Source organism: Malurus melanocephalus, unplaced genomic scaffold (assembly GCF_030028575.1).
Source record: "Malurus melanocephalus ecotype Western Australia unplaced genomic scaffold, MMel_1.1 scaffold_17, whole genome shotgun sequence".
NCBI lineage: Eukaryota > Metazoa > Chordata > Aves > Passeriformes > Maluridae > Malurus > Malurus melanocephalus.
In genome coordinates this window covers 3,737,010-3,881,188 of record NW_026623249.1, presented here as the reverse complement: position 1 = coordinate 3,881,188, position 144,179 = coordinate 3,737,010, and the positions used below count along the sequence as shown (strand labels likewise).

Genomic DNA, 144,179 nt, shown 5'->3' with positions numbered 1-144,179 from the left:
CTCCCCTTTCGCCTCGGCAAGGGTGGGGAAGGGAGCGAAGAGGTTGGTAGTCGGGATGGGAGGAGAGGCCGCTCAGCGACCCCTCCGAGAAGAAAAGCGAGAGGTAAAATCAAAATAATAAAATAGGAGAAAAATCACGGCGGGGGAGGCCGGGGGACTCGCCCCGGAATGGCCGGGCGGGGAAAGGGGTCCCCGGCGCTGCCCGGCGGGGGGGGCTGGGGCGGGACGGCGGCAGCGCGGGGGCCGAGCGCAGGCTCCCTACTGCCCCTGCCTGGCGCTCCGGGGGCGTGTGTGCGGAGCGGGCAAAGCAGGGGCGGAGGGCAGCGCGGGGAGAGAGAATTCCGGGAAAAGGATAAGAGAGAAAAGGAAACAGAAAGAGAGAGGATAGCGAGGGGACGGGCAGGCTGGGATTGGGGGGGGGGGCGTCTAGGCTCCTCGCTTCTCTCCCCGTTCCCTGTCCGAGCCCCTGGGTCTCTGTGCGCGGCCCTCCCCCTGGCTCGCCCCGTCCGGCTCGGCCTCTCGCTCCCTCCTCCTCCCTCCGTCGCTCACACACAAACAAAATGGCGGCTGTTGTTCCTTCACTCTCCCGAGCCCTCGGAGGGAAGCGGCGGCGGCGGCGGCGGCCGGAAATGAGCCAAGAGACCACGGKGGGCGGGGCCGCCATCGGAGGCGTGGTCACCCCTGCGGGCGGGGACATGGCGGGGGCGGGGCCCGGCGGCGCTCGCGCACACAATGGAACGTGGGGCGCCGGCGGGGTGGGGGGTGTGGGATYGTCCACAGCCGCCGTCACGAGACTGCGGTCATCCAATCAGCGCCCGCCTCTCGCCGGGCTCTTCCGCAAACTCCGCTGGCCGCGCCCCTTAAGGGCGAATTTTTTTTCCTTTAAAAAAAAAGAAAGAAAAAAATGGTTCCTTTTTCCTGCCCCGCCCCACACGCCCTTATCGGTCGCCGCGAAAGTGCGCGGTGGCGGCCCGGGGCAGCCAGGCCGGACCCTCGGCCGCCCAGCGCTGCTGCGTCGACCGGTGCCTGCTACCCGGCCCGGTGGGCTGCGGCGCCGGGGGAGGAGCGCGCTTTTTTCGCCGCCCCGCCCCCTTCTTCCTTCTCGGCCGGTTCCCCGCGGCACCGGCGGGCGGGGCGCTACAGCCGCCGGTCCCGGGCCCTGCTGCGCCACAGACATGGCAGACCGGGCCSGCAGCTCCCGGCCTGCGACAAGAGGGGCTGGGGAGCGGGACCTGCACCCCGAGGCCCCCCAGGCGGGCGGGTGGATGTGCGAGGTCACAGAATCGCAGAATAAATTAGATTAGAAAAGCCCATTGGGTCTTGGAGTCSAACCTGTGACCGAACACTACCGTGCCAACGAGACCAGGGCACTGAGTGCCACTTCCAGTCTTTCCTYAAGCACCTTCAGGGACGATGACTCCACCACCTCCCTGGGCAGCCCATCCCTATGTTCAATGATCATTTCTGCGAAGGAATTCCTCCTAAACTGGGGGCACTCTGTACTGCTCAGCCCGGGGGTGCCCAGAGCTGTCTCAGGCTCCCGTCGGCGTTACAAAACATAAACAAAACCCCCAGAACCCCCACACTTTCATGCCAAAGGATAAATAAACCCACAAACGCTGCGCTCTCTGCCAGACCCCCACGTGTGCCGGGGATGGCGCAGGACACGGTACGAGATCGTAGTGCCCTGACAATGCACCCGCCCCTCCGAGGGGCTGTCGCAGGGACAGGTGACACTGGCGCGGTCCTTCGCTAGCTCTTTCGGCCCCGAGCCATCCCAGAGGTTGCGGACCCGCCACGAGTTTTCCTCAGATCCCAGAGGGCTCATCCGTGAGGAAATGCCCCATCCCGGCATTTCCCTTCCCTCCGTCGGGCCGCGCACCATTACAGGACAGGAGTGGAAGGGAAATGCAGGCACGCGCATGTTTTTAATGGAAAATCAGGGGATATTGATCCAAAACCAGACATTAGCCAGGATGACTTCCCTTGCCACTCACCCTCAGGGCTGAGCTCTCTACAATCCACGTAAGACCCGAAGCACGTATTTGGGAAGAGCCTAGACCAAATACAGAATCAATACTGCAGCCTGCAAGAGGAGCCTAGAGGCAGGAGGAGATTCACAGCCCTGTAAGTTATCCACCAGCTCCCTCACACACTCCCACTCTTCAACTTCCCTTTTTTGGGCTTCATTTCAGGCAAGATTGTTGTAGTCTCCCGCAGCACAAAAACGAAAACACAAACCACTCCAAAAATGCTTAAAGATTGGATTAGCCTTTCTAAAAAGTATTGAAGCCATCGGCAGTGCACTAAGAGAGGTGGAGGAAGCCTTGCAAGGACAAATAAGCCTCGTGAAAATAATAAGAAAGCAGAAAGTCTCACTAAAGCTATCAGGGCTAACAGCATTAAACTTAACAGYGATACCTTAGAAACTGACTTAGTGGTTCTTACAGGTTGTTTTGCCTTTTGTCGTTTCTAACTTTTGCAAAATATTCCAGTTATAGAAGTTTTATATTACTTTTTTATTATTATTATTTTTTTTTTAGATTGACTGTTTTCAGACTATCTGGAACCCCTTAGTCCACAGTTCAACAAGGAATTAGTGCTGGCTTTATAAAGACACTGAGGTGCACATACACACCAAAATGCTTTTACAAAGATGTTTCAAATAAGAGTTTTGCAATACTTGTTCCTATCTAGAGGCTAGATCCTAMCACAGTTCAACCAAAATTGTGCTGACAAACCAAATACAGTCCTTTATTATTATTTTTTGGTGCAGCTTAGCCTCTGATCTAGTTACATGTCTATTTACTCTTGAAAAAGGTTGAGGGAAGCATACCTGAACTGTGGGACACTTAGACTCTAGGTAAATGCTACCAAATCAACATATATCTTCTGAATATTAATTATAGATATAACTGATTAACTGATATTTTAGTAAAGCCATAGTTTTTCCTTGCAAGCTTCCTACACAGTAGAATGTCTTAGTTCTTCAGACATTAGAAAGTCATGTTCAGTTTGCTCTTCATTTTATAGATTTAAATGCAAGCTGAAGTATACGGAAAATAGAAAAAAAATGCCATTTGTGGTTTTTTTCTCAGAGAAGGCTTCAAAAATAAGAGAAAGTGGAAGAAAAGGAAAATTCAGGAAAACAAATATTTGATAAATCAAATATATATATAAAAAGAACCAAAAAATCYTCAACAGCTGTTAAGTTTTCTGAAATCACTGCAGTTTTCTTTAATGAACCTTAGTGCATGCACACAACCCATGACAGATAACATTATTGGAAAGTAGCAATAGAACACCAAGCATACTAAGAAGGGCATACGTAAAACTATACAAATAAAAGCAGGAGGTTATTATACTGTTAAAACACATATTTGTCCAATGACTGCTCCTCTTTGCCACAGTTGCCCCATTCTTACAGCAAGGATAGTAATATATATCACTTGAAAATAATACCTAGAAGAATTGATTAGCTCATTATTGTCAGTAATTACAGTAGTCAYTATGTACTTTGAGATAAATGTATGAAGGTACCATAAGTCTGGTTAAAATGAGAATCTGCTCAGGAAAACAATAAGGGAGGAATGCAGAGCCTTGAACTTTTATCATRGGATCTTGTTTGGCCTTAGCTGGTAGTTACTGAAATTTGTAAGCATGCCCAGCTGCTTTGAGGGCTACAAAGAACAAGATAAAATCCCTTTGTGCTGCAAAGGTCAACATGATGCTCAGAGCTCGGCAGCCCAGTTACAGTGAGATGAGCAGTGAGCAGGCCGAGGAGTAATCATCTCAGTGCAGAGAGAGCTGAGACTGTGGCTTTCCCCTTCCAGCTCCTGGATGGAAAAGTGGTCTAAGACCTCAAAGTCACTCAACCAGCCTCCCCTCCTCCCTAATGCTGCTTGGGAAATCACTTACATCACATATAATTTTCCCACTCCCCTTCAACAGGATTTGTCTCACAGCCTTGTGGCTCTTCAAGTGTGTCTGGAAGACATGGACTCATGGACTCATGGACTCATGGAATCAGTCAGAGATGGGGCACTCCCATCCTCTCAGTCCTGTTTCTGCCTGCAGTTTACAGCTCTATTAGCTTTGTTCCCTGAGCTTTCCAGGGCTGCTGTTCATGTCTGACAGGTAACTTCTGTTCCCCAGTTACCTCCTGCCACAACACACTGTTCACACAGCACCCAGGGAGGGAAGAAGGAATGACCCCCTTCTCTGAATCAGTGAGGAGATCTGCATGTGGAAGGTCCTTCCTGGCACAGGTCAGAGGGATGAGGAAATGATTTAYGGCTGCAATTTTTGCAAGTAATGCCAGGGTGCAACTATATTTCTGGAAAGCAACAGCCAGCTGTGCCAGAGCAGAGAACATTGCTCAGCGCAGCCTTAACATTAAAACCCAGCAGCATTTTGATTAGAGACAAATTTTATTAAAACCATAAGAAGCCACCATCCAATAGCTTTCTTGCATCTAGTACATACATAAAAGAAAGGACTGGCATTCTGACAGCAAGCAAAATGCTTTCAGTCCTCAGCCTCAGAAACACAGGCTTCCTCGGTCACACAGTTTTCAATAGCTGCAAACGCAGGGTTATGTTGCTAAATGTTAAGGGCTCAGCTGTTTACCAGAAGAATGTTTCCTCCCTGGAACACATGGTTTTGCTTAAAAAAGAGTTCTCCCAAAAAAAAAAAACCCCACTTTATTTAATTAGTAAATGCAACATTATAGTTCTAAAAAGCATGCCATGCAATCTCCCTTTACAAGAGCAAAATAGAAAAAGAAGATAAAAATTGATGTCTCAATTTAAGAGAGGAATAGAAATATACCCTGCCTAGGAAATATTGCAGCTTTGAGGTCTGATGATCTAGAGCCAAATCTTGTGCTTGAAATGTATATATCTTTGTGCATAGTTTCTATGTCCTGATTCATGCTGAAAGCAYAAATGTGGAATCAGAGTGAGAGGCTTGCATGCTCTGCTAGCGTTTACCAGGGGTTGGTCAAATCTCTGCCTCTCACTTCCCAGGCTTAGCTCTCCCTCTGTAAGAGAGAGGTGCTCCCACTCTCCCTTACAGAAAGCACCTTCAAATCATTAAATAAAAATGTAGCACTCTTGTAGCTTCTAAATGAAATTACACTGAAATTAATGCATTTACATCAGCAGTTGATTTATCCCAGAGTATTACCAGGATGCAAGCAAGAGCTTCTAGAGTGAAAGTGTTATATTTTTAATTAAGGGTCCTTGAACTTGCCACGTGCTCTGAGCTTGTGGAGAGTGAAATTATGGCAAATTTCTGAACAACTCAGTCAGCTCAGCAAGATATTTACAATTATCTGCTTAAAATCATCGTTGTGAGACAGAGCTTTAGCTAACATGGGAAATGTGTGCTGAAAGAATTACAGATATTGTAGCTACCCAAAGGAAGCATACTGTTCACATTCCTTTTTTTTTTTTTTTTTTTTTTTTTTTTTTTTTTTTTTTTTTTTTTTTTTTTTTTTTTTTTTTTTTTTTGACTCTTGTATCCAGTGGAAAAGTTCTTGATAAGCTTTATTGCCCTGCAGAGGGTATAAACAATGCACTTTGAAATCTGCTGAGCTTAAACCCAAAACTTATCTTTTCATTTGTTTCCTGAATTGTTCCACCGACACAAATCCACACCATTCATGTGTTTATAAAGAGCAGCATACATTTATTACTGTCATGCAATCCTTTCCTTTCTTCTTGTTTTTTTTTTTTTTTATTCTCAGTGTTTCTTAATTTTTTTTTCACTTGGTACAACATTCTTCTATATGCTGAGCTGCAATGTGTTGTTTGACGGGTGCAATCAAAATGTAAAGAGAGGGGGAAAGTAACTTTTTTTTTCCTGCTTTAATTGTTTTTATGTTTCAAGATTTAAAGTTGTTCCTTCAGTGGGGTCAAACAGAAATTTAATCTGTACCAGGGAAATGTACTGAATCAAGACGTTTTCAGTACAGAGGGTATTGGCCTTCTGATGGAGCTAATGGGACCCTGTTCACAGGATAATACACTCAGTTAACACAATCTGAGCTGGTTTTACAGCTGCTATGGAAGAAAAAAATCCACAGGAAATATAGATCTGGTTGGGTTTTTTCTTTTTTTTCTTTTTCTGCTTTGGTCTAAAAAGATCTCGTGTTTCCTTGRCTTTTTGGAACAAGTTCTTTCCTTCTGCATGCAAATAGAAGTCAATAATTAACCACAAACACCAAAAGACAATTTATTTTAATGCAACCACTCTGTGTAAAAYGATAGGGTTAATCCTCAGTTAGCCTTATCACTTGTCTTCCCAGAAGTTTCCTTKCGAACTCTCTCATTTCAATTGCCTGTGAGGTTTCTTCCTTCTGGTCTCTTGTAGCAAGGGATGCTGACATCAGGCGATACCAGGCATCCTGTTCTCATTCTCTGTCCCGTGTGCAAGGCCTGGGAGCCTTGGAGGAGGGAGCTTCAGCCCCTGATGCTGCTAYGCCTTTAAAAGGCACCAAGAGAGCAGCCAGAAGGCAGAAGCTGAGGCAGCCTCCTGGTAGCACATTTTTCCTCCTCCTGCTCCTACGTTGCCTGAAGCCCTGGAAAGATCATTTTTGCAGAGCAGAGCTGGTTTATGGGCCAGTTAGTGGTACTTACTCCAACGTCTTTTGCCATCTCAGATGTCTTCCCTTTGATCTCAGGATAGACATGGCAGATGGGTGCCACAGCATGCACATCCAGTGCATGGAAGTGGTCACAAACCACAGCAGTGGGATGTCAGCGAAAGACCAGGCCAGTCCAGCACAGGCACTGCAATAAAGGTGGAACCACCTGGAAGTAAAACTAAAACCTTTTGAGGTAGCTGGACTGGTCATTAAAGATCTTTCATACACCAGTAGGCACCAGTGAGAAGGGAAAGTCATGGTTGGCACGGTTTTGTCATCAAGGAYTTGTTATCGTTCTTTGGAACTGAAGAAACATTTAAGTAACTTTAGAGGAAGGTAGAGAGCTCTAGTGGTCAGAAAAGTAACAATGTCAAGGTTAATGTTACTCCTTTGTCCTCAGTGTTTCTGTGACTGCAACTTTGTTGCTAAATAAGAATCAGTTTCAAGACAGCAAAACCCAAACCATRAGGTACACAATCAGCATCACAAAAGGACAGAAACTTTGGTTCTTTCAAGGTTATATGCRTGATAAATAAACATTTTTTGCTGATGTTTGGGCCCGTGTGAAGGAGCTTGGCTGTGGGCATTCAGCCTGGTGCTGCCAGGCCTAGCACCAAGTCCTGGAGAAGCTTCTCTGGGTGACCAGGGCACTGAGCTCCTCTGGATAGAGAAAATTCATTTGTCTCAGCAGGAGAAAAAAAGAGTTGTAACATCAATCCCACAAAAAAATCCCATTTTCTGCTGCTGCTGCCCTGCAGGGTGAACGTTGGCCCCATGTTTGGGAATGGACAGGGGCAGCTTTTCCTGGCCATGCTGGGTGTGCTTCTAGCATGCCTGCTGCCTGCCTCCCCGAGGACATCCCAGGGGCGATGTCCCAAACAGCTGCTCTGACTAAAAAGACAGTGCTGCTGGACAAGGAGAGATGCAAAACTTAGAATACCGGAGTGAGAAGCATAGTGAAATGTCTGGCAGTTGGATGTGCCAGTTGTCTTGGCGGCTACACAGTATTTTTATCTTGTTTGCTCAGCTAGATGTAGGCATCTGAATTCCTGCTGAAAAGAAACATGGATGTTCAAAGCCTCTTGTGATTTTACAGTTTGTTGGTTCATGTCTTCCTACCTGTGGCACTCACATATATGTATGTATATTTATATATACCTCAGAGGTATCAGACTAAAATGTGTTTTGTTTCGAATATTTAAGCCATCCTAGCATGTTTACCTTCTGCAAGAAAAATGTTTAAAAATTATTTCACCACAGTGAGCATCTTCCACAGAGGAGCGCATCAGCTTTCAGAAGGTGAGATGTGTGAAGAATCCCATACAAAGGAACCGAGCCAAGGACTAACAGCAGTGGTCTGACACTACAATACGAAGGGTGAGCATGCCTGTGCTTGCACAGAAGTATCCCACATCAGTGCAAAATGGGCCTGTGGATTCCTCTATCCCTCCTGGGTATTTCAATTAAAAGCTGAGAAGGAAGTCCAAGAAAATGCCTAAAATGGCTTGAGTCCTTCCTCACGATCTGGAAATGGAAGTCTGCRGTGACTAACTCCAGCCCAGCCACCAAACTCCTCCCTCCTCGAGTCTGCATTGCTCTGTTCATTCCCAGCTCCTCTCCTGCGTTTGCAAACAGTCGGCAGTGGAAACAGTGAAGCAGCCTGGCTTCGAACGCCAGCAACACACGAGTGCTATGTGACTGCAGCAGGGACTGTCACCAGCTCATCCCGGTGTCTAACCCAGGAAGAAGTGATTAAAATCTGATGGGGGAAGTCTTGATTATAAGCAGAGGAATGACTTTAAAAGAGGCTGCCGCCATGCCTGCAAACAAAGCCCAATTAAATCCTTCCATTGACTTAAATTGGCTTCAAAAAGGGCCTCTAACAGCTTCCTCTCTTTAAATAAAGATTAAAATGCTTGTTTATAATTTTTAAGCCAGTTCAGTTGATGTTTTCTGACTTCCTCACAAAGCTAATAGCAATATCCATAAAAAAACCAAAACCAGCTAACTGAGTGGTCAGGAAAGCTGCATCCCTTTCCCACTCAGAGTGGATAATATGAGGGTTTTTTTTTTTTTTCCTGCTCATTCTGTTGTGGTTATGCATTTGACCCGAATTTGAAATTTTAAAGCATTAATCCTGAAAGAAGAGTTGTCTGGGCTCATGTTCTCATGGGGGACTACTCCATGAGCACCAGCCCAGTTCTTTCTCTGTTCACCCACATCTTGCGACAAGCATGAACTCAGCCCTTCTGCTCAAATTTTAACCATCTAGGTGGAAATACCCAGTGAAGAGCCTCTTTGTGTGATTTCAGCTGTTCATTTCCTTCCACTACCTATCCAATCTTACACAAAAGTACATTGAGACTTGTCATCAAGTGTGGTATCTCTGTGACCAAATGTGGCATAATTTGTGTGGCACTTATCCCACAGGAGTGCATGATCTCTCCTGATATCTGGAACTATGATGATGCAAAAAATAAAGTAAACAATGGGATGCTTGTCTCCCCACTAATGTGTTATTCAAAATCTTACGGTTCAAAATCTCRCCTTCTCTTTCAGATTGATTCAGTCACGACTTTTCCCCTAGGACTTTAAGGGTCAGAGCTTTCTGTGCTCACGAGTGAAGGCTGTGGGAGGATAAATCACCCAGTGTGGGGGCCAGGATGCCCTGTCTGCTCCKCTTTGGTTGTGCACCATGGAGAAAAACATCCTTGAAATGTTTGGCTGCTTCAGAAAAGAAGCTCTCTGTGCTGTTCACTCAGCAACACAGCAAGATCTTTGGGAGATGCTGGAGACCAAGCGTGGCTGGAGATGAGTTTATTCACAGGGTATATGAGGTGTTGGCTGGAGAGATGCAGAGCTGAGCTGCTGGCATTTGCCCTACCCAAATTYACTCCTGCCCTCAGATGTGTGACCTCAGTGACTATTTGATAGTGTAAACCTACCTCGTATATTCCCTGCAGAGGTGATTAAAAAGGATGAACACATGAAGGAGCACCTGAGCAAGGATATCACTAGATTAATTCATTATTTCTACTAAGCTAATTGAAGGCAGATCAATTAAATGATCACATCAAGATCATGATTAAGATCAAATCAATAAATCAATAGATTCAAATGGTTGATAATCAGATTGTATAGCTATCAAAGTGACTTGTGAGGTTGCCACTGAAGGAATTACCTTCATTTTAATCTTGTCTGGGAAGATTTCAAGGAGAAGGCAGTCTCTCTTCAGGATAAAACCCCAGCAAATATTCTAGAAGGTGCAGTGACCTCTCAGAGGAAGAACATCGGCTTTCAAAAGATATAAAAATGTTGAAGAAGGTATCCCTCCTGCTTTGAAGGGAGATGTCCAGTCTTCTTTGGGGTTTTTTTTGCCAAGCTGTATGACCCAGGCCATACAGTAATCTTGTTTTTGCTGTGTTTGGGCATGTAACATGACAGGCATCACCATGGTAACTTTMTTTTAACACATCTTCCTTAAACTTTAATTTTACTTTTAAATGAATTAACATTTATTGTCTGTATATGACCTGTTTCACAAGTGGCCCAGTTTTTCTCCACTGCCAAAGCAGAAGGGGTGGTTAGGTAAGCCAGGCTACTTCTGAATAATCTTGTTTTCAGCTCCAAAGACTGCCACCTTAACTAATTTACTACTTTATTTTAGTAGCCTTCCAAGGGTATTTTTCCCACCAGCACACCTGGTCACTCATTCATACCAACAGAAAACCAAGAAGAGATGGAATCGATCCATTAAAACAAGGGTAAAAACAAACAATGTAATTTCATCATTCCTTGGAGGGTTTAATTCACGTCCGTATTTCTTCATTACGCCAAGCACAGCACAGAAGGCTTCCTCTGGGCACACAGCCTGGAGTCTGACGTGGTCCCAGAGCAGGCTGCAGCCTGCCCAGCCCAGTGAGAGCTTTCACTCAAGTCTAGCTCATTTTCCTCTGTATGCATTATCTAGTGCAAGGTAGAGAGGTGACGTTGGTGTTTTTATTTTGAGCAATGCATGATACAAAAGGACTGTGTTCTCKTCATCATTATCTTTTGTAAAGGTGTAACTTCTACTTAAACCAGCCTCAGGTTCACACTGTAGGGCTGTTGTCAGGCCAGTTGTGAACCCTGGTGGTTTGGATTGTATCTGTCATGCAGGTCCCTCACAAGCTGTGTCAGGACATCACACCAGCAAGTGACCTTCAATTTTGCCTGATCAGTTTTGATCATACCTTCATCTGTAATATAAAATATGGATGTATAAGAGGAAGACTTGCCAGCAAGGTGGAAATTTGTCTTGCAGCAGAGGTAAAGGGAGTATAACATGCTGTCAGTGGAAATCTCCCAGCTTTTAGAAAAATACCTGAWATCCTGCTCAGCACACTTTGTCCTTGGTACATTTTCCTTGTGCTAGCTCCTCCTACAGTTAAAATATTACAAATTTCTTAATGGCAAAGAATTTGGGTGCTAATTGGGGGTAAATTTTCCTCTTGCTCTCATGGCGTCTGTTGTAAACCTACAAAGCATTAATCACTAAAAAACATTAATCACCATTTTACCGTTAAAGTTGTTTCAGTATTGACTCTTCTTTGTGTCTGCTCTTATCCCACAGAGTCCAGTCCAAGCAAGGGTCAAAATGTATTTGAATTCCCAGTTCATGGAGGCCCCAGACTTACTGCTAATATGGTGACAACGTTTCACATTTCTTTGTCACCAGTGTCAATTTCAGAGTGCCTGAAGCAATATGTGGGCCTTAAAAATAAAAATTAAAATGTAAAATATAAGATGCTCTGGCTCTCCTTTTGCAGAGACAGCACAAATCAGGGGGTGAGCTCTGCATAGTGCTCTGGTAGAAAGTAATTGCCTGATTTAGGATGATATGTAACTAAGGATTTTGACTGATCTCATCTCTATGTATACTCAGACTTTCTGAGATGCTATTAGTAAKCATATCTGAAATATGAATATCTTGGTTTATTTTTTAAGGTCTCTTTTGTGTTTTTTTTAGGGAGAGTTTTCTGTGTTACCTGCAACATAACACAGTTTTGGGTCATCCACAGGTTTTAACCAACCTAATCTTTCAGGTAAATAATTTACATAAAAACTAAGTATAGGCCTGTGCCTAGGACAGATCCCTACTCACCCTTACTCGGTGCAATCTTTTATTTGGAAAATACATCACCTGTAAATACCAGAACAGCACAAGTCTTTGCCACTAGCCCTCTACTAATTTTATCAAGTGTGTTTCTCTGCCTGGTTTAGCAGAACATTGCATGAGACTAGGCCACAACCTGTCTGGAGCTGAGCTGCTGCACCTCTGGAGTTTCTTCTGTTAGTTTGCTTTGGGAGGAAAGCTGGTTGGTGTGGTACAGCTTGGTYTTGACTAATCCAAGTTGGCTGCTTCTCACCTCATTGTCATCTCTTGGATGTTTACAAATAAATTAATTATTTGCTATAAAGAGTTAAAACTAGACTAACTGGTCTGATTCCCTTGGCTTCTCTTGTCTTCCCTTTTCTGTTCATAGGAACTCCTTTGCCCTTTTTAAACTTCGGTGATCTTGGCATATCCATCACAAATTCCCCAAATTAACCACTACTGTCAGTGCTGGGTGAAATTGCTCCTGCACCTGACATCAAAAACATTTACCTCATCCGTGTGCTCTCTAACCACTGCTTTCTTTAAGGCTTGTATCTCATTCTCTTTCTTGGCTGCAGGTTTGGCGGCAATATATTCACTGTAGACTGATAATAAAAGACGTATTAAGGACTTTGACTTTATTGAAAGCATTTACCAATAGCTTTTGCTATTTATTGGGTGGCAGAGTAACCCTTTTCCTTACTCATCTTGTTTTTACTGTATGAGATTAAGTCCTCTGTGAACTGTGCCCCATGCTGGAGTTAGGAGTGTCCATTGCTCTTTTTTTAATCAGTGCATGACAGGGAAGATTGTGTGGAGCCAAGCTGGTTGATGTCTGGCCCCTGTTGGTTTTTACTTAATTTATTTGTATAAGTTCTTCAGGACTCAGTCTCAAATAGAAATTTGGGCTGCCAAAGACACTGAGCTCACCTCTCACCCCCACTGCTCGTTGTAAGCCCAGACAACTCAATAGCTCAGGCTACGTTTCTGAAGGTCTCTTCCTGGGATCCAAAAATCTCCACATCTGCTCAGCGATTCTTTTGGCAAGGGGGCCAGCAGGAAGGTCTCTGTCTGCACAACCTCTCATCTGTCTCCCTGAAGGGACATCCTCCCTGTGAAGGACAATTCCCAATGTCCCTTATGGGATGCTCCTGCTTCTCCTGGTATGGTGGATGTTGGTGATGCTCCCAAAGGCTGAGGCTCCCCTGCATCCCTTTGGAAGCCTGGTACTATGGCGACTGCGTGCAGCTTTATGGTCCGTTTGTTGTCCACCTCTCTCAATCACAAATTCTTCTGGAGCTTTTACATTTTCAGTGATTTTAATTCAAATCACTAGTGGATGGTTTTGAATTCAAGAGGGAAATGGTACACTGTGAGGATAACTTCCAGAAACATTTGTGGTCCACTGTTGCACTTTTTAATTTTTTTAATCATTAAAATAGACTTTTTCTCGATTTTATATTCATTTTGTGTCATTGTCACACTGCTCTGAGAACATCAGAAGAGAAAAATTTTTACTTCACACCCTATTTTGAATGCAAAACTCACCAAATTGCTCCCCATGATCCAGCCAGGGTGTTTTCGGCAGTGAGAGGAGCAGCAGAGCTGCCCACATGCTCCCGTGCCCCAATTCTGCAGGAGCCAGGCAGGATGGACCAGAACCTTTAGGGTCTAAAGGCAATTTTACCCTGGAGCAGACCTGTGGGTAGCCTGGGGAGATCTCCTTGGTGCTCCAAACTGAKCTAGGGGATGAATGGAAGGGAGAAGCAATGATGGTGAAACCGCTGAGTGTACATGTGTTAACTGCACCCAGCTTTGCTCACCTTCTTGTTCATAACCAAGGGACATTTCAAACCTTGCTGGTTGCTCCTTCCAGCTTACATGCTAAARCTTTTACCTGCCAGGTCATAGTGCTGCTTTTGGCTGCAAAAATCATCAGGCATCATTTGAACTTCTGATTTGATGACTATTTTAACGAATGATCACAACTTGCACTTGTATCTTTCTTGGCCTATCTCTCTTCAGGGCTTCTGCCTCTGTCAGAGAGAGTTTTTATTCCATGCCTTCTGCATATTATTCCACCTGCTCTGACCCCTCTGCCACAGCAGTTCTAGGAGGTGAAGATCTATTCAACTTTGACAAGCATTAGTACTTCTGCATTTGATGGTAATATTTTAGGRAGGTATTTGCTTTCAAAAACATTTAAATATCTCTCTCTACCTTTGTTGCATTTCAGAATTTTGCATCTTGTGCTGACATGGGAAGAGTTGGTACAAATGTTGAAAACCTGCCTGAATGCCCGGGATAACTGTGRATGGTCTGAGGAGCTTGGGCTGATYACCTCCTATATGTCAGTGCTTGCACCCCAGTGTGCATCAGCAAGTCAAAGGGTGATGATGGGTGCTTTGAAAACCTGCAAGTGCAGTCCAGTGTTTGGCCTGAGGTTTGCAGGGAGCAGTGTGTGGAATTGCCCTGTCTGAACGAGGTGGTGATGACAATTTGCCTCCCTGTTCTGGTAGCAATGTGTTGACTTTTGGGAGGCTGCTCCTACCAGTGACCAGCGCACTCAGTTTGGCCCAGACTTTATTAAAAAGCTGTTCCAAGTGATCTGGCTGGCTGTTTCCATTAGTGACAAGGTTATTAGCATCAGAAGAAATCCCAGCTTTTGTTAGGAAGAATGTAAACAACTGCTGTTCACAAAAGAGATGCTTCATTCAGGAAAGAAAAGAAAAAAACGGGGGAAAAAGCCCTCTCAGGCTGTTGCTGCATGGCTGGCCTTCTCAGTGTTGTCCTGCTCCTGAGCGAAGGGCCTGAAGGCTGTTTAGGGACAAATAAGAGGGAAAAAACATAAGCTTGTATACATAAATTCACATGAAAAATGYCTGCATACAGGCTTAGGTGTCACCTCACCCCAAAGGCAAGTCCCTGTTGCCTATTACTTGGGTTTGGAGCATTATTTCCATATGTACATATATACTTACAGCAAAAGTTTTAAGTGGATGCAGCATTTTTTGAGCTCCCAGAGATGTGGGCTCTCTGAAGTGCTGTAAATATGAAAAGYATTGAATTCATTGCAGTCCAGGGTCCCATACTGGAATTATCCCCCTGGTCAGAATCTCACGGCAGAGCCCGGTACAGTGGCTCAATATTGATCTTACCTTTTGCTATAAAGAAAAGGAGGTTAAAGAAACCTGTTTTACTGTATTCTGTCTTAGAGAATTGAAAGAACACGGAATAAATTCAGGACAAAACAATCAATTATCACATCACTGGGTTTTTTCTTTCTTCTTCTAAATAACCCATCTCCAACTATAAAACCAACCATCTTCATGTCACACAACTTTGCTGAAGGACCCAGTTTCAAACTGTTTCCAGCTAAATGACAAACCACCGTTTAACTGGAATGAGTCATAAACTTACCCTGCTGCAGCCCCTTAGGTGTCTGWTTTGTGGAGCTACTGGTAGGTCCCAGAGTGGTATGAGCAAGATACCCAGGAGTGGATGGTGATGGCTCTGGGTGTGACAGACTCTGCAGCTGATACTAATCTCAGTTTTCATGGCAGAATGAGGCAAGGAACAGCCCTAGGGACCCAGAAGGTGCTGTGCCAAGCAGAGGAGGACACATCTCCCTCCCAAGCAGGGAAATCATCTTCAGAATACTGCCAGTGGCAGACCCTAACAAAGAGCATGTGCAGCCCTTACTGCCCAAAGATATGAATTGTTTTGGGGTAATTTATGCAATCAGGACAAAGCAGTGATGAGCTGGGATGCTGAGTTCCTCAGAAGAACCCTATGGACATCTGAAACGCCAGCACCAGCCAGCAGCCAGCGATGTTAGTGACATGTGAACAGATTGCAGAACTCACTGGATTTTTCAGCTACTTCTCAAGCTCAGCCCTACCCTGTGGTCCTGATTTCTGTGCTTCTCTGAATGAGGCTGACCCTACAGCCCTTTTTACTTCAGCTGGGAGTTTATTGTTGTTAGCGTGGTTGAATCCCTCTGCCTCTCCAAAGAATGGAGTATCCAGCAGCAGCAGAYTCTGCTCTCAGGAAATTGAACAGGCTCAGGGCAACCCATAATTTGTTGAGAGACCCTAACACTTCCYAGCTAGAGATTCCCTTTCCTGCTTTGCTGGTGTCTAGTAACTCCAGGGTGATGTCCCACCATGCCAAGACAAACCAGTCATCATACTGGAGCTGCAGGGAGAGCAGAGTGCTTCTGGCTACCCATGCTGCTGCTGCTCCTGGATAAAACTTTGCAAGGATATGGGATTGCTGTGGGGAAGGTGGTGGGAGGGCTCTGGTGGTGGCACCTTCCTGAGGTTGCAGCAGTTCCAGGGTGATTCATCCTGGACCAGGAGTAATCGGCTGCTGAAACACCAAGCCCTGAAACTGTTTCATCATATTTAGCATTTCCCACTATATAACATGCAACTTTGCAAACGGCTCTCTGCTCGGTGTTTGGCTGCAGCAAAGCTCTTAGTCACCTCCTGGTCCCAGCAGCCATGTGTCAGTCCTGGGAAAGGGAACGGGCTAAACAGATCTTGCAAAAACAGTCAAATTACTTTCACTTTCTGAAGGGAAAAACCACAAACACAGAAAAAAAAAAGAAATTAGTAAAAGGAAGTGAATACTTTAAATCCAAAGTGAGTTCCTTTACTATAGAAAAGCCAGGAAATCTACAGGTATACTAAGGGGTTTGCAAGCACCTGAGTGATGGCTGGGAAACATTTCTGTGCAAGAAGGTGCACACACTGATGGCAAAACAAGTGATCAGAATTTTGCTAACTGCTTGCTGCATTTTTCTGACAAGGCTCCTGAGCTGAGCTCAGAACTGAGAAAATAACTGCCCTCTCAGTGAAGCTCCATGGATTGGGGGACTGACACATCAAGGCTCCAACATGCTCTGAGAGCAGGATAATCCTATAGAGAATGTCTAAAGAGAACATTAGGCATCACATGTTTTAAGACATGTGTTTGCATAAAGTGTTGGTGGGTCTATTTTCCAAGACAGGCATTTTGTTCACAGACATCTGAAGAGCTTTACCAGAGCATTTTGCTCCCTGCACCACCACCTCAGCCACCAAACTGGAARAATTCACCCCCAGAAACAAACAGGTAGAGATTGCAGTGATCGTAAACTCCTGATGGCAGGCATGAAGCAGGTGCTCTCGGAGATTGTCAGGTCCTCCTATCCTGTAACCAGCTCCCCAAAAAAGGCTGCAGCAAGAGCCCCCCCAAGCACAATAAGGCACATTCATAAGGCTCACTGCCCCATGCTGGCAGCCAGATGCACTCTGCAATCTGTGGTACCTTCAAATCACCTCTAAAGGCAATCCAAAATACCCGCTACTGGCAATTCAGCAGTGGGATGTCTCCCATCCTCAATGTGATATCAAATGTCCCCTGTCTTTGTTATGATGCCACTGGGCAGCGAGATTCCCTCACCTTTGGAAGTAAGAGAGCAGCCAGATTTATGGGCCAGTGAAAGGCCACCTGACCCATAAACCAGGGAGAAGCCCTTGTAGAAATAACCCTTGTCATTCAGTCTTGGTTGAGATGCATGACAGAGAGCATTTCTTGCTTGAGCTACAGCTCCAGTGTCTCCACAGACTTCAGCCAACATCTTGTAGGTGATGTTTTCAAWTTTTCTCTCAATATGARGATGGAAAGTTCAATTTATTAAAAGAAATAATCTCAGCTCCTGAAGCTGAGATTTCAATTTCATCACCTCACCCAGGAGCTGGGACCTTGGCACAGATGGATGGTGTCTATCTGTAAATCCAGTCCCAGAGAGAGAAAAGGAAGAAAAAGGTTGTTGTTATACAGTGGACCAATGAAAGAAATAATTTTGGAGGTCTGCTTATACCAGAGACCCAAAAAGTACTGATGCATTGAAGCCTTAAAGTGTATTTTTGCAAAGGTCAAGTGCACATCCCCAGCATGGAATGAGCAGAATAAAATTYGGCATTAAATTCTGTGTGACGGAAACCTTGATTCAGAGTCGCTGAAAGTGAAAACCCCAGMGAACAAGAAATGCTGTTAGAGTTGTACTACAAGGCTTTGGATTTTTTTTCTCTACCCCTCTGGTTCCTCATTTTCCTACAATTAATTTAGTCTATATTTCTAACACTGTGTGTGTGGAAGGAGGTGAAGCAAATTGATTTTTCGTTTTTTTCCTTGTAACAAAACAGTATGGCTTTTTCAAGGAAGAGCTTACACTTCAGCCCAAACATATATTTCTCTTACATTCTGGATAATCCTTGACAAGATACCCCGAAGAGTACATTGGGGAGGAAAACGATGACCACACAGAGGAGTGCAGGATGACCTGTGCACTGATACTCACAGAAGACAGGTGCAGACCAGAGCCACGTGTAGGGATTTTGGATGCTGGCACCAGCAGCACACGACTGCCTGGAGGCCACCTAGTGGGATGGGAAATTACTTGAACAGCTGAGGATGAGGATGGGAAGTCACTGACAAATTATTTGTGATCTTGCCGTGACTCACTACAGAAACTTCCCTACCTCAGCTCATCTTCTTGAGACATCTTTACTGGTGACTGACTCGTGGCAGTTTGGTTTTTTTTAAACCAAACTTAGAAAGCCACCCAAACATATGAGCACTGAGTAATCACTGTAGATGTCTAGCACCTAAATAATAAAAGTGCTTGCGCTGCATTTTCTGATCCAAACTGCTGTAGACTCTGAGTAATCACTTCTAAACCTGTGTTACAGATGTTTGTGTTGCTTTCCTAGGCCTGCCAATGAGAAAGCAGAGGTGGAGGATGAGCCTGATGTCCTGGAAAAGCTGCAGTCAGACTGAGAGAGTGCGGGTGTGGCAGAGCTTTTCAGCTCTTCTTGCTGCACACAGCCTTTTCAARAAGACAGAGCCGGGACTCATCTGTATTTCTCTTCCTGCTGGCCTTTTGAACACCATTCTGCATGCAAATGTGCCCATGGACTAAATACCTTGAAGCTCATACTTTGCTGGAGATGTACATTGTCTTCTTCAAGCCTCTGAATGGTTTATGCTGCAGCTGAATCCAAAGCACGAGTGAGGGAAAAAACAATGGTGGAAATTCAAAGAAAGAAGGAAGCCAAAACAGCTCTGAYAGCTTTTGTGTCTCCTCCCAAAGCTGGCATGAATATACATGGACTGGGRGAAGCACATGTAGCCACGTCTCTTGCTCGCAGCAGTTTGGAATGGGGTAAGAGGACCTATCACCCCAAATCCAAGCCATTTTCCTGGATCTTTGTTGTCTCCTCCCAGAGCCACGTCCTGGCTCAGTAGAGCTGGTGGTGCAGGGTGTCCTCTGACAGTGCCTGCAAATATATGGGAAGGAGGCAGAGGCATGGCTGGGGAAATGGAGGGGTGAGRAGCAAGGTGGATGGACCAAGTGTACAGAGAAGAGAAAGAAAATTTAAATCCCAGAGGGATTTTACAAGAGAGAACCCTTCCTTCACCTAGAAGGCACTTTGAAGGGCTTTTAAAAAAGATTTCTCCAGTGGACTGAGGAAGAAGAAGACATTTTACATACTTGAGGTATGAGCACATGTTGCTTTCAGGTATGTTCGTGGGGTATTTAGGGACAGCTTGATATACAAAAAGTGCAAAAGATAGTCCAAGAGAGACTGAAAATTTGGAACAAAACTGAAGGACATTATGTTGTTACAACCAGATAAACAGTCTGTTCCTCTTTCAAAGTTAAGCAGATTTTACTGTCGTTATTTCCATGTGTTATCCCGTTTTTAACTTCATCTGAAGTGCCCTCTCAAGAATGAAACCCTCCCGTATCCACATGGCTGGAGGAAGCTGCTCTGGGTCCAGCTGGGGAATGAAACTTGCCCCTGGAAAGAAGTTAGCCATAATCAATGAAAAGACTTGTCAAAATTGTACAGAGAGACTTTTAGTTAAAAAAAAAAAAAAAAAAAAAAAGGAAAGAAAAACAAACCAAAACCCAATCTCATTGTTAGTCTCATGATAAGGAATTCAGCTTACTTTTACTTTACCTGTAGCTCTCCTTTTTCAGTGGCTGGGAATGGAAGCACATATTCAATGCTTGTCCTGGTTCCAGAACTGTTTTCAGTTCAAGTAAAATCCCTTTGGTTAAAAGCTCTGTCCTTTAGTCTCCAGCCTTTAAGCATTCACTCATCAGTGTAGTGCCARTGTTCAGACCCTGGCTTTCGTCTGGAGGTAGGAGTGTCAGTGTTTCATCTTCARGGTGTCAGAGATTTGTAGTCAGATGTCTCTGTTTCCCAAGGAGATTCTCACAAGCCATTGGAGCTTTCTGAGCCTGTTTTGTCCACAAAAAAAATATTTTAGGTTCATAATAAGGAGTTTATTCCAAGTCTTTTTCTATTTTGTATGCAATATTTTTGTTATGGCCTCTACCCATGCCAACACCCTGGGCTGYTATTTTGTTTTTGTTCCTGTGAATGAAGTAAATAGCTCTGCAATTCCAGCTCACGATAGTAACACAGCTATATTCCTAGCTGGCCTTGGCCAAGACAAGCTATTAAAAAATATTTTGTTTTGTCACATTTCATGTTCTGAATCATCTTCAGGAGGTGTGCAGCTGGTAGAAAGGTACTGAACAAGCAGGAAAAACACCAAGATGAACTTCTCATGACAGGACAAAAGCAATAATGTTCCTTGTCTCCTAATGCTGTGCAAAGATGTGGATGAAAAAAAGACTAATTTTTTAATGTGCTCAAAATACAGCTCTTTTTTTTGCCACTTGTAACTCACATTAAAATGCCTGTGCTGACTGTCCTCTGGCTTCTGCTGCAGRGAGGTGGATATGGAAAATGCAGCATGGGCTTTGTCAAATGCTTCCCTGTCACTGGTGTAATTTTGTTCACTGGCTGTTCTGATAGGGTGAAAAAAAGGTTATTTCATATGAATTGAACTGTGCAGCCTGATACAATCATTAGGAAGCTTTGACTGTGTTATAAATAACTCGTGATGCTAGCCCAGCTTTGAGCAGGCGCCTYTCTAAAGCTCCTACATTGGCAGCTGTCAACACCTGCCCTACMGTGGAGGCAGTCCATGATGGCAGTCACTGTTGGGCATGGTGGGCTTAAGAGACCATCCTCATGTTCACTGTGTGACGCTGCTGCCTTCTGCTTTGCTGCAGATGAGGAAGGATTGAGCTCTTTCCTCTCCCCACACTCACCACCCCATGTGCTCCTTGAAACAGGCTCATTACTTTATTTGTGTAGGGTTGCATCCATGCCTGAATCCCATAGGACCTCAGTATGGATCCAACATCACTCATTGCATGGGAAAACCTTTTTTTGAAAGGGACCAGAAAATTTTAGGGCAGTCTGGAGAGAAGCCTTYTCCTCAGGAAAATAAGCCTCTGAGCAGCTGCCAATTAGCTGCTGCAACAGCTCATGATGTCAGGTAGTTTTTGAAAGCCAGAGATTTATAACCCAGAGTCACAAAAACTCTATGGCAAATCAAATCTGTGATTAAAAAAAAAAACAAAAAAACCTGTAATAAAAAGATTCATCACAGGAAGTCTGATAAACTGTTAATTTTACTTAGTATAATTATGGTATTTACATCTAGGTAGCACTGACAGTTGAAGGCTTTGATGTACTCTAATGTGATTTATGGGCAGTGGAAAGGAGCTGGGTTGAGTTCATCATCCTCACCTCATCCTCTGCTCTGTGTGCAAAGCTCTGATGAGCACACACTGCCACAATAGATGCAACCATCCACAGGTGCCTCCTGTCAGAAGCACAATGACGTCGTGGACTTGGAGATGACCAGCCATTATTAAACAGTCATGAAGATAAAACATTTATAGACAGCTCAAAGAGCTTGACAACATGCTCAAGAGAAAGAGCCAAAACTGGAGTTCTGATCCCAGAAGGGAAGTGGGAAAGGGAAAAGTAAATAGGGCTACCTCATCTTCCAGAAGCTGCTTTTACTGCTTCAGTAGATGGTTGATCAACAGTGGCCTCAAATCCAGGGTCACCATCATCACCGATAGCTCCATTCTGCCAATGCAACCTACAGCATAGATGAGGAAACAGCCACAAAGCAAGCAATGGCTGGGGTTCTGACAGTGATTTGCAGCACAAATGCTGAAGCTGCTTGTGATTTTGAGGATTTGTTGTGTCCTTCTCCCATGGATGACATCCTGCCCCTTAGAGGTCTCCAGCTGTAAGCAGGATGAGCAATGTCAATGAGGTGGTGGAGGCGGTCATAACCCAGGACAGAAATATTGCATGAGCACAGCGGTTGCAGAAACAGTAAAAACAATTTTTGTGAGAGATCTCACATGTAACATGGGAGCAGAAGGAGCATCTCTGGGTGCTAGYCTCAGGTTTTTAAAGGCGAGTAGCAGCTGAACCAAAAAGAGACTGTTGTTTGGGTTTATCATCATCTGACAACTGTCTCAAAAGAAGCTGAGCCTCACGGGTGACATCAGGGGGCACAGAAACAAGGTCTGGGAAATAGGTAAAAATCCCCTGAAGCAAATCCAGCATGGGCCTTTCTGCKTTCTGAGTTTTACCCTCCTGAAAGTTGTGTCCAATAGACTCATTGAGATTCATGTTTACCTCAAACATCTTGGGAAGATTCCACACAGATAAAATGAAATCTGCCCTAAAATGGCTCAAAAAGGATGAGGTATCTCATTCTGCCTCCTACAGGGGAGCAACACTTCCTTGCCATCTTACCACCCCACTGGAAAGGCACACGGTGTCACAAGTGACACCCAAAATATCAGCTTTGACGACAAGTTTGTGTTGCTTCTCATGCAAGTCCCTTTAAGGAATCTTGGAAGGTTTCTGTAGAAACCAGAGGCTTAGGACAATCCTCACAGAGCTGTTGTCTTTCTTTGTAGACTTTCATCTCTGAACATTACATAAATCAGTGATTTATGAGTATTTAAGTGTTTGGTCTCCACTTAGCTAAGCAGGGAGATGGATGGCTGCTCACTCTGCGTGCAGCAGCAGAACAAAAGAGCCTTGGCACCTGAAGCCATCTCTCATTCCCAAAACCGAACATGAGAAAAGGTTTTTTTGTGACAAACATAATGACTTGCACACTGAAACCATGCAAAACTAAACTCGTGTTTTACAGAAAAGGCTGCAGCTCTGGGATGAATTTTGGCAAACACATGCCCTTCAAAAATCCACTATACTGACATTTGGTGAAGGGTGGGAGGGAGGGGAGTGCACGAAACATTCAAGCCCATGTTCTTCATTAAAAAATCATGTTTCATGTCTAAAATATCAAAATGAATCATTTCAATGCATCCAATACAACTATGATTGAAAGACTGCTCCAACAGCACACCACTTGTCTCGTGAGTGCATGGGAGATGAATGCCCTTTTTGAACTTGTCCTGGTTTTGCTTGGTCCAGTTATTCGGTGTTGGGGGGATGGGACCAGGAAACCACAAAGATGGCTCCTGTAAGAAGTTCTAGAAGCTTTCTCCTTCTTGTCYAGCAAAAGGAGCCTTGCCCCCTGTGTTTTAGGGCCAATCTGTTATGGCTCTCAGGTTGATGGAMAGGCTGCTGGTCAGGCCTGCGCCAATTGCACAGGTTGGTTACACCTCTGTGCTGACGTATGGTCTTGTACTTAAGAATWCAAAACAAGATAGAGCACAGCTGCCATTTAGTTTTTAGGTTGTTAGTATCATGCACCAGGGAAAGACAGAAGAGGAGGGTGAGGAGATGTAAGAAAAAAAATGGAGACCCAAGATCACAGTAAGGAGAAGATAGGTACTGTTGCTGTGGTGCTTGAACATGGAGAAAACAAGCTGTTCTCGAAAGGACTATTTCTTCAGTGGGAGACCTGTATAGAAAAGAGAGCGACCTTGCTCTGAGAAAAAAAACGGCCTTTGAGGATTGGACTGATAATAAGCCAAAAAGGGGGAAGAGGCTTGGTCCCCCTCACGTCTGAAGCGAGTTGATGTTTAGAAGAAATTGTGTTCTGCGGAAGAAAAGGTGCCTCCCCCCCACCCGCCTGAAGCAAGTGAATGCTTAGAAGAAGCCACTGTGTTCTACCAGGAGATTTGAGAGAATGGCCTTGGAGGACTGTTTTCCTTTCTCCCACGAGGTAAAGAAAAGAATCCCTTGCCATCAGCAGTTATACACTGACTGTATCTTGGGAAAAGAACTTCCACAGCTTGGAGAAAACTCCTCTCCTATGAGTTTGATCTACGTTAAACTTTGATCCCCTGCCTCTCTTGTGCGTGGGAAGGCATGGAGGGGTGGGGAGGGACAACCTGGGAGAGAGCCAGGTTTCCAGAAAAAGTAACAGGTGTCTTAAAATGTCCAGTTTTTTTCATCTCCTTGTAAATTTTTCCCTTTCTCTGTCACCCTCCCCAGTGCGGTAGTATTCTTCGTAGTTTTTAGTAATAAACTGTTTTGCAACTTACGTTATTCAGCCTGTCTGACCATTTTCTGGAGCATATATATATATCTTTCTCTCAATTATKTTATCTTATCTAAAAGCCATACATTTTAGTATCAGTTGGGCTTTTGCTCTTCCTTCTGCCTCTCCGGTGGCGGGGGGACTATGTCATTGGGTGCTTTAGCTTTTGGCCAAGTTCAAACCACGACAGAACTGCATTGAAAATCGTGTCTTCTAGAACATGGGAGAGGAAGAGGGATGAAAAAGATATTAAGTAGGCTACATCTTGAGAGAAGAAAACCCCCTTTAATCCTCTTCCCAGCTCATAAGCATCCATTTGAGATCCAGCACAGGAAGATGAAGAGGAAATGAAACTAAGAACAGCACAACCAGAAGAAAAGGACACATTCTCAAGGGCATCATCAGCACACTGGCATTTTGCATTCCCATCTTGACTTTTGATACCTACCATGCTGGTACCTCYGGTTCCTTTCTAGAGGAAACTGCTGGGCTGTCTTCCTGGTTTGTGTGTTGGAGCAGTGAGGTCAGGACTCATCTTTCATGCAAGGACCAAGAAATCTGGTGACAGCTATATTCACAGTCATATATAAAGAAAAGGAACAAATACGCAAACTCCAGGCTGCTGCAGTGAAGTGGGTAAGTTCATCAAGGCAGCAGGCAGGGATGTATTCCCACACTCAGTTTTGGCCTCTCCAAAATCAGTTCGTGCTAATTTCCAATGGATTTTTAAATCACAACCTCAAARGCCATACTTTTTCCTCTTGCAGCCAGAACCATTGCTGGGTATGGCAGGATGCAAAGATGTGGTGAGCTACCCCTTCTGTGTCTAATGGAGAGAGGCTGGAAAGCCACTAAAAAAGGTAAAGAACAGGCCAGTGTCCTGTTATTGTCAAGTAGCAGAGAGACAAAACAACTTCCAGCAACCTGTAGCTTGACTTCTGACATTGAATGCAACGTCAGCCCAGGTGAGCCCAAAATCATCCCACTAACCCCTTCCCTCAGGCTGCAGAGGAAGTGCACCACTGGTACCTTAGATCTCCATGGGAACCATATCAGAGAGGGGAAATGAAAGAGCAGAGCAGAGAACAGACCAGAGTGAGCAGCAGGGAATGGGGAGAGGGCAGTGGTGGGGTGAGGGGAGTGTGGAAGGCATCCATGCACTGAGGTGCCCTGCAGTGAGCAGTAACAGGCTTACTGCAAAGCCTGCTGCACTGGGGAGGAAAACTAAGCAATGTATGGAGCCTGTGGTGGGGGGRATGGTGTGTTTCCTCAGAGCAGATTAAACCAGCAGTGATACTGACAGAGGGAGCCTGTGAGGAAAAGCAAAAGCAGGCAACCTATTCCCACAGGTTTTGTGGGGAGAACGTGGTGAACAAAGCAGGGAGACAAAAGACACTTCTCTACACCCATTCTCCTCCTCCCCTCCAGCTCCCAGAGGAACCTGCATTAGGAAAATACCCTCAGCAATGTCAACTCCTCTTTTTCTCCAGCTGGTCTCTAGGCAGTGATGGCTGGGGTGAGCAACCTGGGGTGCCAGTGCCCACTGGGACCACCCAATGCCTCCTCTTACACTGCCGAGGGGCTCAGCCCTTCATTGGATGGCAAGCAGCTGCCATAGGGCAGAAGGCTGGGAGTTCATGGCTGTCCAGGAAAGAGCCGGCAGCGTGCTGGCCAAGCAATGCATCACCGGCATCAACTCTGCACCCTGCAAGTGCCTCTCTGCTGTCCCATGACAGTGCCACATTCCTGCTGCCCAAGTACAACATGGGATCACGCCCACAATGACAAAGGGAAGAGCTTGTGTTCTTCACCAAGGGTAGGCCCCATCCTCCAGAACATCTCCTTGACTGCCTGATAATGGGAACAAGCACAGAGACTTAGTTTTTGCCTCTGCCCATTTCTGAGTTATCTTCCCCCCAGTTCTTAGCTGCTCCTTTTTCGCTCAAGGAATAAAACTCATGGCGGAGTCAGTCAGGGAAGTGGTGKTACAGCCATTCTCTGCCCCAATGCCTTTGGAGGAGGCAGTTTTCAAGAAACAGTGCAGATCTTCCCAAGTGGGTGCTTCCCTCCTGGAAGCTCAGATCTCTGCCTGCACAGACTTTGATGCAGCTCACACACTGCCAGTGCTGCTTGGCTCATCTTCACATCTGCTGAGCATTTTGTGGCCCCAGACCACTTGGGGATGCCATTAGCTTCTTTCTAGGAGATAGTGGGAGAGGGCTGACAGCTGCAGGCCCCTCTTCTTGCCTGCACACAGACAACTCCACACTCAAAGTTGTGTTTTCTCATGTGTGGTTGSGGTTTCACCATTACACCTGACCACCCAGAAGTGGGAGCAGCTCCTGGGGCTCCCCTGCAAGGGGTATTTGCACAAGGCCGCCCAAAGCAATTGCAAAGCTTCCTCATTCTGRCCCAGCCAGCTGCATACTCCCTCCCTATCTGACTGAGGCAGGAGGACACTCCATAGTGTGTTGCTACAAGCCTGGCAAACTGGTTGAGGCTTCAGCCATTTTTCTCAGACATCAGACATTTTTCAACTAGCAGACTCCTGACAGCTTGGCATTTTTTTAATGGATGGTCTGTAGTGACTTTGACAGGAAAATTCCTGTCTGTCCCCTCGTACTTCCATGCAGCCCAGTGTGCCACATCATCTTGGTGTCACATTGTCCTGATTCTGGCATTTTAATGCAAGACCACTGAAAGATTTGGTGCATGAGGCCCAGCCGATGCCATGCAGCACCTGGAGAACATTGTCTTCTTAGCAAAAGGCAGAGAAGGAAGTCACTGTCTGGTCATTTTGGCTGCTCTCTGCCATGGCCTGCTCAGCAATGCATCTTGCTTTCGCTGACAGAAAAAATCAGAAATGTCAAAATTACCTTCTGCTCCACAGCAGGTGTACCAGTGATTTGTTTTTCTCTAAGCCAGACAGCTGCAGGATACACTGCTCTCTGTAGTTTTAACTGTGATTTTCTCCTGATTTTATTAGCAAATCCACAGTTCCAATGTATTCTCCATTTATAGGACGGGCAAACGGCACTGACATGGTCTTTTTTCCCCTGTGCACCTATCTTCCCCACTGGATACTTAGAAAGGTGCCCTGCTCCTCCTTCCTCCTCAAGAAGCTCTCTATATTTTGCAAAAAGGGGAATCTGTAGTAAAAAATGATTGTTGCTTCAGGAAAAAAGGCAGTGGGAATAAATGGGCTTTCTCCCACATTAGCAGAGATGGAGGGGCTGAACAGTAAAAGTCAGTACAGAGCAACACCAGCCTGAGCAAGCAAGCATTCCCCAGGGATTTGGGGCACTTTGTGTGCTGGMGTAAAAGAGATGTCTTGTACCTTCACTTGGTGCTGCCTGTGCCATTTAGTTTCTCTCTGAGCTTGCTCGCTGAAGCTTTTCCTCGTCTCCCCAAACACAACCCTTAATGCCCTGCAGAAAACAGGGCTGCTGGTAGCTCTGTGCTGCAGCAGCCACGGGCCATCATCTTTGCAGCAGGGGAAGTGGCAGCAGGGCCACTGCAACGGGCAATAGCTGAAAAAGGATTTTCTTTCCTGGGCCTGTAAGCAATTGGTACTTTACACTGTATTTTTCCATTTGGGAAAACCAGGTTTGGGACAGACACTACAAAAGCAATCTGAAATCAAATTTAGCAGTTAGTTTTACGCACTGCAGCAGAGCAGAGTTTCAAAGGGTATGTAGGGCTACTGCCTGTAGCCAGCCATTTAGAGAGATACATTAAAAAAAAAGGTAATAAAAAATTCCAACCCCCCTTGTCTTTCTGCATGCACAGCCTCAAGCAAATGCACACGAAGCCACAAAGGAGAGGAAAGTATGTCTGTCCACATCTAAAAAAAATATGCCCAGGGCAATATACACAAATGAAAAGGGGATGAATCAGAATGATGTAGCTGGACCCAAAAAAAACCGTTCTCAAGAATATAAATCGGTGAGCATCTGGGTACCAGGTCCTGAAAAATCAGATACAATCACAAATCACAAACAGGGATATCTGACATTTCGCTCATCTGGACAGGATGCTATATAGGAATTCAGATTTCAGGGAGTGACATTTAACCTGGATACCCTGTTGCCTGGATGAATACTTGGGCCACTGTTGAGATCATCTTCCCCTTCCTCTGCTTTCCTTCATTCCCGCCTCCATCACCAAAACGACCTGGCAAGTTCAGGATGAGCTTTCTACCAAGCAACATGGTAAATAAACTGTCTAGCTACAAACTCTCCTAGTCCTACTTTAGGGTGGAAAAGAGCGAACCATATCATTTTAGAGCAATGACACCAACTGCTAAAATAATCCTGACATTTGCTTGCTGCAGATTAGAGAAAGCCCCAGCAGCTACTGAAAAACCTGCAAGTTTTGGTACTATCAATGGCCATCTTTATCCCCTGTCACTACAGCACACTGTTTACCACCACCCATCAAATTTCCCATCCCCAGTAACTAGCAAAAAATGGCATCCCAAGATGGCATCATGAACAGCCAATGACAGAAATCTACTGTGTCTACTATCGCTGACATAAAGAGGCAGCCTTTTGTAGCAGGAAGAACTTCTWGGATGCTATTTCAGTTTCCAGCATTTGCTGAGACTGTTGACATAGAGGGCAAAATTTGATGTAGCAAGAAGGATATCGGGCCATTTGGCAGAGAAGACACCAAACAGACCTTTAGGCAGTTTTCAAAGGAACAAGTTTTGGCTAGCGTGACTTGAAGTGGGAAAAATATCAGTAAAAAGTCAACCAAGAATTGGTATGTTTACATACTGCTTACTTTTAGCTTTCCAGCCAACCTAGCACATGCCTTTCCTGAGTTTACTTTCACTCAACACATGAAAGTGCTTTATCAACACTGATTAAACGTGACATCCAGTTTCTGTTCCCCAAAGCTAAACAGCTGGAACTGGGAAGTTAGTGAAAATTTCCTCTGCAGGGGAGCTGGTCTAGTCAAACTCAAGAGCAGAAATGGGAGAACAGTTTCTAATGATGACACAACGCCTAATTGTATAGATCATCATTTCAACTCAGCTGCAAGAAAGCATGTCCACACAAAAATCTATTTGCATAAACTACTCCTAGCCAGGCCAAGTATCCACTGCACTACACAATGGAGCTTAATACCGACCTCAGTGAGCCAAAGGTGTGGTTCTCAGTTGTGTGGGAGTAGGAGCAGACTCATAGTCAAAAGCCTGGCACAGCAAAACCAAGCACTGCCCCGTTAAAGAGTTAAGCTTAGCTTCAGTYCCCAGTCTGCAGATAATTCTCCTTCCTCACCCTCTGATTGCCCACTCCTGAACACAAGACAAAAAATTTTGACAAGAAGCTCCAGCAAGACTTTATTCAGTGGTATACAATAGGAAGAAATTAGCATGAAAGGAGAATCATATACTTTACTGACTTTCCAAGTCACTAAAACAAGCCCATAGTGACAAGAACAATTGAGTTCGATGACATAACAAGAAGCCTGTGACCATTTCTCTAGTGTCCATACCTGCAAATAGATAATATGTTAATGCTTTTTTTAAAGTTACAATTCATAGTAGTGCTGATTTGGGTGGATTTATATTCATTCTAGCACAGCATAATTAAYATGTAAATGGGATGAAGGTGAAACGATGTTAAGCAAATCTTAAGAAGTTCTCCACATTTCACTTTCTCTAAAAGTTAGAAGAGAGCCTGAGCAATCCCCAACACCAGGTGCAACAGTATCAGCATCTTTTGCCACAATTCCCACTTCAAATACATCCTGCACAGAACAAAGCCAAAGCTTGCCATAGCCCTAGAAATAATACTGAGCACAAATAAAAAGRTAATAATTCATGTCTCCATTTCTCATCATTGCTGCCCGTGCAATGTTAAGTGATTAGCCAGACAACATGGACTCAGTTTTTATTGTGCGTTCATGAAAACATCATAATATCAAAACCATGGTACTTAGTTGTCATGTCAACGATGATTTGCACAACTGACCATGTACCAGAGCCCAAAGGCAATCCTCAACAGTTATAGTACTTGTTATATCTGTTTTGCTTTGGTTCAATCTGGACTCTAATTAGATTTTTTTTTTTTAAAGTGAGTGGAGAGAGGGACAATCCACAGTTAAGAAAAGATTAATGGATAAATGATGGAGAATGAAGCAAGTGAGAGGCAAACTGCCTAACTATTCTCAGTGTACAACTACCTCTCAAAATACAATTACCSCTCAAAAATACATTCCTGGATCTCCTCCTACTATTCTTAACGTAAGACCTTTAAAAAACATTAAATAATAAAGAAAAAAAAAAACCAAACAAACAAAAAAACCCCCCCAGAAATTAAGAATAAATGGGCCAAAGCCACAGGAATGGCTACATGGACACTTAATTTCCAGATGCTATGAAATTGGCTGTAGTAATCTCTGAGACTATCAGAGTTATAAAACAAATCATCAAGATAACAGAGGAACCCAGTAAGATGTTTGGCACCTCAGCAGAAACACTCTGGAACCCAAGTAGCTGAATTCAGGTMATTCTCTAAACCCAAATTGCTCAAGCAACAGCACAATATTCACCTGAGACTCCCATTCTAGCTAATTCCATTTCCCTCCTGCTCTCCATTCTTTAGAAAGAATGTCAATAGAAATCACTACTTTTTAACAGCTCCCACTTACTCCACAGCTGTTTGGACTTCCTTCAGAGTTCATTTAGAACTAGGTATCTAAGGAAAGGTCCATATACAGCAAGGTGGAGGAAAAAGCTTTTCTGAACTATGCCCTCAGCCATACCAATCTAACACTGATCATTTATAGTTACAGAAGTCCATTTATAGCTGGACTTTTCGTCTTGAAATCTGTGCAGAATACTTACTTTTGGAACTCCCATTCCCTGTTGTCCAGCGGACACACTTGGCGAGTTTTGAGCCAGCGAGAGATGCAGTGGAAGTGGAAAGCATGCTGGAAGACAAAGTTCATATCACATCATTTTAGAATGTATGAATGTATCTCAATATGAAAACTAACACTGAAAGCATCACAGTAAGAACAGAGAAACAAGACTTTGCAGGCAAAGGTGGGGATGACTGAACAGTTAATTAGCTGGTAAGGAATTGATCCACGTTTTCAGAGAGGAAGAAACAGTGAAATGGCAGGAGGGAGCCTGCTCCACAGAGCATGCAGCAGCAACTGACTGACTTCTGATGAAAGAGTGCAGAGTTTAGCAGCTGCTAAAAYTGGCAGAACAGATGCTGATAAGAAGCATAATCAGAAAGAAAAGTGAGGATTTCAGAGTGAGTAGCAGGAATGATATGAATGTATACATGCTGAAGAAAACTCTGTCAGCTTGCAGGAGATACCAGAGCCTGAATAAAAAGGGATTTGCAAAATTAGAAAGAAAAAAAAATCTCTATTACTTGTTTAATAAGGATACCCTTTTCTATACTCCATACAGTTACTTAAAACCAAGATTCCACTTGGGGTGACTCTCACACACAACATCTTTTTGACACTAGAATATTCTGACACAGTTAAAAATTTTGCTCTTGTCCTCAGCAAACAGAATTGTAACATTTATAGTCCTGTTCCAGCATTATCACAGTGTAACTCAATCCCACAACACAGTGAAGATGGGACTGAGGAACAGGAAGTTATTCCACTATAGAATATTTTATTTTCCAACTCAGGCCCTGAGTAGCTAAGAGGTATTCAGGTTTGGAGTTCTAGTGGGACTAGGTAGAAAGGAGTCCAGAAGGTAACACATTGGAAGAGCTGGAGATGAAACACTAGATCTGATTTGATCTTCCCCCAAAACTGGAAGCAAATCACCTGGTTATCCCAGATTGACTCTTTGAATTAACCTGCACAAAGACAAACCAAGTATGCTGACATCTAAGCAATCATATTACCGGGGGAAAGGAAAAAGTAGAACTCCTAGGCCAACCATGATCAGGAAAATCATGCTCCGAATGCAGGGTCTATTGTTCTTTAAAAAAAATTAATTAAAGCTCATCCTCCTCCCTTTGCTTCTGTGTCTCATTATATCTCTAYAACTTTATTTTCTTCTCTCTCTCTTCTTTCTACATTGTAGTAAATACGTGGACTTTAAAGTTCTTATTTCTGGTGGATTATGTGAAACATGTTACAGAACTATTGTGTGGAGTGATAGCATCACCCCATACAAGCTCCAAGTAAACCAGTTTTCCTTACATTGCAGACGCCCCATGCAACTGTGCACTCTTCAGAGGTAGCTGATGCTTGGTTTGCTTGACATTCTATACCTGTGAAAATAAAGAATTGAACACATATACAAAACAGTTAAAGATGTACATGCAACACCAACTGGTAGATTTCTTCATAATAGCAAGTGGAGGCAGGTGAGGAAGAGCTCTTTGTTTTTTTTGTATTTAACACACTACAAAGTATCAAGAACTGTGGTTTAATGTGTACTGTTTTTCCAAAAGTATCTGATCAAAACACACTTAATCCTGTTTCCTCCTTCCTCTACTTTTTCAGTATTCCAGAGTTCCAGAGGGCAAGAGTAYATAACTCATCTGCTGGCAACATGTGTCTGCTTCCCAAATTTCAAGGATGAATATTTTTATTTTTTCCTCTTGTGYTCAAAGAGATGTTTTTTGATGATCAGTTGACCATTTAATTAAACTTCTTATCCAGGTTTCTCTCTATATTTATTCAATGTCTTGTCAGATATKATGTACTTTATTTACAAAATAATTTGCTCACCTAATGCTGGAATTTTCCTGTCTTTAATTTACAGTCTCCTAATAGGTACACCCCAAAAATACACAATAGGAAATACAGTTAAAAAATTTATGGTTTGGACCTTTTATACCTTGGAGCTGAGTACCCAGGATRATCCCCAAAAAATCCTACTATTTATGGGTTTGGGTTATGTTTGGGGCTTTTGTATGAGATGGTGTGGATGAAGGAGATAAGAAAGTGAGGAAAGAAGGAAGAACAACACRAAGAAAATAAATCTTGCAAGCTGGTTTTCCGCTCCAAAGCCTGAACAATTCACTTTTGCTCCAACTCAAGAAGAAACTTCAGAAGAAAAAAMAAAAGATACTTTCAACTCTTTCACAGTCAGCAGCACAAACCTATGAGACCARCATTGTACTTCCTGCTAAAGGATGCCTGCTTTAAGAATCAAACCCAAATGATTTAAAAAGACCTGCTGATAGTTGATCAGCTTAGAACTCAAGACCTGGGTTTGTTGCTTTCTTGTTTGGCAGATATTTTTTTTTCCAGCAAAGAAGATGTCTGAATAACCTCCAATTCTCTATTCACTGCTTATATGCTTGAATATGCTCAGAGAAAAAGGAATTTCATTCACCAATTAAAGATTCACATACTTTCAAATCCCACGGGTTTCGCTGAAAAATGTGATCTCTATTTGTTCTGTCCTATTCATCCCTTTCTCCATTTTTCACGCTTTTCASGTGCAGAGGTGAACAAAAAAAGAGAAAGGACCATTTTTTCTAAGATGTGAGAGGTCAGTCAACCTTGGTCATGAGGAACTACTCAAAACAAGACTGATGTCTCAAACTCAGTAGCAACAACTGTTTAGCAAGACTTGAGCGAACCTGTATTTATCGTATGGTTTACATCAAAGATATGATACACCACAGCAGAAAGTCCAAAGCTCAATCCCTTGCCTGCCTATTTAAGAAAACAAATTCCAGTACTCCTGAAATGTCTGATGTCTAGATTCCTGAATCTCTCAATACATGCAGCAGTAAAACYAAATCTGATTAATAAAATGGAAGATGCTCAAGACCCTTGAAGAACTTCAACTACTTTGGATACTTGTATAAAATTCTACATATGAGATTGTCGCAACGATTTCACTGTTACTGCAGTACAGATTCAAGATCATGGGACATAGTATACTAAGTTTTTTACTGACCAGAGTCTGCACAGTAACAGAAAATGGTGAGAAGACAAGGAGTAGAAAAAGATGAGGAAATTCATCTGAAGGAAGAAAAGTCAAAGGGTAAGCGAAGTTTAACTCAGGAAGTCTCTACTGAAAGCAAGGAAAATACTCCAGCATACTTGTTTCTTCTGTTTCTTCTCTTTTCCTGCTTGAAACAAAATATTGGGCATATTAGACATGAAGTCCATCTAACCCATTTTTGTGTCCTCTGTCTTTTTTTTCTTCCCTTTCTAAGTGCACCTAACCTGGGAGCTACATGAACACAATTTTTAATTTTTCAGGATTTAAAAGACTCTATTATGCTTGAGAGTGAAAGGGAAGAAAGATAGTTTAGGCAAGGAAAAGAAGCAGCACTGACACTCATTTCAGTGTTACTCAAACTTTCATTGGCAAGCCTAAACTTTACTGACAGTCTAAAGCATGAAGGTCCCAAAAGTTCAAGAGGACAGATGAATTTCTGTGGAAGTGGCTGAGGAGTTCTCTGGTGGTGATGTAAAGCSCTTCCAACAAGACACCTAGTTTCAGCTCCCCCGTCAAACACATGGAGACTACTGCTAGTGCTGCTAGCTTTGGCTGCCAAAAAAGGCCCTCCCAAAAGCTGAAGCACTTTTTGGTCTCCTCCTGCTTCGTTTCAGAAAAGGACAATATACCAAGAAATAAAAAATAAATAAAACACATGGATAATCCTGTCATAGAATGAAAGCTGATGATTCTGGCTCTTGAAAGAAAGAAAAGTTATTTACCATCTGCTGATCCTAGAGAAATAGTAAGAGACAGTAACAAGTATTGAAGGAATAGTAAATGACTTTTCTGTTGCCTTGCATTTGACAGAGTATCTGCAGGTGAGGGCAGAAGGCTACAGCTAAAACCTRAAATACCTGTAAATAATTGTGAAAGCTGCAATGGAAGCATTTCAACTTAGGGAGTTACGGAAATGCATCTTATATAATGGCATCATTAGAACCAGCCCACTTCCTATACATYTTCTATTGGAGAAATTGTCTGAATTCCCACATCAAGAAATAAATCCAAACCCATTCAATCTAATAAACTCTGAGATCCTTCTTTGGATTCTATGMAACGTATCTATCTTTGTGAAGCTGGCTTCATGGTACTTTGCATGTTACTGTCAAAGTATTTTGATGGCATATTTTACACAGTTCAAACCTATACTGGTAATCTTACTACAGTATTACATTACAATTTTTAGACAAGAAGATAATCCAATATACTAAACACACTGTTAACGCTGCCCAGCTTACCATGTTGCAGTGACAGCACAAGACTGCAGGTTTTTGAAGGAAGACTAAAGTAAAATGCAAACAGAACCCAGGTCTTTCCAGAGAAGAATGAAACCAAAACACTGAAAATCTACTCATTCCTTCTGTACACTGAATACAAACCAAACTGAGGGCAGCAGAGATCCTTTGAATCACATTATTACTGTGTCATAAGGCACATGCATGAGGAGAGCTGCATGACACCTTAAAACTGATGCCTAACTTTGTAACATTAACAAACTTCCAYTACCATCACTGGCATTACTTATCAGTCATTCAGTGTTTTCCCATTCAAGATTTCTCTTTGTTGCTAGGAGTGGGAGACTTTTATATCCTGCATTTTATGAAATCAAATCTTGGTTTGTTCTTCCCTGCACATTCTATTAATTTTTTCTCAAGTTGCCATCACTTCACATCTTATGCTTGAAAATTTAATTAAAGGGTTGTTTAACAACATTAATGATCTGTAACAAGGAAGTAAGCAAATCCAGAGGCAACACTGATCTCGGAATACCAATTTAGATACCCCTTCTACTCTGTATACTGTCAATTTTAGTCTGTCATTTGCAGTCCAGGCTCCTCATAACATTGCTCATAAACAAATTAATAATGTGTTATGCTTGAGCAATTAAAAAAATAAATTACCTATGCCTTTTTCCTTTACTGTTTTTCCTAATGTACCTATGTACTTCTCAACCTCACCCACATTTTGGTAGAACTTCTTAAAATACTTTTTTTAAGAACAGACAAACAAAATTTATTACTGAAAAATAGCATCTATCCATTCTTCTTCCATCTCCTCCACAACTCTCCTTCATCCCATATGTCCTACTGGCTATTTATGAAAAAAACAATTGCAAATACATGAGACTGCATTTGGTCTGTCATGGAAGGCACTATTAATTCTGAGACAGATTGATAGAATTAAACACACCACTATCTACTCTCTTACAATACATTCCATTTATCATGACTAATTATCTTGAATTACAGGATTTTATGTATTTATTCTATACATTTGTAAATTTGTAAATTCTGTAAATGTAACCTATGTTCTAACAACTCTTTGAAATTCCATTTGCCTRTCAGCAACACACTTTCCTCTCTAACATACGATAAACCTGACAGACTAAGTATCAGTCCAGTGTCCACCTCCTTTTGAAACCACCCTCCAAGATAGTACAGGTTAGAGACACTTAAAAAGGAAATCTTTACATCAAAAGACCTCAACATATTTCATAATCCCTGTTCTCTTTARTGTTATAGTTCCCTGTCTAACAACCAAGAATAAACTGAAGCATGGATAGGCAGTAACTGGCTCAAAATACAAACATTTGTCCCAAAGAAGAGAAGTGAACTGGCCTAACCCCATTTTTAGACCTGTGTGTTACAGTGTGTTTTCTCTTTACTAAAAAAACCACAATGCACCCAAACAAAACTCGGGAAAGTAATTTCGTAATTATTATTTAAATATGAAGTAAGATCAGGTGCATCCCTCAGTAGCTACTACCATAAACTTGAAGTCTCATTTTTCTGAAGTGTTTTATTTTCATACTGTCTTACTGACAGTAAGTTACCAATACCATTGGCTCCAAAGGCAACCATACAAAAACAAAGTGCAACAAAACTATTCCAATAGGATCAGGACAGGTCATCGTCAGCCACTGCCACTGGACCTGAGCTTGTTTTTGGGGGGTTCCACCAGCCTCACATGTTAGGAATATAGGCATATTTCTATCTGGGGTATATCTTCTGTCCCTCATGATTGAAACAATCATACCAACAGTGCCTTATCAGTTTTAAGCAGAACAAAAAAGGGTTTGTACTCATTACCAATACTTTGAGGGACTGAAATCAGTGACTTCATGCAYACACATCTATTTCATGATAGAAATGAACCATCAAGATTATATAGGAAAAAAAATCAAACCAATACTAACAATGTATTGTTTTTTATTTTAGCATTTGAAATGTTGAAATGAATCTCCTTTGTAAGTGAACAATTAATTCTCTAGGTGGCTACAAAATTCCYCCTACTATAACAGGTACTAAGTTAGTTAGGCAAGGTAGGTTTTGTAGAATGAGCAGTCAAATGCATTTGCTAGTTCATACCTTTCCTTGCCAGACACAGAGAGTTTACAAGATTTCATCTTAATGAGTGTCATCAAGGAGTTGATGCTCATAGCAACCTCCCCAACTCTGAAATTTAATACCTGTCTTTGTAAGGAAAGCCTGTTAACTCTGAATAATTTCAGTTTCTCTTAATTATTACTTCTATTCCTCYTTGTTGCACTCAAAATATAATCAGCAGTATCATCTCATCTGTTGATGTGGCATCAARTTATCATACTCTTTACATGAAAAGGGTGAAGGAAAAGCAGTATGGTGACAGTAAAAACAGATTATGAGATTTCAGCATTACATAAAACACAGATTAGCAGAAGACTTAGTTCCTAACTGAAAGCTTTGTTTGCTGAATGATATCCTCAACTGGAGTAATTTCAGCTGCTCATCACACACAGGTCCAAACTGTCAAGTGTGTCCCCCACCATTTACTTACATAGATCCATAATATGGTTTCTGCAAATGGCACAGTTATCAACCACAATGTCCCATGCCCACAGAGCTACAGCATTCCACTAGAGAGAGGGGGAAAAAAGAAAAACATAATTTTGATTCAATTTACAGTGGATAGCATTCCTTGTTTTCTGCAAGACCCCATGTATTTTTTGAAACAGAAAAGCTGGAATATCTGAAAAAAAAAAAAAAAAATTAGCAGTCCAGAATAATTCTCTGTCTTGAGTTCAGGTTACTAGGAAGCAGTGATATATTCCTCTCACAAACCTCCCAGATCCAATGTTTCCTTCCCACTTATCAGACAAGATAATTCCCACAGTCCGCCCCCCACCCTTCATTTTTTGTGAAACAAATGCAAACACCTGAACTTCTACTGAAGCTCCAAAAGCAAGGATGCAGCTCATGCCAAATCCTCAATTCTGAAGAAAAGTGCCTTGGAGAAAGGCCAATTCAGATACGATTTTTGTTAAGAGGAACTCCCATTATTTGCAGCAGTTCTTCTAGAATTCACCTTTCAGAGCAGCTGGGGTCAAGAACCAAATCTCTAATGCTACTCTCCACTGACTCCTGCATAATCTTCCCTACAAAAGGCTAATAAGCAACAACCTATCACCAAAGCTGGATATAAAAGTTTTAAAGTACTCTCAAATGAACCTTTCAAAGACTTCCTTTATACATATAAAAAAGTAATAGCACTGTCTTATGCTACTTCATGGGAAGGGTTTGAGGACTTTAGGGCAAGCTATGCAGAAAAACATGGCACCTTTTTACTCCTCCCAGCAAAAACCATAATCAGGTCTTTTGCAAACTCATTAAATAAATAGGCCTGCCTTCAAAGCAATCTAAAATATTGTACAGGTAATCAGAATAATTTACTACCCTAATTTACTACCTAARTAGTACAGATTTTTTCCCCCTGACATTATCTCAGTATATCATTGTACTGACTGTACCATAGTAAATTTACTGTGTTCCATTTCCATCTCAATGCTTTCATTGTTTTCCCTCAGTTTGGGACTCTGAAGGAGGAATGCAGACTTCCAAGTATTGACAAGCAGTTTCCGACTTTGAAAAGCACTTCAGTTTTTCATTAGTAYTGATACAAAACATATTCACAATACTACTAGATCTTCTAGGACATGCACCATAAGTGACCTCATTTTTTCCCATATCTTTCAACTTCAAGTATAGTTGGCCTTGTGGCTGAGGTACTCATCTCTCATGGACTTCATCCACACTTCAAGGCAGCTGAGATAGAAGTTCTCAGCACCCTTAGCTCTCCACACACTCCAATACTTAATCTCTTGTCCCATCATAGTCTACTCGATGACCCACAGACCTGTACTGAGCCACACATGCAACAACGGTCTTGGTACCTTGCTGGGGAGGAGGAATCCCACTGACACACAAACTGTACCACTTCCTGCAGGTCTCATTTTATCTGTCCTTATTTCCAAAGCACATGCAATTATGTCACTCAAACACTTCCTTCTGCACAGATCCATGTGTTTCCATCATCACTGATGGTAGCTGCATCTCAAACAAAACATCTGCAAGCAGGAATCACTGGAAATGACACACTAATATCCATTCTAGGGGTCATTTTTCCTCAAATTATACCTTAGTACAAGCCCATATAATCTATCCCTTCTTCTCTATACCCTCGTGAAGAGGCTTGGACCATCACCATGATCCAACTGACAAACTGGTGGCASTGGACAGGAGGAGAGAGATACAATGGCTGCTCTCAGCAAGGAGGCGAAGCCAGGATGGAATGAGAACATTTGCTGACTAACACGTTTTAATGGCTCGATTTAGACACGGAGAAAAAAAGTCAGCCATAGACATTTGTAGAAAGCATTTCAGGTAGCACATGGTGCAGCCCGGGCGGCTGGGCCAGAGGCCGGGGGTGATGAGAGGCGGAAGCACTCTAACGCTGCTCCCCGGCCTCAGCTGCCCAGAGACTCTGGGTAGGGAATAGCCGATGCCCATCGGGGCGGCAGCGCCCGAGGGGAACGAACGGCGGAGCCCGGACCGGGCATTCCCGGGCCAGCACGGCCCCGGCGGCAACCCCTGCTCCCGCCCCCCCCCAGCCGCGCCCGCTGATTGGCCACCTTCCACTGCACGTGCGGCGGCCCGCCTCAGCCATTGGCTCGGACACACGCCAGGACTCTCCGCAGGCCTCGCCTCGCCCCGCCCCTCCCACAGCCCCGGTGCGGAACCGGGAGCCCGGCTCCGTGAGGGGAGCGGGAAGTCGCCCCCTCCTCCGCCCCGCTCGCCGCCATGAGGCCGGCCCCAGTCCCCCCCGTCCCTCCGGGAGCAGCCGGAGGAGCGCGCTGGCGGGGCCTCACTTTCTTCACTTCGAAGCGCTTCTTGCCGGCGCCGCTGTTGGTACCGCTGGGGGTGTCCACATCCATCGCGGCCGCCATTTTGGGTGCGTGAGTCGGCGCGTCCCGCTCCGCGCGCGTGCGCGGCAGGGCGGGGCAGCGGGACGGAGGAGCGGGAGGCGGAAGGCGGGATCCTCTGATGGCCGCACCCCCTTGGCGCAACGCCCCCTCGCCGGCAGATGCTGGGTCTCAGGGCGCGGGCACGTGAGCGCGGGCACGTGAGCGCCCTCCTAAGGGCGGTGGCCAGGGCGGGGCCGCGCGGAGTTACCTCATCAGTTCCTCACCAGTGGTCGGCCTCTCGGTACAGCACCTGGGATCCCTTGAGGTTTGCCTTCTTGCTCTCTTCACGTGAGCGGCTTCAGCCCTCAATGAACTCCTAGCTTGTTTTCGCCCATCGTAATCGATGCAGCATGAGGTGGGGTCGGGATGTTGCTGCTGTAGGTAGCCCTTTTGTTCTCCCGCAGTCCAGGTTTTTTTTAAAAGGAACACGGAATTTCTGGAGACAGGATGAGCAGCGTCCAGACTACGCTTACGGCGTGCAATTTGGGTTTACAGTAGTTACAAACAATGTGGATTTAAAGGTGCTGCCATAGCTGCCCAAGCCCTGCCTGTTCTGTTGCAAGGATGGAGACAACAGGCACGGCAGCTGCTTCTGGGAGCTTCTCCGGTCAGCACCTTCCCGAGAAGGTCAGTGGTAGTATTCCCCACGATATGGAAACTGAGGCGAATACACTCCCCRGCAGGACAACTGCAGGTCTTGAAATTTCATCCACCTCTGCAGATCCCTAGAGATGCAATCTATCTGCAGAGTCACCCCTTCCAAATCCATCTGTGCACTGTGCTGCTCCTTGGATGTGGGAAAGAGGAGATTGTAGAAGCACTAAAAGGAATGTTCTTTTGCGTAGATACAGGCAGGCAATGTCTGTACTGTACCTCTTATAAGTACTCAGGCTCAGCAGCACTGTTCTGTTCTGGCTCCATTGTACCCATCTTGCTGTATGCATACAGCTTTTTCCTGAGACCCAGTCCTTGCTGGGATGGAGTATCTGGCAGTCTCCAAATAAATTTTAACCTAAAGTAGGGATCTGCAATAAGAATGAGATGATGCTGTCATTGGATGTGTTAGAATAATTTTAATATTTGAATTGGGATTCCTATTTGAAAGACATGTAACACTTACGCCTTGACTTACGCACATACCTAAATATTTGCAGGGTCAGGCTGAGCCTGAAAGTTGCACAGACAATAAAGGTAAATTTGAAGAAGAAAAATGTCCTTCCTCTTGTAAACATCCTCTAACACCTCTTGTTACGTACATGAAAAGCTTCCATTTTGCTGAACTGTTCCTTTCCCCAGATGCTGCTTGATTATGGGGCGTCTCTACTACTATAAATTGCAGGTGCACAAATTCAGGTTTCCATCCTGTTGTTCTGCATTCAGGACTATTGCAAAGGAGTGTTGAAAATGGGAGATGGGTGCTTGAGAAAATGCATTTTTCACCTTCGAGAAAATAGCTCTTTTCAAAGCAGAATTTCCAAGATTTCTTATTAATAGAAACATCGATTTTAACCCTAATTCCTAAATGGGTATGACAATGTCCCAAGTAGGACATTTCTCAGTAAGAAACCAGGACATTGAACAAACATGTAGACTAGGATATATACATACCAGAGAAAAGTTAACATTCATTTTCATTGTAAGTGACTACTGTAATATAATCTTACAGTCTCCCCACCTCGGCTGATGTCACCAGCCAGAGGTGGTTGCCAATGGGTAAAAGCCATGCAGCCAGCTTTCATGCGGTCTGGGTTTATCTTTGGGTATCTGGCAGCAAAAACAATGTAGCAACACATCTCCAGTTAAGTCTTGTCATGAAGGTGGTGGTGTTCTTAAAAAAAACCAAAAAAGGTAGCAAACCTGGTGCAGGACAGAACACATACCTGCATGTTTCATTAATTAGTATTTACCGATATGTATATGCAGATACATTTTACCRAGTGCATATGGAGATCTTCAGTATGCTTTGCAAAGTGAAATTAGTGACATTATAGTCCTGCACTGCTTAAAAAGGGCTAAGCTGCTTTCTTTGCTGTACATGAAATAATCTGTTTTCTGTTGATTTTAGTGCCATCTCTAATCTCTTTCCTCTAGGAAAAGTGGAGCTTCTCAGACCTGTTTTCCCCTATATATCTTTCCTTTATATATGTTGTGGAGAGTTGTCAGGAGCTGATGCAGAAAGGTTACAGCTTTGAAAGGCATCAGTCTCAAAAGAAGTATAACACTGAGGTCCAAATTACCAGGCATGCTTTGAAGAATGGATCATTTTGCAAATCTCTGGRACATGCCAGGGAAAAAGAGAAGGCTGCCAAATTAAAAAGACTAGGTAACATGTGACAACTACTGTGAATGTGGTTAGTCCTGATTAAAATGAGGCAAACTCTCTGTCTCCCAGTTGTCAAAGATTGTCCCAAAAGGCAACGTACCAAAAACCTTTCAAAATCAGTGTCTTGGGTTTTGGTCACTGTCCTTCTCTGTTCCATATATTCTGTTGGTAGTGTGTAGTTTATTTTTCTGCAGACACAAACATTATCCTGTGTGGGATTTATCCCTCAAATGCTTCCCTCCTTCCATACATGGACTCTTTGAAAGTGTGTGCCTGACTAGACTGCTGTGGAACTGCTCCTGGAGGGGTGGCTGCTTGCAGCCCTGGTTCTGCACCTGCGTGGAAACTGGGCAGAAGGCCTGGTGGTGGTCATACTGACACAACTTGTCCCTCCAGAGCAGAAGGATCCACATGGCAGGGGGTGGATCCTCCAGAACTGAGTTGGAAGGAAAATGCAGACAGGCAAGGTGGATTTGCTTAGTCCTCACTACCTGAGCTGTTTGCATTCTGCTTTCTGGCCCCAGAGAAGATAAGCAGTTATCATGACTAATCCTCCAGTGTGACAGGGTCTTTCTGGTGCACTTGGGTCACATAGGAAAGAAACAGTTCTTAAAGAGAATTGAAGCACTTTCAAACATTCTTCAGAGCAAAAACTTCCCTTTACTTCTCTAACTGTCATGAGAGTAAGAATGGGTCTTCCAAGACTGCCGKCAGCCAAAATGGGAGAAAAAAAGGGATGTGGCCCCTTTCTAAGTGCTTGCAGACCTCAAGTTTTCTCTTGTCTTTCTCTGCTTCACCCTCTCAGTGCTGCCTGCTTAAGGTGTGATTCCAATGGTGCCCTAAGCAGTGTCAAGCAGGAATTACCTGGTATATGTGACTAGTTGACTGTCAGTGGTTGCCATCCAAGGAGCAAAAAACAGGTGCACTTTATTACTTTTTGAAGAACTGTAGGGCTGACTGGCTTGCTGCCCTACAGTTGCTGGTGCTAGTGAAACCATTTGACTTGGCTAAGATGGGAATTCTAACACCCTTTGCTTTTGGATGCATAAGCCGACAGAGAGCATTCACAAATTACTGTTGGGGCAAAACTGAATCTACGGTTATTCCGTATTGTTAAAAAATTTTCTCGAAGTAGGCAGACAACCTCCCACCAAGGCTCTGCAAAGCTCTGTAGCACCTCCATCTGATTCAGTGTGCTTGGCATAGGGAAATTGAATTCAGAGAACAGAGCCAGAGGGGTAGATTAAGCAATATACCCCATAGATTTTTGGACCAGACTCTGCTTGGTTTCTGTGGAAAGACAAACCCCCTGCCTCTATGTATATTTTCCAGATGATGGTCACATTAAGCCCCATATAGTGCCCCTATCTTGGTAATGCATTACTAGAACCTCAGGAGACAATGGGAGCCTGCAAACTGGCTAAAAAGAACAGATGATTCTTCTCTGAGAGAGAAGCAGGTTGTAGCATTGAATGGAATGGTGACTAATTGTTCTCCTTTCTCCTGGCATTTTACCTTAAGATAAAATAACATGCAACCACTGTGCGAGCCTGCAGGAAAGTGGGTGCTTACACGGTATGGACTGATTCTGCCCAATCTCCTGCAGAGAGCCTTTCCCCAAACATGAATAAAAAAGCAACTGGGGCTGTGGCTGTAGGCTCAGCAAATGACACTGTCCCCACAGTGGGAATTTTGGGCCCCACACCATGCCTGACAGTCAGCTGCAGCTTATGCAGAGAAACATGGTCAGGACAGAGGGATCCCAGTGTGTTGCTGTGAGGATGTTGGGCTGATTGCATATTGCTTCACGGAAGGGCTTGAAGCTATCCCTCCTCTGCCTGAACACCCCTGTGCTCCCCATGCTTGCTCCCAGCTAAGGCCTTCCATCTCCAAAGGAATCCAACACCAACCCCACCTCCTCCCTGCCAACCCTTTACAGTTCTGGGTGCCAAGCTGCAGACGCTGATCGCATCTGGCTGTGCTGCCACCTCCCGAGAGAAAGCAGCATCCCGGCTTCTGCTCAGAGGAAAAACGTTCCGCAGCTAGGCTCCCAGCCTGCATGGAGATCCCCGGGGGAGCCAGGACTCTCCACACCGCCTGCAGCCTGGGGAGGCAAGACGTGGGACCAAGAGTCACAGCTCCTCTAGGTCAGCTGCAGCCCGGCCACCTCTGTTATTCACAAGGTTGAAGAAGCAGGAGGGTAAGACTGCCTACAGCAGCTGAGAAAAAAAATGCATACACAGGGAAGAGTGAAGGTTTGAGAGAGAAATAATCTTTAACCTGAGCTGGGATTGCAATGAGATGTCAGAGACAGGCTGGGATTGTAATTGAGAGAGAGGACAAGCCTTTCAGAGGGTAACTAACAGGAAAGCAGTGGCAAGACAGTGGTTTATTAACCTAAATATCCCAGAAAAACTGCATGAGCTGACAAGGACTATGGGATAGTCCAAGTGCAGGATACTGCAACATTTGAGTATCAGGTCACAGTCTGGATCTCTTTCATTGCTCAAACAAGAGTTTTCAAAGTGCCTTTTATCCTTTTAGGGAGGATATAAAAAAAAAAGGAGAACRTTATGATAACTTAATACAAGTAATTATATTCATTTACTACTGCATGTAAGCAGCACTGGAAGATCTGCCAGGCTAATTGGCAGTAGCCAGGAAAAACCACAAGAGTAACTGAAGTAGAAACACAAGCTTGGCTGCATATAAATCAATAAACTCCTACTGATTTGGGAAATCCATGAACCTTCAGAAACATGAGGGGAGGCAGTTCCAGACTGCTGTGTGGGAGACACTAAAATACTGTTTACAGATATTCTTATCTACAACTTTTCCCTGACAGTCTTGAATGTGGGGAGAGAGTCGTAAAGAGGGAATAAGAACTAAAATCAGACCAAAAAAAAGAAAAAAAAAAATCAAAAAAAGAGAGGTCTGGAAGCTACCTCCACTGACTCAAAGATTTTAGTGATTTTTGAAAAGAAGGTGAGAACCATTGAGCTGAAGCTTTTCATTTGTCTTCCATATTAATTCTTTGTTCTTATCAAGAAATATAGTATCCCAAAATTGCTCCAAAGATCTCTTGACTGAATCAAGTTCCTAACTGCAGGCCCTGCTCAATAAAACACAATCCATTAGCCTTTGCCATCCTTCTTTGTCACAATAGGAAAGATGCTGCTGATGGTAAAAGCCTTTTGTTGAAGCCCCTGATAGTCATTGCAAAGGCACCATTTGACAATAGGAAACTGTAAAGATCCAAGTTTTTCTGTCACTTTTTGGTTTTTTTTTTGTTACTGTTGGTTTAGTTTGGTTTTAGGCAGGGGGATGTTGAAAACGGTTCAGGTGTGATTTCAGGGAAAAAAAATTAACTATTTTTTACCATTTTTTCTTAGACACAGAGGAATAGGAAAAAAAAGCTAGGTGACCCACAGACATGACAATTTCTGGTACAAAAMCTATATGGATATTACAAAAGAAGCCAAGAGTGAGGGAGCCATCAATCCTCTGCCTCTCATACCAGCAGGATCAAAAAGTGGTGGTACCTAAGTCAGATAGTCCTCAGAAGGATTTAAATAATTTCTGGCATTTAACCACTCTGTTATTAATGCCCAGATAAAGACAATATACTGAGATTAGCCATGGACTTCACTTGAAAGTTCATTACAGCCTCTATATCAGCAAATCCCACAGGAGATGGTCTCTCTGCCAGCTTTATACTAGATGTACCTAGAATGTATCTTGCTGTGTTAAACACCCTTTCCTTTAATTTCCAAAATCAGCACAACTGGATCTCCAGAACCTCAGCAGAAAGAAGGGCTATTTGAGGCAGCGAGCTTTCGCTGATCAGAACATAGGAGCTCTCCAATTCTGACAGGTGCAGGAAATGCAGAAAATAGGAGCAAGCAGAGAAGCAAGTGTAAGGTGCAGAGCCTGCTGCTTTAGTAATTTTTGCTTTTGGTAATTTACCACTGCAAAGTGACATAGTCCCTTCTTCTCTCCCCTCCAGTCATGGTGAGGGTTTTGTGTTTTTTCTTTCTCCTTCTACTCACTGCATTCATAAATTTTATTCCTCAACCCAGTTTAAGGATTTRCTGATCTGTCCTAGGAGGAAGAGGAAAGAGCCATATCCATCAATCCACCTCACCTGCAGTCAACRAGACTTTAACAAATAAAAAACCAGAACAAAACGCAGCAGCTTTGGGGATGTTCAGCAAGACATGTTTTATGCGTTTAATCCACTTGGTACCAAGGTTCCTTTACCTCAGGATATTGAAATACTCATGAGTTTATCATGAAAGATCATTGTGTTTGAGTTCAGTCACATCCCATAACCTTTTGTGAGTATGCAACCATTCAGGATAATCACTTGCACAGGTTTGAATGGGAATATTGTAAGTAATTTTGAGGAACCAGGAAAGCTGGAAAGAAACCAGAAATCTACCAGTACCACACACATCCAAACCATCAGCAGTCACCACCAGACCCTTTTGAACCCCTGGAGGAGAAAAAACAAAGGCCCATTCTCTTACCTCCTTTAGCTCATACAAGAACCTACCTTTGCATTTAGATACTTTTCTCCTCCTGGGGTTTGGAGTGGCAAAGAAAGCTACAAAATGCTCAACAGCAACCTTTGATTAGAGAGGAGTATGAAACTGAGGAAGTACCTTTAAAACTCTTCCTTCATACAGCAAAACTGTCAAATAATTAAAACATTTTGGATAGTAGAAAGAAAACTGCTTACTCACTTTCCTCAGTTTTAGGACAGGAGCAGATGACAATTTATTTGGATAAGAGTGGGGTGGGAGAGGTTGAGAGACCAATAAGCCTCCRGAGTGCAACTTACATTCCCACGTTATTTGATTAATAATTAAGGTAGTTTCTTATACTAAACCAATTTCCCCTGAATATACTTTACTATTTCCTTCTATTTACTGCTTTCACGCCTGCTTTCTCTCACAGATTCTATGTGAGAATGATGGATGATTCTATGATTGTTGTTGTTTTTCAACTCAGTCATTAAAACCCAGGTTATAGGTCTGTTGAAATGTAGAAATTATAGGGTATTCTTTCCCTTCTACAGATACCCATTTTATTCTATCTTATTTGTATTACCAATCAATATGGAGTGAAGTTCATTTTGCATCTCCCATTTCTCTGCTCTGAGGGCAAAATCTTTGAAATCCCCCTGCAGACTTAAGGGCTGTGAAGATCAAGGGGTTTCTCTGCAGTCCTGCAAAGTTCTTCAGTGATGTTTTAGGAGAGAGGAATAATCTACACTGTGAAAACACCAAAGCTGCTGCAAAGGCAAGCTAAAGGTTGAAAACCTTAGATATCCCAATCCCTAAGGATTTCCTTTCAACTCACTTTGGATCTTTTAAATCTGTGAGATATGGACGAGGCTTCCTTCTGCTAGAATTTGGTGAGTGGTGGCATTTCTGCCTTGTTCACTGCAGTTACAGCTGCCAAGAAAAAAGAGTAAAAAGAGATTTTATCCATAATTYCAAAGTGAAAAGGTTTACAAACACAGATTTTGAATGAACCTTGGAGGTTTGTTTGGAAGCTCTTTCCTCTTTTCCTGACAGGGATGAACAGCTTTCACTCCATTAACTCTATCTCCCTTGGGTTCTCTGTTCAAGTTAGAAAGAAAGTTCTCAAAGAACTTGGAGGGCACATTTGGGACTCATGTACAACACAACAGTGGTTTGTTTGCAGCAGCTTAATTTAAATTGGATTTCACATCAATTCGTTGAACAGCTGAGGAACCCCGTGTGGACACACTTATTTGCCTTAAGAGTTGTCTAAATTCAGTTCCTAATTGATTTAAGCTSCACTGATCAGATTTAAATATATACTTAAAAGGTCAACACAAACTTTTGCATTGATTTAATGAAATGATATTGAAAGCAATGCTTGAGTAAACTGGTGCAGCTCTGTGTAAAAGCTGTCCAAACTACTGTAATATGGATTGTTAAAAAGTGGAGAAATGTTTCTTCCCCTTGAAGTTGGCAAATTCAATCTCTTGATGGAATGCTAGATAGAAGCTTAAGGATCTTTCCTCAGATGGAGTCACAGATTGATTTTATCATTAGATATTAAAAAAAATGCCTAATTCAGCAATAGGCACTTGTTATGCCTTCCTTTAATGGTGCTGATCTAAACCCTACATATATACACTTTAGCTCAAAATCACAAATATTCCTTATTCAGTATGAAATTTTAAAATTCAGGAATGTTTTTAAAATCGTGATCTTTAAAAGATTATCTGGAAAGAAAAGACCTTTAAAAATCAGAGAAATAACAGCATGAAAGGATCACTTATGTCAGGAACTATTTCACTATTTAACAGGTGAAGATATCCATCAGAAATTAAGCCTCATTTGTGCTGAGTGGTTGAATTGCTCAGGAATCAGTTTGTTGGTATGTGAAATATTTACTATGTATATCTGGGCAGGTTCCCAGGAATTCTGATGAAACACATTAATGCACAAAAAGTAACATCTTTTTCTCATAAGACTTGTGAAATCATAAGCTTTGCTTCTCTCAGTATCTGCTACAGACTTTCAAAAAACTAGCTGAATTGTCCATAGAAATGTATCTAGAATAACTATTAGGAAGGTCATTTTTGGGTAAAAAAGTTATTTCTGTTCAGGAAAGCTACTGTTACAGTCATTAATATCCAAAATAAAACATACTTTTATTAAAATAATGTTTTTCTTCACCCTATGTAGAAATTGACTTTTTCTTATAGAAAGGTGAGAAACCACATGTTGGTTTAAACAATTTCAGATGACCAAAARAGAAGAGTGATACTGGGATCACTCCAAAAAGTGCATTAACTTAGAAGTCAATAACTTCAAGAACATTTGGCTGGGAATTATTTGAGTGTGTTCTTTGAATAAGAGCGATATTTACTAAAATAATTTATTTAGACAATTCAGCTATGGATTCCTATATCTGTGGAACAACCAAAATAATGGTGCTAAGGTAGAAGAGACTTCCATTTGCTATCTAACAGTYCTGGGTTCCCATCTCTAATATGAGATCTGGGTTTGCTATGTAGAATTATTGATCTTYGTGACAAATACAAGCAAATGAAGATCTAAGTGTTACAATATGCAAGGAAAAGAAAGACATAAAAAGCAGGTTTACACCAACAAGAAAAGTTTCAAACAAGTATAGGCCACGTTCCTTGTAGCTGAGGAGCTACATAAAAAAAACAGCCAAAATAAAACTTCAGTGAGAACCAGTATGAACTATGCTATATTAAAAACCTAATACTGAAGGCCATGAAAGCTCAAGAGTTTACATGAGCAGCCTATAAAATGCTAATGTAACTAACACCAGGGAACTCTGTAGAAACCATCCCTCTGTAAATTCAAAAGTATATTAAAAAAAAATATTTCCAGGACAAGAAATAATACATGTCTACAAATTWGCAAAGTTAAATTTGTTTCTCTCTTCATGATTCACAGTCATGTGCCACCAAGATATACATGTAACTTTCAAGGATATGTTTCTTTGAGATGAGAGTCTTTTGTCCCACCTGATAAAAACTGCCTCTGAGTTTAAGTTCAGGGAATCTGAACATGAGTAGTACAAATGTGATTCCATCCTCTAAACATTATAGTTATGAAGTGGACTCCTCACGCATCTGAAAGATGGACTTGCATAGACTGGCTGTGAACAACAGTATATTTCTATTATTTTTTAACAGATGATTRTAGCAGTATTTTGCATGCCTTATTCATATTACATGGAAAAGAGTAGGTGTGCAAGCCAGAGTATGTATCTGTGAGCTGGCTTTGAATTTGTATTGGGACATTTCAACTTCTGAATGGTCATGGAAAGAGTATATAAAAGAGGTAACATTTTTTTATTATTATTTCTTTTTTATTATTTTTTAAATTCACTATGAGGCATGGAAAACAGACTTAAAGCTGTCAAGGGTCAAATCTTCCCTTTTTTCCCCAAGAAGATACAAACTGCCCATGTAACAAGGGGATGAAGTGTTTCTCCCTGAACACTGCATGCATTAGGCTAAACCCATTGCATTATCTATTTTAACTAAAATTGCAAAATAAGTGAAGAAAGCCTCTTTTTATTGTAACATTGATCATTTTAATTAAAAAGGGAATTGTGGCTTCTACCATTAGCACTAGGACATTTATAAAGATGTACAAGAAAGACCTTGCATTGTCAGGGAATGGGTGTTTTGTTCTGCCCCACATGCAAAAGTTCATRGAGTCTGTTGTCCCATTACACTTGACCAGCACAGCCACAGCCCCAAGGAGAGTGATCCTTCTAGTAAAGGGGTGGCCAGATCAGGTAGGAGAATTTTTTTCCATTATTTGAATGCATCAATAAAACTTAATGTTTCAAATACTGGTTAGAATAAGAAAGAAAACATCAGTCACTTGCCTCAAGTTTGGAATTCATGGGAGCAAAAGTCCTTTACTAACAACTAAAACATTGCTGGGATAACWCTGGAAACACTTGTTCCTGTTTCCACAGGCTCATCAATACTTCAGCAGGCCTTCTTATGAAGACCAGCTGACTGTATGATACGGAATAGCAGCCTGGACAGAAATCATCATTACGGTCAGAGACTGGAACACACCAGTTCAAGACCAGTCTAATCTCAGCTATTTACTTAGGAGATTTTACACCTGGGAGCAGTGAAAAGGATGCTTAAAAAAGGATAATATTACAGTTATAAAATAAATTGCAATTCATATTGTTAACTTTTGTTAATCCAGTCATCTTCTGCCTAAAATGTTACTCTTTTTCTAAAATGTGTTTATTGCATAAAAAAGCTAAAAATAATCAACTTCTTCCTTGTCCAGATTTTTATAATAAAAAATGTTTTTAATCTTCTGGTTTGTGTAACTATTTCAAAGTTGGTGGAAGAGGAGGTGATACTGCAACAATAATTTTCAARAATTCCTCTATTTTGCAGCAAAATAATACTCTATTGAAAAAGTACACTTAATAAAGAAGCTAAGGCAAATTGCTGTTCCTTGATGCTGGTGATGTCTGAAAACTTCCTGAAACAGGTTAAGTATTATCATCAGTCCAGCCACCTCCAGATAAAAATGAAATAATGATTTGTGTGAAAGTATGTTACAAGAGACTGAATGGAAAATCCTGAAAACAGAGCAAAATACTGACATGACTGACTTGAGAAGATAGAGGAAATAATGAATTCAAAACAAGCAATAGAAATTATCCATCACTGTGCACTCAGTTTGAAATTGCTCTGATTTAGACATATCTCTTGAATTAATTACTGAAGAAAGGAATGTACCTGTTTGAATTGAAAAGGGAAGTGTGCAGAAAAACTCATGGTGTGTGTACATAGCTCACAACCCTTCTTCTCCACGTGAGGAACAATGTTTCACAGAGTCATCCTTCTGGTTATTGTTTGGGTTGGAACAAGCTGCCTGCATCAGACTTTCCCCCAAAATTTTCCAGGACAAATCCAGGTTATGTGTCCTGTAAAAGGTCACTGCTCCTTTTAACTGCACTCTGGCATGCGGATCCTCAAACATACAGTCTGGAGCAAGCTTTCCAATGGAAATGTTCTGAAGATAGCACGTAACAGGATAAAAACATCTCTCCCAATAAGTATATTCCTTATCTGTTAAATATATTGTAGTTGGATCAATACAAGTGTACCAAGTGTGATAGGAAAAACTTGGGAGGTACACAAGATTTGTTTTGTGCCTGTTAGATTTCAAATGTAAACCAAGAGCAGACAATGAGGATTTTAGGGAAAGATCTTTACTGTTGAGATCGTTAAAGTGATCAAATGTAGCAGAACACAGACAAGGATGGGCCTTTCCTGAAACACCAGATCCTGAATCCAGAATGTCACCCAAAAGGCAACACCGATTCACAGAATTACTCGGTTCTCTCCCTTGCATTTACTCTTCAAGTTTGTATTTTCTCTTTCACTTTGTATTGGCATGAGTAGTCTGTGATCAAAGCCAGATGATTCAAGGAATAAAGGGAAGACTTAGATAATGTCTGGTCAATGCTTGTGTCTGTACAGTTGCTTATTTTAAGTGAACAAACATGATGGCAAAAAGAGGGGCAGGCAGGGCAAGTCCTGGTGTAGTATGGATCGAAGTCCAGAGGAGTTACTTTGTGGCCCCTTTTGTGTCACTAACTTTTTTAACACACTTAGATTATATACACTAGTACACTAAGTACTAGGGGGAAAAAGAATAAAAAGGAGGTGGCACTATCAGAAGRCTTCATTTTCCTTTTTATGTTTGTACAGATACAAGATCTTTTCTACCAGAGGAGAGTCATGTAAACACATACATCTCTTCATTGCTCATTTTCTTTCTTTCCTCTCGGATTCTTTGTCCTTCTTGCTAAACTTTGAACGGCCCTGTTGTGCAGCTCTGGGGACTCTGAGAAATGCAAATTCATTTCACAGCTGTAGACATTTTTACAGAAGTACTGTCACAGTTTCACTGTCAAGGCTACACTGAACACAGAGCAGGTTCATCAGATGCATAAAGTTGCTCCTTAGCCTCCCTATAATGCCTGTTTGGGGGCAGGGGCTGGGGAAAAARGTGCATAGATTTTTGATGATGGGGTGGTTAACAGCTGGAGCAGATGACTGAAAGAAGCCATTCTCCTTCTCCCTCTCCCAACCTTATCCTTCTCCCTCTACCAGCCTTCTGATCAAGGCTTGACGCCTTACTGAGGGATCTGTTGCTGTCACATGTGAACTATTGGGCTCAGCACAAAACTGAGGAGGTGAAATGCAATGGCTGTTAAAGGAAGGTGCTCAAACTACTTGATCAAAAGTGTCCTCCCTCCCACCCTTTCAGTCAGTGTCTTTATTAACAGAATGTAGGCAATATTGTGGAGGATTTCAACTCAGTGTTCTATTAACTTTTGAATCATTACAAATGGAGTCCTTAAGAAATGTGGCATTTGGTGCAATTCTTCTCTCAAACAAGCTTAAAGAAACAGTTTATCAGTCTTCTAATTTATTATTAATGTTCACTAGAATTTCAAAGAGTTGCTCACTAGATGAAAATAGCTTTTATATCTAATTACTGAGATTAATTTGCAGCTACCAGTTTATTTGGATTTTAAGTTTGTATTACAATCCTGGTTTCCATTAATTGCTATATTTGTTCAATTTTATATCTCTAAAAACCTAAGTTAGAATGGTACATTTGGGTTCAAAACTCATAGTTCACAGTTTTAAGCTTCAAGAGTAACAATCACATCTTCCAGATAGCACATTCTCACCTTTTTTTGCAAAGGCACTTCTCAGGTGAGAATCACAGAATGCTGTCTCCTGAAAAAGCCTCATACTGCAGGGAAATGATACCATAAATGTGGGAAAAAAAAAAAAAACCCTGAAGATAGAGGCAAAGTTAAGGCTACTTGGCAGTGGCTTACAGTAAAATACATTACAAAGATAATGCAGTTATTCAAACCCCAAGAATTATAAACCCTGGAAGTTCTAGGGTAAAATTAAATGTAACAAGGAACAAAGCACAAAAAAATGAAGTGTCAAATATCTAAACAATCTTAATTATAGTTGGAAAAAATGTCTTTTAAATCTCTAACTTGYTAGAAGTCACAATGTTTGTTTGCCTAATATGTGATAATCGTATTTAGATATTAATAATTGTGTTTACATTGATATTATTAATTGTGCTTTTAAAGATGAATTGATACCTTTCTACTTCATGGTTTTTAACTGAAAGTTCATGAGGAACCTCTCTCTAGTCTGCAGGGAAGAACAAAAAAAACACAAGCCTTTAAAAATTTCTTAATCATCTCCAAGTCCACAAATGTAGAACTATCTCAGTTCATACTGCATGGTTTTGCCTGGTTACAGTCACCACAGTAACACCCATGTAGCTGTTAAATAGCTCATCTTTTGGAAAAAAAAAGAGGGTAAAGCATAAATTAGAAAGCAATATACATACCAGATACTGCAATGCATCACAGGAGCCTCAGCGGCACTACATGGAATCTGACAACAGGTCGGTGCAACAAGCACACCAGAGGCTACAGCTTTTGGCTCCAGACTGGTACCTCTGCAAGTCCAGAGGGCCAAGAGTCAAAAGGACAGTTGGAGATTGAGGCCTYCGTGACAAGAGCAGATGCATGAGCATGTGAGGACTGGAGATTCCTGAGCAGTGAGTAGGGCTGTGCCTCTCTGTCCCTCTGAGGACAGGAAGCCGTGAGCAACTGGGCTGATGGACCACAGGCACAGTGTGTGAGGAGCCAGCCAGACCAGGCTCCACAGCACAACTCTTGTAATCCCTGATGCCATATCAAACCTTGTCTATCCAAGAAGAATGTTAAAATTGTTACGCAGAACTTGATGACACATTAGAACAACAGCGCAGAAATGCTAACACAAACTTCACAGAGGCCACCCAATAGAAATGGTCAGTCTGCCAGGAGGTGGTAAGGAAACGTGTTTCTAGGTAATACCAGGAACACCAGGTTTTGCAGCCTGAACAATGTCTGCAGAAAAAGCTTAAATTCAACCCCTTGGTGTGCCATTAACAGCTGTGCTTTCTGTGAATGACTCTAATATTTGCTGTGTGTTCATGACAGAGGTGTAATACTATTAATTACAGAGGTGCTGCCTGTAGCTCCTGTAGGCAAAATAGATGTGTGTTACACTCTCTGTGCCCTTTAAACTGAAAGAGCAAAGTATATCATCCCCAAACCTAAAGCACTACCGGAGTAAAATATTCACATGATAAGAGATTACCTGACATCTGCAAACTATTTCCTGGTACAAGAGCCGGATCACGTAATCTTAACTTGGATCAATGGCCATTAATCTCCCAAAGGCACACAGAGGCAAAACCCTTGCTCTGCTGGGAATAAAAAGAAGCTGAGCCTCTCTCCCCCTCACACAATATTGTTCATATTGGTCTGATTTACTCACAGAAAAACCCACAATGAGCTATTTCCTGGGAAAGAACTGCACTTCTAAAAGTTTTTGCTGAAATGCCAACTTTTCCTAGTTGAACCACAGACTGAAAGTTCTCAGCCTGTGCTGCATTGATATTTCTGCCTGAATTCYGAAAAACAGAGAATCTTTTAAAAAGCCACAGGCTCTTTATGGCCTTGGGAGGAAAGAAACCCAATCTAAAGGTTTAACCAATGTCAGTTCTGGCCCACCACAGCATGTCTGAGACCAGCATTTGCAAAAAGCTCCCAAACCAAGACTCCGCATTGCTTCTGCAGTGCTGTTTCCCCAGCATCACCATGGAAGGAACACACTGAAGCCTACAGCAGACATTCTCACTTCTGGGTCCAGAAMCAACTTGCTTCTTAGCTTTTTCTTTGTTCAAAAATCTCAACAGCAGGCCTACCCAGACAGGAATAATTCTTTTTTCTTTGCCATTATTAATGGGTTACTCTGTCATGGTTGTTAAAAAGGCRTAAGTGGTATGAGTCAGCAAGTGAAGGTAACACACACGTGAAGGAGCTGGAAATTCTTCCTTGTTCCTTTCTGTCCGTCTTCTGAAAAGCTTGGTTTTGGTTAGCCAAATACTGGATGATGCTTCAGAGAAACAACCAGGTAGGCTGAGGCATAAGCTGTCCCAGGAAGATGGGTACATTGCTCCACTTGCTGCTAGGGAAGAAGGCTCAGAGCAGCCAGGCAGTTGAGGCAGCAAGCCAAACTCAGAAGGAGAAAGGAGCTGAAATTGAGTCTCTCATTGAGCCCATGGTGACTCACTGTCCATTTCAATTATAAACTCTGCTTTAAAATGTAATTTATTTTTATCTGTTAAATACAGTGAATTTTATAGATCCACTCCCAGAGCCAGTGTCACGACAGTGTCCAAATGATGATTTTTAATCAAGCAGAGACTGTGTACACATGTAGGGTGCATATTTAACAGATGTGCTGTAATGATGTCAGAATTATAAACTTAAAAGTACTTCAGATTGCATACCAATAAAGAGATGCCTRTATAGGCTTTTGGAAAACTCAGCTTAAAACAAATCTAAACCTATCAATTTATGTCAGTGCAGAATTTTGTTGTCCAATTACATAAAGTATTAAGTATCTCATCATAATTCAAATGTTTTTGTCATTTGTCTCATACAGACTTTTTCCTAAGTTTAACCCTAACTCTTTTCATCTTAYAGTAATTCTTCTGGCGGTAATTACTCAATTTCCACAGCAGTAATTTGGATAGCATAAGAGCATGTAACCTCAGCCTTGCTCCCTCCATCATAATGAAGATTTTGCCTTGAAACATACTTTATTCCCTTCACATTATTTAAAATGACACATGATCAATAACATGAAACTGCATAAAACTTTCTCATATGATAATTCTATTGATTTTTAAAAGAAATAATGAAACAAACTGCTAAGACCAAGTTCAACAATACAATCTCTTTTGGTTTACAAACTGCTAAGACCAAGTTCATCAATACCATCTCTTTTGGTTTACAAACTGCTAAGACCAAGTTCATCAATACAATCTCTTTTGGTTTCTTCCTACTAAGTAGGACAAATCAATCAGGGTTATGAAACAGGATAACCTGTTTTCTGGAGCTATTGCACCATTCTGACAACATACTGAATAGCCAGTTTATGCCCCATTGTTCTCTTGTTGCTCTCCCATCCCCTGCACACATCTCGCAACTCCAAATCACAACCTTTTACTGATTCTTCTCTTACTGCATTGTACAGTCCCCAAACCATCCATCTCCATTCTCTKTACTGTGCTACCTCAGTTTGCTACTTCGTACACCATCATGTTCCTTTGCAAAGTAATGAATGTAATTTTAGGAAAGACATACTGTATTTTTCCACATACAGATAAAATGCCAAATTGTGTTAAATGTCACAAATCTGCAAATTGGGACCTCTGTTCAGACTGTATTTAACTAYAGGACTTTACTAGTTCTCTGCAAAGTAAAGCAGTCTCCTGGTAGAAAGTGAAATGGGAAAGCCAAAACCTCTCAGGGTTCCTCTGGAAGCAAAGCAGCTTCTCCATAGGGATGGCTGACTCATTTTCTCTCATACTCTGATCCCCTTAAGACCTGTGCCATATGAAATCAAATCTCTCCCCACGTGAACTTGCGTATTCCTCAATTTCTCTTTCACTCCCCATGATCCCACTAAGGTCTTCATCAAGCAGCTGTCGACTTGTACCACCACTGAGAGCTGCTCCTGCACCCAAGTGGTTGGAGCAAGGAATCTCTTCTGTGGCAGAGGCAGACTAACTCTGGCAGGATGGGATCAGTAACCAGGGAGATACACTACAGGTATATACTGTGCCTGCAGCCAGAAAACCAAGCTCTTTAGAGATTTTTGATGAAAGTCATGTAAAATATCCAAGGATTTGGTTGCTTGCAAGGGACATTGCAAGCATGTGTGTAGGTCACAGATTATTCATCTCTGCAACAAGTGAAAAAAAACCTTCAAAAATATAGGTTCATAAGATGCAGATTTAATGCCTTCTGCAAAATGAACCCTTTATGTGGAGTAAGAGATTYAAAACAGCAGCAGTTTATGCTGAAAAAATGGCTGAACACAGTGGAAGCATTACAGAATACAGAACAGAGGGAAGAATGACAGAATACCCATGGCCTAAATTAGACACACTCAACATGGTGGGGTTCAGCAGCCCTAGCAGATCCATTACTTTCCACTCAGGAAAGTCACAAACACTTCTYTACTAACAGAAACATTCATCTGCAGCATTCCTAAGATCTATTGGTGTTTACAAATTGCAGGATTTTCCTGAGAAGAGCAGGAATTACTGTGTGTCTACATTTGACAATGTTTCAAGTCCAAGACAAGTCACACACAATTTATCTCCCYGAAAAATAAAGCTGGTTTTGGAGGTATGTGTATATCTATCCCACAGCATGCAACTTGATGGCCTGAGAAATTACTTTCTACAAATTATTTTATTTTAAAAATAGTTTTTATGTATGCATTTTAAAGGCTTATTTACAGTAAGTACAATTATTAACTCTGTTAGATGCATGGGCAGATGTGCAGATCAGCCCACACATGTATCTCTCAGATTAATGTTATTTTAAGCTGCTTACATAGTTCCAAAATCCCCAAGATTTGGCCCAGTTGATATGGCTCTAACAGGTGTAATTGGAACAACAAATGTAYTACAGATCACAGCAACATCCAAAGTATTCATCAGGTCTGTGTTCATACTTAGGAAACCTTCCATATAACATTTTAGGCTGTAGCTATCACTGSAACACAGGAGTATTTAACAAGCACTGCCATCAGAGATTAGCAGATTCTCTCAAATAAGTGAAACTTGATACACTAAACCCTTTAAAAGCATTTATTTTTGTCATGTTTAGAAAATAAAATTATGTCATGCCTTGGCTGGCTTTCAGGTGCCAAAATTCAAACCCCAGTACATGCACCCAGCTCACATTAAATGCAATAGGAGACAAGAGACACTGCCCACTTGGCTTTTCCTAAGTGAAATAAAACACAGAAAAAACAAAAAATGGAACAACAAAAAAAAAGGTGTAGATTTTGCTAGAGGTTACATAGCAACAGAACAAGAGGTCAAACTCCAGAGCCCTGACCACCTTCCCTGCATGCTTCTGGCTACATTCACTGTGTGGAATTAGGCCAAACCAGGGTAGAGGCAGTGACGTTGATAAGAAAGTAAAATGGATTAGGAAGCAGTGACATAGTGGTCAAAAATAGACAATCTAGGAAGAGAAGAGAAAGAAAATTTAGAGTAACAGATGAAGAATACTGAAAGCTACCATAAGAAAGGAAGTAAGGTGATGCAACAGCAAGTGTAAATAACAGGAGATGCTCTGATGAGAGGCATTTTTCAGACATCTTAAATAGCTGATTGTCAAAATATTTCCAGTAAACACACAGATGCTGTGCTTGCCTCTAGTAGGTGTATTTACTATAGCATACAATGGTCTGGGTGGTAGGCTGATGCTGAGGGTAGAAAACTCTTCTCTTTACTCCTCATCCAGCCTAGCCCCTAATCAATTTCCAGCTACCTCAAAAATATTATCAGAGCACTTGGCAAAACCCACAACTCAGCTCTTAGCATGCCCTTAGAGTTCAGAAAAGAATTACTTTAAGTTCCACTAAACTCCTTATAGAAGCTATATGGACCTGACACTCGCCATACGGTACTCTTCAAAAGCACACTGCTGAAGTTGCTGGCACTTAGAGCATATAGCAAGCATAAACCAAAAAGGTGCTGTGACTGTCCCAGAATTGGACACCTCACACCTGGTGACAACCAACAGCTCACCAGGGGAGTCCAGCATAATCAACATGGCCCTGCTTTCAAGGGTAGAGAGGGACTCAGAACAGGAAACAGGAATGGACCTTTGGGACAAAAGGACAAGACTGTGGAAGACGGCAAGAATCGGAGCCCTATTTGTCCTTTTTGAAAGTACCAAACACTCCAATAAGCTGAAAGACCAGACAAGGTGTTTTACCCGGCTGGCCTATTTTGCATATGCCTGAACACAGCCTAAATACATCCTTATCCTTAAAATACTAAAAGAATCCTCCACTGGCTTCAGATACAACCACCTCTCCATCAAATTAATCTTCCTGATTACCAAACTTTCTCCTTACCTGGTTCTATAAAATTAAAGTTGACACTTTCTTATCCCAAACCAGCATTTATAAAACTTCATTTTAAAAGTCTGACTCTTGGGAAACTACTAATAAAGGGGGAAAATCGGGGCCTCAGTCTCAACAGTTGTACCCATGCATCTGGTGGCACTGACAAAATTCAAACTCCGAAAGGGCCCCAGAACACATGGATCCACACAGCAGAGGCATGATTTCACCCCCATGTTCTCTAACAGTTCAACATCAGCACAAATCAGAAGAAAAATGCACACAAAAAAGGTTGCTTTGCTTTTTCATTCCTCAGTACCCAAGTCTTTTGCATTCCACTGCCCTGCCCCAGTCTTGGAAACAGTCATCAACTTTCCATGCCCTCCATCTCCTAACAACTACAGCCAGCTACAGGGACCTGCATCCCTGCAGGACTGTGTCTCCCAAGGAGGGTGGAAGAGGCAGAGAAGGGGCATCATGAGCTGCGGCCACAGATCTGCTCAATGTGGTAAATCTCCTTGGGACAGTCAGCAGACAAGACAAGAGGCGCATCCTCTGTTATCACAACATCATCCTCAATGCGCACACCAATGCCACGAAACCTCTCTGGAGCACTCGCATCATTCTCAGGGATATAAATGCCTGAAAGAAGAAAGGGAATTAAAACACACAATACTTTCCAGATCACCACCTTTCACTGCACCACCAGGAGAGCAGAACTGGATTTTCAGCAACATAAAGTGAGTTTGATCCTGAGAATTTTCAATATGGCTAGCTATTCTCTTTCCCCTCCCTTATGGCTGTTGGTAGGCAAAGAAAGGAAAGTGTCCCTCTGTTCCTACAGATATTAGCACATTAATAGAAACTTCCATAGTTACACCTGGCCTTTTCACACTTCTTGCTCTCAATGTTGCATTCACAATGATGATTTTAACAATGTTCTGAATAGAGAGAGAGAAGGAAGCATTAAATACCATTTCCAGCTGACAGCTCYAAATCTAGTGACAAGCAGAAAGAAAGCCGAAAGCAAGCAGAAAGAAAACAGAAAGAAAGGAGAAAGAAAGCAGAAAGAAAGATTCATCATATTATGCCTAATTTGCAAAGCTAAGTTTGTAAATCTCTGAAATTGCAGACTCCAATGCTTGAGACACACTACCAGTGACTGGTAGAAGTTCAGTGGCAGAATGCAGCACAAGTGAATCAACCCTGCTTTTCTGCACTGCAGTTCACCTGTGCCGCACAGCCTGAGCTCCACACTACTCTGCTTCCTGAGTTTACTCCCACTATGTGTTACCTTGGATATGTTTGGGAAAGAAATGGGGATTTCTGATACTGTAATGACTTTGGAAGGTGAATAACTTAAGGCTTTCCAAGACTGCTATAATTGCCAGTTTCACTGGAAAGGACCTGAATGCTTTCATCTGCAGGACCAATTAATTACTAAAAGGCAATACTGTTATCCTCAGTGTTGCATGTTTCTGTTCTGGCTGCTGACTGTTTTTACCTGGTTCAATAGTTATCACCATGCCTGGCTGGAACKGGAGCGATCGGGATATATCTGGGGTATCATGAACATCCATGCCCAGGTAATGCCCCACATGGTGTGGGCAGTACTTTCGAACAGCCTACAAGAAGACAGAACCAGAGTCACAGAGGCAGTTACACATAGCCCAACTTGATCCAATACAAAAGATAGGGAAAAGAGACACAATAGTTATGTGCTTAACTAGCAGTCTGTTGTGGGTTAAGGTTTCTCCTTTTGTTTCCTTTCTTGGGGAAATTTTCTTTCCCATTTTGTTGCTGGGATACACTGATTGCCAGGTCATCCTTTTGATGGCTGGGTGATTGACAAAGACAAAAGAACCTAGCCCCACCCAAAGGATCTCCCTGGGCATTCCTCCTGCCTGGCAGTTTTTTTTTTTCCCCTCTCTTTGGAGAGAGGGAAGTTCTTGCGGGRGTTTTGGGCTCAGGGRGGGGGKGYGTGKGGGGGGGGGGGGGCGTAGCTTCACTTCCTGCCCTGCTTGGCTCGGGGAGGACAGTTGACCTGCTGCCAGCGGGGGAGAGTTCGCCTGCTGCTTTCTGCAGAGCTCGGCATCTCTGTCCGTTGGTTCCTGTTTGCTGCACTGTGATCTTCTGCCCCTGTGCCGTGCCAGGGACCCCTGAGATTCCAGCTGCAGTGGTTGAGTTCTGCTGCATCCCGTCTGCAGCTGTGGGATTCTGCTCTTCTCTTTGCTCGTCTGCCCGTTCTGGGGTTTCTTGCTGTCCAGAGGAGCACCAAGATCGGCGTTTCCGTGGTGAGTTTGCAGAGGAACTTTTCTCCATCCACCTCTGCCGGTTTGTGTCCRCCATTGGCCACGCAGGAGTTCTGAACCRGCCGGGACCCGCGCTACAGTGTCCCTTGCAGCAGCCGGGGAATCATCRCACCCRCCCTGCCCGGCCGGGAGCCAACAGCGCCCCTGCCGACTGGGACYGTAACTGCACCAAAGGGGAGGGTGTATCTCTGTGTGAGGCTGTCACTGGGTTTGGGACTGGGTTGGYTGTTGCTATTGTTGTTGTTACTTGCTTCRCCTTGTTATACATATTAGTAAAAACTGTTATTCCCTTTTACCCATATTCTTCCCTGAAAGCCTGTGATTTTCAAAGCTGTAATAATTCAGAGGGAAAGGGGGGTCATATCCACCACGCCAAGGGGGGTCCTGGCCTTCATTGGCAAGCACCTGTCTTTCAAACCAAGACAYAGTCTTACTGCTATGACTAGGTTACCAGAACTGGATGGGCCTTAAACTGCTCCAGTAGCAGGTGCCTATTATGAGCACATTGCAAATTACCTTTCCCCSTCACTGAAAAGAACAGCCCAAACCCATCACCATCTGAGCATGCCAGGCAAGATGTCAATTTGTAACTCACTGAGCTTTGGTGCCCCAATCTTTTCCCTCCCTTAAACGTCGAAGCCCTGCATGACTCCCATCAGCAGACCCTGACAACTGACAGCAGTGGATACAGCTGCTTTGGGCTGTGGCAAAGTCTTCAGCCTCCTTTGCAGAGCAAAGCAAATGCTGTGCCAATTTCATTCAGTGGCTACGGTATGATTTTAATCCACCTCCACAGGGCATGGACACCGCCTTCCCCCGTACCATCCTAACTTCCGTCCCTCCCTCCAGAGCAGGAACCAGCGAGAACTCCTCCCTGCCTCACGCTGCTCATTGCCAGGGGACAGAGCTGCAGGTGCTGCTCCTGTCTGGCTGTGCTGCCACCTGCTGGGATAATCCGGCATGACACCCTCTGTCCACCAGTGACAGCCGGAGCTGCCATGGCACCGGCACCGCAGGACAACTAAATCTGGCAGGAACCTGTCCGGCTGCCAAAAGTGGTAATGCCGTCACCTGGTTCCGCCATCTTTGCAGTATTGTCATCAGCAGTCATGCAGCTTTGCAGGGAGAGTCACCGGATAAAATTCTCTAACTGCAAATCAATCCTTTTCATATGCAGGTTCAGCTCTAAGGCAGACCAGTTTCCCAGTCTTGTTCACCAGGCAGCTCTGTGAGTACTAACACAAAAAAACTGCAGAAGAGGCAGCAGGTGGAATGACTGACAATAGGCTGCATCTTTTGGTGGCACTGCAAAATGCTGCAGAAGAGGCAGCAGGTGGAATGACTGACAATAGGTTGCACCTTTTGGTGGCACTGCAGATTTATGCGATGTTAAGCAATTCACAAAACTACAAATAACTGCCTGAAGCCAGCCCTGAACCTGGAATCTTGAGCTAATGCTCATGTCCCTGTAGTTCCTTGAGACAATGSTCTAAAGCTGTTTCACTGGCAAGTAGTGCAGAGCAATAGGAATGAATCTGCAAAGTGAAATAGCCAAGGAGCTAATATTCACACTAGGTGCATACATGATGGGGGGTTACATCAAACCAAACTATGCATGAAATGGTTGAATCACAGGTGGATTTACCCAAGTCTCATAGAAATTCATTCCTCTACTGAAACTAGCCCACAAAATGAACCGAAGCAGCGTGTGTCAACAATTAGAATGCTTGAAAGCACAAACTAAAGCCAGTAACACTACCCAAGGATAAAACAATCAGGATTAAAAGGCTAAACTAGAGTAAAAAAAAGTACCTTGAAGAAATGGCTGTCAGTGATGGTGCCCTCCAGGACACCCAAGTCTTTCAGTTTCTGTCCAATAAGGCTTAGCATGAGGCTGTAGATATTATCCAGACTCATGCCTGGGGARCAGAGGCTCAAGCAGGACTTCTGGATATCCAGGACAGCTTGATAAAGTTCTGCTTGGGGTTTAGTGAACCTGAAGACCATTGAGAAAAGGAACATCTCACAAATAAATCTCTACCCAAAACTTATTTTGGGGGCAGATTTAGTTCAAGGATGGAGCAGGGGAAAAGCAGAAAACAAAGCAACTGTCTCCTTGTATGAAGGGCCAGACAAAGCACCACTGGAACGCGCCCTTCAAAACACTGTATAGAGTTTCTCAGCTGAGAACATAAACTTCAAGCAAAGCAAGGCAAAGCTACAGCCCCAAAAAGAATGCTCTTGAGTCAAAACATACAGGAATCAAACAAAAATACAGTGACATCACACCAGCAAATTCATAACTGGCAAAGCTATGTACACATCAATTGAAACTCTTTGTTTTTTTACATACAACTGAGGTCAGCCACAGCTGAATGTACAAAAGCCTTCTCTGCATTTTAAGCATGCTGTAATAGCTGAAAATAGCAATAATCACACATATTCATGCAGTAATTAATGAGGCAGTGGGGAATACAGCTGAACGATTACTTTATATAATTTGATTACTCTGAAGCACCACAGAATGGGACATGGTAAAACTATGATTAAACACACACTCAATCCATCAATTTAAGAACGTAAGAAAAAAGTTAAAAAGAACCTATTGTAACATACCTTCCATTGACAGGCCAGGTACGAGTGATGTCACTCACATAGCAAGAAAACTCACATCCACCATCTAGCAGGACCAGTTCACCATCCTGGAGAATAACAGGAAAGAATGTTCTGTGGGTCAGTCCAGCTATTAATTGACTTTTCTGTCTGAGAGCAAGAAAGGAGGTTATGCTTCTACTTTCACAAAGCAGCTGCAGAAATGTGAATTCCTTTTGTAGAGTAATACCTCGGGTACTACTGTTTATGATTAGGCTATTCCAGCTAGACTGTTTCTCTGCAATGTAGTCTCTGGCTGTTATACTTACCTACTGTCTGAACTTTTACTACGCTGATTTTCAAATATTTTGGAGTAAAAAAAAAGATATTCACTTGGAACTATTCTGCTCTCTGAGACATGAATCCCATTCACTCCTGGATCACTTACTCCACCAAAAATTATACCTATGACTCCTTTCACTAGACGTTCTCTGCTACAATGACTGAGACTGAGGGAGTCTGCAACAAAAACATATGATTTCTGAACTCCTCACAGGATCACTAACAGCTATAAATTTAACTTTCTCATAGGATATGAAGACCGCGGAAAATCACTTTATCTCACAAAATGTGACAGTGAAATCACTCTTGTAAGCTTGCAGGACCTTCCCCTTTCTCTTCAAGGACTTGACTGCTCTAACATCTTTCTGAATCTATCTGGTGATGAAGAAAAAGCTCTTCTATGTGACTCCAATTCACTTTAGCAAAATTGTTCCATATCAATTAAATCACTGACTACACATCTCCCAAAAAGTCACACAGAAGAAAGACAAAGGAAAAAAAACACTGCCTTGCTTTCCGTCTTTAAAGGGTTAACAGCAAATAGAGAACTAAGATCTTCAGAAAGTTTGGATTAAATTCTCTACAGATTTACATCTAGAGATTMATTCCACAGATCCATGACTGTGCGAGCAGACATGATGTGGAATGACAAGGAATAATTTAGCACATTGAGAATAAAGAAGCAGAATTTCACTGCTAGTGCTACTTCCAGTGCTAGCTACTATTGTTGTGTACAGTTAAGTGGCACATATACACAGCAGATAAACCAGCAGTGAACAGATCTCACTATCCCACTGAATAGACAGGCCAGTAACTACCCATTTAACTGTACTTTTAAACTTTTTCAGGATAGCTGGTTCAATTCTTTAAGGCAAATCTGAAGTTAYAGCACCATCTTCCAAGCAATTAAACAAGTTAAGTAACAATTTATTAACTAAGGAAATTCCGCCCGATTGTCCAGTAAATGCCTTACATTGTGCTTGTCCTCATTCTTCAAAGGAGAGCCCTCTAAGTGGGAGACTGAAATATTCAGATACCTCCCAAATAAGACACTTTGTTAGCCTGTTTAGAAACAAGATCTGTAGGAAACAGCATACAAAGGAAAAGAATCAAGTTTATGGGTTTAACCTCCTACTTCATAGTTTTGAAAAAAAAAAGAGAAGTGACATTTAACTGAATAACTTTAAAAGAAGTAACTGGAGTTACATCAGCACATCTGACCTTGGATGACAGAACAACAAAGGAGGCTTCTTTCTGCCAAAAGCAGCCTGTCATATCTTTTGTACATTTGTCTCTGCGGATCATTTCAAGGTCTGCTAGCATGCCAGCTTCAAGAAAAGACAATGCTAGTGGGAAAGTTTCATCCTGCATTAAGACAGAGGAAAAATATGCTTCTCTGAAAAGTAAATAGTGAGCAGAGCAGTGAGGGAACAGTGCTCCTGAAAATACTTATTTGGATCTAAAGTCCTATTGTCAGGAAAGCTGGAAAGGTTTCAAGTCAATGAGAATCTTAAAAATAAGACAAAACATTTAACTCTTCCACTTCTTGACATTTTATGCTGATCCTTTCCCTACTTTTCTGGGCTACATGGAATCAAAATGCTTTTCAGCTTCACCAGAGCAGGAGTGCACTTTGCCCCTTATGACCTTATGCAAAGCAAGGCCAAGCAATGCAACAGACAGCAGATCCCCCTGGTGCCTTCACTCTGCCTGTGACAGTGGGTCCCCTTTTYTGTGAGGCCCCCAGCACTRCACGCTGTTGTGAGAGCAGGCATGTTCACTAAATTATCTGCAACTTTGTTTGCAAATCCTTGCACTGTTCAGAAAATACTGCAGCAAGCACTGAGAGGAAAGAAAGACAATTTAAATCTGCCACTGACAGTGAAACTGACCAGAGCAGGATTCTTTGCCCTTGCTCACTTAAAAAATATGTATTTAAGTGCTTTGATCTGTTCAGTCAGAACAAAGAGCAGCTAGGGAACATATACTGGTGTTACAGCACAGCATTTCAAGTTGCTGGACAGCACACAGGTTACCTTGATGAGCTGATTGTTCTTCACATAGTGCAAAGTGTTTGATCTGTTGCCACCAGCAACAACAGGGGGGTATGCCAAGATGTCAGCACCACGAGCTCGGCACTCAAATTCGAACTGGAACAACAATTCAGAGAAGAGGAAACCATTAGTGCAGATTTAGGTGATTAACTGCCCTAGGGCCATAATATTTCATGTCCTACACCCGTTTTCTTAATTTGTGCAACACAAAGTGAAATTGGAAAATCAATTTACTAAATGAAAGCAGTCTTGAATGTTTTCCAAGAACTCTGGAGAAAAAAAATACAGAATGATCCACTTCTCAAGAGTTTTTAAAGCCCGTATCTGGTCTCAGGGAAGCTCTTTCTGGTACAAGTTGTTCAATATTGTCTCAAACATTCATTACGTTGTCATAATCCAGGTGAGAATTTGTTCCTACATAAAGTAATGCTTTTACTTGCCATACAACTTTGCAAATTTTAGGAGATCCTATATACCAGTATGACAACAGTCATGGTTTGCTGCTGTCTTTCAAAATTGCAAAGTACCAGCATATTTCCAGAAGAACTGTTAAACGAAGAATGTTTGAAAGCATGCACTACACCTTGTTGTCTGAGGGGATAGAAGAAAACAGCACCATAAGCCTCAAGATCTTTACCTTTCTTGAATGATGAAGCTGATGAAAGTATAGAAATGAACAAACTTACATCTAAAAATACTCTCAATATATTAATAGCATGTCTTTTCTATGATTACCAAACCCACACAGAATAGAACACTCCAGGATGCCTACATGGAGAAAAGTAGGTTTTACGATCCTGATCTGTAGTGAAAAACTGATCTGTAAAATGCACTTCAATTAAAATAGTTTTTACAACTCAGTACTGCCCGTGCCATGTCAGCACAGGCCCATCCATGTCATAACTGAAGGCAAATCCTGCCGATGTTTCTCAAACAGGTATCTCACTGCAATTCCTTACAAAGTTCCTTACCAAATGTGCAGGCCAATTAGTCCTTATTTTGTAACTGAGAGGCATCTAAACTGCTTCAAGATGGCTGTGGTAATCTGATGTAGTAAGAGGCTAGAGGCAAGAGAAGCAGGCTTTAACAAGCACAAACAGGTGCTTTAACAACTTAAATTTCATACAACAGATCTGTATTATAGGATAAGGTAATAATTTTATCTCTGATTGTTTAGCAAGTTTTGCATTTCAATATAGTACAAARAAACATCAACAGAAATAAACTTTGACAACTGCTACACTCCTTAAATAAGGACACATGAAGTACAGCTAAAGAATTCCTCATATTGATTCTTCTGCATGTCCAAGGAACCACAAGACTTGGGCAAAGAAGAAATGTGCTACAATGGGAGACATACAATAAAGAAATCTTAACATTTCTGGTTTCCTGGCAGGAAAACCAACATCCAGCCCTTCTCTCTCACTTCCAGCTACAAAATACTCACCTTTGCATACAGAAAGGCTTCATCCACTGGGGATTTACTGGCAAACATTGTCTCTGTGAAAGCCTATGAAAAAGAAGGAACTTTCAGTTAGCAAAGGAGCCTGAACTTGAGAGAAGTGCTTTTTTTCCACCTACTTCTTGAAGAAGACCTTTCAAAAGGTCTTCAGCTGGCCCAGAACCAAAGGGTTTCACCAACTTCCTTGGTGAAAGTGCTGTCAAGACTAGAATCAGTTCAGCTCTGTTCCCTAGGAAATTGTATTTAGRGGCTGATTGACTCAAGTTTTTGGAAAAAAAAAGATAGATGGTTGAGGCTGAGCCCATGGCTTGGCATTTTAGAAGTTGTCTCACRTATGGATTCCCTCACGTATAAGGATTGCCTTAAGCAGCCTTTCTTTCAGAGAAGGTCAAACTCTGCCTCTCTTTTTTTTTTGTTATCTATTTTAATAATATTTACAAAAATATTGCATTTGAGGTATCTGTCAGATTTGTTTAAAACTGGCGAATGAGTTCCAAAGGTATTTGAGAGAGAAGCAGGAATGCAGACACATATATAAGCTATGTCTTCATAAAAAACCTGTTCCCTCAAAATAAACAGAATAGATGGGAAAGAAAATTATCTGGGGAAGGAGAGGGGAAGCTGGGAAGAAAGTGAAAAGAATAGCTCTGTACAGATACTACTTTTAAACAGTCTAAGAGCTGCTGGCTTGTCTTCACTGGAGTTACACAAATCTTAAGAATTTGGTAGTCCAAGCAGACTTCCCATTCCTCCTTGTCCTGGGGAGGAAGCCAAGCCCAGCCTGTGGCTGAGACAAAGCCTGACTAGACCAAAGCTCTCCTTCCAACCCATGTCACCTCATCAGTGGAATACACTGGTTCATTTGGAGAGCACACAACCCCTTTACCTCTGCTGTCACCCGTCCAGCTATCTTCATCCTCTCAATCTCTGCAGGAGATTTGATCAGCCGAAGGTTTTGCACAAGATGTTGAATGCCCTGGACGTGGTTCTTGCTCCGAGCTTTTATCTCAGCCAGGGGCTGTAGGTAGTCAGAGTGCAGCTTTGTATGTGCTGGCTTTCTCAAGTCATACCAAACCATGTTTGACTCACCTGGAATACAAAACAAAAGCTGATACAAACAAAACTAAATGTACAAATGTCCTCCCCATACCAAACAAGCTCACTCCTCCTAAACCAGATCTGTTGCTATACTTAAGAAAAATAATTTTCTCTGAATATACTTAGTCATGTAGACACTTGCATTGTCACAGAATACCAGCAATCTATTCTAAGTCTAGAAGACTACCCATTCATAGCATGTAGATTTGATAAATCACCATTTCTAAGCAAATAATGGGGTTTACAACCATCACTGAATATATACATCAGGCCCAGATCCATTCAGAGTTCCACTTGTGTAAGTTAAGTAGTCATCACATTACTGTGCACCTTCTGAATCATTCTCCCATTCAGCCTGTTCACAGAGGATGGAAGGGAATTTACCTTTTTGTACAGAGTAAGGGTCATTATCAACAGCTTCAGAACACTTGGGGGAACAATTACTTTTTTCAGCCATTCAAAGAAGATGAGCTTACTCAGAACCAACACATTTACCCACTTCATTCAGAACATCAGTTAGCAACCACARGAACATTTTAAATGCAAGTGAGTAGAAGCTATGGTGTGTCACTGCTGATGTCCACCTAGGCCGTCCTTCTTTGGTGACAGTAACCATTAGCTGGTGCTTACAAAATGTGTCTAAGAAACTGGGCATTTATTAAAGAGTATTTTCCTTAGCTGATCTGCTTTTCATGCACCTCTCTCCTACAGAATTATAAACTTCTGACTCCATTTTAATTTTGACATTCCAAATCTTCCATGAATGAGGTACAACTTACAAGGTGCCAAAACCTGYTGTGATAATTTCATTAAGTGTTCCCTTTGTTTTTAAATTAAGAAAAACAGCAATCATTCATAGTCATCCTCTCTGTGCTTTTCCCAACTATACTATATCTCATACCTTGCCTTTTCCTTTTTTCAAGCTGAGTGGGTTTGTTCAGCATGTATCTTGCACACATTTCATTCTGTTTTTTATCATCTTTTGCCCTGTGACTTACCTATTTTAARGGTATCCTTTTTTTGAAACAAAGTAACTGGAGTCCATGACGGTATTTAATACTCCAGAATTCTCTCTCTCTAGTTGTGTCACCCCTCCACAGTCACATTTCCCCTTATTACATTGTCATAAGCCTTCTTCAGCTTCGTTTTATAATGCATTTAAGTTCCCCCTGGATTATAGCTATTGAGGCCACATGATGATGACAGATGCAGAAGAACATTTYTCTAAAGGACAAGAGCATTTGTATTTCAAGGGCAAGTCATCATCTGGCTAAATGTGAGTGGACTAACAAACTCCCTGTGTGGATCATTTTCCAAGTCTACTATAAATAAAAAGCCTTCAGTTTCCTATATTTCATCTGGTTCYGGCTGTCAGCAAACAGGTATGACTAAAAGAGTAACACGGTCTTGCTTAACCTATTCCTTCATATTTCATGGATGTGCATGAAATGTGCACAGATGTGCAGACTGGCATTCACATACACAAGAAATACAGAAATTTTCAAAACTACATATCCATTGGTGGCCCTCAACAAGCTAACATGAACTTCCTTTGTCRCAGCCATCTCCCTGCACCTCCCCAAGCTCATTTTAGTCTTGAACTGATGTCACAGACCACCTCCCAATACCATACCATTCAGGCTCTGCAAACCACATCTCATCTCATTCTCCCTCTGTTTTTTGTTACCTTTCAGCTTGGCCACCAAGTGCCTGAACTCCTCAATGTTGTAAGCTTCATCTACTCCTGTGAGAGCAAGTGCCCCATCGGGGCCTGATCTGGGCCCATCCCATAGCTCTCGACTTGGATCTCTCTGAGGCACAAAAAGTATGGATTTGTGAGATGGCAGCGCTTTGCCAGGAATGCTCTGCAGTACCAGGATGCTGTCAGGCTCCTGAAACCCACAGAGGTACAGGAAATTAGTGTCCTGGTGGAAAATATAGGGGATGTCATTGCTCATGTAGTATGTGGGGTTGGATAGCAGAATCACTGTGTGGTCCAAGCCATCCCAGCCTTGGGCTTCCTTCTGGATCAACACCATCAGTTTGTGTCGGCGAAGAGCATATTCTACCTGTGACAATCCTGGGGTTACCTCTCCTGTGAATAAAAAACAAATCAGATAGAGAAATTCAAGGCACTCAGGATATTTTACTAGTCACATGCCTGATTCCTGCCTACTCCCTTACATGTGCATGGATTCATTGCAATCCCTCACTAGCCTTCCCCTTGCTCCTCTTCAGCTTCTGTCCTTACAGCACATGCTCACTCAGTATGATTCTCCATCATGCAAATACTGAAATTGATTTGAACCTATTTCTGTGTAAAGGTAGAGAACACAAAACCTGGTAGTTCTAGACAAACATCCAAATGCTTTCAGAGAGACATATTAAAAAAGGGGGGAGGGGAAAGGCAAACTGAACTTTGACTGTAAAGAACTGAAGGGTTTTACAGCATCTGGACATTGAACAGAAGTTTGTCTCCTGAGGTTGAGCATTAATTTCCTCAGATAAGCTAGAATGTCTGTTCAAATACACACTAAGTCAACTTATAAAATGACTATTTTTAAACCACAAGGGGCATATTAAGTGTGAGAGATTCTGGGAGATCAGGCAGAAGCACAGAGATTGCAGAGTGTAACCAGCCACAAGATTCCAGGCAGAAACTAACCACTGACTGCAGGCTGGTGTAAGACTCCTGTTAAAAGAAGGGATCTTCTCCAGGGCATACATAGCTTTTCTCAAAGTTTAACAATTCAGATTTTTCTACAGTAAAATAATAGTGACACTAACTAAACAAACAATCTCTTAGATGAAAGTACTCTTTCAACTGCTCCAGTTTCGAAAGATATGAAGTACAACAATCAAGACATSGAAGTAARACTGAAGTTGAAAGGACAACCAACAACAGCTGAAGTATGTATTTTTAAAATTGTAAGACTGCTTAATTATGATCTAAAACAATATAAGAGCCTTAATCAGTACTTTGGCTAACACCCTACTTCAACACAGATTGCATTTTGATACTGTTAACTTTTTTCCACTTTCATAATCTTTTCTTCCTCTTTCATGTATTACACAGTGATAAYTCTAGAACAAAAAGTGACATTTGACTTGTAAGGCAAGTGGATTCTTGCAAGGGTGCAGTGGGAGGGGGAAGTTCTATCCAGAATGTTTTTCCTGGACAAAGGAATTTTAAAAAATTTTATGTTGTATTTGCATTACATTTTACACCTTTTCAATTAWATCCTCAATACCTTTTAGGTGTGAAAGTTTTTAAAAAGAACAAACAAACTCAATAAACCCACCATTTATTTTATAAACATGTATTTTACTCTGAAAATGTAGAAATGACAGTGAACATAAACTATTTTAATGCAGTCTGGCCTCACAAGTCTACAATATTACACTGCAAATTTCCTATGTTCCACCGCRTTCCAGTCAGCTTCCTAACTGCCAATTAGAAATTCAGAAGCTGCAGTGGGGTGGAACATGGGGATCCCAACTGTCTTCCAACTCCAAGGCCTGGAAATTCCCTTTGCATTAAAGGCATTTGCTTTTTAAAACAACAATTGCAATAAATAAAGTAATATTATTTTAAGGAAGACCCCTTTCCTTTATTAAATAGGAAAATACTAAGGACAGCTGGAATTCCCTACCAGCTGCATTTAAAGTGTTCCAGCTGCACTTTAAGGAATCAGTCTCATTTATTGTGAGCTGTTAATCAGTGCCCTAAGCAAACTGATCTAATGCTGARATTAGCCTGGCTTTAGCCTGGCTTTGAGCACAGGGGTACCTGAAAACTTTGTGAGACTCCTTCTGACCTGAACTGTTCTACAACTAAATGTATATATGTATATATGTATACACACACACACACACATTCATCTGTTCTCCCTTTATACCCACATATGGAAGAACATAGAATGTCTTCCTGAACATATACTTGAATATATTTTTGCTGCAATTATTTTTCAGTGTTTTGGATTTAATTGTGGTCATCATATACCTACATGCTCATTTTTGTTAATCTAAAAAAAATGCACAACTTCAGGTTCTATCACTACAGTTGAACTTCATAGTCTCTTTTTCTCCTTTTCCTCATACTGAATACTCCTCTGAACAGGAAACATTCTTTATACAAGTAATGTCCACTTATTAATATTCCTCCCCAGTGACTCTCAAGACATGAGATATGAACCATTCTGACAGTTCAGCTTGCACAAAAGACTCCCTCTTAATAAAACCCAAATTTGCAGGACAACAAGCCCACAAAATGTCACTGCCACAAAAGGTCTGCAGCACCCAAGTAAACAACCCTGAGCATGCCATGCGAAAAAAAGTAAAAAGTTATGAAAGCTTTTTGTGAAGCCTAGTTTTGGAATCAGTATCAGACAAGGAGATTAGCTAMTGAATATAATTACTGCCTAAGGAAGGTAACCATAAACAGCTGAAAACACAATGATGCTRTGCAAATCAATATACTCAGAATAACAGAGAGAAGAAAATATCAATGACTGGCTCATGCAGGGCCCAAACCTCACCTGGTTTGAGCAGATGTGGGTGTGTGAAGGGGCTGGGCTGGCCCAAATACCGGTTTGGAATCTTCTTCTGCTGGGCAGGCTGGATGGAAAATCGTCGGAGAGCACATGACTTGCAAACTAGAGGAAAAGAAATGCACCATGTCAAAGTGAAAAAAAAATAAAAACCTTTCCAGCTAGGAAACTGCAGAATTGTAGCCTAGTCATCACTCTTAGCAACATTCATTCATTTATATGATAYAAATATCCTTCCTTAACATCTCAATTTGTTGAGTATTGTAATAGTTTATGAAAGAACACACAACCCAACTGACAATCAAATATTCATAGAACAGACATAAAGAAATGAACATATGTTAAACCTGACAACCCAGGTTGAGAAAACTCAGGAAGCTCTGTTGGTTCACACATTCCAATTCATACAATTGGTGTTCATGAGGCACTGGGCACTSTTCCTCTCCCTTGCTTCCCTCAAACACCACAGGGCACCAAGCACCGCATCTGTATATTGTCTCTTCTTCACAATGTCTTMAAAAAATTTCACTCATCAAAATAACACAGATTTATAGAGCAATGTGATTTTCTTTTCCTGTATGAAGATAGCTGTGAGTCGCTGTTTATGTATTGACCTTCSATGGCACTGGCATTTGCTAAACAGAATAGTTATGTATCTCACTTCCAAACCCACACACAGCCAAAGCAGACTGACTTTAAAGACAACCACAAGCATGCATCTGGGAGCTGGAGCTGGGCACAATCAGACAAAATCTAAAATTACAAATGAATTCTCAGAAACTTAAAAATTCTCAGTCACAGCCTTCTGCAGCAGCAGAGCTGCTTATGCCTGAACACAAATCAAGACATGTGGAAGAATGGGTAGTCAGAAGGTACACACCTGTCTGATGTTTTGGAAAGTGGTTGATGTTACTTACCATGTGCCTACTACAAAATCAATTTGTGCTGCCATAGCATGCCACAGGATTCTTAGAACAAATGCTATTAACTCTTAACTGCCATTTTATGCTATCTAGCATAAACAAAGAAAGCACAAGCCAAATATCTGCGTTTCAGGGCACTGAGACTTTGAGGCTCACAGCAAAACACAGACCATGGACTTGCTACGGGAGCTAGTACGATTACCCTCTAATTGATGCTGATTCGTGCATGACAACTAAAAGTCATAACATGMAGCGTTCACTATGTGATGCTTGACTAGAGACTCGGGAGGTGAAAAGCAGCTCCAGCTTTCTGTGCAGCTTACTTTAAAACTGGTGCTTTCACTGTTACTCTCCACGCACACAACAGACAAACACGACAGCCCGCAACGAGACGAACATAGCGGGCTTTTAATAAAGCAATGCCTTGAAGGCAGAGAGGAGCTTCCCACACCGTTGCTTTATTTTTCAAGTTACTGCCTGTTCTTCCCTAGGGTTCAGCCCTGACGGGGGCTGCCACTGCGGTGCCGGGGACAGCTGCTTTCCCGCGCCTCCAGAGGCGAAGGCGGAGCTGTAAGCGGCGACAGCTGGGAGTCGCTACCGGAGCCGCAGGCGGTGTCAGGGCGTGAGGGAAGAGGGGTGTCTGACCTGCGGCGCCGCGCCAGACTCTGTTTATCAGAACGAGCCCCTGCCGCGGGAGCCGTGRCATGGCCGGGTCACACGGCGCATAGTTGGGACCTTTCGGCACCGGGCGCCGCGCGCTGACACCATCACCGCGCGCCGCCAATGAGCGACGCCGGGCCTGCTTAGGTGCCCGTGGAACCGCCTGCCTCGCCCGCCACGGGAACCCGGGCCACAGCAAGAGGGGAGCGGCTCCACACGGGATGGAACGCGACACTCAGGCCACCGTTGCCTCTTCTAGAACGTTCACGCCGCCGCGCCGCGGAGGACCGGGGCTATGACCGGCGTGGGCGGGGTCAGRGCTTCGGAATGGGATGGGCGGAGCAGGCTGGAAAGTTCCACGGCACCGCGCAGCGTTTGTGGGTGCGCCCATGGCGGAGGCGGGCGGGGCAATGCCCGGCATGGGCGGAGCCAATTGTGGTGGGCGGTGYAATGACTTTTTGCAGGCGGGGTCGCGGGCGGGGCGAGCTGGAAGGTTCCGCGGCGGGTGGGTGGGGGACTGAGCGCGCCTGGGCCGCCGCTGGGCCGCCATGGACTCGCGCAAGCTGAGTGAGCTGCGGGCCTTCGTCCGGCTGTGCAAGCAGAACCCGGGCCTGCTGCACACCCCGGAACTCGCCTTCCTCCGCGAATGGGTGGAGAGGTTGGTCCCGAGCCACGGAAGAAGGCGGCCGTGGGGGGCGGGGGGGAGGGGAGGGTTTGGGTGTTGTGGCGCGGGGCGCGATGAGGGGAGGGGGGCGTGTCGCCTCAGCGCGTGCCAGCGCGCGGGTGCGCCGCGTGGCCGGGGGCGCGCAGTGTCGCCCCCGAGGGTCCGCTCCGGTCCCGCGCTGCGGCCTTCCCGCTTTTTCTTCCCCCTCTCTTTTCGCCCTCTCCTCGTCTTCCCGCCGGGATTACTCCTGGCGCCTTAAAAGGACCTGTTAATTCTTTGATTTGTTTTGTTAACGCTGGCTATTCCCGTTGCAAAAAGTCTGCCCCCCGGCCATCTCAGTGGCTCAGTTTTCCAGCCTGGGAAGCCCCAGAGTAATACTTACTGAGCCAATTCTCGCATTACGCAGCAGAGTTGGCTAGTCTGTCTTAAAAAGGAGTCGAGTTTTTGGGAAGATGTGTGACATTGATTTACAGCCTGGTGCCCAAAACCACAAAATACCTGACAGCTACAGTTCCTTACCAAAACGTGTTTTGCTCTTTGAAGTTTATTGTCTCAGAAGTAGTCGAATTCTCCACTCCCTGTGAGCCATTCGGGTGCCTGCTGTTTTTGCCACACCTGGGGTGCGCGGGGCCTGTCTTAGCAGATGCTTCTCAATTAAAAATCTTCTTTGGGTTCCACCCTGAGCGCCCAGAAGAGCGAGGCTGGAAGGGTTGAGATTCTTTGCTGCTGGCAAAGGCCCCACAGAACCGCTGTGTTCAGCAGCGGTACCTCTGCTTGGCKTTTATGGATGTTAGGCTAAAGAACTCTTGAGAAGTCAGGGACTTACTCTCAGGTGCAAGTTTTATGCAAAGGGAATTGAAAAGATTTTTATCTAGTGACAAACTGGGATTTGTTTTAGAAAATTTGCGTTAATCTGAATGTGTTTTAGACTGTACTTTCTGCTATATAGTATTTGTAACTACTTGARAAGCCAGCAGGGTTTTGTGTGCGTAGATATGTACGTATATATGCACGTATATATGTATCGAAGTAAACGCTGATATTTCACGACATGTTCTGTAATGAAAATGACTACAATGAAGTGCTTGTTTTGGGGTTTTTTATATTTATGTTTAATTTTTTGTGCATTTGAATATTACTGTGGTGGTAAAACCACATGTATTTAGCTGAACTTGGCTTTGCAGTACTGGCAGTAGATATCCCTCTGCTTGGGAGGGGTTCGATGTCTGTTTTACCCTACTGCAAGTCTCTAGACCTTTTGACACTGCATAAAATATTTCAGTGCTTTACCCTACGTTTCTTCCAGTACTTTCGTTGCGTAAATATGATGGTGTAGACAGGCTACGTTAAGAAGGAGAGGAAGAATACTTCTTTTGGCTGAAAAAAGTGTTAGGGAGTGGAAAGATGACCATCTGACTTTCTCCATGTTAATGACGTGGAGTTTAATTTCTAGATTAATTTTTATAATTTGTATTTGGTGCTTGTCTTACAAATACAGGAATTTCATTTAGAGCCATGGAATGTTTTTACGTGTAAAATTTCACTGAATGTCCTTATCTCAGAAGTTAAAAAAATACTTTAGAGCTAAACTTCCTATAGCTTTCTCAAGTTCTCTGGTYTTCTTCATATAGTTGAGTTACATATTTGCCTGAGTAATACACTTGGATGGTGGTAGTTGTACCCAAATTACTTTCCATGGAAAACTATCTGGAAATCTGGTGGGTTTACTTCYGCTTTTACATGATAGTGCTGTTTGCAGTAAGTGCATTTATAGTGCCTGATCATTCTTTGGAAACTGCTTTAAACAGTATGGCCCACCTTCAGGTGGAAATAAACTCTAACTTTTATGTCTCTGTCTGGCTTACTTGTCTTAATCTGAAAGACAGGTTTATTTACCTAGGTAGGGTTATGAGTGATTAGAATAATGACTGAATGATACTAGAATCCATCATTAAATTTTTCAACTAAAATTCTGTTAATTGCTTTTTTTTTTCCTTAATCCTGGTGATTCTAATTTAAATTACGATAACTACTCATAAAGTCAGAATGGAATGCTTTATTTCTGACTAGCTGTTAATATTGCATCAGTAACCTTAAGTCTCACCTGTTTTCATGCACTTGTTGTTTTCTAACCTTTATTCTGCCTAGCTGTTGTGTATAATTTTTATATAGATTCTTTTTGTAGTGAAAGCATACAGTAGTGCGTGAGTGTGTTTGGAAAGTATTTTGACATTCCTTTCAATCATACCCATTTTCTAATAATTGCATAAAAACACAAWTTTTTTTTGAATTATGAAATGAGTCATTAGAGGAAACACGTTTCAAAACCCTGCAGTTGAACAGAGAAATAATATCAGTCCTTAAAAATAAAACACAGAATCCTTAATTGATGAATAAGGCTTTTTGCYGTTGTTTTGTTCAAATAGATGTTTACCATTTTGAGTTCACAGTAATCCAGTTTCTCTCTAAAAATAATTTTGCTGTCAATAATAAAAATAGATGCCAAAATCTTATTTGCAGTTCTTCCAACAAGTCATAAATGTGATACTTATCATGGCTGTGATAAGTAGAAATGCGCAGTCACTGTTGCACATGAATCCTGACAATTCCCAGTTGTTACAGGCATTGCACAGCTTAAACTGTTTCTCTTGTCTATGTCTATGATTTTTCTACAGCTCAGTACCTGCATTTCCTATGTGAGCGTCTCATGTTTTCATATACAGCTGAGATTAAATACTTTGCAAACTTTGCGYGTATCCCTGTTGGGAATTTATTCATTGTAATCAAATACTGACTGGGTTAAGAGATTTTAGAGTAACTTGGCTTGGAGCTGTTATGGGATTATAACAATAGTAGTTTAAATAGAGATTAACGGGATAGCAAAAATATTTTCAATGACTGAGTGAAACTGTTTAGCCTTGGCAGTTCATGAAATAGCGTATTATAAAACATGCATGTATATTAGTAAACATTTCTCAAACTGATCTAAACTTGGATAGTTTTGGGGGGTGTAAGAAGAGGACAGAGGAGATTTACTAAGTTGTTTCAGTCTTGAGATGATTTAAGGTGTCAGACTTAAAAACCAGCTGATACCATGAATATTAGCTATTAGCACTGCTAAAATGTTTCATTACTTGTAGTTTTTTTTATGCAGAAGAAAAGTTCCAAGGCTTCACTAGATGGTCTCTGTACTCCTCTCCTTGATTTTTACAGACTATTGGAAAGTTATGTACTTTTTTGTCAGCCTACCAGGGCAAAACTTTAGGAGGAACAGTTAGTACATTATCCATGTTTTCTGCCAAGCTGGATAATGATTTCTTAGACTGCAGTTGTTTAGTCCTTGCAGTATAACTTTGATTAAGTAATATCAGCATTYCAGGGACACATGTAGATTGTTGCAATAGCTTCAGAACCTGCTGGGATTTGTCACTTGTTTGTTTCTGGATTTTTTTGTTGGTYGGTTGGTTGGTTGGTTTTGGGTTTTTTGGACAGCTTTTTGTTGTAAATGAGAAGTAGCTTAGTGCTGTTGCTTGTCTTTTGATGCAGGGCCTTATGCCAGGACCTGTCAATCCTGTCTTTTTCACTCTTCTACCCTTGCGCCCCCAATTCATCCGTGTCCTGTTCTGTCCTATCCCACCGCATTCAGGCTTGTTTTCAGCCAGTTTAAGGGCTGACTCTGAGATGGTGCTGCTGTGCTGACAGAAGGGAGGAAGGAGGGAGAATGAACTGCAGTAGCTTGCCATAAGCTGTAATTTCACATCCTTGGGATACAGTTTTATGTTGCACTCATACCTGAAAGCAGATAGTCCTACAGCCTTCCAGTTCCTCCTGCCCCCTTCCCCCCCCCCCATTTGTTCACCTCCTTCTCCTCTTCCCTGCATCCCATTTAACCAGTTGTGTGAGGCCCAGAAAGTTGGTTGTTRAGTTCATAGAAATGTGGTTATTGAAAACCCTCAGTAGGTGGAAATGCAGGGCAGGGGATGGCTGGGAATGCTATTCCTTGTGGCATGCTCTTATCGATATGATAATACATTCTATCAAACAAGTGGAGAATTCAGCCTCTGCGTATTCCTGGCTGCTAACCAAAGTCAATATCATGTAGAAGTTTATTCTATATTGRCAGAATGCTGTCTACAAAGTCTGCTCCTTAATTATAATGAAGGAGAGGTAGGAATATTACAATATGTGAAAGAAATTAYATTTTTTTTTCTAGGCAGCAAGTTGTTTTTAATAGCATAGGCATATTATGTTGTTCTCTTTGTTTGGTCTCTGTTCAAAATAATTATAATTTTAGTAATACTTTTAATCATAATATCTAGTTTTTAGCCAAACAGATATTACAKTTAAAGGAGAAAATCCATTTGAGCCAAGAGGCAGCTTTTCCATTTGAGAAAGGGTGGGTGAAGGTTGATGTGAGTGAGTACAAGCCTTAATGGAGCTGTACAACAGTGTGCATTGCACTACACTGAGAAAAGTGTGGGGATGTGTACTTCATTTGGTGCTTTGACAGTGAAATGGATCATCATGTTCTGTGTTACAATAAAAAGAGATTACGAGGATTTGAATCAATTATATGTCATATTTTGATATTCTTACTGTTTTGTTTTTTCTCTGTTTTGCGGAAAAGTATGGGAGGCACAATACCACCTGCTCCAGCCAGTGCTTCCACAGAGGAGACAAATAAGGTGAGATAAGAAGAATTTATCATCAAAAATTAATGCTGACAAAATTACTGAGCAGCAGAAGGGGGAAAATTGCTGTCAGTTTTCACTCAAAAAGAATGGGAGTTCAGTCTGAAGCCGGCCCATTGTGTCTTGTAGATGACTTGTTACAAATGGCTTCCTCATTCATTTTAAGTGTTATCATGCTCCATTTCCCTAATCCTGAATGCCTGATGTTCTCTGCAATGCAATTGCCAAACAAAGCCTTGATTTCTTTTTTTCTGTTTTCYCCTCTGTTTCTAAAACACTTCTCTRGTCATTAGTGGATTAAATGACAATCTTTTCATGAGAAGAAATTAATAAGCATGATAAAAATGAAAAGATCAGTTGAACTATGAAATTTTTAAGGCAGTGTTAGGGAAAATGTTGGGTTTTCATTTATTTTAAAGGAGAAAGTAAATTTGCCTTGTAGATGTTTTTATCAGGATTTTTTCAAGTTTGAAATTCTTTTGGGAAAAGGTGGTTTTTAATTTATTTAACAAAACAGTGGATGCTGCAATTAGTGGCTAGTTAGAGCTATATGGAGGGATTAGGTGTATATACTGAATACRGTTTGTGACACTAAGTACAAAGACAAGCATCTTATATCTGTGATAATAGACAGGATGTGCTAAATTATGGGATTCAGATGAAATTTAGTTAGAAATTGATAAAATATTGGAAACTTCTGAAAAAATAATCCCAAGTATGTACAAGTGGCAACAATCTCAGACCTTGGCAAATGAAAACAATATTTAAGTCATTGTCATCCATGTATTGTTCCCTGCTAAAAGACCTTAGCTTAATAATACTTGATTGAGAGAATTTTTGATCTAGAGAATGTGTGAGGGAAGGGAGGAAGATTGGAAGAGTTATTTAGTAACCACTGCAAAATTGGATCTGAACTGGGTGTTATTTGGATTATTTGGTTTTGGTTATTGAATTACAAAATTTGAAGGACCAGCTTTACCAGTAATAGAAGTTCATCAGTCCAGATTTGGGTTCTGAAATATTTGCATACATGATGGACTGAATCTGAGAGGAAGGAAAAGGAAGTTAATATCTTAAAAATGAAACGGTTCAGCTGTATAGTGATCTGATTTTTCTAATACATTGTTATTTATGAGAATGGAAATAGAGCATCAGTCAGAAATAACGAGTGCTTACAAATATATGTCTTTCTCAGGGCAAAGCGGAGGAACAACCGGAGGAGCCGGGTAAATCGCCTGAACCAGAAAGTGAAGAGAGCGACTTAGGTGCGGAAAATAGACAACTTTATTGCATTTTGGCAATGTGAAAATTATTCTGAAAATCCTGTTTCTGTAGATGGAACTTAGTCCTGCATTTTGTTTTTCCCCTAGAAATTGATAATGAGGGAGTGATTGAACCAGACAATGATGATCCTCAAGAAATGGGAGATGAAAATTTGGAGGTAAGCACAATATTTTCAATGTGGCAGTAGGAAAGAGAGAGAGAGGGTTTGAGTGTAATCAAGGATAGCATCTGAGGTAGAATGAGTATTTTATTATCTGTGTAACCAGCTGCCGTTTTATCTCTTTTTCTTGTAAAAGAAAACTTACTGGCTTAAAATTACAGTCATTTCCAAGGTTAGAGTCAATCGAAAAGTTTGTGGTGGAAGATCAGATTGGAAAATACCAAAGAAATTTGTCAAAACACCCATGCAAACTAGATACGTAGAATTCTACCATTATTCAGATTAGACTTAAAGTGGTTAAAACTGAAAATAATGTTGACTATTGTCTTCAAGTTGAAAGTAAAGRTTTTGTGGTTTTTTTGAACTACGCTTTCAATGTAAATTAAAATTAAGGTTCTGGAATTGAAAAACTGAAACTTTCTCCTTTGGAGCAGTCTTACCATGGTAATTCTGGCCCAGACTCTACAACTTTTTGCATTTGTGTGTGTTTTTCGTTTTATTTTGTTAGGTAACTGAAGAGATGGCAGATCAAGCTAATGAAAAGAAGATGGAAGCAATAAATGCTCTAAGTGAAGGTGATAAATTGTTTTTTTAGTACTTAAGGACGTTAGGTTTGGTTCTCCTATTTTAAAAAAGCATATTGGCCATTTTCAGTGCTTTCAAGGAAAAGACTTTCTTGCTGGATACCCAAAACTATCTAGAACATGAAAACTTCTTCAAATACTGTTTTTCCAGTGTAGCAATAGGTTAGGGAAGGATGGGAGGGGGCAGTGAAGTAGTGCGATGTCTTAATTGCAAATTGTACATTATAGTAACTCCTTCATGTTATGATTAGTATCTTTAGCTGTTTGTCTCAATGCAGTGAAACGGTGTATTATAAAGATGTGACATTCTATTTCATTGCCTTCAAAGTTAAATATACAAATCTCACTGGGAAGAGTCTCTCTTCTCCTCAAGCATTAATTTTGGAGTTTGTACTTCAGTAACATWGTGAGAGGAAGAAATTGATTTTTGATTGTTCATAATATTCTGTCTGAGATGTCTAGGCATATAACATCATGTAAGGCAGGTTTGGGAATTTGGATGTAATTTCATTACATAATGATTGAAACTTCACTGGTACTTATGTTTAGGGGACCTTCAGAAGGCTGTTGACTTGTTCACAGATGCTATCAAGCTGAATCCTTGTTTGGCCATTTTGTATGCCAAGAGGGCAAGGTGAGTCATAAACTAGTGATTTGTGTTTTTCTCTGTTCTGTTATTTTCCTTAAGGAGTCTAAATATATATATCCTCTATAACTTGAGAATGTATGTAAACTTAAACCACAGGAGGAAAAAAGAAGTGTTCCTTTCATGTAGTTTCTCTTATATGTGACTCACCAGATTTGCTGAAGCAGGCATCTAAAGAGCCTTGATGACAGAGTAAATAACAGAATGGTGTTCCAAAATGCTTTGTGATAATGTTGTTAAGGATACTTTCCCGTCTGACCTTGCAGGGGGCACCCTGGCAATCAGGCTCGCACTGTCTGAGCTGGGACCGAAGCCTCTTTGCAGCTGCACACCCCACACTCATGCAGTCAGAGCAGGTTTCCTTGCTGTGTTGACCCTGGGTTTCCCATAGCACAGTGTCAGACATCTGAGTCTTTAAAATAATTTAATCATGGTGCAATAACWAAATAACACATCAAGTTGGTGCCTCTGAGGAGGGATCCCAAACAAAGGAAACCCTGGGCTTTTATACTCTCACAGTCTGTGCTTTTGAAGATCTGACATCATGAGCTCCTGCTGTCTCTCGGAGTGTCCAGTCACATGGTTGGGCCACACAGGTCCATGTGGAAAGGTTGACACCAGTTCTTGCCTGGGACCCTCACCACAGCAAGTTCAATCTTCAGCTGACCCTGCAGCTGCACATGCAGTTACCCACACTGAAAGTATTCCTCAACAATACTGCTTTTGGTGTGTTGAGATAAAGTAACTCTGGGTTACAAACACTTGTGAAAGCTGAAGTTTATTGTGGGATTCAGATGATGGTTGAAATGATACCCTGTTTCCATGCAATATTAATTAAGAATCCTGTGCATTCTCTCCCTGTTTTACCTGCTGAGTGAATTTGTTGCTAGACCAGATTCTGTTCAACAGTCTTATGTTTGAACTGGACACATCTATATCTCAACCTGTTCACTACCCACCTGACTGCTAATTACATCTGCCAGACTGTAGATGATGCATTGGGAACTTTCTAACTTCATCATGCACAAGCATCTTTATCTTCCTGATTCTTAAAGATGGCTGGATAAGTATGGGTTGCAGAAGATTTTTTTTCCTGTTTTTACGTAAAAGATGCGTAACCATGGATTGTTTGATCATTTAGTGGATATTTTCCGTAGCAAAGTATTATTCAATTCAAAAGTATTTMATGAGAATAATTAGTGTCCTTTAACTGTTCCATTGTAATATACTTTAACTGGTACTTGTCTTGCTATTTTTTTCTTTTCCATTATCAGTGTTTTTGTATGTAACACCACTTCTGTACTTTGATACACTGTGGCTGATGCCATCATGACATTATTTTTAAAATCCCTTATAGTGCCTTATCTTGTCAAGACTGGGTGTAGCAATGAAAGATAAGAATGTTACGAGAAATTTAGAAGTTCCCTCAGTTTGGTCTGTTTTAGAAAAAAATGAACAATATATTGGAATATTGTAAAACTTGTCATGCTGCTCTAGTGCTATGAGTAATCTACCCCTTGGGCTTTGGTTCTGGGACATTTGTGTCCCAGAGACTAGGAGCTTTGTGGAGCCAGCAGCATTGGAATAGTTCTCATTAGCGAGGTGAAGCTCTGGGACACTTCCCTGGCACCATGTGCACCTGTTTGTTCCTGGAAGAAAATGTGTGACTTTGTGCTTGATTTATAAAAAGCCTTAATAATGAAGTTACTTATGGGCATTATAATTGTTGATAAACTGTTTGCAAGTAGATATTAAAGGGAGGTGTGGAATTAGATGAAGATGTAGAAGTTCTGACATAGAATATGTTGAGTATTGAGTACTTCTGTCAATTCAGGAATGTTTCTTAGTGTTCCCCTCAGAGTTTTTTAATTTTAAATGCTTGAGCCTCCTAAAGTATCACTCTACTAGTTAGTGTTATATGCTTGTGTGTTGTAAAATTTGCAGTTTTTACACTTAACGAACAAGGAATTGCGGCTTCTTGCTGGGTTTGTGTTTATTTTGGTGCTTTTGATATTGAAGACTCATCTTCCATCTCCTTTTCCTCATGGCTCTAGCTGTTGATCCTTGTAGCCAGTATAACTCTTCATGCTTTCTTTGTGTTACTGTGTTAAAGACTGTGCAATATGGCATGCAGAATGTAACTGTTTTGTTCAAATTGCTAGTTGTCATTGGCTATAGACTCCACCATGGGGCTGAAACTGTCCTTTGTGTTTATGTGTCTTTCTGCACTGAAGTTATTCTTGCTGCCAGGACTTGAGACTGAACAATGAATGTTTCAATTCTTTCTTATGATTCACCTACAACCTGGGAGGGTGAGACTAAATTTTAGTGTTATCACTATGAAATCTTTTTGAACTCAGCTTTTCTCACTAGCTTGCCTGTTAGTCATCCAAAATTATTTCCAGCTTAAGTTAGTAACTTGGTATTTCAATATGTGTGATAAATGTTCTTGTTCCCACAGTGTTTTTGTGAAACTACAGAAGCCAAATGCTGCCATTAGAGATTGTGACAGAGCCATCAAGATTAATCCTGACTCGGCACAGACCTATAAATGGAGGGGGAAAGCACATAGGTAATTAACTGCACCTGTACTTGATATTATCTCTACTTGGGGTTAACAGTTTTTTTCATACATCCTCTCCTTCTCTGTATCTCTGAACTGTTTGTCTTGTACCYGAGAGCAGTAGCCATGAGCCCAGAAACCATTGTGCTGAGTATGTGGATTGGACAAAAGAAAGGATGATAGTGATTTATTGATGGCAATTTATGACTAGTCCTGGTACTGTACCCCCTCATGCTCCCTCTCTCTGTGTCTCATCTTCTAATGGCTTACTGCTTTTCTGTATAACATTTTCTAATCATGTGGTAAAAATTATGAGATCTAGGACTGGGTGTTTTATTTGTTTGGAGGTCTTTTGTTTTCACTTAGTTTGTTTGKTTTTTTTACTAACCTATAATTCTTGACCATTTCTCTGCTGTCCTTATTCCTAAGATCCTAGAGCTCTTTAGTAAATTTAAATGCCTAATTATTAAGGGAACCATTTGTTGCAGTTGATTAGTGGTATTAAGTAAACAGTGTAATTATTTAAAATGGCATTCGGCGTCCCCCCAACTATTGTAAACTCCTACGGCCTGTATAAAAGTGGAAGAAGTAAATGCTAATACAACTTCTTAAAAAAGGCAGTTCAGACAGTGTTCAGAGAGTAGTGTTTTAGTCTCTGCAGTTTTAATTTTACAGTGTGAAGCCTAAGAGTGAGAAAACTGGAGCGTAGCTTGAATTAATACCTCTGTATGTGAGCAAAAGTATTTTGACCATTTAGTAACACTACCATTTAGTAACACTACCATTTGGTTAAATTTTTGATTATCAAGAGTTTGTATACAGTAATTGTGAAGAAGTGTGCATAGAGGCTTACATGACCTCTTCAATTAAGACATGGTGCATGCAGACAAAAAGTTAAGAGTGTTGAGTAAGAGGCGCATTTAAGCTTGTAGAATGTGTAGACTGAACATGCACCTAGGGGTGCAGAATACTTTTTCTTGGTGTGCTTCATGTGTTTAGGACAAGTACATTCTACTTCTTAGATCGTTCTCTATAGCAATGACATGATCCCATGGAGAGTTTTTTATTCATTGTTAATTCAGTCAAAAGTCACTGTAAGGATATGAAGCAAACAAGCAAGCATCCTCTAATGGTATTGTAGTGTGCAGCTTAGAGGCAACATAATGGTTATTAAACTTTTGTAAGTCCATATAGCTCTAGATAAAAATTCTGACTGCTGCATGGTTAAATATTTTGAAGAGCTTGAAGTGCTCTGTTTTTCCTTCTGACTGTTGGTGTCTTCTGAATTCCAGACTTCTGGGCCACTGGGAAGAGGCTGCTCATGATCTTGCATTAGCTTGTAAACTGGATTATGACGAAGATGCAAGTGCCATGCTGAAGGAGGTGCAACCAAGAGTAAGTGGGGAGGGATGYTGGAGATATTTCCTGTATTTGTCAGAGTGACATAGCTGCCTTAATATTCTTCCAATAGGCATTGTCTTGTAGAAATGTGTTCCTGTGTCATCCGACACTTCAGATTGAGTTTATAAATACTTCTGTCTTCAGTAACAGCTGTTTATGTCTGTGTGTAGAGGAATTGAATCTGTGGCCTCGGCATATAACCAAAATAGGAAATCCGTTCCTTTTTAAAATTTTAGCAGAAGAATCTGAAGCCGTTGAAGTTTTCCAAGTATTTTAGAATCTAGACTAAAAACCTTCAGAACAAAGAGATAGCTGATGATGGTTTGTTTTTTTTCCTCAAGATATTTGTGAGTTGATCTAAGCTTTGTCTTTAAGCATGTTTTCCAAAGGAGGCATTTTGCTGTGGTTTGTACTTTCATTAGTCAGCCYCACGGGGGCAGCCTCACCTCTATACAACTGGTTTTCAGCTGTTCTCCCGTGGCTGACCCCAGCATTATTCTGAGAAAGAACTTCTGTGTAACAAATGTAACACTATTGATAGCAGGATTTCTTTTTCAGCTGTTTTTGCCTGTTCCTTTGAAGTAGTTGACACACCACAAATGGCAGCTGTTGCATTGCATTGGGTTTACATAGGAAGTTTGGGGGAAGGTGGACACTTCAAGGCTGGCCTCTTGTAAGAAGAGATGTGAGGCTTGCCCCTGTGTCAGTGGGAGCCAGTTCCAGCTGGTGCCAAATTTGAGCAAGTCAGTGATGCTGGTGGTGCTTCTGTGATAACATACTTAAGAAAGGATTGAAAAATGCAGCATAACACCTGTGAGAGGGAGGGGAGTAAAGAAGAAAAATATGAGAGAAGCAGCCCTGAAGAGACACTAAGATCAGTGGAGAACGAAGCAAGAGGAGGTGTACTGGCATGGGAGCAGAGAGTCCCCTGCAGCCAATGGAGAAGGTTATGGTTAAGCAGGTTGTCCTTGAGCCCATGGAGGTCCACAGTGGAGCACATATCCACCCTGCAGCCTATGGAGGATCCCATGCCAGACGAAGTGGTTGTGTTCTGAAGAAAGCTGCAGCTCATGGAATGTCCACTGGACCAGCCTTCTGGCAGAAGCTGCAGCCTGTGGAGAGAAGCCTATGCAGAAGCTGGCCTTGTGGCAGGAGCTGCAGCTCATGAGTGACCCACGCTGGAACAGTTTRTTGTTTAAGCATCATACCTTATGTGGTCAGCCACACTGGAGCAGTTTGTGAAGAGCTGTATCTTGTGAGGCAGACATGCAGGGGCAGGAAAAAGGGGTGAAAAGGAAGGAGTGGCAGAGGTACAGTGTTAGGAGCCAATGACAGCCCCCATCCCACTGTGCTATTCAGGATGRGGGGAGGAGGGAGAAGAGTGGGAAATGAAGCAGTAAAGCTGAGCTTTGGGAAGAAGATGGTTTTAGTTCTGTCTTTGCTTCTTATCATCCTGCTCTATTTTTAATGAACAATAAATTAAATGAATCTTCCCCGTATTGAGTCTGTTCTGCCCATGATGGTAGTARGTGAGTGATCTCCTTGTCTATCTCAAGCCCAGAACTTCTCCATCTTACTTTCTCTTCTGTGTGTCCTGGTGAGGAGGGGGGAGTGAGGGAGCGGCTTAGTGAGCATCTGGCAGCCAGTCAAGCTTAAACCCTCTACGTGCATAAACATTCCTGTGTCTAATAACTTCAGCTTTTCTATCACGTCTTTGCTGTCTCCAGCAAAATGACAATGGAAACCATGTATAACTTACTGGTCTTCTGTTTTGGAGACTATTGATCTATGTTTACTGTAATTAGGTCCTAGGTCTCTATTGGCTTTCACAAGAAGTATACTTAATGCTTGGCTGTGGGGGAATCTTTTATTTCCTGGTTAATCTGCTTGAGCACAGAAATATCAGAGTATCTGTGATACAGTTGCCAGCTGCAAGGGAATTTGTGTATGTAGCTCAAGGRAAAACATCTGATCTTTTCATGATTGATTTTCAAAATCTTTAGTAAGTGAAAATTATGCATTCACCTAATTTATTCCCTTCAAGTTTTCCTAGATTTTTTTTACTTTGTAACACTTCCAGCTAAAAGTCTTTAGTCCGATTCTAAAAACATTTAGATCATTTTGAGAAAGGCTTAGAAGTAACAAAAATTCAAACTTTTGAAACTTTGTGCTTCGTTAAAAAGGAAACAAAACACTTAACTCTGTCTTAATGAGTCATTAAATGGCAGTGACATCAGGATCTGATAGCACATACTGCATTCACTCTYTATCATTCTCTGCCTCCAGTGTGTTTTCTCTGGCACATGCAGTTCAGGAGTGATGTAGTATGGAATGAGTATCTTCTACCTACAATAAGTTCTATCAAAGCTCTGCTACTTATGAAGTAATTTTTTCCTTTAAAGAGTATTGTAAAAGAATATGAGACTATCTGTTGTCCTAATAGTATCTTTGTTCTTGCATCCTGATTTTGCTATGTGCTTTTTAGTTATGGGAATGTTACAGAACAACCATCACACACGATTTGTGAAAYCATGAACCATTTTTGCAATGTTTTATAAGGATACTTTCAGTTTTGAGCAAAGTATATGCAGCAGTTAGTTCCGTTGTTACAATGAGCCATGAGTGAGGGGTTTTGGGAGGTTCATTGTTAATTCCTCTTTTGCTAGGGSTGTAGATTTAATAAACTTGAGGAAAAAGTAAGAGGAAGCAATCTTCCCCGCCACCAGCCCTTTCTTGTTTTAGTTGAGGAATTCTTTAGTCTGCTTGTGTTTGTCTATATGTGCTGTAGAGGCATTTGGAACACCGGTAACACTGTCTAACAAATGTGTGTGTGTGTGTGTGTGTGTGTGTGCAGTGGGAGTTACACTTCCTGTTGTGCCCTTTTCCAGGGCAATTGTTGGTTTTAGCCCTAGAGAAATCAGTATTTCAGCCTAAAAGCGTGAAGGGACATGGAATAATAACATGTTCAGGTTCTAATGATGATGCAAGTCCCAAAATTACTGCAAAAAATATGGCAGAGTGCATGTTGTGGTGAATCCGGTCAGGGCTGAGTAGACAAGAAGGACTGATTGCCGTGGAAAAGAAATAGCAAATGGCTCCTGAAACAAAGAGGTCTTTRGAATGCGAAATCAGATCTTAGTTTTAAGAACTGGTAGAACCAGTTGGTTATGCTTCCATGTATTTTGTATTGAAATATGTTGCGTGATATGCTAGAAATATATAGGAACTCCTGGTATTCTGTTGTGACAGGCTCAGAAAATTGCAGAACATCGGCGAAAATATGAGCGGAAGCGTGAAGAAAAGGAAATTAAGGAAAGAATGGAAAGAGTGAAGAAGGCACGGGAAGAGCATGAGAAAGCACAAAGGGTGAATATTTAGGCTTTAAAATTTCTTGATAGTTTGGAGAGTGTCATAGTTATATCAGTTAAAATTAATTACAGAGAAAAAATACTTTAATTTTAGAGAGTTTTTTTCTGTCTTGGTTACTTGTCCAATAATGAAATCTGGAGAAGAGGGCATTTGAGTTCATTTGGTTTTATTGCTTGTGACAAAACCAGTCTCTGGAATTTCTACTAATCCTGTATTTCAAGAAGTCAGTTATTGTATGACTGTTCCAGAATATTTTTCACCTTAAGTACTTGTGTATCCCAAAGTGGGAGGTTTTAAATTCGGAATAATACTTTGCTTCTCTTCCTCAATTCCTGGCACAGTTTGCATGCTTTTTTCTGCTTTAATGATATATTTTAATATGTGGTGGGTGGGAGTTCTAAAAATACAGTTGGGGCGCTAAAACAAATTGTATAGTTTGTATTCAGTAAAAACATGCTCTGCATAACTAATGTGCAATTATACAAAATTAAGAGTAGACAGAGCTATTTCTTGTCATTGGTTTTGAATATAATAGAGTTCTTTGTTTATTGTCATAGCATATCTGCCTGAAACAGTCTCGGCTATTTTCTTTCTCCTAAACCCAGTTGAGCAGTAGAAAACAGGCTGCAGTTCCATTGTTTTGTGTGGAATGATATGCTTTCATCTGCAGGAGGAAGAAGCAAGACGACAGGCAGGAGGAGCTCAGTTTGGTGGCTTCCCAGGTGGCTTCCCAGGTATTTTATTTTTAAGCTATATTTGAAGTAGAGGTGGCTGTTGTTTGCATATGGAGTATTATAACTGTAGTTTTTATAGCATTTGTTCTCAAGACAGAAGAATCTTAAGTGAAGTTTAGAACTTGTCTACAAATAGGTCTTGGAACTCTAGTGGTAAGAGGGATGCGATKCTTTCTCTTAAAGAGGATTTATGCTGTGTAACAAGTAGAGGGAAGATAGAAACCAATAATTGAAGGAAAACAGAATGAAAGGATTTAGATCTGGGAAAACGAAAGAAGCAGCATTTGCTTGATAATGTGTTGAAAAATGAGTATAAAAATGTTTTCAAAATTACCCAGGGTGTCTTTAATCCATTTTGCTTAAGAACAATGGTTTTCAAGTTGAAAATTTGGATTGAATGGGAGGGAAATCTGTGCTGGTTGCAAGCTATTGTTTAACAGAATAGTTTTCTAAAGGAAGTAGTGCAGATTACCTTATAAAAAGGTTATTCTTGACAGTTTCACAAAAATCAGGTGTTCTATGTTACATAATGTGCTGGGGAGAAACAAAAGTACTAATGCTGTTGAAGATTGAGATGTAGTTGAGAGAGTCTCTATCTGGCTGCAGATCCAAATGGAGCATGCACACAGCCTATGTATCATGGTCAGCACGGCTGGGGAAGCTGCTGAATAAGGATTTTGTAAAAGAATCTCAAGTATTTTGCTTAAGGGGTGTTTTTCTTGGTGTTTTGTTGGGGTGGTTTTTTTTTCCCTTTGGTGTTAGTTTTTCAAAATCTAAAGTTCCTGCCAAGTGGAATGTGCCTGGGAATAATGCTGAGCTGCTTCTGCCCTAAATTGTTCACCCCAGGCATTCAAACTCCTTATGTTCTTGAGTTTGAGACCTACCTTATTTAAGTTAATCAAAGAACTGAACTCATTACAAGCCTGCTATTTGATTGGGTTAAAAACATGGGTGAAATAACACATAGGCCTTCAGAGAAAGTGAAGGCGAAGACCCTGCTTTCCATTCAGTGGACCAGCTGTAGCCTTATAGAAGATGCGGCTTTAGAGATGTGGCAAGAGCGGTATGTCTTAGTCTCGGGTGCTTAATTACTGTATAGGTGAGTTCAACTTTTTTCATCATACATTTTTCTTGTGTTGGATTTTTCAGGTGGCTTTCCTGGGGCTGGAGGGATGCCAGGAATGGCAGGTATGCCAGGTCTTAATGAGATTCTCAGTGATCCAGAAGTTCTTGCAGCCATGCAGGTGAGTGTTTGTTAAAATCAAAGCTACCCGTTCTGAATGAGAGAGGAATAGCGCCTCTGAGCCTAAGGGGAGGAAGGGAGATGTGACCTTTTGGATAGCAGTGGGGGGGTTGCTTGCTTATTTCTGCTGTAAAATTCTTTCTTGATGTGTGTGACACCAGACTGTCTGGATTCAATGTTAGCTATTCTGCAAACTAATGGAAGCTTAYTTAAAGATGACACCCATGCTCTGCCCCCCGTCTATGGTATGCAAGATATATACTACATAAGTTGTCATCTCTTTTGAAAAAGTCTRTCAAATATCATTTTCCACATTCTATAATCCACTTGCTCATTTTTTGAATGCACACACTTTGTTGAGGGATAATTATGCACAAACAAAAAATTGTTAATATTTTTCTAGCACAATATATTGTAACAATATTGTGATGAMAATGGAGATAAAATGTTTGAGGTTTTTCCAGAGGCAAAGTATTATCAGGATAGTTCTTCATCTGGCATTTTCTGAATTCATAGTTAGAAGGCTTACTTCCCTAGTGAACCTGATAAATTGCTCAGTTAATTAATTGCTTTATGTCATAACTACTACTCAAGAAAAGAGTTTTAACAGATTAAATGGAACATATCTGATGATACCAGTTTTAAGGGCAGGTGGGCAAGAAAAAGTCAGAGCTATGTAGTTACATTTGCATTCTAATATGATCAGGTATAAAACTGTCTTGTTTGTTTTTCTGGATTGCTGTGATAAAGTAGTATTACATATTGTTCTCAGCTCATTGAAATAAAGGCATCACAAGGGAACCTTTTTCAGTATGCCCTGGAATCACAAAGAAGTCATCACTTTCCATGCAAAACTTTATGGGTTTGTTCTCTTAATGGTTGCTGATGTTGGAAAACAAACTTTTCTTAGGCTGCTGCAGTCAGCAATGTTGGCTTGCATGCAAACCATGCAGAAAAGGCTCCTGACTTGTAGCAGTCTTCCTTACCTGGCTGCTTCCTGCTGTTTAGCCCCTGGAGTTTATGATTAGAGGTTGCTGAAAACAGTGTTGAGATGGAGCTGAATATTAAGTGCTTGTCACATGCCTTTAAGAAAACTACATTGCATGCTGATTACATATGCCTCAACACAGGGTAGGACTCTGTTGCAGCAATGTGTGTTGACAGTATTTTCTGACAGTACAGGCAGGCTTTAACATGTACAGCCTGTTAGCAAAGCCTCGAGTCTCTTACTGTTCTCTTTGTACCAACTTTGTATCTAGATATGATTTATTAGTATTTGATCTATGTCTACACTGCCTCCTTTTCCTAAAATGTCTAACTCTGCATTCTGGTCTTTCCTGAATTGGCTGTGTAAGCTCTAATTTTACAAGACAGTAGTTTCTACTGCTTCATTTCTGCTCAKTGCAGCTATAGAATATGTTGATGGATAATGTTAGTTGGCAGCCATTATGTCTATTATCTGGGGTAACAAAAAAGTCTGAACATATTGAATCATGCAAGTCACTCCAAAATTGCTTTTTAACTGATAGTCTGTAGAGGCTTCTCATAATGAAGAGTTAGTGCCAAAATAGGAGTATTCTACGAATAAAGGCCACCACCTCGGTCTCTTTAGACTTGCTATGATCTCATAATTTGTGAGACTATTCTCCATGAGCAAACACTGAAGTATGCATGAGTCTTCTAACATCTCAGTAAATCTGACAACTGTGTGTGCCTGAAGACAAGCCAGATTAAACTGGCTAWGCTGTTAATTTCATTTTGTCATCCACAGAAACAACCAAAGAACCAGATATAGCTGCCTGTGGCCATGTTTAGCAAAATTATTGTTTGTCATTGGCAAAAATCTTATCTGCTGTAGGTGAACCTGTCTAGCCAGGGGAGTTGGCCTAGATGATGTCCAGAGGTCCCTTCCAACCCTAACAATTCTATGATTTTGTTATCTCTGCAATCCATTATAAAAACTTCTTTCTTGAGGAAGACTTCTGGTTCCATTACCTGAAGATTTATTTATTCAAGATATTTTTTAGTTTTTTGCTCAAAGCAGCAAAACTTCTGTTGCATTTCTTTTCACATAGCTTCTTAGTGGTAGCAAGTTGTGACTTTTTCCAGCGGCTTCTAATGCATGTTATTTTAGCGCATTTACCCCTAAGCTTTCTAGTCTCCAGAAGAATTGATTGAAATTTTAATGTGTTTTATTTTACAATTTTGCCTATCTGGAGGGCTGTCTAGTACTTTGTATCTTGCATGTACAACTGCTTTCTTTCGCTATATGACATTTGTGTTTTGGAGTCAAATGGAAGTTCTTTTCATAAGGAGTATGTGTAAGATGAACCTAAGGATTCCTTATTTGATGTGTTGCCATATGTTAGATCCAGACTTCCAACAAAATGTGTTAAATTGGGAGAAAAAAAAGTGGTAATTTTTTTCTTGGAAATATTTTTCCTTCTGCCACCAAAGACTAGAGCATTAGAAAACTGAATGTCTCCCTAGTACCATTAATAGAATGGCTACCATTCCACCTTATGTACTAAATAAATTTCTTTACAGAAATGTTGATATCCTCAGTCTTACACTTTATTTTGATAATACTGCTCATTAGTGTGAAACCTGGGATGTTATAAACACTTAAGTTGAGAGCTTCCAGGGAGTCACACGAGTACAGAATCATTTACTTGCTGTGAATTTATAGGAAAGTGAAACACAGCATAAATCTGGATATTTAACATTCATTGAGGTGTGCWTTGTCACAAACTAGTGACTAAGCTTACTTAGCTTTTTGTTCCARATTCATATATGGGAAAACACAGACTTAGCAACATGACATGATCTTTATGATCAAGTGCCCTATTTTGAAATCAATTCAAGAAGTCTGAGGTTGTGAAAGTCTTCCTTTTTTCTTTGCATGGGAATCCTGTAAAGTAGAGAGAATGTATCTAGTCTTTCTTTTCTGAACTATAGTATTCAATTTTCCATATACCTTTTAGATTGTCTTTTGTGAGAGAGACAACACACCTGTAAATCCTCCTATAAGCCTGGACTCTTGGTTCCCAACATGTATAAAATATGGTTGAGGCGTGCGGGTGCTTTCAGTGGAGTCCACACCTACCAAATGCAGTTTAGGATCAGACTTGTTAAACAGCTTTGGACTGACTCTGATGCTAGAATAGATACAGGATGATGTTACTGTAGCACAGACATTTCTGAGCACGCTGGTTGGGTTTTAATGGTTTACAAAGAACTTACCATTGCTGTAGCAATGGGTTCAAAATTTAGGGAGCAGTTACCTTTTAGTGAAATTACTTAAATCTCCTAGAAAGAACAACAGATGAAATTGCAGCTAACATCTGTGATTTGTATTGAACATAATAAACTGCTTCTGCACTTCTGTTGGATTAAAATTGGAATTTTTGTAGATATTGCTTWTAATGGAAGCATTTTTCCAGGCTGAGATACACAGATTCATAATGTTRCATACTCGTGTAAAACGAGTAAAACCAGTTCAAATTCAGTGGAGACCAAAGGTATACTAAAAGTATGGGGAAAAGGTATTGATGCTTCTCATACTGCAAAGTGAAGATGGAGTTGTTATTTTTTTGGGCACTGACTTTATTGAGTATGTGGATGTATTTATCAACTGCCGCACCGTTGTGTGGTGAGAGATACCAAGGTTCTCTTCCAAGTGTGGTTTCTCAGTGGAGGTGAGAAATGGATGAGAAATAGATGCATTTTTAAAAGCCAAACATTGCCACAACGTCTGCTCACAACCCAGCAGTTTCAGGCTTCTGCTTCTAGAATGAAGATGAGGAAAGGATGAGAATCAGCTGTTGCTCAGAGTAGAGTTACCCTATCATGCATACTACACACATCAAACTCCTACCTCCTTCAAAATGCATTTGAAAGATGCCTGAACAGGAATAATAGAGTAGGTGGGCTGTGTTTGATAGCTCCTGTTCTGGTGAAACTGAACTCTCATCATATTCCCTTTCTCATACACTGAACTGTTATTGTAACAAGTTTGGTAATGACTCTGGTGTTCACTGACACAGCTTTAACCATGCATTGTATTATTGGGTTGTCTTTAGAGACTTCTTGCCAGAAGTCTAATGTAGTCCTGTCATGTTACAAGCTGAGCAAGACTAGATTCATGTGGAATCACATAACCACTTTTGTTGAGTTGTTTAACAAATGCCCTATTTTTTTTTTCTTTTTGTCCTGCAGGATCCAGAAGTTATGGTTGCATTCCAAGATGTTGCCCAGAACCCAGCAAATATGTCCAAGTACCAGAGCAATCCCAAGGTCATGAATCTCATCAGTAAATTGTCTGCCAAATTTGGCAGTAAACCGTAAAATCCCTGGTTCTTAAAAATCATATCTGAATGGGGAAGATTGGATTTGGCTGACCAGTGTTGCAATAAAAAAAAACCTTTTTACCTCTGATGTTCTTAAGAAGAGAAATGGGGCATTCTAAGGAGAACTTCTCTCTAGCCCCAAGTATTGACTTTATTCAACTATTGGTTTATAGCACTCAAATTATATTCACATGAGCTAGTTTCAACCATCCTTTGTCCAAGAGTTGCAACCTTTTATTATAAGAACTACAGACAGTTTTCTCTAAATGAATGCTTCTATAACAAATTGTAGTATTCCAGGAGTATAAGATAAAAACATGCTATTTTTTTAAGTTGCTCTCACTGAGCAAAGGGGAAAGAACTTTAACAGGTGAAGTCTGTCTTAATCCCCTTAGGAAGAACAGAAAAAAAAAAAGGTGGGACAAGTCTGAGGAATTAACTGGATAAAGGAATTGTCTGCAAATACTTTTTTTTAATGGGTAACTGACTTTATAGCACTGTTATCAGTATAATCATGCTAGCTATTACACACTGGAACTTCTGGTAATAYTATATCATTTTGATCACCACAACTGTGCAGCAAAGGTACAGTTCTATSCTTTGCACAACTTGGTGTGAAGTACATATTGCTGAGGCCACAGATGTTTTGTTACTTGTTCAGTTCTTGTCCAGCACCTTTACGTAACATTTTATTTATCAGTCTGGGTACGGGAGAGCAGCTTATTGTCTGTGCTTGTGCTCATGTCCTTTCCCAGTTGGCAGGCCCTCAGCTGGTTGCACTCACCCTTCCTTGGGGCCCTGCTTACCAGTTGCATCTATTTGGAAACTTTAGAGAAGGAATCATTCCCATCACTACCTCTGTCCCACTGAATGCAAGCCATCCAGAACACGTACAACGCAGAGTTATAGATCAGTAAAGGGGAGAAATACTCAACAAAATTGCAGCTCTGGGTTCTGAGTTGGTTTGAGTCCTTACATGCTCACTGATTAAAATTTCTTGGTCAAATTCCTCCTGTCTCTGTAGAGATGATGACTCATTCTTCATTCTTCACCACATTCTGTAGTCTTTGGTCTTTTCTTGTATCCTTTTGTTTAAAAGAAAATAAAAGTCTGTTGTGGTTTCATGCTTCCATAGTTTTGAGACTTGTGATGTARAAGAAAAAGTGAAAAAGTAATAGGAAAGAGAACATTCTTCTATAACATGCAGTTTAACAGCACGGGTATCCTTGAAGCAGTGTCTATGCTGATGATGTTCAGTGGATTTGTCTGCCAGTACAGACAGTTGTTGCTTCTGTTTGTCTTGGCTAAAACATCCTTGTGGGAAAAATGACCAGTTACCTGTTCATCACTTGAGTCTCAAGGTTTCTGTTACTCTTGTAATTCTGTATCTTAAGCCATAACTGATGTTACCATTTTTAAACATATCTGGTTTGGTGTAGGAACGCAAAAGCAGTTGCAAAAAAGTAAATCCCCAAATGCTTTTTCTCCTATTATTGACCCTGCACAACGAAATGTGAATCTTTTTGCTCAAGAAATACAGTTCTGAATACTTCTCTTCGCCTTTAAAAATAAAGTATGGTTTTGAAAAACAACTTTATGGGTTTTGTAACTTTCTGATAAAAACTATTTTACTTAAATGCAGAAGTGCTTTCATTAAACTGTATATGTAACTTGTTTTATATTGAAACTTAATGGCTAAGGGCTTGTATTCATGACCAAATGAACTGAAATTACAGTTGTGTTGCTGTCTGCGTGGCTTTTGGTCATAGTCTTGATCTCCTGTTCCCAAGAAGAAATACTTGAAGTAGGTCACCTCAATATAAGCTGAATCTTGACTTCTGCATTCAGGCTGCTACATATGTGTTATGCACAAATTACAGTATCTTGAATATAGATTTATTCCCTACATTTCCTGTTACTCCATCTTAGCTGTTTGTCTACCCATGAGTTGTCTAAAGTAGGAAGTTACTCCTAGCTAATAGAAATGATCATATCTGTGTCCTGCCTGCTTGCTTACACATCAGTTGCCCTTACTGAGAGTTGATTGATTCAATAAAAGCATTCTCYCTCATTTTGGTGTTGGTAGTAGCAGCTTAGCTGAATTATTGTTCTTTGGGAATACACTCCTGTGTATCCTATGACTCCCTTGGTGTGTGAGTTTTTTTGGTTTTAGTGTTACTCAGCAGGTTAATTGACAAGCTTTTTGGATCTCATCTCAGTTCCCCAAATCGGTGTGTGGACATCTAAGCAGCTAAACTGGTTTGAACAGAAGTACAGTGCAGAATGCTAACAGCACAAGAAATGAGCAAAGATGAGAAGTTCCAATTGTGGGACATAAGTAGCTAAATAAGGAAGCTATTTTTGTTAGTTGCTCCTGTATTTACTGGCAGCTCCTTCAGGTTCTTTGTTCCATAGCAGCAGAGTAAAGGTGGTCCTTGTAACTGCAGTGGCAATAATCAGCTCTGCTGGCAGCTTGACTCTGAAAGCTGCAAGATGTATTGATGTCAGCTAGGACAGCATGTKGCCAGTCCTGCCCTGATTCAGGTGTGCCTTCCTGCCTTGGGTTCAAGTCCTGCCCTGTGCTGTTCGGCTGATCCCATGCCGCAGATTGGGTGACCTGGGCTGCGCAGGAGTGATACACCTGCAGCTGACTGCTAGCAGAGGCTCATAGCCTTGTTCCTGTGTGTGAGTCCCAGAGACTTAACTGTCCTCTGGTTCATCTGCTGTCCAGGGGAAAGTAAGTGTCAGCTCAGTTGCTTCTTACAGGCTATTTTAGTTCACAAGGAGTTTTTTGCATAGTAATGTGGAGAATGCAAAGCTTGGTGCCTTTACCAGAATTTTTTGGGAATTTTCTCTCCCTTTGTTACTGGGCTATGAATAAATGGTATTTGTTGACGTGGTTTGGTTTGTCTTTGGGGGAAGACAGTGATTGAATGAGAAGGAGCCAGACTGTCTAAAAGCTGGATAAAGGCAGGTCATACAAGCCTAGGTAGAGCACTGATAGGCCAGAAGCAGAATGAGTCAGTGAGTATTAAAGAGCCGTTTAAAGGTAAAACCATGTTACAGAAGCAGCTTTTTGCAAGTGCTGTATGTAGTATAAAATATCTGTCTTTAAATGCCACCTTGTTTTTTCTTGTTTGTTACTTTCAGACCTTTTGCATAAAGCTCATACAAGCCACACTATGCATATGCCTGTATGTCCCTCTTCTGTGGGATGGAAGACCAAGTAAGATTGTTAAGGGAGCGCATGGCATGTGCTGTCCAAGCAGAATCCTTCAGCTATATGGATGGGAGGGTTGTGGACCTAGCCAGGGGGAGCTGGAGCCAAGTTAGGTTTTGCATGTACCTTCCCATGGATCATGGCATGCTGCTGGCTGGAAGTGTTTGGAGCCCATTTGAAATCCCACAGGACGTGTAGGCTGAGGGATCCTGCAGTGCTTTCAGGACTGTAGAGCAAGCGGGTTATAGAACTACAGGTAGAGGCTGGAGGATTGTTTGCTTTTGTTTGCTGCAGGGCAGTCTGATAGTGGCAGTTACTGAGTTACTGGTATTGAAATGGATTGTTACCCTGGAGCTGGAGGGTGGTTCACTAGTAAGTAGCAGGTAGAGAAAGGTATCTCAACAACTGTTTTCAGAACTTTGCAGAGGTGGACCTCAACCTTGCTTCATGCATGGTCGAGTGATGGCAGCATTGTAGGAAAGCAGTTCTGGATTATCAAAGAGCTGAAAGTGAAGTGAAAAATGGTGTCCAATCAAGACCATCTCCATGTTCCACAAGAACAGTACCACAAGACAAATCATAGGAGGTCAGTAGTGTGATACAATAAAATGCAAATACAGAGGAAGCAGGAACAGTTTTAATGTGACAAGTAATAAAGCAGGTCAGGTGGATGCTGGTGGAGCTGTACTACAGAGCAAGAAAAAAAATCAAGTGACCAGGCTACAAGACATTGATCACCTTGTGAATCAGAGCTTGGGTAAATTATATTCACTTGATGTGATCTGCACAAACAGGAACTTCATGTGAAACAAACCTTTCTTCGTCCCTACTGACTGGGCATCTCGAGGTCCCACTGTAGGTAAATACTGAAGACTTTCTTGCAAATCTGAATCTTGATGACTAACCAAATCCAGATGTTAACTTGTAATCTTGCTAACAGAAGTGTTCCTACTGGATATGTCTGCTGTACAAACACACTTTTGAAAGCTGTATTCTAGATGGATGATCTCAGACAAGCTTGAGATCTTGTCAATAAATAAATGTATTTGCAGAATGTGTTATGTCTCTTTGTTAAGTGAATTACAACTTTGCCATCTTCATTGTTGCACAGAATTTTTTAAAATGTATAAACATTTATTTCAGAGGCTACAAGAAATGTGTGTTGCTACTATATGTAAAATAATTAAACATGAAGGATTACAGGGTTTCGGTTAGCAGGTTATCTTAGAATTATTTCCTGAAGTAAAGCAGCTGCAGCAGTCCAGATGGTAAGCATAATTTTTGTAGAATAAAAGGTATTCAGAAAGACAAGGTACTCATTGCTCAAGTGTAAAGTAAGTAACGAGGTGAAGCCTGAAGCAGGTAATTGTAAATGGAATTATGTTATTGAAACATTTAGTTCTCTAACAGTCTCACTGGTGGGTAAGAGTTACTAGAAATTAGTTGAATTTGCATTTTGCATTTCAGAAAKAAAAATGTAGCCAAAGTCATGTAAGAACCAGCACAGGGTTCAATAAAATTAGCTTTTAAAACAGGCTGAAGGTACAAGTTAGGAAATCATCAGAATTGGATAGAAAAATATCGAATTGCTATATTGAGAATGAAGTGTCTGAGCTGCTGCCAAATGCACTGCCTCTCAGAGAAAATTTATTCTGTTGTTCAGCCTCTAGTGTCTAGTTCTTGCTTGGAAAAGAAAACCACCTCTGCTTTCTTATTTCAGAATTTTAGAAAATTGGTCTAAAATATGGCTTATTGCTAATATGGCTTATTTATAAGGAAAAATTAACACAACTGTTCTACAAGATGATTTGCCATCACACTTTCTTGTGTGTAATCCTACAATGAGGAAAAAATATTGGAAAAAAATAGATTTTTCAGAAGCCATTTTGTAATCTGGCACATTTTTCCTGTAGTCCCTTGTGTGAAAACTTTTCAAACCAGAAAAAGCAAGATTCTGAACTGGAATTAATTACTAGTCATTAAAAAAAAATCAGAAAAATGTGCATTTAGAACAGTTGTTAGATATTTATCAAATGCCWGTGGGAAAACGCAACATCAAGACAACAAAATCTGTGTTTGACAATTACTTAGTCTATGTAAAACTGTAAAACTAGAAGGTAGATGAGGGATGTTTGGTCTACTTAGGCTATTGAGCAAGCACCAAGATAGGAGAGTAAATGTAATAATGACAAATGAAAAATAATTTCAACTTTCGATGTCTCTCGACCTAGATGAAGTATGTTGGGAACATTCTGTGTCATTCTAGAGCCTCAGTCAAAATCTGTTCAGACAAAGTGCACACACGTGCTTAAGAAACGGGTTTTTTAATGTTTGTGATTACGATGATTGCTTCTGGAAGGGGCTGGTTTTACCTTGCCCTTGATACTTAAGTCTGATCTTGACAAGTCGGTGTGGTCAAATTGCTCTATTTAATGAGTTCAGATTGTCAGGACATGTGATCTCATTTGTTAATTTCTAGTTGTTTTTATCTATGATGTACTGGCAGTATGATCCAGTTTATCCACCTTCTCTGAGAGACAGTTTTGCAACAGATTCAGAAAGTCCCTTTGCAAGTAGTAATTAAATTTCATCTTGACATGTTTGCACTCTAACAAATTGAATTTCTAAGCAAAAATAAAGGAGATAAGAATTTCTGATTTTTTTTTTTAAWTWATGTTAGAATATGGAGAGTAGAAGGGTAAAATTAGTTTAAGTCTAGAATTCATCCTTTTCTTGCAGAGGTAGGACACAGTCCAGAGGCAGTAAGTTTGACCTCTGCAGTCACCAACAGTATCCTCATTCCTTGTCACGAAACAGAAACAAAGTTTGGGCCAGCCAAAGAAAATCCATCAAGGATAAGGTTTCTCAAGATTGATTACCTTGTACAGGAACCTACGGAATTACGCAAACTAGAAATTACAAAAGATGCAGTTCAGAGAATATGTTTGTACTTGTAGTTGCTTAATTTAGTTCACTTCTTCCAGGCTTTCCCACAGAATTTACAGATTTGAGGAAAAGTAGGTAACTTGGGCCTTCTGTCCTTCCTTAAACCCCATTTGTGCGTGTTAGGTGACCTGTTGAACTTGTGGCATTTCTGTGGAGACCTTAAGACCATGTCTGCATGAAAGCTTTTATGTAGGTAGGTTTGGATAGGTTTTCAGGTAATTTCCTTTATTTTCCTTGGTAGAATACAAGGCACATCTTGTTTAACTGTATCTGTAGTGTATCCTCTTGCTTCTTGGACAGCTTCATTAGGTCTATATGTTCAAACAATAAAGTAAGTTGCTTTTAGGATATTGCARTTGTTACATTACCTGTTAATACTGTTTTGCAATATAGACAGGACACTGTGTTGTATGAAAAATATTGCTAAATATAGTAGGAATAGTGTAGGAGCATGTTTATGATGGAATTCCAGTCTGCAGTATAAACTGACACTTTGGTGAAAGCTTCCCTTGGCACAGGAGGAACAAAATCACAAAGAACAGCAGTAATGGGAGTCTGTGTCCTGTTTGAGGCATTTCTCCTAAAAGTTCATGGAGCTGGTTGTGCAATCACTTTGTGTAATTGTTTCCTGTACTGTAAAACTTCTGCCTGCTTAAGTGACAGGAGATAGCCAATGACCTGTTTACACCTTAATTCTAAATTAAGGTCTGAGTCTTTTGCATCCAGGAGTGTGTCACATGTGATTTATTAAGAGTATATCCATGTGGGCTTAACTAAAAAGGTTTTATTAAAAATTAAATGATGATCAAAGATAATTAACAACTGAATGAAAAGTGAATGATAGAATTGTTACTAAGTAATAATTGAATGGTAAATAAACAGTGATTTAACAATGTTTTAAATTATTGTTTAGACAATAATTTACACTTATTACCATACTTCTAATAATAAAGCTATAGCCAGAAACTGCAGCTAATATACAATATACTTCTAGGCTTCATGTAAAATGTCACCTCATTATAGATATCATATGTTTTGGAAGGGGATCTTTCAACCTTGAGCTTTAACCTTTAGAGCCATCCCTGCTCAAWGGGGAGATCATTGCCAAGCAGGCTGCTACTGCACAGGAGAGCTCAATGGACTCATGGGGGCTACAGAGGTTTAGAATATAAAATGAATGAGAATATACTATTACTCKTAGTCAGAGCTCCTTTTGGTGTATGTGCAGGTGTGCAGCTGTAGCAGTTTCACTTCTGTCTAGTCCCAGCTCAGGCTGGTACTGTGAGCTCCTCCTAAGAGAGGCCTCAAATCCTTTGTTCCTGGATAAGATATGGCTTAAGATGCTTCTCTTTGATGRGATTTGCACTGCAGGGATGATTTCAGTCAGGCCTCTTTTCTGGTGATGCCTGAACCCAAGTACTGTTCACTCAGTCACAGAGGGTGCATCCATCACAGGGCATCTTACATATCAGCCGGCTGATGAAGGAACATCTTCTCAAAAGGGAATGGCTTACCCAAATATGTGACAGAAACTCTTGGGAACAGCGTAATATTCCAACTGCCCTCCCCTTGTTTAACTAATGGATCATATAGTGATTCCTACCACTAGGAGCTCTTGCAGCTCAAACAAGAGGCAACTGGGGAATGGAGGCTGAAGAACTGAGAACCGCAAATATGAAGAACCAGTTAGGAAGTAAATATTTCTTTCAGAAAGAGAGAACAAAAGATGATGGGAGTATCAACAGAAACCAAAGACCCCAGAAGCAACATGATACAAAGCTAAAGAGAATATTAATTGTGATCTTTAATTATAGTTTTTTTTTCTGATGTGTAGGTGAAACTAACAAAAAAGGAGTGATTGTTAACACAGGCAAAACCTTGAAGCTATCTGGAAATGGGTATATTACATAAAAATGGGAAAAAAACCTGACTGGATACAAAGACACGTGGTGATGTATCACCTCCCAGGTGTTATGAATTGTGGCATGTCCAAACTCATTTAATTTCCTCAGCTCTTTCATACTTGTGGAACCTCTTCTACATAAAGGGTTAAGAGGAGGCTATAGGATTATTATAGGATATTTTCCCAAACTGTGTGTTTGATAGCCTTGTCTTTGTGTGCCCTAAGTGCAGTGAGCCATGGCTCCCCTGTACTTTGACCAGCTACCTGTGTCTAGTGCTGTCTTGCTAGGACTTCTCATTCCATCCTAAAACACCAAAGGGACTGCACTGCAGGGATGATTTCAGTCAGGCCTCTTTTCTGGTGATGCCTGAACCCCAAGCCAAGAGATGTTCTGTTTGTAGTGGTGTGCTGCAGRCTCTCACCATGATGGCAAAGGAGGAGCAAGGGCATACAGACTGAGAAAAGAAGTAAGCAAAACAGAATAATGGARTTGTTTAATTTGGAAAAGACCTCTAAGATTGAGTCCAACTGCAAACCTAGCACTGCCACATCCACCACTAAGCCATGTCCCCAGTGCAGTATCTATGTCTGTTGTAAACACCTCCAGGGATAGTGACTCAGCCACTTCCCTGGACCGTGTGTTTCAATACTGGGCAACCTCTTCAYTGAAGAAATTTTTCCCAAGATTCAATATAAACCTCCCCTGGAGCAACTCGAGGCTGTTTTCTCTTTTCCTGTAACTTGTTATTTGGGAGAAGAGGCTGACCCCCACCTTGCTACAATCTCCTTTAACTTGTAGTGCACTAAGTCCCACCCAAGCTTCCTTTTCTCCAGGCTAAGCATCCCCTTATGCTTGCAAATCCATCAGACTCGATTGGTCCACATGGAATAAGAGGAAATCACTGTCTTGAAAAATATGTTACTTTAAAGATACCAGACTTTAGGTAGGTAGAAGGGACTGTAGTTAGCAAAGAGCAGAATCAGAATGGGAAGTTTAGTATTGCTTACTCCTTGTAATTAAATGCTTATGTTAAATGTTTGGGAAAGGGAACCACAGAATCACAAAAAGGGTCATGTTAAGAAAGGACCACAGTGGGTCATGTAATCCAACCTTCCTGTTGGAACAGGGTCATTCCAGAGCACATGATGATCCTTCTGGGTCCTTTTCAACCCAGGCTGTTCGGTGATTCTCTAGTGGAATTGCTAAAAAAAAAAAAAAAAAAAAAAAAGTCAGTATTGCTATTAAATATGGCACAGCATTGTGTCCAGAGGGTTCCTGAATATCTCCAGTGAGGGAGACTTCACAATCTCTCTGGGCAACCTGTTCAGTGTCTCACTGCACAGTAAAGAAGTTCTTTCTCTTGTTCAGGTGCAACTTCCTGTGCATTAGTTTCTGCCCCCTGCCTCTTGTCCTATTGCTTGGCACCACAGAGCAGAGCCCGGCACCATCCTCTTACCACCCTCCATTCAGATGGTGACAGCCACTGATGAGGTTCCTTCTCAGTGAACCGCCTCTTCTCGGTGAGAAGCGAAGCTGCTGGTGGAGAGAAAAGGCGCTATTGTAGTTACAAAGGAAGGAACAACAACGCATTTCCCGGATACCCTAATTCTATATTTTTCCGAAAAGCCTCACGAAAGATTCCGAGCGCCTCCGCCGGCTCCCCCCGGCCCGGAGCGCGTGCGGGGCGGGGCCGCTGGCGCACGTGACAGGGCGGGTGCCATGGCGGGCGCGGGGGCGGCGCTCGCTCGCTCAGAGCTGGCCGGGGCCGCGGGGCCGCCGGGCCGGGTGGCGGAGCAGGCGCAGCCGCAGCCGCCGCGCTCCCCGAGAGCCGTCGCGATGTCGTCCGTTGCCTCGTACGAGAGCCTGGTGCACGCCGTGTCCGGGGCCGTGGTGAGCGAGCGGGCCGGCGCCGGGCGCGGGGCTGAGGGCCCAGCGGGYGGAGCGGCCGTACCGGCCTGGCGGGGGGCGCGGGGCGCGGGCCGCCGGCAGCCTTCTTTTGGCCTTTTTTTCGCCGGGGAACCGGCGCGGGACTTGGGGAATCTGGAGGCCAGCTGTGGGCCTKAGCCGCCGGAGCCTCCCCTGAGCCAGGGAAAGCTGCAGGCGTGCCCCTCCGAAAGCCGGGAACTGGGCATCACTTCAGCGGTGAAAATCTAACCTTCCCAGAAGCTTAGGCAGAGGGGCAGCACCTTAGCTGTGTGATCCGAGAGCTGTACCAAGCATCGTCCTCCTGCCACGGTCTCATAAGTACTTAGAAGTTGGGAAGGGTGAGGTAGCACATAGGTGTTAATCAAAATGTAAAGGGGGCGCAGTGCAGCCAGAGGAGGTTTGTATCGGTTGTTGAATTTGATTTTTCATATGACGCTTGTAAATTAAAAAGTCGCATTTAAGTAGATTTCCTAATATGCACAGTCCTTGATTTTTTCTTTCCAGAGTGCTAGCTCTATGTTGCAAATCAGCTTTCTACTTCCAACAGATAAAGCATTTTAGCACATATAGCACGTTGGATTGGGCAAACTGTTGGATAGAAAGAGCTCTTCACGTCTCCTGTAGGATGAAAGTCTTAAATATGACTGAACAATAAAGACTGGGACAGGCTGCCTAGGGAGGTCATGGAGTCTCCCTCTCTGGAGACACTTAAAACCCACCTGGATGCATTCCTATGTCACCTGCTCTAGGTGACACTTCTTTGGCAGGGGTATTGGACAGGGTGATCTCCAGAGGTCCCTTCCAAACATGACAATTCAGTCTTATTAAGCCTCTGATAAAGGCTGATTCTAACAGGCAAAAAAACCATTAAGGAATGTTTTGCTTTTGTTATAAATAAACACAAGATTTTTGTCTGCCCTTTAAGTTGTTTTAAATCTGCTTATTTAAACATCAAAGACAGTGGGGATTTTGCTTGTGCTTTCAAAAAGTGGAACTCTCTCAAATGATCTCGTTGTTGAAATGCAACCCATTCTCCTTTTGCTGGCTTATACAAAAGTCAGTAATACTTTCTAGACCTTGCTGTTAACTTCTCACTTCAAATACAGATCTCTGTGATCAGGTTGTGATCCTGGGCAAAGTTTGTGGTATGAACCAAACTTATAAATCCACCCATAAACCCAGAACTGTGTTGAGGTAATGTGTCAGAAGCACATGTCAGACCACAACATGATAATTTTATTTGTATTCTAATATACTGAATTCTTTAATTCTGCATGTAGCTAAAACGTAACCTTCCTGTTGCAGAAGCTATAGGGGTGAGGATTTTATAGGAGTATTATAGTCAGGCTGTTTTGTTGGCTGAAAAAGAGTATTTGAATTTTTTGTTATTACTATTTTTTATAAAGCAAGCCTCAGGCTGTGGTCCTGCATGTGTCATCTTGGGAGCAGTCATCTCAGGCCATTTGTTCTAGCCACCTCTTGGCTACTGCACAATTGTTTATCCAGTGCTGTGACTGGTCAATGAACTGATGTGACTGGAAAAAGTTATTTTTCAGCTGGATTAGTTTCTGTGTCTGCATCATTGTGTAGGTGCCCAGAAAGTTATGCTGCCAGATTGGAGGAGGCAGGGGTGCCAATACCGTTGACCAAGAGCCTGAGATTGCATGAACCAGTCTGTACCTGTCCCTGTGATTATTCAGTGGTAATGTGACTTGACTTGGYAAACTACTGCGATCCAAATGCTGACAGGGAGGTGGTGGGAATGCTGACAGCAAAGCCTCACCCTTCCAGCAGTGCAGGGTAAAACATGGCAGCATCTGTTCTTGCACTCAGTAGTATAACTTACTTTACCTCTGGTCTCAAGTGCAATTCAGCAAGGAATCTGAATCCACTTCAATGGCTTTTGTTGTTGAAGAAAGGACAGGTCCTGCTCATCCCTCTTTCCCTTCCTTCTAGGCATGACATCCTGTCTCCGCCATATGCTTCTGGGCTCCTCCTCATTATGTAGTTAAGGTGTTCCATTTGTAAACCCAGGAGAAATGTAATTTGGCTTTTCTGTTTCCCTCAATTTAGCAGCAGAAGAGAGAAGGAACAAATTGTTTTTTTATGTGCAGTGTTTTGTTACTTAGTAATGACATTCTCTTGATCTATAGTTTCATATACATTTTAAGCCGGTTTGACACTCAAACACTGGAACAGACTCCTTAGAGAGATGGTCAATGCCCAAAGCCTGTCAGTGTCTAAGAGGCATTTGAAAAATGCACTTCAAAATGTGCTTTGGCTTTTGGTCTGCCCTGAAGCAGGGGGCAGCAGGACTAGGTGATCATTGCAGGTCCCCTACAACTGAAAAAGACTATTCTGTGTCTTGTGCCCACCCATTTGTCCTGTGTGACATTAGCCCAACTGTCTCCTCCTTTCCATTTTCTAATTTTGAGTGCAAGTGTATGTGTGTGTGTTGCTGCCATACGGTTCATTGCATTGAGAGTAGGATCCACGATAAATCCCACTTTGGGAGGATGCAAGTAGGATAAATTGAGCAGAGGAAGGCTGGGAGTTGTAGTGACAGTGCAGTCTTGTTCTGTGTGTAGGCATAACTGCTTTTTGAGGCTGTCTTCAAAATTGCAGTAATGCAGCTCTCATTAGGAGGTGTATTACAGCTCTTTCTGGCACTTTTTTGTGCTGATACTGACCTTCTAACTGAGATATATTTTTTATAAATTTTCATCCAGATCTGTTCATTAATCCTTCTTGCCGTCCAGCTGGGTATATGGTAGGTACCGAGAATGAGCAGACAGGACAAGTACATGGGAGAGCAGAACCAACTGTTTTTGCAGGAGCCCTAACTAAACGGGTTAAAATAACCAGGCAGTTGTGGCCAAGTCTGTCCTTTCATAGGCTTCCTGCTGTTATGAAAACTGGAGAGACTTAAATCGGGTTAAGACTTCAGACCAGAGTTGGTTTAGTGTTGGAAACACCACTGGAAAAGTAATCCTCTGCTGCTGGTTGTAGAGATAGGTCCAAGCAGCCTTCTCAGGAGCTGGAGTATTTCCAGAAGCAAAGTTCACTTAAACATATGGCATAAGACATCTCTAGAGGAGCTCAAGTCACGAAGTCACAGTGGGCATTGTACTTCAAACACAGCATTGAGTGACTTGTGGTATCCCAGAACTTCCCACCATTTAAAAAGTTTGCACAGCTGCTAATGGAAGAGGTGCCACAGCTTTAGCAGCCACCTGATGCATGGAAAACAGGTTTACACCAAGCCAGGGCCTTTTTTTTTGTTAGATCTCTTTTCCAAAAGCTGTACAGTGTTATTGTTAGAGTATTAAAAAATGAAGAAGGTGAGTGATGGCAATGAAGGTGAGAGAGAGGGAATGGCTGCTTGTATGGAAGATAAGGGCATTTGCAAATACGTATTTAACCCTTTTGTAAAGGATGGTGTCGGATACTTTTTCCATTTAGGGGCTTTAATGGTTGGTTCACACAGGAAGTGAAGAGGCCATCGTATTCACAAGATGTGAATCTGGTGACATCTGGATCATCATATGTAATTTGTGCCACTGGAGGTGTCTTGGTAGGCAGATCTTTATTGCCAAAACTGGAATTTAGCACAAAGCTAGAGTAAGTCCTGGAAAAATGTACTACCAGCTCTTTAATGAATAGAAGTTTTTGTTTGGTYACTGTTTTCTTATGTCAAAAGGAAGTTTTTGTACCTTGTGTCAGTCTTTTTTTGTGTTTGTTTTTAAGATAGAAATTAGGTGTTGAGGCTAATGGGAGGCAGAGAAAGTGCAATATGTTTGTCTTCGGATGCCCACTAGATCAACTCTCAGATTTCAAAAACTTTCTCTTTTGGCAAAAAAATTTAATGGTTTTAATTTTAGCTTGATCTAATGCAAGAAAAAAAAAAACAAGCAAAAAACAACCCTCATTTGTAAGTATGGGACCAAAAATGCATTTTTATATGTGGAGATTATCCCCTTTTTAAACTTGTTCAGCAGACTTGTTTTGGGGTGAGAAGTGAAGAGCTGCAAAGAGTCTAGCAGGCACTGTATAAGCAACTGACACACTGTATAGCCAGTTTATTTTGTTTTTCAGGGCAGTATGACTGCAATGACTGTATTTTTTCCTTTGGATACAGCTAGGCTTAGACTTCAGGGTAAGTGTCAAAATCTAGTTTCTTTGTACAATGGCATTTCTGTTCATCTTGGCCTGGGCACTTGTAAGGGTGGTTGTAGGGGGGTGTGTTTTACACAAACAGGAACCTTACCCAACACTAACACCATTTTTCCAATTGAAGGTACTTCTTCCTTTTGAAAGTTGGGTGACCCTTTAATTAGCTGAAAAGGCTGTTGATTTGTGGTCATACAAAGCTTTTAAATTACTATCTAAGACTGAAGAGAAAAACAGAGATGTGAGATTGCACAGGATTATATTTGCATGTTGTTGTGTTTGACTGCTGAGAACACTCAAAATGCACAGGCATTATCATGAAAAGCAAGTCTAGAATTATTCCTTAGGATGGTTTAAAGGGAGAAGTGAGGGTTAGAACTGGCATTAAGAATATCCAATATTTACAAAAATCCATCTGGGTATAAGCTGTTGTCCTAACACTCTGTCTTCTAATCAAAAGTCGCAGAATCACCAAGCATTTTAGTGCTCTGATTGGAGCTCTATTAAGAACTGGAGGGAAATCATCAGCCAGGTCATCAGAAGTATGTGGTTGAGAAATGACCAGCTTTCAATGCAGGAAGAGACTGTTTTGCTAAGGCGTAGCTATTTGCAGATGAGCTGTAGGAGATTGCTCTGCTACTGGTGCTAGTCTGGTATCCAGGGAATTATTTTGAGAACAATTAGGCAGGCCCGATTCTAGTCCTCCACTGAAGAGGAACCTACCTTCAGTTCATGTCACAACTATTAGGAACTGGTAGTTACAGATACTCTGGRGCACAATAGAACCTTCTAGTCTGGGGAAGAATAAAACAAGGAAGTGGTCTTACCTTGCAAATGAAAATAAGGAGAAATAGGGAATTTCTTTCCTTTATAAGGAAGAAGAAACGTGCTTGTGTTCAGAATTGCAAGCATAAGGACTTGAAAAAGAGTGCTAAAAATTTGAATCAGAAGTTTGACTCTTCTGTTTTCCAGTTGATGAGAAGCGGAAATCAAAGACAACACCGGCAGTCCTTTTGGAAATAATCAAAGAAGAAGGCCTGTGAGTAGATACTAATTTTCTGCTTGTCTTCCTGTAGGCAAGCTCCAAAACTAATTTGAATATGCTTTTAAAGTGAACATTTAGCCTGAATCTGTGTGCACAGAAATGTCTCCACACAAGTGTGATATGACTTGCATAATCTTATGTGTTCATCTTTAGCTAAGATTAACTTTCTTGAGCACCTTATGCAATTGATCTGTTCAGTGATGTAACTGTGCCTTCATTAGTGAGGTAGCTGTGCCTCCTCAGAAATGCAAATGTTCCTTCATATACCTGATCAACCAGCTTTGTCTGCCTGGATTCTTGGGTGTGTCAATTTTCTCTAACCAAGATGAAACTCCCGGACAACTAAGCCACTTTTAAGAGGAGAATTGAGACATGTTTCCCGATTGGAAGGTTTTTTCCTCCTCCTAAGTATATAGAAGTAAACAACACATGACACTTTATGCTGATGGGATTCAAGACCTATCTAAAAGCAGTTACCTTTCAGTAGTGCTGTGCTTTAATATTTGTCATAGTCTGAGCTGGCTGGGAAAAACAGTTGTGTGCCTGTCCTTGTTAGAAGTATTTTCCTGACTGAATCCCTGGAACTCCTAAGTAGACTAGAGCTTCCAGAACATTAAAGCTGACAAAAGTTTAACTTGGGCCATAATGATCTGTGCCACCTTTGAACTTGGGCAGTTGTATGCATGACTTTGCCAGCTGATCTCTTGTTCACATTCTCGCATTACCTCTGTCATGGGAGGGTGGTAAGTAAAATTCAATTTAAAAGGCAAAAGAAAAAGGCAACAAAGAGAAATGAAGAAGTTAACTGAAGTGGTATCATGGTTTTAATGCTGGCCAAATGCCAGGTACCCACAACAGCTGCTCTGTTGCCCTCCCCTGCCACAGCTGAACAGAAGAGAGGAAAAAAAAAAACTTAACAAAGGGTCATGAGTCTAGATAAAGAACTAGGAGAAAACACTCCAAGGGCAAAACAGGTTCAATTTGGAGTTGCAAAGTGAATTTATTGCTAACAGAGACAGAGGAGGATAAGGAGAAGTAAAAATAAACCCTTAAAGACACTCTTTCTTCCCCCAACCCCTCCCTCCTTCCCACCAATAGCACAGGGAGACAGGGCAAGGGGGTTTTCATCAGTTTGTTCCTGGGATMTTCTTTCACTGCTTAGGGAAAGGAGTCCTCCCTGCTGTGCTGTGGGGTCCCTCCCATGGGAGACAGTTCTCCACGAACTCCTCCAGCGTGGGTTCATCTCACAAGTGCAGTTGTCCCAAAACTGCCGCAGTGTGGGTCAGTCATCCATGGGGTGCAGTCCTCCATGGACAGGCTCTTCCAGCCTGGAAGCAGGGACCCTCCCTCTCCACTGGGACTCCCATGGGACCACAGTCTGCTCCAGGCATCCTCCCACTCTGGCATGGGCACCTCACCATGGGCTGTGAGTGGATCTCTGCATCCCTCGTGAACTGCATGAGCTGCAGGGGCACAGCTGCTCCACCATGGTCTTCACCACAGCCTGCAGAGGAATTTCAGCTCAGGTGCCTGGAGCACCTCCTCCCCCTCCTTCTCCATGGACCTTGGTGTGTCCATGCTGTTCTTCACATGTTCTCACCTCCTCCTTCTCTGGCTAGGAGAAAACTCTGTGCCCCTTTTGTTTTGATTTCTTCTTAAATATGTAACCAACCTCTCTAACTGGCCCAGGCTTGGCCAGCAGCATGTCCATAATCTTCAGAGCAATCAGAGATTGGCTCTGCTGGACATGGTGGAAGCTTCCAGAAACTTCTCAAAGATCCATCTTTGTGGCCCTCCTGCTACCAAAAACTGGGCCAAGCAAAACCAACACAGGTGGAAAGACTGCAAAAGGGGTCATCCTACTTTTCCTGTGAAACAGAAAAATCAGTAACCCTGGCAAGAGAGAAACATTGCTTCTTCCAAAGGTATGGGAAGGCCTGGCTAGGCAATGGTACTAATTTTAGAGATGCATTTGAAGTAACAAAAAAAGCCAAAACAGCAACAAATTTGAGATGTGATATGAGATCATAAACATTTTGTTCACATCAGCTTGTCGAGTCTTGTCTCATTATCATACCTTTGTAGACTGCTTGGTTGTCTAGATAAAGCAAATAGGTTTTGTTAAAGGACTTCCTGTAGAAGTTTATCACATAAGTTTGCTTTTTTGCCCTGCACTTCCATCCTTTTGCAGGTGATCTGAAAGGTGTTCACTGGTGTACACCAAGTTTTTCTCAAGGTTGCAGTGAATTATGGGTGCTACTCCTGACAATTTAAGTTGTTAAAATAAACTCATGGGTTTTGTTTTAGTTTCATGTTTTGTGCTGCAAGATGTTTCATTTGAAAAACGTCAGAAGTTGTTCTGTATAAATCAAGCAAACCCAAAATAACACTCTCAGTTAGAGGACATGATTCCTAGAGAATGTTTCTCCCTTTCTTCTCCAGCACAGAAGAGATAGGTAACACAAGAATTGTTTTAATTTGGCTTATGAATAACTGCATTGTCAGTTAATTTGTAACTGTATGGTTAGCTAAGCCTGTAACTTCAGAAACAGTCTTAATAATAATATGTGTTCCCAGCTATATGGGAGGGAGAAGCACTTGATGGATTTGAGACAAAAAAGTAGCATTTGTATTTTTAAGAAAAATCAGATGCTGTGTTTACCAGCCTTGCATCTTTTACAGTCTTATTGGAGAGCCTTAAATTCTATGTACTCCTGGTATTTTAACAAATACTAAAGAGCCTCCATAATTACAGCTGTTGGGGAGTTTTTTTATGCTTTTAACATGATACCTGCTCTCTCCCTGTTCTGGTGCAACTCCATTGAAGGTGTGTATCATTATCTGTTTTTGGATGTATTGTAGAACATGTTGGGAATGTAGGACAGCTGTTGAGGTGTCCCTGTTTTACAGGTTCATCAGGCCTGTCAGAGAAGGGAGCTTTGTTAGTCAGCTGTTACAAAATCATTCCTAAATCAAGACAGATTTAGATGATACTCACTTTTTTATCTGTGGTTAATCTAGTCAAATTTAACTAGGTAATGTCTTTTTCTCACTTAGCTGACTGATCTGCCCTAGATTTTACTGTAAGACATTTGTTAAAAATTCTTTCCACCTGTGTATCTTATGGCCCAGGTTGCATCCTTTGCAAAACTCTCCTTGATGGAGTATATTAATTTTTGTAACTAGTCTTCAATGTTTAAATTGTGTGTGAGAATCCAGATAATTTTTCCCTTACTCAGGAGTTAAGTATGGTTTATTACCACTGTTAATAAAGATCTATCTAGTTAGTACTTTGCGTAGTATACAGCATTGTATCTCTGGTATTCTCCAGCAATATATAAAATCAGCCAGATCACATAAATACTCTGTTGATCCTTACTATGACTTTTTGCTCTCCATTAGGTTGGCACCGTATCGAGGATGGTTCCCTGTTATCTCCAGCCTTTGCTGCTCCAATTTTGTTTATTTTTATACATTTAATAGTCTTAAAACCCTCTGGGTCAAAGGTCAGCATTCAACCACTGGAAAAGACTTGGTTCTTGGGGTAGTTGCAGGTAATACTTAAAAATCTCCTTTTTGTCAAAAATGTATTTTTGGTATATTCTATGTAATGATTTTCTTTATGAAGTCCTCTGGAGGTTACACTGAGTCCTTACACTTCCCACTGTATGCAGACCTACTTCTTTCCTATTGCTCCTCTGTGTCCTACCCACCTCCTAATGAGATGCATAAAGTGATACTGTGAATTCTGGCACAAAACACAATGCTCTTGTGGCTTAGTATGATATTTGTGTCTGGTGTGGTGCTTAGCAGGTATCTAAGCATCATMACTTAGGTGCTGAAGACAAGTGGCAAGGAGAGCTGATAGCTGGGTTTTTTTCAGAGGAAAAGATACATGCCAATTTTGAAATAATTTCAATTGCAGTAAGAAAGAAATTTTAATGTAAGCATTTGGGTGTCAGAGTTGGTTTTGGGTTGTCACCTGAAAGTGACAGGAAGTTCCTAGATATATGCAGGTCCATTGGGACCATATGTTCTTTTTTAATCCATCCTCTTATGTGGATGCTGYTGTACCTTCTTTGAAGGGATGATAACATTAGTGACTTTACTAGCAAATCCAGTGTGGAAAGTTACCACTGTGGGCCTTGTGTTTGCCAGTAATATTCTTCAGGGGCAATTGTTCATGCTAATGCATAGAAATAAGCTGATTTAAAAATAAAGGCCTGTAAGAAAGGCCTGTAAGAAAGGCCTCTGGTTTTTGGTTTTTTTTGGGGGGGGGGTGGGGAAGGGAGTTGATAGTTTCTTGTACTTGCAGTGTAGGTGTAAGGACTGGCTGAGTAGCTGATGGAAATAAGGAAGGAAGTTCTTAAGTTTGCTATGTCTGTGGTAAAATTCCATGTAATTATATTTTGGAGCAGGAATTAAGGTACAAATTATCATTTACTTTTCCCATATGCTGTGCCGATTTTTTACCATCTTCCTACCAGAAATTTCAGTAGTATGTGAATTGGAGGGGAAAGGGGGATAAAAAAACATTTGAAATCTTCTGGTTTTTGGTGAGTTTCTCTCTGCTCTGTTTTGTATTAGGGGTAGTGAATGTACTCTTGACCACCCCTCTCTGGGTAGTGAACACACGCCTGAAGCTGCAAGGAGCAAAATTCAGAAATGAGGACATTGTACCAACCAATTACAGAGGCATAATAGGTAAGTACCTCTTGTTGTCTTCAACCAAAGAGAAGTTTATGAAATGAAATATATCAACGTCTTTGAAGACTTTGGTTTGTTGTAACTGTGATTTCACCTTGTAATCTCTGTGCTACCCTGTCACTTTGCAGTCATTGAGTTTTACAGGAAACCTGACTTGGCTATTTCTGATGATAATTAGGAGTTTACAGTGTGCACTCCTGTAATCGAAATACCTTTTGCAAGGGCAGATATGTTATCATACAGATAATGGAGCAGTAGTGAGCCCTGTGAGGTGGTAGCTGGGAGTCTGAGTTTGGACAGACAGTCTGAAAATTAAACTTCAGTCACTTTAATCTCTCAATCACTCACATGTGCAGGCCATCTTCTTTTTAAAAGTAACCAACCAAATAAATACTGTTGCAATTTTGAAGAAGGTTTGGAAGACCTTAATGTTGATGCCACACTTGTGAAAGAAAAAAGAAAAGAGGGGGCTGTCTGTGCAGATGATAAGTTTTGTTTATGTTAATGTTTATGCAAGCAAGAACTTCCTTTGTCACTACCTTTATGTTAACTTCTGAATTAAAATGGAAGATGAAAATACTTGCATAAAAGACTGCAGTGGATTTTTGTACCTTTTGAATATTAGACTTTAAGTGTAACTTCTCATACCTTTTATGTTTAGTGTTTTGTACTCAAAATTTTAATATCTTTCTGCACCTTTTGTCTCAGATGCCTTTCATCAGATAATAAGAGATGAAGGAGTATTAGCTCTGTGGAATGGTACTTTCCCTTCCTTGCTGCTGGTCTTCAATCCTGCCATACAATTCATGTTTTATGAAGGCTTTAAACGAAAGCTTTTGAAAAAACAGCTGCAAGTGAGTATGTTTTGAGGCCAGATGATGAACATGCTCTTTTACAAGACAGGTTGTTTGATATGCATCACTAGAACAAATTCAGAATTTAGGTTTGGTTTTGGTTCATGTATTTTTGAGTGTTTTTTTGAATTAGTGTGTCTAAAAAGGGTCCAGTGTCATGAAATTAAGTGGGAATCTTCCATGTTCCTAGGGAAGAGATTCCTGTAATGAATTCTTTTACCTGTAAAAATAAAGCTACACCTCTTGTCCACATTTGTTTGGCTGTGTTCATAGGTAGAAATAGAGATTTAAAGTAGAGATTTAAATTCTAATATATCTTTTATAGGTATTTATATACAGACTGTTTTGAAGTCTGCTTTTAACCCTTTATGCTGTAAATAACTTTTTTTCTTGAAGACCTCGATTTTTCAATATAATTTTTCCAAGGATGGACAATGATAGAATTGAACATAGCATTACAACCATACTTTCCTGAATCTCTAAATAGGGTTATAATCACTTTTCTGTCCCTTCTTTATCATCCTCTTCCTTTTTCTTTTTTTTCTCCATATCAGATATAGCATCCCAGCTGAACTCACATTCCTTTTATGTTCCAGCAAACTGAAGGGCATTTGGGTTACATTTTCAGATGATGTCCTATCTTTAAGGTGTGGTGCTTTGCTGATAATTTGTGATTTCAGAATGTTTGCTTTTCCTCAAGGCAGTGAGATTATTTTTACATGAGATTTTGCATCATCAATGAAGCTTGTGTTTTTTATTGTCTTTAGTTAATACTGCACCTGCAGCACTCGATTTGTTCCTGATGGACCGGCTCGGTTACATTATCCACAATAAATTTTTTTGAATGACTGCATTGTTGTTTTCCTGTTGGCTAATAACATATTTATTTATATATTTATTTCTTGTGTTTCTTTTAAATTATTTAGTTCCACCTTAAATTAGGGCATTTCTTTGTCCATGATCAGTGAAGAGGGAAAATACTTTTTTTTCACCTAGCAATGGTAATTTTTGTTTCGGACAACATTTTTGTTTCTACCTGAGCTTTTGCTGATTGTCTTAATGTATCAGCTTGACCCTTTTTAAGATGTGCATGCGTGAGCATACTTGTGATTGCAACCAATGTATTTTAGAATTGCAACCAATGTATTTTAGAATGTATTTTAGAATGTATTTTGAGCATGCTTTGCTATAGGCATGTACTTATGTTCAGTGATTAATTCACACTGATAGACTGAGATTCACTGTAATCCACAATGGGCTGTAATAATGTATTTGGTGCATCCTGGGACAGTGTGAGCTTTGGTGCTGAGGGTGTGCTTCCATAGGGATTCCTAACTAATATGTGGTGAGTGACTAAAATTCTGCCCAGGAGCGTAGTGATTATGTCTCAGGAAGACAGAGTGATGTTCAAGGAATCTTTCACTGTCACCTTTCTACAAGCATCATGTGACGTTTTAGTTTCACTGTTGCAAAAATTGAAATGCTTATTGACTGAAGGTATGTTTAAATGATACTTATCTTTCATCCATGCTTGGTGCTTGAAAGTGGTCTAGTTGTATGGCCTTATATCAACCATGTTTTAGTAGTCTGTTTATACTGAGAAATGCAAAAACAGATGGAAGTTACACATAAACTTAAGTTGTGGGAAAGTAAGTTAGTTGAACTATACCCAGCCCTTTAAAGTGAAAAGACCCTGAGATTTCATGAAAGATCTTTAGATACTATGTGATAGCAGGTAGCAGTACAGAAACCCCAAATATAAATGGGTAATTGGTTGATTTGGTATTATGTGGAAATACATCTGTTCTTTATCTATTGAACAGCTCACGTCTTTGGATGCTTTTGTGATTGGTGCAATAGCCAAAGCAGTTGCCACCACTCTCACTTATCCTCTGCAGACAGTACAGTCAATTCTGCGGGTAAGTAATAATTTCATTTTAGGGAAACTCTGCCTCTGACTTACCATGTAAGCCTTGTTCACATGGCTTGTTTTGATTTGTGTTAAAGGACCCATCATTTTGAGAGGTATTTTGCCCAATGCAGGTCACTGATTAGAATGTCCCTCCTCTTTGATTTTGATCAGGCTTGATATATTGGTGCACATTTGTTTCAAGTAGCTGGTAGGATTGCCAGCATAACATATTGATACAGTGTCTCACAGAAGCTGATGCACTGTACTGCTTTTAGACAGTTCAAAAATGTACATTTACTTCTTGGAATATAAATGGAAGATGTGTCAAGTGGGAAGTTAAGATTAAATTTTCTGAAATTAGTCTGTTTTCAGGTGATCTGTGTTAATAATAAAAAAAAGAAGTTCTATTCATAGGCTTTGTTGTTCACATGATGGTCTGACCTTGTTGGTATCCAGAATGTGATTCATCAGGGGAAGCTGAGCTCCCTCATAAATAATATCTTTAACCACTTCCCTGGCCATGTAGGCTAATTGTAGTGGTAATGGAAACACACTTATTCTTCCTTGAAATCTTTATATATGCTGGATAATGCTGCTCCACTGAGTGTGTACCAATATTGTTGTAATATTGACACAAGACAAAAGGAGGGTTAGGAGGGAAGAAGGAGACATGGCCATGCATAAGCATATTGTACTTTAATTTCTATGCTTTAAAATATGTTTTTGTAACAGTTAAATATTAATAGGTGTTTCCACATGAAATGTATTTTCCTAAGTAAGGAGAAACCTTAATTTGCCTGTATGGTAAAGCCATTATATATATTCTAAAAATTGAACAAATATGGAGAATTAGTTGAATTATTGAAAACAAACCTTCCATGCTAAGGGTATCACTTTTCAGACTTCTGTAATGGGGAATTTTGTTGTTAATTGTTCATCTGGAAAAAGTAATTTTCAAGCAAATTTTGTAATTATTTGTAATTCTCTAATTAGAGTGGAATAAATGTATCTTGATTTTTCATAGCCTGTAAAAGGATAGTTAGGATGATATATTTCGAAGCAAGAGGACTTGAATATATTTACTGTGTAATTTTGTCAGCAGTCATCTTTTCTGAAATTTTCATAAATTTTGATCAGCTGAGTTAGTGCTTTCCTTCCTGTTATATCCTATTTTAACAGCCTGGATACATTTCAGCAGCTAACCTAATAACATAGTTTTCTATTACTGGAGTGGCAGATACAGGAAAGCGTTTAAGCAAAAGTAGCAGTGTTTGTATAATTTGCAACATCGGTCTGTTTTCAATTTGTGATGTGTTTTCACCTGGTGTGAAGGAGAACTGGAAGGCAAGTTGACAGAGTGCTCTGTTTTAGCCTGAGCATTACTCAGCAGTGCAGGTGTCATGGGGCTACATCCACAGAACAACTTCAGCCCTCATTCCTTTCCATGGTTCCTAGAGAATTGGTTACAGTTTGTGGCTTCATATTTTCTCTGTCTCCATTTAGGTTTTTGAACAAAATCCTTCTGTCTCTTAATGACAGTATTTAAAAAAAAGTGGAGTCCATCCTCTCCCTTTGATGATGGAGAGCACAAGGAGCCTCTCCGTTGTTTTGCTTTCACTAGGGGTGACTTCAGTCCCTTTGCTCTATGAAGGAATAGCCAGGAACCCTGAACACATCTGTTGTGGACAGCAGAAGTATGCATGTGTAACATCTGTGCATCCAGTTTAGACTTGCTTTACTTTGTGATGTGTTTTCTAATCTGAAGTTGGCATTGGTCAAGTTGATGTTTTTGTTCCTCATATTAAGTGACATTAAAAAAACCTTTATGAGCAAAGGCTTAGTATTTTCAGAACTAATATACTCCATGTTAAAAAAACCAACATGTATAGTTGCAGAGGTGTTTTGGAAACAATTTTAGCAGATTTACACACAAACTAATACAAGCGCAATTTAATTCATATAAATTTGCGTGTCATAACTAAGTTCTCTCTTCAAAGTAGAAGTACAGAACTATTTGTTTTTTCTTTTTGACCTTAAACCTTTAGAAACTTACTCTTTTTTGAAAGTCACTAGGGTTCTTTGTAATAAAGTCTCCCCATCTTTGCTTTCTGCTCCTTGGTTCAGGTCTCTACTTGCTGTCATATAATGAGCCATTATGCTGTGTAATTGACAGTGGTAGCAGCTTCCAGCCTTGCCATTTTGTATGTCTCTCTCCTTTTCAGTCAATAAACTATGTGACACTGGTGTTATTATTGTGCAGTGAAACTGTTCTTTAGCATATGGATCAGTAAAGAGCAGATAAATTTGCCTCTGGAGATAGAACAATACTGTTAATGTTCTCAGTAATCCCAGATGAAAAAGTTATATTTAAAACTAAAGTCTCTTTTCTCTGTCATAAAGAATGCTGTGGGAAATCTTGGGAATGCCCTTGGGAAATTTTCTGTAGTAAATACTAAGTGTTAACATCCTAAAGAAAAATTAGTGGGGTTTTTTCTGTCTTGATGAGCCTGTGTTTGCAGTACAAAAATTGTGCAGTGCTGGAGAAAAGAGGAGAATGAAGCATCTAATTGTGGTGTAGTTGGGAAACCTATGAGTAATCTGGGCAGTGACTCACCCTGTAACTTGGAACCTAGTTAGCAATTTTTTGGAGAGTGTGTCTGAGTCTTTGACAATAATTCTTAACATTGATTTATCAGTATCAAATGAGTAGTTGCTGATGAGGAGATTGTGGACTTTGAGCGCATATTTACCCAATAAATGGAGATTTTCACTAGCATTTATTGCTGCTATGTTTCCATCCAATTTATGAAGAAACATAGTAAAGGAACCTGTGTCATCCTAACATTTTCTTAAAATTTCTGAGCTGCCTAAATCAGCATTTAGCATTTATCTACTGTCAATGGTAATTTCTTACACCTAAGAAGTAGCAGTTGCCTGAGCAAGTTCTGGGAAAAACCTAATCCACATGCAGTTGCTCAAGTTCACCTTTCTTAGCACAGAAGCTTCATACAGGCTTCAAAAGCTGTTAGGCTGTGCTTTTACACACACAGGTGTGCCAACTCTTGTATATTAATAATTCATAGTTATAGCTTGCTGACCAATCGATCTGTATCAGATAGAAGTATCAATGAATGCTAGAAAAGGAATTGCTGAAATTGCTAGTTTAACTCTTCAGGTATAAAACTACAGCAGCAGCTGTCATGCCTACTGAAAACTAGCTTGGGGACAAGCAAATCCAATGAGTAAAAGAGAAATACTATTTAGGCCAGGTAGATGGATCAAACAATTTTGAATTCTTCCACAGCAGTTCACACATAAGTATTTGCTTCAAGACCATTGCCGGTGGATAAATTTTGTGTTCAGCTATCCAGTCTTAATGTAGTAATGATTTGTAGATGTGTGAGCGTCTGAATCTCTGTGAAGAGAAAGCTGAGAAAGCCAGAAAGAATTTGCTTTGAATGTCATATCCCTACTAAGACTCTGCAAATTTTGCTTTTGAGATCTTGAAAATTGCTTCCTCTAGAGCAACTGAAAGAGAGGAAATAAGGCCTTGGTTAGAATCCATCTTGAAACCAAAACAAATTACAGTAGTATGTACTGTTTTAATGCCTGCAGTGTGAGTTTTGGCCTCAGTTCTCTGCTGAAGGCCATATAATGTGGAAAATGTTTGAAAAGGTTTAGGGTAGGCTCTGCAGATTTCATGCATGTATTGTGTACTCTGCCAAGCACAGTGGGGAAATAATATAGCAAAATACTCTTTCTTTTTTTCAGTTTGGACGCCACAGGTTGAACCCAGAGAACAGAACACTGGGCAGTCTTAGAAATGTTCTTTACCTTCTTCAACAGAGAGTGAGGTGAGCTTTCCAATTTTATGTCTGCTATCATGATATAGAAGACTTGAGTTATACTAATATTTTGAAAATGTTGCTGGATCTGGATGTTGTTTCCTTTTGCCTTGCTTAAACTTGACTTTTGAGTCAACCTGGTTTTTGTAATATATTGTAGAATAAGCCCACAAACCCAAATTCTCTTAAATGTCTGTATAGTAAGTGGCAAAGAGGATATGTAAGGATACCAGTTCATTTCACCTCTCACATTGAAAAGAAGCATGTTTCTTGCACAAAAGACCTTAAATTTCAGCAGAATTTTCTCTTTAAAATTTTATTAAACATAGCTGGCTTGAGATCAAAAATGGGTTTAAGATTCCTGATGTTGTTATTAACTTGTGATATTGATTCTTCTTTGTAGGGTACTGATTGACTTAGATAAAACTATTCATACTTGTTTTCTTGTTTGTTTTTCTTCTCCTCCTTAGGCGTTTTGGGTTAGTGGGACTCTACAAAGGCCTTGAAGCAAAGCTCCTGCAGACAGTCCTTACTGCTGCTCTTATGTTTCTAGTGTATGAGAAACTGACTGCTGCAACCTTCACAGTCATGGGATTAAAGCACTCACGCAGACATTGAAAAGGGACCTATGCCAAAGATTATGGGGTCTAGAAAACACATTCCATTTCTGAGACCTGGCTGGGTAACACAGGGTCCTCACTTTCTCTGCTCTTTTTAGCCAACTTTATCTCCAGTATTTGGAGAAATCTGGAATATGCTCTATAGGACCTGTTGCCACAAATTCAGGGATAGCCCATTCCCTATTGTTCTGTGGACTCACTATGTTAAGGAACAAACCAGAGACCTTATTTAAGCATTTGACATGAAATTTGAACTATTGTGTGATTTGGTTGATATTCTTGGCAAGAATAATTATCTCTTACTATGCTCTCTTGTTTGCCCTCAAATCATCCTCAACTACTGTATTTTTACCTTCTGTCAGCAGCTGATGGGGCTAGTTTTATGTTATTTTCCTTGACTTGTATTTGTCACTTCATATTTGGTTCATTAAAATAATTCATAAGGAATAACATTTTTGGTATGGTTTTCCTTTACTTTCAAGTATGTTTGTGGCACAGGATGTGATGTTGCCCAAAATACCTGGTGGTGAGGTCTCTGAACTGCTGGAATGGATATTACAAGTGAATGGGTATTCTGTCTTCTTGAATCCAGCTATTCTGAATCTTGAAAATTTTGAATGCAGATACTAGCTAGAAGGAGAAACATAACCTCTTGCTTTTTGAAGCGAGTACCTCAAGCTGCCTCAAGAAAGTGGGCTTGATACACAGAAATACATGAAGTTTTGTAACCCCATTCTTGTGAGAATATGTGAATTCAGACTATGTTCTTGTGCAGACAGGGCACTGCCCTAAATTTCAGAAGTCCTATGCCCTCTCAAAAATGTGCTTTGTCTACTTTTCCACTGATATTCCTACAACATAAAGCCTAAAACTCATAACTGTTGTCCCAGTTAATGTGCATATTAATGTTCTTTTTGGATAATTTTGGTCAGTATTCCTAGACCATAAAATCCAAACTTAATCCTGCTCTGTCCATTGTTAAGATGGCAGTAGGATTGTTCTGAAGAGCAGTTTTCTCTTGGAAGTATTGAAAAATTTCATGTCACTTTAACACTAAAATGTCTGGGAGAATACTTAAGTGCTGCAGGAAATATATTACAAAATTGCAAAATGGCACCTGTCTTTGGAGTCTCAATTGAGACAATTTTAAGTATGAAATTGTAAAACAGTTCAGATGATGTCTTTTGAATAAAAGCCTTTACATCAGTTGCTTCTTTTGAGAGTATCTATACAAGAAAAATACCCTTAATTCAATACTGGTTGACTTTCAGCAAGTAGGATTTACATAGACAAGTAGGAATGAAAAGGTGCAATGAGCTGTAATTATACTTTGTTAAAGGATGAAAATGAAAGACTGGAAACCTCACCACTAGAAAAGAATGAATCATAATTCTGAAAATTTCAGTGAAAATACTCTTTCTACTGAAATGAGATTCCCTGTGTAGTCTGCTGTCATTTTGGTGTTTTTAATGAGAAATTTGGAATTGATAGTATGGCTCTTGATAAGCTACCTCACCTTGAAATTCCTGCTGTCAGAATCATTGTGGGGAAGCAAAGTGGTTTTCATGCCAGTCTGGCTGAAATCTGCATGACTGCCAGGAGCTGGAGTTCAGCACCTTGGACTTTGCTGGTCTGTAGCATGAAGGAGCAGTTCCTGCAGAAATATTTTCCCGGTTGTTTTGCCTATAAGAAGAAAGTAAATGCTTGCTAGCATTTACTAGCCAGAAAATACTTGTCTACCTGCCAGTGTGGTTTCAAAGTGGTAAAGTATTTCCTTTTTGCAAAAAAGCTGATTACAGAAGCCCCATGTAAAGAAGTGCTGGCCTTGGCTGTGTCTGTGTTATCATTAAGCCTGAAACAGACATTTTGTTCTAAACTCTCTACTTATCTCTGCTAACCAATTGTAATTAAACAGTTTCATGAAGGAATGCAAGCAAAAGCTATTGAAGCTGGGAGCATCTCCAGTCTCCTTTTAATGATAGACCTGTGGCATTTAAAACTTTTTTTGCTTCTGCATTCTCTGGTATTGATTTAGGCATTAGACTGAAATAACTGAAAGACTACTTAACCTTGTGTGATTGAGCCAAAATGCAGATGGTTGAGAAATTATTTAGTCATTTGTTAGTTGGCAGGCAAATGTTAATGTTGCAGCTGGTACCTCTGCCTAAGTTTTCTCAGATGTAGTTTGAACAGATGATGACCTTTCTGTTAAAATGCCTCAAATTATTTCAGGCCTCAAAAGCATAGGCAAGTATTTTTGGGATTAAAAAGACCATAATTTATCAAAGCAAACTATGCAAGACTATTTTTAATCTTGGTACTGGAGTTGTAATTCATCCTTGGTAGATAAATACTGTCCAGAAATAAAACCTAAATAATTCTACTGTATTTTAAAATATATTTACATAAATTGTTATTTCCTGCTGACCCCCTCACAAGCAAATGACAGCTTCACGGGATGGTATAAAGACATGATCCAGCTAATCTGGCTCTACAGATGGGTCATTTCACTGGAGAAAAACAGTTGTAGGAGAACTAATGACACAGTTCCTGTCAAACAGCACAAAACATAAAAATGTTCTTTTAGACGCAAGTGGCTCCTAATGAACATGGTTGTGGCGATTGGAGCTGGAAATGGAACATGGAGGCAGAGTATGAGGTGGGGTGGCAGAAGCACCTCTAGGCACAAGTACCTGCAGTGACAGCCTTGGTTGCCACTGCACTGCACTTCTGCTGTGCAGTCAGTAGTAACTGTGTGTTCTACCCAAAAATTGAGTAAATTCACTTCTAGAGGACTTAACAGAAAATATTTTCATCCTCAGGTGAAAAACAGACCTTCTCCCTATTTTTTAATACTTTTTCTGAGAGAAAAGAGAAAGGAAAGATGATTACAAAAGACAGCAGCAGAGAGGATCGTCCGTCTTAGCTGAGTTCCGTCATGGATAATTCTGTCCTTGGCTCCATTTAGGAGATTTAAATTTAATCCTGTGCTGTTCTTTCTCTTTCCCACCCTACACTTGGACTGAAGGTAGGAAACCCTTGTGGGATCTTAGAGATTGCAAAGCAAGTGGCTTCTTGGGTATCTGTGATGCTTGGGATGAATTCTGCTCCACTTTGTATTCCAAACCATGTTTCTTAAAATTATAGGTTGCTTGCCTGTATAGTAGGGCAGTATTTAAGACATTTTAGCTTATTCATTAATGTTGTGTGTGGATGTATACATATGTGTGTTTATATATATGTGTGTGTGTGTGTGTGTGTGTGTGTGTGTGTRTATATATATAATATATATGTTTCTTGTGGAGATATGTATCTCCCAATATATCATAGCATGTAACAAATGTTACTCACTAAGCCTCAGGATGACAACTGATAGGGTATGTGTTCATTTTTTCTTATGTAATGTTGAATTGCTGAGTGCTGCTAAATAACAGTATTTGCTGCCAGARCTGGCTGTACTTTGCTGGAAGAGTCTCTCCATCAAATGATTTTCTTTTTCTGGCTGCACTGAAGAAAGTTATTAAAACCTGAAAGCTGCTGCATCCCCTTTATGGGAGGAAAAACAGGATTTACCTCCAGTCTGACCAAGAGGAGTAGAACGTGCTCCACTGCAAAGCTTCTTGTCCAGATTAATCTTTCCTTACATGTCCTACTGCTCACTTGCTGAGGAAGGAAAAGGGGGAGTACTGACCCTGCTCCTTGCTGGACTTTTGTAGTAAAGGCAGGTAAACACAGTCCATTCACAGGAAAAAACAGGTGCACCTTCACAACTGGGATATTCCTTGCACAGTTGTCTGTTGGAAAAGGTATTCATTACATCAATGGAATTATTTTTACATCACTTGTCAAAAACTTGTCTCAGCTGATGAGCATGGGGCAGGAGAGCACAGGGCTGTGGGAGAGAAGGAGCTATTATGCGTATTGTTGGGGTTTATGTCTTTTTTTAATCAATATGGTTTAAAGCAAAGAAGAATGAGTGTGATGTAATGAGGAAGAGGGATATCTAAACCAGTTGGTTTTATGTAATTTTTAATCACCCAATCTGAAAAGCTAAATTCTGTGTCTGCAAAGGCTACTTAGTGGGCATTATAAACATCTCTCTGCCTCTTGCAGTCTTTCACAGCAGAAACAGAGAGGTTTTAGGGCATGACCTGATGGTGTATGTGGCCTGAACAGCCTTCTTCAAAGCAAGTTTTTATGGTATAGAGAGGGGCCAGGTCCATCTCTTGCACAAAGAGAGCCATGCATGACCACATGGTCTCTACAGGGCTGTTGATGCTGACCTGGTGTAAAATTTTATAACTGTGTAACATCATATATAACTTACATAATATTCATAGCTCACAGGTTTTGCTAGCACTAGATAAAAGAGGATAGTTTTAGGATTCAATGAGCAACAGAAAAAGCTTTTTTGAATTGACACTACAACATGCATCAAACTGCCTGCTACGGTTATTTTAACTTGTTTATTCTTCTTTTGCTTTGTCTTTAAAAGAAATGTTTAAAAGACTCCAGAACTTTTTGGAAAATGATACTTAAAAGAGATCTCTCCACCCTTCTATTTGGCGGACGACATTTTTCTCTGCTGTTCATAGCAATGTAGTGAATCTGTCACAGCAGCCTGGAGCACAGCCACTTCAAGGTAAGGAGCAGAAGCTTGTGCAAAGATGGATTTATTTCTGTCCTCTGCAGCTGGGGAAGTGCCAGTGCAGTTGCTGCAGCTGGAGGAGAGGGAAGAGCAGGAACTTGGTGGTGATTCAGATCAGAAAGCCCAGCAAAACATGAGTCCCCATAGCTTGCAGCAAAGGAAATGTTAAGTGATAACAAGGCCAGAATCTATCTCTGAGAGATTCTCCAGCATGTTAATAGATCCTGGCATAGCACTTGCACAGTGGGCCCCAGCTCATGGGGGTGCTATCACAGCAGTAATGATCTACACAGTTCACATCACCATCTCAGCTCTACCAGCTGTGAGAGGCTTCGTTATTACAATCCCTGACTGAAAGCTTGGGTGTATATTCTTTTGGAACTGAAATGGTCTGGATAGTCAGGTATTCTTGCAGAATACCCCATCACTGAGTGCTTTTCATTTGCTGTGTTGCTTCCTATGACTTTTCAAAGCAGCTGAAGAAAATAATAATTGTGTCTAGCTTGCTGCTATTTTCATTTGGCTTTGCTGCAAAATTGCATAAGGCATTTAGAAGGTCTCCCAAGAGTGGCAATATGATGGATTGTAAGACAGTTGGAAAGGACTTAAAATGCACCAACAGTTAACTGGTCACAGTGGGAATAGCATCTCAGAGATGCAGATTGTAACCACGGGGAACTCCTCACAATGTTGTATTTGTAGCTTTATCTCTAATGCTCAGGGATATCTGTGCAGAAGAAGTCTGGGATCAGCCCAGGTTTATCCATAGGAAAACACATTTTTCTGACTTCAGCTTATGCTCAGTGCACACTGGGGGAGTTGTAATTGTTAGTGCTTGTTATCCAGCTGTCGTCACAGCACACGTTGGTCTTATTCTTAGTAACTGCTAATCTCTTCTGTACTGTTACATCCACATATGGAAGATGAGGTTGGGGTTTTTTTTTTTCAATAGGATCTATTTCGAATTAGAGACAAATGCTGGCCATGCTTTGGCTGGCTTTACTGTGGATTCCTTGCTGAAAATTGTCAGTTTACAATTCTTGGATTGGCCTTTCTGTTCTTCATCTGTTATGGGCAAAAGATTTCAGCATGTCTGGGTGGATTCATGATGTGATAGCGCCTCTTCTAGTTGTTTCATTGTCTCAGCTGAATGATCAAGGCCCAGAGCTGCTGTTTTGAACAAAAAAAAAAAATCCTTTGTCCTGTTGTTTTGGGAAGTTTGTTGTTCTTTTAATGTGGTTGAGGAGCCATGGTGAATGGCTGATGTGAAGGTTTTATGAAGCGCTGTCTTTCATGAATGCTGATGTGAGAACACTAATTTGATGGATTTTTCTCATAATCTTTCCTATGCACGTGTCCATGCAGTCCCAGCCTCAGTCACCCACTGCATACAAAATGAATATCTTCATTCCTTTTGAATTATTTCTCCTAGGCTTGTTTTGTGGCCAGGAATCAAGAATATTTGGACACCACAGTTTTCTAGTTTTGAAATTCCCAGGTTATAGAAGCCAATGTATGAAGGTTTTGTATTTTTTTCACTACAATCTTTAATCTTACTCTCTGTAATATTTTGAAAGATACATGTTAGAGATTTCATATGATCCTTTCAAAACTCCTAAAGTATATCTCAAGAATAAAGCAGAATATTCCAAGAAAATTGAAATGTTGTGTTCAGTGGATATATTTAGTATTTAGAGGATACAATGGTAAAAATTTTCCCTTTCCTCATAAGTAGGTAAGAGGACAAAGAAATGGAGAAAGAATAAGAGTTATTTCTTTTTTGCTTTTGTCTGTAAGAAATATATGTAAGGTTTTTTCTAAAACTGAAGGAGAAACATTCATGGAAGCCTTTTTGTAACAGAGCATTGATCTGACCTTTGAGAAGATGTGTTTTGTTTGACTGGCCTTCTAGAAATGAAAACTGACTCTGGAAGCCTTTTAGTTCCCATGTGCATAATGTTAACTGCTCCTGTAGCGTGTCACAAGCTTTCATATTATTAGAAACCATAAACATATTCATATACATAAAGATTATATTAATTTGTGAAGCTCAGCACCCTGAAGCTCAGCAACCTATCTCACACCCTTTCTCCATGTTAAGTCTGTTTTATTGCTGCGATTTAGAGGGGTTCAACCCCAGGAGCTGGAGGGTACTGTCGGTATTATTTGTATTTTTGGTGTGTTCTGTTTTCAATGAGTTTTGGTGTGTCCAGGGAAGATGGAGATCAGACGCCAGGAGGTGGCAGCCAAGCCCCACTGCCCTGCATTGCTCTCCCTCGCTGCCAGGGACTGAGGCAGAGGGACTTTTCTGTGAGCAAAATAAATCAAATTATATTTGGAAGATTTGAAACCTTTTCCTGGAGGGAGGGCACACCAGAAGCTGGGAAGGAGGAGATGCCATTCTGTGTACAAAGGTTGTATTTCCGTGCTGGGGGTGGGTGCTTGCCCTTGGCCTGTGCTTTGTACATCCAGTGCCRCTTGTACACATTGATGAAGTTAATTCTTTTCTTTGGTGTCATAATAGCATTATAGTGAATTAAAACTTTAGGTGAACCTCATGCCTTTGTTTCAATACAGGCAAAATTTTTGTTTGTTGCCATGTCAGAACATTGTTGAATTGAATGTGCTGCCTATTGCCTTGAATCATTGCCTATTGCCTTTTTTACTTTGGGAAGAAAACTCTAGTTTGAAAAATATATGTTGAATCAAAGTGAGGGACAGTTTGGAGGAAAGAAAAAGAAATAGCCAAGTAGTGTATTTCAGTGCAAGACATTTCAGAGGGGAGAGTGAAACCCATAGAGTTACAAGAAATGGAAAAACTAAGTTGCAAGAAGGAAGAATTTGTAATATGATTGTGGCAAAAGGTTGTCTCAATTTAGGCCACCCCAGGGATGTGGTGTGATGATATTTTTGTGTTGCTGCCACCAACTCCAAAACCTGACATTGTCATGTTTATATCATAGATTTGACAATATTCTATGAGGCAAAGTAAATTTATTTAGGCTGACAAAAGTAGATGCTGCTATGTGTGATTGTTTGCATTTTACCTGTGTTTCTTACTAGCACTTGGCTTAAAGATATCACCACATAATTTCATGGTGCCAACATCCATGATTTCAGTCTCTGCTTTCTGGTTTGTGCAACTGAGTCCCTGCCAATGACCTGAGCCTTGAGCCATCCTTCCTCTGCCCAACTATGACTTCATCATAGGCATGATGATAGTTCTCATCATGCCTATATGTACTCCTCTTCTTTTCCTGAGGAGTTACTTTCCAGCTTCATTAGAAGGTCAAAGGTGAATGAGGGAATGTGGCCCAATACCTGTGTATTTTCAGTTGTAAAAGCCTGTGTGGTTTGTAGAGTAGCCATTGTTGCTGACTTCCTCCGTTTGAGGTGATGAAGACTTCAAAGCATTGTGTTAAGAAAATTGACTCTGCAACAAGAGCTGTCCCAGGCAGCCACCTCTCTAGTTGCTTTCAGAGAGGAACTCAAGCTAGATTCCACAGGGCAGTGATCTAATATTCTATATACTGGAAGAAATGAGGAGGAAAAGTCAAAAGGTATCTCTTATGTGAACAACACATTAACCTTGAACTCCTTTATTCTGTCCTGACAGATCTTAATGCTCTGTCATTTTCTCTTGATGGAAAGACGTGTGTGGTTCTGGAAGGCAAAGGAAGGGAAAAATGATGTAGCCAAGGAAGGACACGCTTGTCAAAAGGCTTCCTTGCAGCACTGCTCTACAGACATAATTAACGTTAAAACAGCATTAATGAATCTTGACTGTCCCTTCCTAGCTGCTGGAGCAGCTAATGTGATGTATTATATGACACCAGAGCATGAAGCTTGGCTTTCCAATGCCACACAAAATGACATCCAATCGCCCTTGGCTTTCCAATGCCACACAAAATGACATCCAAACGCCCAGCAGCAATGCTGCAGCCGAGCGTCTCCAGACTCTGCTCAGCCAGCTGTCCTCAAGAGCAGAGGCACTGGCTCCAGAGGGGCAGCTGTGGCACACCAGAGCAAGTTCTCCTGTGTGGGGGGCCTCTTCCTGGTCCCTCTCCTTCCCAGACATCTCTCAGCACAGTTGGGATGAATTGCTCTCTACAATTCCTGGCTGCAGCCCACTTTGCTGAGAGACTCTGGAAGCTCTTGGCCACTCTTTAAGCCGAAGTGGAGCTGTGGCCTGTGGTGTGAGGATGATGGGCCCCAGTAAGTGACTGGTGGCTGTGTGCAAGCTGGGCCATGTGGTTTAGTAGGTGCAGGCATTGTCCAACATCTACCTGTCTCTAGAAATTGTAGCACAGGGCATACAGTGCAACTTGCTCCATGTGAAGAGTCCACGAGTAGCTCCTCACAAAGGTCTGGGGGCTGTCAAACTCAACAGCATGGGCTCTGTGATCTTCCGGCTGTTTAGTACGATTCAGATCGTGTTGTAAACCTTTCCCAGGTGTCATTCTGAGTAGAAAATTGAACATGTGCTTAATTTTACCACAAATTGTGGTCTGTTTGTCTCATGATCTGTAAAACAGGGATAACATCTGACCCCGCTTCCTGAGGGGAGAGACCTTTATGAAAGTAATTTTCTTGTTCAGTGCTTTGGAGGTCAATGCAAATGCTATGTGAATGTGACTTGTTTTTAAGCTGAAGGAGTAAGCTGACTCAATGCTGACTTTTGGAGTGATCACTGCTGACACAAGCACCCTCAGTTTGCAGAGATGTGGACAAATCAAGTTCAGGGCAGCTTATAAGACAAACAAGGTCTGTTTGGAAGAGCTTACAGATCAGGTTTGCTTTCAGCACCCTGGTAGTCCCTACAGATAATACAATTACCTGAAAGAAGGTTGTATACAGTGGGGCATCTGTCTCTTATCCCAGGTAACAGGTGACAAGAGGAAATGGCCTCAAGTTGCACCAGGGCATGTTTAGATTTTATATTGGAAAAATTTGTTCACTGAGAGAGTGTTCTGATATTGGAACAGACTTCCCAGGGAAGTGTTGAAATCACTAACCTTGGAAGTGTTCAGAAAATGTGTAGATTTGGTGCTTAGGCACACTGTATATTAGTGGCCTTGGCAATGCTGGGTTAATGGTTGGACTCAATGATCTTACAGGGCTTTTCCAGCCTAAACAATTCTATGATTCCACAATAAGATCAAGCAGGGATTGCAGCTTGATGCTCACATGCAATGCATTGCTCCAATCTAGACAGAGCTGCAGAAAGTCCCCTCATTCACTAAGCACATCGTGAGAGATGTGAACCCAACACATCTCCTATTTCTGCTAGCCACAGGTGGAGGTGCTTAGAAAAGCTCTGTATTATCACCAGTAGAGGCTTTGAATAACCCAGGACAGAAAATTAACATCTTCTCTTGGCCACGATGCAACTTGTGGCTGGGGAAGTGCACTGAGACCTCTTGGCCAGTGGGGGATGTTTTCAGAGACCTCCTGAATCTCAACAACTCTGCCCAGAGATGTCATAAGCACAGGAATTCCCCCTCTGACTTCTGCCTTGATGAGCCAGGCTGAGTTGTTTGGTGCAATCAGCTGCTTCTGGACAGGAAGCTACCTGTACCAGCACTGTTACCGCTGGTAATTATTTATTCCTGCCCTGTCTTGCAAGGAGTCTGGTAAGAGAAGCCARAAAGTGTGGGAATGTGAAAGCTGCCTTCTTCCTGGTCTCCTCCTGATTGTCCTTTGTGTGGTGCTGCATCTTACGGTGAGTTTTTATTTTCTGTCTGTTGTTACAGTAATCACTATGGAATATAAGAAATGCAAGTGTGGTTTAAACTCACAATTGTTTTCAGTAGAGGAATCCTGGAAAGGTGAATTTGGCACACTAGTCATGCAGAAGACATCAGAGATCTTTCTCCTAGCTCATTTACTGAGAATACATCTGGCAAGAATGAGGTCAATCTCTATCAAACCATTATGTTATAGTATTTTCTAGTGCCGATCATTTTAAGGATGCTTATAAGCAGAAAAGAAAGGCCTTCCTTTCCTCTTTCCACCTTCACTGTACAAACACCTTCTTGTCATGGTAATAGGTGGGAGCCTTACTCTTTAAATACTTTACAAGGGAAAGCAGTTGTGAAGTTTCTGGTTTACTTTCCCATGTGTTACTTTGCTGGGATTGATATTAGGCAGAAAAATGGAGAAAACACAGATAGTGGGAAAAGAGGTTCATTCTCAATGACTGGAATTTAAACTAGGCATAAAAAGGGAGAAAACACAGGTAGTGGGAAAACAGCTTCATTCTCAATGGTTGGAATTAGGTGTGCAGAATAGGGGTGTAATTTCTCTCTGCTTTTCAGTCATAGGATACAAGGCTGGGAAGAGGGGGAGTCAACTGGATGAACTAATTCTCTTCAGGAGAGAATGAATAATTTTACAGAAAATTAGTAATCATTTCCTTTATCCTTTTTCATAGTAGAATCATAAAAAACCCCAAAACCATGGGATATTTTTCCTGTGGTTGTCCTTATTTGGACTGTCACAGTACTCAAGGGAGCTGCATCATGCAGATGGATCTTTCATAAATCAAGTGAGATGAATGAAGGGGGGACTTCGGCCCAGGAGTGCTCAGCAGCAGAGTGTTCCTTACTGCTTTTCCCAAGGCAAGAGCATAAGGGTCCAGGATAGCAAAAGGAAGACCACTCTGTGTGCAGCCAGGGAACAAGTTCAGACTTCTGAGCACTCATGTGAGCAGCTAATGGACAGTTTTCATTTGCCACCTCCCTGTGCTCACTACTGATGTCGCATGTCTGACGTTGAATATATTTCCCTTCCTCGCAGGCTAAGCTGGGGCAGATGACCTAGCCAGTCTTTGCTACAATGGAGCAGGTTGCCTACAGGTGGGAGTTGAGTGGCTCCCTGTCCTGAAGGGAAGGGCACCATCACCTCTCCTGCCTCCTTCCACTGCTGTCAAGCAAGCCTTGCCCCTAAGGTGGGCCACAGCCAGAAATACCTGAAAACTCTTAGCACAGATCAGTGGTTGAATTCTAGAACTTCATATGTGCATCAGAAAATAAAGGAAAATAAATCTGGAAAATAAATCTAAACAAAGGAAAATAAGGCTTCTTCTGTTACACGCAAAAGAGCTTGGGGTTCTTATCTGGAGTAAGAGCTAGTCTTGAGAAATTTGGGCTGTTTGGTGAAAAGTACTGGATGGCTTCAGTTTGTGATGCTGATTGAGAAAAGTTGTGGGATCAGGCTTGATTTTTCAAAGCCATTACCTCTTGGTCTGATTTAATTCTCTGGCAGGTCTCTGAGTTGAAATCAGACAGCAGCTGCACATCTTGTATCAAACAGCATATGTAGGTCACTGATACAAATAAACCTCTTTAGTAAGAGTGCGTATGGATCACTGATACAAAATCCATGCGGAGTAGTTTAAGTAGTTTTGAAATATAGGGTTACTGTGGCAAGTCACACATAAATTTCCACTTCCTTTCACAATTCTAGACCACTTCACCAAGGCAGAGTGGGAGAAGCTGTCACTACATCCCTGTGAGCCAAAGCATTTCCAGATAGAGCAGTCTCTGGTGTTCCTGGCTAGGATGGGCCAGAATCCAGTTCTTCCTTATGTGAAGATTCCTGTGCCTCATGGTGGTTTCAGAACACGTGTTCAGCCCTCTCAGTATCCCCTTTGAGATTCCCCAGTGATAGAAGAGGAAAGAAATCTGGCCAGGTTTTGTTTGCACAGGAAGGTATTCAGGAGCAGTTATCAAAATTAATTTCCTGAGTGTGTAATTGCAGGAACAGGCTAGCCYACGTGTTCAGTTCAGGTTAAGTCATGTTATTCTTTAAATCTTGTCAGCTCTCTTGCAGGCAGATCTGTCCATGAGGGGCTGAAAACCCCACAGCAGAGAGAGACAGAGGCCCTTCTGCTGCTGGTACATCTGCCTTTTTCTAGGCCTTTCTTTTCACAGCTCATACTTTCTTCCATGTGTAAAAACATCAACAAAACAAAAACAAACAAAAAAAAACCAACCAAAAAAAACCCAAACAGCCCCAGAAATGAAAAAAAACCCCCCAAAAAAAAACCACCCAAACCAAACTAACCTAAATCTTCCTGGAAACATTTAAACATGCAGAAAAATAAAAGAAGTGGAAGGCAACCAAAGCAGCCTTTCTGGAGACTGAAATCTAATGCCACCAACAAAAAATCAGCAGTGACATCCCCTCCTGCACAGGTAGGGACAGGTGTCAGGCTGAGCCACGGCCTTGCAGAGAAGGGCTGGGTGGAAGTGGCCCATTTTGCTGCTTTGAAGGTGAGCAAGCAGCTAATCTGTGGTCAAAACTGCTGCCATTTCTGTCCCCTGCTTGTACCGCAGCCTGTCTGCTGCTGCTATCACCTGTCAGCTCCTGCCTCTCACACCAGAGGCACTGCATCACCATCATCATCCTTTGGTTCCTCTGCACTGGTCCATTAGCTTCCCAGCCTCCTAGAGCAGCTTTGTGATCAGTCCACAAAAACACTGCACTGGAGTCTTGTGTGAGTATCCTTCCCTGCTTTCACTGACTGACCTTGCTGCTGGTGGATGCCTGTGTAGTTGTCATCAAGTCCCAGTTCCTCTGTGCTCGACAGCCTCCTGCCTCTTGTCTACATAGTTCCCCACTTGTTGGCTGCTCCCGCCCGACCCTTGGAGCACCAATTATTTTCAAGTTTGGAATATGACACCACAGACATGCACATCCACCGGTGGCCCAGAGAAGCGTGCATGAGTTATGGGTGCAAATGGATGGGCTTCTTGTTCTGGGCTCTGAACTTCAGGGACAGGTGCCCCACTCTCTTTTAGTTGTGCTAAATAACAAAAGCCCTTTTCACCCATCCTAACTGGCATTCACAACCCCTGGCATTTCACACCCATATGGCTTTGCTTCCTCCTGCCTCCATCCCAACCCACCTTCCTACTAATCCTTCTTTGTGCTGAAATTATCTCTCGGGCAATTGGCAGCTTCACCCCCTCAGTGTGCCAGCAGCCTTACAGCCCAGCAAGAGGGATGCACTTAAAGAAAAGTCCAGCTCCATTTCAGCAGGTGTCAGATATCCTTTGTGCACAAAAGCAATCGGTAAGGAAGGCACTGGGCTGTGTCAGTGGGGAAAAAAGGAAATTAAGTGGTGTTTTTGTACAATATATCACTTTTCATTGTGAGTACACATGTGAGGGCGGGTGAGTGGGTGCCTACAGAGCCCTTTAGAAGAGGTGCTGTGAGGATTAGTGGCAGGGATTGCTTTTCTCCTGCTCTTCCCATTCATATGTCATCTCATCTCAATCTCATCTTGTCTCTGTGTTTGCATTCCCTCTCATTTTCTCTCCCTCAGCTAATTTTGTGCTGATTCAGCTATYCTCGTGAGGAGCTCAGGCTGCAGTGCCAGCTGTGTCTGCCTCTACACTGGGATCTATTCCTGCTTTAGGGGTCCCTACAGGAAGCGAGTACTGCTTTCAATTTCTCTGACATTCCCTAAATCTCTGGCATGTTCAAATCATAGAATCATAGAATGGTTTGGGTTGGAAGGGACCTTTAAAGACACCTAGTTCAACTGCCTTGCCACAAGCAGGGACGTCTCCAATTGTACCAGTTTGCTCAGAGCCCTGACCACCCTGACCTTGAATGTTTCCAGGGATGGGGCATCCGCCACCTCTCTGGGCAACCTTTTCCAGTGTTTCACCACCCTCATTGTAGAAATACTTCTTCCTTATACCTAATTAAAATTGATCCTCCTTCAGTTTATCCCTTTTTCCCCTTTCCCTTTCTTCAGTTTATTCCTTTTTTTTATCGCAACAGGCTCTGATAAAAAGTTTGTCCTCATCTTACTTTAAGGCTCACTTCAAGTACTGAAAGGCTGCAATAAGGTTTCCTCAGAGCCTTGTTTTCTCCAGGACTGGGGTGGTTGAGGTGCTCTGGGAGCCAAGCTGCTGCTCCTTTGCATACCTTCTGCTCCCTCAGCTCCTCTGGGAACAGCTATGGGCAACGTTGCTGGAGAGGACCTGCTGGCCAAAACCAGTTTATCTGTTCTGCTGTACTGTGGTGRCTGCCATGGGACAACAAAACCTCTTTGGAGCAGCAGACAATGGCAAAGAGTTTGTCAGGCTTCTATATTTTATTTATTGGTAATTTTAGCCATTACTTCACTGATGAAGTTGAAAACATTCATTTAAATTATCTTTTTAACAGTAACATTGAAGCTTATTTCACACAGAATTTCTCTTTTGTTATTTGCTTAAATACTCCTGCCCTTTGGCTGTTATTAATTGCATCCACACATTTCTAAACAACTTAATCTGTCGAAATTAGAATTTATGGGGAGGGCAAGATCTAGAACATCTGAGAGCAATATTCCTGTCCCTTTTAAACATCATTAATTTGTATTGAATACAGGAGTATGTAAACAAAATGCCAGCTGTACAGCAGAGCATAAAAATTACAGGGCAGTGAMGCAAATTAAATCAATTGCTGTGGGCTTTGCCTTTCCCCTGTCTCCTGGGAAGGGCTGGGTTGGAAGGCTGGCAAACAGGTGTGGACAGAAGGACATAATAATTATCCTCTGTATTTTAAAGGCGTATTGTCACCACTGCATCAGATACTGTCACCAACCTTTAGAAAGGGGCTAAGTTGCTATTTCAGCTCTAGCCACTCTGCTTGGCATATTGGGTTTTAATGCATCAGAGAGTCCTTCACATCCAATTTTGAGCAATCAGATGATCTGAATAGCCCCCAAAATAGGGACCAGCTCATAATTTTATTAAGAACATCTATTTAAAACTGAAGGAAAAGGTGATTGTTCACCTGTCTGAAAAGACTACTTTTCTAAAACCAGAATGTAAGTCTCCTCTAGATCAGCGTGTGAGGGCCTTGCAGGAGTGTTACTATTTAAGGTTACTTTTGCAACAGAACTCACCGTTTTGGCTTCTTCAAAAGTTCTTTGTGATACAGAAACCTGCATTCGGTCCTGATTGCTGCCTGCATTGCAACAGGGGAATCACTGTTGATAAATTCTCTGGGCTACAAAGRTAGGGTAGTATCATGGAGTCATAGAATCATTTATGCTGGAAAAGACCTTTAGATTATTGAGTCCAGCACTGCTAAGTCCACCACTAAACCATGTCCTTAGGTGCCACAGCTACACACCTTCTAAATGCATCCAGGGATGGTGACTTCAGCACTTCCCTGGACTGCCTGTCCAACTGCAACCATTTTGGTGAAGAAATTTTTATGAATATCTAATCAAAACCTTCTCTGGCACAACTTGAAGCCATTTCCACTTGTCCTGTCTCTTGTAACCTGGGAGAAGAGGCTGACTCCCATCTCGCTGCAGCCTCCTGTCAGGTAGTTTAGGGAGTGATAAGGTCTTCCCTGAGCTTCCTTTTCTGCAAGATTTGTGTTCCAGACTCTTCACCATTGCCCTTATCTGGACATGTTCCAGCACCCCAATGCCTTTATTGTAGTGAGGGGCCAAAACTGAACACCAGGATTTGAGGTGCAGCCTCACCAGTGCCAGCTATGGGGTTGATCACTCTACTGGTCCTGCTGGTCACACTATTTCTGGTACAAAAAAACCACAGCCAATGTGTTTATGATGTCAATTTTTGAGCAAAGCTGCCCAGAGGGGTTTCCATCTCTCTGTCACTGGCAGAGGTCAATGAGGTAGTGGTTCCACCGGGCCCATAGCTGTTTCAGATGTGGTTCAAGGGGTCCACGTGGCTTCTCTGTGGCTTTTCTTTATTTGCGTCAGGTGAAGGGAAACTCCCAGTGGATGAAAGAGCACACCCAGGGCTTTTGGGACACGCAGCTCTTTTGGTTCATTTGCTTCCTTTTTTGCTCCCTGATTGTATCTCAGACTGAGCTGAAAAGGATGTTGGTTTTGCATTGTGTGAAAGGAAAAGGTCACCCTTGAAAGGAAAAGGTTTCCCTTGAAATCTCTTGCTGTCCTCAAGGGCAATCCATGTGGGTAGGTTCGGAGTGCTGCTGGCTCACAGCATCCAGCCCACAGCAAACTTGGGTCTCTGATAGCTGAGGTTCTCCAAAGTCACCCACATTTGGGTGCGGACAAACTCTTCTTCAGGCTTTCATCTCTTCCCATAGGGATTTGGCTGGTGCAAGCCAGCTGGCTTCCACACCAAGCCCAATTCCATTTATTATGACATGTGGGACTGCCAACAGAAGCTGGTTGATATAACTGCATTTCCCAACACTGGAAATAGCGTTTCCTGTTGCCCATCTTTCATTCCTTTCATTTGAGTGGAGGCTTTTGCTCTGTTTTTGTTTTATTTTCCTCTTGAGGAAGACATAAACACATTTCTTAGTTTCCTGCTTGGAGCAAAGTGGCTGAGTCAGGACCAAAACCAGCTCTGGCTGCCTGCTCGGGGTGAAGATGGGGAGTGTGTGGCTTGGGTTAGCTGCATAGGATCACCTCAGTTCCCTCTGCTCCTAAATTCACCTTCCTATGAGCTTCGGACTGGGCTTTGAATAGTCAGTGGCCATCCCTGCTCTTAATCTCCCGGACAGTTTTCTCTTGACCTCTTAAGCCTGAAATGCTCTGTGTAGCTTCAGGGACTGCTGGCAGCTGGCCAGTTCTGTGAGCACCACTTCCAGCCAGCCCTCCAGTGTCCCTTTCTCCCTCTGAGGCCTTAGCATCTCCTTGTCTCCCCAGGGAACAATGAGTTTTCCCCAGTCCCCAGTGCAATGCAGGGCTGTCATCTTGGGGACCCTCTGGCCTCTTGCTGGCTCTGGGGAAGGAACTGCCTGCTATAGCCAGAGCCTTGCCCACTGGGAAAATTTGCTGTCTTACTAGAACCCAAATTTCAGCTTATTCCTTTCAGAGGCGCCTTAAAACTATTGATTCTTCCACATCCTGGCCATGTGCATCACAGTGCACACCATGTGCTAGTATGGGTGATGCTGTGAGGGAGTGTCACCATCTGTGGAACTTCTCCTCCCTGGCAGCCCTTCAGCTGTATGAGGAGACACTGATGGCTAGAGGGAGCAGAGCACAGCAGCTGATCCATTGAAATCACATTTGTGTCCTCCCCTGGAAAATCTTCAGGCTGTGATGAACAAGCCCATAGAGGAACACAGCAGGCAGGGGGTTAGTGGGAAGTTGTGGTTTTATAATACTAATTCACAGCACTTCAGGAAAAAGGGTAAATGAACTCTCAGGTCCCTGATCCCAGGGACTGCAGGTAGCACTGTTTGTCTTGCAGTATGTGAGAAATCTCCTAAACATCCTAGGAAATCTATTTGCCAGGTCCTGCAGAGCTGAGCTCAGCATTTCCCCCTTTTGCTCTGTTGTTCATTTCCCACTTTGAGCTGTCCCAAGCATTTGCATGGTCAAACTGCTCATAGGCATCCTACCTCCCAGATTTATCCTGGGATTTTTGTTTTGCATGTGGCATACACTACCTGAGTGTTTTGTGTCACCTGGCCAGCAGCCAGGCAAGGTTGGGGTAGGGACAGTGCAAGGATGGGAATAAATTGGACCCTCACCCTGGCTTAATCCTCACTGTAGCATTTAATGAGCCTGTGCAGGGAGCAGATTGATTTGAAAGCTTTCCTGTTCGATTTTTTTAAAGCTCTGCTTCATTTTATTTTGTATTTTTCTAAACTCTTCTGTCTGGTTTGAGACATTTTCAGAGAAAAAATGTTGCAGAGTAAATGTTTCCTCTGAAGTGAAAAATTTGATAATTTTTTCCCACCAATATGAAATAGAAATAGATGTTCAGGCAAAAGTGAAGAGAAAATAAGTAGTTTATTAGCAAAACACAGTGCCCACAGGACACAGATAAAAAGTAACTGTTAGATATTTAAAAGTCCAGGAATGCATGCCACCTCCTCCCCCCACAGCTGCTCAGCCATGTGGTTCGGAGAAAGATGGCCTGGCCCCTGTCCCCGGGAAAAAAAGAAACAAAAGGAAAAAAAGGTCCACGCAGTCGCTTGGGCAACAGTGGCAAAACCTGGTGGCAGTCTTCACTGTGGCTGTAACAAAGGGCTCAGTGTGCTTTTTCTGTCACTGGCTTGGCTTCTTCCAGAGTCGGGGATGAGATGGAGCAGCACGGCTTGTCCCCGCTGGCCCCAAATTGCTCCAGAAGAAAAATCACAGCAGCCGCAGAGGGGGTGGCAGTCCTTGGAAAACTGTTTGCCCAAGCTAACAAACCCAAGCTAGCTAAACGGCAACAATGTAACTCCGCGGCACAAAGGAAGCAAGGACTCCCGCAGCGCTGATGCTGAGGTCCAAAAACCCAACGGCTGCGCAGCAGCCCCAGCTTTTAAACTGCTCTGCCCCTGCCCCTTCTGCCAGGTCAATTTAAAGGTGCAGACACCTTTTGGACACACAAAC

At 41.5% G+C, this 144,179-nt stretch overlaps 4 protein-coding genes across 4 annotated transcripts; 2 read left to right on the top strand and 2 right to left on the bottom strand.

The window, feature by feature from the left end:
• Positions 1–29,509: 29,509 nt before the first annotated feature.
• On the bottom strand, positions 29,510–40,456 carry RBX1 (ring-box 1). The gene is made up of 5 exons (XM_057388916.1): positions 40,331–40,456; positions 37,963–38,041; positions 32,379–32,449; positions 31,045–31,130; positions 29,510–29,690 (listed from the first exon to the last, which is right to left on the bottom strand). The coding sequence occupies exons 1-5, from the start codon at positions 40,406–40,408 to the stop codon at positions 29,678–29,680; spliced, it is 327 nt and encodes a 108-aa protein (XP_057244899.1). The 5' UTR covers positions 40,409–40,456; the 3' UTR covers positions 29,510–29,677.
• A 16,688-nt stretch (positions 40,457–57,144) lies between these two features.
• Positions 57,145–76,471, bottom strand: XPNPEP3 (X-prolyl aminopeptidase 3). The gene is made up of 10 exons (XM_057388906.1): positions 76,336–76,471; positions 74,756–74,872; positions 71,905–72,312; positions 70,006–70,208; positions 69,105–69,167; positions 67,640–67,753; positions 65,286–65,371; positions 64,482–64,665; positions 61,862–61,982; positions 57,145–60,999 (listed from the first exon to the last, which is right to left on the bottom strand). Exons 1-10 carry the CDS (start codon positions 76,394–76,396, stop codon positions 60,833–60,835), a joined length of 1,524 nt encoding a protein of 507 aa, XP_057244889.1. The 5' UTR covers positions 76,397–76,471; the 3' UTR covers positions 57,145–60,832.
• A 360-nt stretch (positions 76,472–76,831) lies between these two features.
• On the top strand, positions 76,832–99,630 carry ST13 (ST13 Hsp70 interacting protein). Its single transcript, XM_057388896.1, has 12 exons — positions 76,832–77,008; positions 81,642–81,699; positions 82,901–82,970; positions 83,076–83,146; positions 83,658–83,724; positions 84,283–84,367; positions 86,841–86,951; positions 88,235–88,337; positions 91,593–91,709; positions 92,383–92,446; positions 93,596–93,690; positions 97,908–99,630. Exons 1-12 carry the CDS (start codon positions 76,899–76,901, stop codon positions 98,034–98,036), a joined length of 1,080 nt encoding a protein of 359 aa, XP_057244879.1. The 5' UTR covers positions 76,832–76,898; the 3' UTR covers positions 98,037–99,630.
• Positions 99,631–107,854: 8,224 nt separating this feature from the next.
• Positions 107,855–126,381, top strand: SLC25A17 (solute carrier family 25 member 17). The gene is made up of 9 exons (XM_057388886.1): positions 107,855–107,998; positions 112,130–112,190; positions 113,177–113,243; positions 116,652–116,803; positions 117,837–117,953; positions 118,665–118,810; positions 120,634–120,729; positions 124,494–124,576; positions 125,038–126,381. The coding sequence occupies exons 1-9, from the start codon at positions 107,945–107,947 to the stop codon at positions 125,183–125,185; spliced, it is 924 nt and encodes a 307-aa protein (XP_057244869.1). The 5' UTR covers positions 107,855–107,944; the 3' UTR covers positions 125,186–126,381.
• The last annotated feature ends 17,798 nt before the right edge of the window (positions 126,382–144,179 follow it).

Excerpts from the sequence above, each read along its gene's own strand:
- RBX1 (XM_057388916.1), bottom strand. The coding sequence starts at position 40,408 with ATGGCGGCCGCGATGGATGTGGACACCCCCAGCGGTACCAACAGCGGC. Across the intron at positions 38,042-40,330 it reads AGCGCTTCGAAGTGAAGAAA|TGGAATGCTGTAGCTCTGTG; the intron begins GTGAGGCCCCGC and ends CCCTCTCTCTAG. Across the intron at positions 32,450-37,962 it reads AAACCATATTATGGATCTAT|GTATAGAATGTCAAGCAAAC; the intron begins GTAAGTAAATGG and ends TTATTTTCACAG.
- ST13 (XM_057388896.1), top strand. The coding sequence starts at position 76,899 with ATGGACTCGCGCAAGCTGAGTGAGCTGCGGGCCTTCGTCCGGCTGTGC. Across the intron at positions 77,009-81,641 it reads CTCCGCGAATGGGTGGAGAG|TATGGGAGGCACAATACCAC; the intron begins GTTGGTCCCGAG and ends TTTGCGGAAAAG. Across the intron at positions 91,710-92,382 it reads AGCATGAGAAAGCACAAAGG|GAGGAAGAAGCAAGACGACA; the intron begins GTGAATATTTAG and ends TTTCATCTGCAG.
- SLC25A17 (XM_057388886.1), top strand. The coding sequence starts at position 107,945 with ATGTCGTCCGTTGCCTCGTACGAGAGCCTGGTGCACGCCGTGTCCGGG. Across the intron at positions 112,191-113,176 it reads AGCTAGGCTTAGACTTCAGG|TTGATGAGAAGCGGAAATCA; the intron begins GTAAGTGTCAAA and ends TCTGTTTTCCAG. Across the intron at positions 117,954-118,664 it reads CAATTACAGAGGCATAATAG|ATGCCTTTCATCAGATAATA; the intron begins GTAAGTACCTCT and ends CTTTTGTCTCAG.